General features: G+C 35.6%; 1 protein-coding gene across 2 annotated transcripts; it reads right to left on the reverse strand.

Annotated features, from left to right (window-relative positions):
• Positions 1-587: 587 nt before the first annotated feature.
• On the reverse strand, positions 588-52229 carry fign (fidgetin). Of its 2 annotated transcripts, none has more exons than XM_066688001.1 (2): positions 52030-52229; positions 588-3687 (listed from the first exon to the last, which is right to left on the reverse strand). In XM_066688001.1, the coding sequence occupies exon 2, from the start codon at positions 3677-3679 to the stop codon at positions 1436-1438; it is 2244 nt and encodes a 747-aa protein (XP_066544098.1). In that variant the 5' UTR covers positions 3680-3687; positions 52030-52229; the 3' UTR covers positions 588-1435. The 2 variants fall into 2 exon arrangements, with proteins under 2 accessions (XP_066544098.1, XP_066544097.1); XM_066688000.1 differs by lacking the exon at positions 52030-52229 and adding an exon at positions 51022-51311.
• Positions 52230-144179: the final 91950 nt, after the last annotated feature.

The following is a 144179-nucleotide window of genomic DNA, read 5'->3' on the forward strand; positions in this document are numbered from 1 at the left end:
CGTCTAGCAATCCTCAAATATTCTGCTTTCAGAGAGAATTGTAATAAACTGAGGTAGAACGGAAAGCAGGGCATACATCATCCTTAGGCATCATTATACGTATGATGAACGACAGCAGCAGAATGGAACCACATACCTTAAAACTGCAATTTACTTTTTTTTCTTTTTTTTGCCGGGAGGGGGATGCGGGGAAGGGACAGGACACAACATATTATCTATTATCCTTTCAACAACAATATAGTTTTTCTGTAAATGTTACCTGCCTACTAGATGTGGATCTCAGTTTTTCAGATGTCTGACCTCAAATCCTCTCACTGGAATTGCTTAAAAAAAAAAAAAGCCTCCTAGAAGCTACAAACGTAGCCACTGATATTAAACCTCCTGCAATTAACACAATGTTAATTTGCTCCTCATCGTTACGGTTTGGTAGTATTACTTTTTGTCATCTATATGCTACTCTTATGTGCACTTCCCATGTACTGTGAACAAAGGCAGTCATGGAACTTTATATTAAGTACTGATACATAATATGAAGTTAAATAAACTTTGGGCTTCTATTCATCCCACGTCTCAGAAATGATTTTCACAATAAATTCTTCACTTAACACTTGCTAAACTCATATTATTGACTCTGTCCCATCACTCCAGAATACATCTGGATACATTCATAGTCATTTCCTTGCCTTTTTTTTTTTCTCTTTCTTTTTCAGCTGTTGAGGTAAACATACATTTAGATAAAGTAAAATAGAAGCCTAGCCTATAACTCTCAGCAGTACATAGTGCTTTCAACACATTCTTTTGAGGTACTGTACAAATCACAATCACTTTCCTGAGTTTTTGCAGACAGAACATCAAAAGAAATGAACTATAGAAATTAAGGTCCAAATTACCAATACCCTAGATTTTTCTGTTCCCAGGTGATACCGCAGAACAGACATGATTGAGGAATACGGTTGCTCGTATAATGGCAAAAATCTGACTGTCTCCTATTACAACAGCTTCTCTCTCTTGTTTAGTCCCATAATGTTTGAAGTTAAAGCTCTTTATATTAGCACATGCCACCAATGTAGATTGTGAGGCAAACAAAAAAATAAAGCACCACTTCAGGCACTTGATAGCAACTAAATCTCAAGAACAGCAGAATGATATAAACACACAGGGTTTGTGTCCTCTCGAAGTCAACCCACTTGCACCTTTGTAAGTGATGCCTGGCTGCAGCAGTATCAAGCATCAAAATAAGCTTTCTGAATTCGTTTCTTGCAGATTACCAGCTTTCTTTTAAAGTACACCTCCTTCAAGTCTATTCTGATGCCTTTAGGTGCCAAGGTCAGTGTTGTCTGTACTTCCCCTTTCCAGCTGTATCGTTACTGCAAGAGAGGGTTGTTTTCCATTCCCTCTGGTGACAGGGTTTTGTTCCCAGATTTTCTTACTCATTTCATTGGCTACAACCAAACATTTTGTTCCATTCAGTGTATGTGTCAAGTTCTTTCTGTGATATACTAGGCTGAATTTTGCAAAAAACATTTTCAAAGTCTTGATAAGTGACTGGCCTCAACTGGCTAGGCATAATGGCTGAAAGGTCAGTGCCCTGCATGGCATGGAGAGGGCCAACCATCGCTTCTTGACACAATCTGGCAACATCAAGTCCGGAGAAGCCTTCCGTCCGCTGAACGAGCAGTGCAACCTCTTTGTCGTTGAGGCAATAGTTGTGCTGTGAGAGCAGTTGAATGATTATCTGGTGCCTTGCTGTGCTGTCAGGTAATGGGATGAGAAGTCGTTTCATGAAGTATCTTCTCATCGACTCATCTATTTCCTCAGGTTTACTTGTGGAGCAGATGACTACAATTTGGTCCTCGGCAGAGGTCAGAATACTGTCTAACTGCATGAGGAGTTCAGTTTTAATTCTGTTTATTGGGCTCTCCTCGCTCAGCTGTGATGAAAGCAGCATGTCAATCTCACTGATGAAAATCACAGAAGGCTGACGACATCGTGCTACCAGAAAAGAGGCATGGACAACCTTCTCTCCTTCTCCTAGCCACTTTGTCACCAAGGCAGAGCCGCTGATCCTAAAAAACGCAGCCCCCAGCTGACTGGCTATGCACCTGCCCAATAACATTCTGCCTGTTCCCTGAGGTCCAAATAAAAGAATGCTCCGAGGTAACGCAGAGACTCCGCTGAACACATCGGGCCTCAGCATAGGCCATAAAACCTCCTCTTTTATTGTAGCTTTGGCCAGATCCAGACCAGCAATATCACTCCAGTCCACGGGAGGTCCCTGGTTGATGATCTCATTGGTCACAAGTTCCACAAGGTGTGGGTCAGTGTTCTTCAGTTGTTCTTCAGCAGGACGGGTGGATGAGGTAGCTGTGCCAATTCCCGATCCAGGCATTGGGTGGGAAAGATGCTGTCTGTGCTCATCACTATGCTCACTCATTACAGGAGACGAGAATTTCCCAAATGGCTCACTTGATCGTGAACCTCCCAAGGAGCTTTTTGCAGAACTATAGGATGGAGGGGTTAGCGCCCTGCTAGACTGACTGCTAAATTTTCTTTGCTGCTCAGAGGACATCAGCTGCTTCGTAGGCTTAAATGCTAAAGATGACGTCTCAGCATTTCTGTCAAATCCATTCCCTCTGCTTGTGTTTGAAATGCTGTTGTCTGGCATTCTATACATAGGGCTCTGAGAAGAGCGCTGTTGGCTGTAGCTGAAATTTCCATAACTGGAGTCCATTTCTGCTTGCCCTGTCATATAGAAAGCTTTTCTTTTCAGAGAATTGGCTGAACTGCTGTTCAGAGGGGTGGGTGCAATTGGTGCAAGGTTATGGGACTGATAGGTGTAACCCGGGACAGTGGAGGGAGGGAGGGGTGTAGGTGCCGGGATGCCCGATGGTAAATAAGCAGAAGGAGGGGGTGCCCCCCCAGGGCTATAACCGGGGGCAACAGCAGTTTGTGGAGGATAGCCAGTAGATGGGTAATTGTAGCTGGATAGGTTGGGAGACCCAGTGTTGTAGCCTGGTACCAGAGTAGGGGGAGGGGGTGGAGGCGGTGGCTGCAAAAGTCCAGAGCTGTGCAAAGGTGACGGATGAGGCGAAGGAAGGGCAGGTGCTGACTGCCCACTATAACTGGAATGCAGATAAGAGCCGTTGTAACCAGTGGCATATTCCTGAGACGGGAGTCCCGAATGAAGACTGGCTACTGTGTGACTTCCGCAGTTGCTGTTGGAATAACTGGGCTCCGTCAAATTGCTGGCTACCCCTGGAGAACTGCCAATGCTGGCAGAGACATCTGCTGTAGGTAGGGCAGTTGTCACTCCAGCTTTACTTGCAGAAATAACATCTGGAACACAGTTCATAGGATAAACCCCGTCTGAGTTTATAGAAGGCTGCCAGGAATCGTTTTCAATCTTCCTTCCGTTCAAAAGACCCGGAGCACCGTCAGAGTAAGAACTTAGTAGTGCCCTTTCGTTGGGACCTTCTAAAATTCCAGAGTACTTCTCTGCATATTTTTTCAACAGGTTTGAGGCAGTCAGTGCAGAAATGTCATCGTTGGCCCAGGCGTACTGATAGGTACGTTGTAAATGGCCCCGGTATGCCTCTGCTTTGTGTGCTGGAGAGCGGGTAGTTGAGGTGATGTCAAAGTGCTGTTCTGCCCACTGTGCATGCTCTGGGGTCCACTGCATCTTTAAGCCTGCAATTTCAATAAAAGATACATTTTAATTTCAATAATGAATTACAATGTGGAATATATATAAACTAGTATACTCATCTGACCTGCATTCTAATATAATATAAATTATACATATCAATAAATTATATACACAAAACACACATACTAAAACACACACATTCACAAAACCTAATTACATCTATATACGCAATACAATGTAAATATGAGGGAAAAAAAAGGCTCCTGCCCCTTGTTTCTGCCCCCTGCCACGACAGTTTTACTTTTACTCCTACAACCCTGTTTCTCCCCTACCCCACCCCCATATAATAAATATGAGACACAGCTGACAGATCACATCTAGGATACCTCTCTGATTTGGAACCCAACACCTAGTTAGCACAGTATAATGCACCCTGCACAGAACAATATGACACAGACATCGCAGGTCACTCTATAATCCAACTCTCATCTAAAGCGGTCCAAGACAGTTTCAAATCTGCTTCGTGGAGTGCAGCAAAGCAATCTCCCAGGCAGCGCTCTGTCGCTTTCATCACACAAAACCTACAACTCGGCATGAATTACAACGGGCTCCTTTCTGCCTCCTAGTCCTGTTGTCGAGGCTCTGAAAAACAAGCGTCACTTGTCTTTCGGTCTTTTTTTCCCGTTTTTTTTTTTAGCCTCCAGGGTACAAAAGGCACAATCCTGTTTAATCCCAAACTACATCTACAAATACTGGTAGTTACATATGCTGTCATCTCGAGCTCAGTACGCGATTATTAAAGTTGCATTCGACACAATAACAGGTTGTAAAATAATGACGGTGTTATTTTTTCTTTAAGCCATAAACACACAAAGAGAGTCCATGTCAGCTTAAGCTTTAGCTTACCACCTCTTACTTGTGCATAGTGCACACATTATTGGCGATGGTGCAGCTGTATCAACAGGCACATTTAATCTGGATCGCATTACCAAAAGTGATTTTTCACAAACAGTCCGGTGCCCTCTGGCATAGATTGTGTGATAAGAGAAGACCTAGATGAAATGAAGCATCTGTGGCACAGGATATCTGCTATATTATTGCTATCCCCCCAACCCCCCCCTTCTAATTTCATCTCTTTTAGCATCTTACAGTCCAGTCAAGGAATCAAACGTGGCTGCCACAGGCTTCCCAAGCTACACAAAATGCAACACACTGTTTGTTTGGTAACAGAGCGGCATGTCGATTCCCATCTGACACCCTCCCCGCCGTTTGCAAAACTGCAGCACCAGACACTGGAAGCTAATTAGCAGGATGATGCTGCGCTAATTGTGTTAATTTACAAGGTTTTAGTCAAAGAAAATCATGCTAGGGCTGGCACTCCTGTCAAGCTTCCAAGTTAATGATTAAGAAATGCATAAGACAAAGAGCAAAACATTGCTATAAATATGCCAGCCACAGAAAAAGTCTATCAATTAATAATAATGAAAATAAGCTTATGAAAACAAATCACAATCTTCCCATTAGTAATTTTGAAAGGCAGTTTTATTGTCTGGAAAAAGGGGGGAAAGAAAAAAGAAAAAAGATAAGAGCTATAATAATGACAAAAAAGCACATCTATTATTTTTTGATATTGAAATAAAAATATTTCAGAAGAAGGGACCCATTGAACAGAGCTGTCTATTGAAATGCCATTCTTTACTTGTACAGCACATATCTGACAATAGATCATGGGTATAATAGTAATTAGATCAAATCAGCTGTCAGATCACTGTCTTCATTGTAGTAGAATTTACTCTTTTTTTTTTAAATCAAAAATACATACAACATTTCACAGCCTTTTCCTTCTAAAATGATTGCCTTATTTTAACCAATGATACTATAGAGGTTTCATTAGTCATTCAAAAACTGCCAATGTATTACAACTGGAAGTTTATTTTCATAAAGTGAGACGATTCTTTGTGTGCGTGTTATTTTAATACTAATATGCTGTAAAACTGGCTTACGACAACAGGCACCATGATTTAGATGGGAAAATAAAATAAGACTTATTGGTTCATGAACTCTGGGGAAATGGAAACATTGCTATTGTCTAAATATTTCACACTTCAATAAAAAAGTCCTTATCAACTTGCAAACAATTACTATGTGAACTTAATTATGTGAATGCATATATGACGCATAATTAAATCTCAAATTTTGTTCAAACATAAATAGCTTACATAAAATCAATTTCTGAAGAATAAATTAAGTCCTAAACAGAATCAGCATTTAGAAATGACAGCACTGTGAGTCATTACATAAAATACCAGGGAGGAGAACTATCAAATAATACACGTACATTAGAAATCGCTTTTATAATGTACAATGACAAAGTATGATAAGTATTACATTGATCACAGTTCATGTTTAAATGAGATGCACATTCAAGCCCTTTTCTTCATTCAAGATTACTTTCAAATATGAAATATTTTAACACCTTAGTGAAAAACAAAACTCAACAGCTTCTCAATAAACCCTGACATGATAAACATGATTAATTTAAATATGTATATTAGTTTTTACAGTAAAAAAAAATTATAACATTTCCATGTAAAAATCCTACTTGCCAGAATTAAAAACGTTTTTTTTTTTTTTTTTTTCATGATTAGGTTGTGATTTTGGCAAAGCAATCTATGCACTATTGAGAAGTTTTTGTTCACATTCAGTAAAAAGCAAGAATTTTCTTATACTTCTCAAAGACATCAGTACAGATATGGTTAAAGGTGACTCAAAGAAACATGCAGTACCGGACTAATACATCCTAATTATTTAATTTAAACACTTCCAAATGATGATTCCTTTTAAATCACACTTTCACATCTCACGTCTGCAAATTACAATACATTTGCAGCAAATTACTTTTTTTTTTTTTTTTTTATTCCATCTCATCTGCATAAAGTGCCACTTTCAACAATCACAGAGGCGCTTCTGGCTAAGTGTACTTTAACAGGTACAGTTCAGATCCCTGAACATCAAATGCTTAATGAAATGGAAACAGAAGAAAAAAAATTAAAATAAAGCATGAGTGACTCAAAAATCACTCAGCTGTGGAAAGGGCTGCGGCTCCAGAGAAGCGTCCCTCTTCTTGTAGCGGAGGACAAGATGGGACACTTCATTCTCCCAGTTTCACAGACAGTTTAAAATAACCCTTCAGGGGCAGCTCGAGCGCAGGATGGAAGGGTACAATATTTATACATATGCATATACATATTCATATATATATTTATATAATCAGTGTTCATAGGGATTCTGAATTTCACATATATCAACCTTATATTAAAGACTATTAAAAATATATTAATTCACTCAGGCTTGTTTTGAGTTATATTAATTATGGACATGTATAGAATAGATTGACCCCCACCCCTCCGAAATGCTATTATACATAAATAGTAGACAATTAGCATATACTTGTATTATAACAAAAACGACCGATTCCTCTCCCCAGCAGTGAAATGCAGTCTATCATGTGCCTAAACTGCTTCCCTCCTTGTGTAAAAGAATCCACCAACTAACTCTTCATGTTGTGTTGGTCTTGCTCAGGGGAGCAAAGTTCAGATTTCAGCAGGAAAAACAAAACAAAAACTGAGGCATGTTGGCAGTGAGAAATAGAGAGAGAGAGAGAGAGAGAGAGAGGAGAGGAGAGGGAGAGAGAGACAAAGAAGGAAGGAGAGAAGCCAGGATAGTGGGGGTTGGGGCAGGGGAAAAAAAATGCATTCAGAGGAGCTGTCACCTCCCTCTGCACCAGTCAGCAGCAAGTCAGCCTTTTTTTTTTTTTGTTTAAAAAAAAAAAAAAAAAAAAAAAAAAAAAAGCCACGGAGAGTCCGAAATGAACTGTGCTGGTGTTGGCCTATTGAGGGTCGCAAAAATACTCTACTATTAATACCGAACTGAAAAACTGAAACTGTAGGCCATTTTCTAAGGTGCACAATAATGTAGAATATATATTTATATATATTAAAATCCCTTCTCTGTTTCAACGGGTATAATTAGTGAATGTTCCATTAGTGAAATATTTTTTCATTGGCTCTAGGGCATTAGCTCAAATTTCACTGATTAGCAACTCAGAGGGCCAGAGAAAAGGAGGTCTTTGTATAATTTAACAGTACATGCTGGTCAGGCTTTGTACACCATATCCCAAAACATACAGCATTGGAAACGGTACAAAAAACATTTTTGGTAACAGCTTTGTTAGTTGTTTTTTTATTATTCATCATTTTGTAGATCTTTTTATAAAATATACATATAGTTTATATGATTAATGCAATATAAATGCATAGATACTACCTAACCCTGAAGTTCTGCTAAAAAATAAATAAATAAGCAGAATTATAAAAGGTACCATAACATGGGAGATAATTCAGCTGTCAAAAGGTTTAAAATTTAAGTAACAAGATTTGCAATAGCACTCTCATTGAAGTACTTCTTATTTATTCTCATCATCAAAAGCATACATTAGTATGGGCTTTTGCTGCTGCTACCACAATGTGTTAGTCATTACACCTGTCCAATATAAAGATGTCAAGCACTATTTAAAAAGGCATTGACATGAAAAGCAAAGCAACAGAAGCAAAGTAGCTCAGCTTATTTAATTTTAAGTACAACAGAAGCTGTCATGTTATATCAGCAAATATAACTGAGGAAAACCGTAAAAAAAATTGATTTCATTTCCAGACAAATGTATTTATTACTTTAAAAAAATTACACTTTAATTGCCTCTTAAAATAATAAACATCTCTTAGCTTCATATTCACATAGTTTTATATTAAAATATGATTTTAATTTGCATTTAACTGATGTAGGCATGTAACACTAGAATATAAATCTATTTATGAAACGATCTATGCCAAAAATCTATCTATGCCTTTACACAATCACATAAAATATAAAGCGATTTTGATGTAAAATCCAAAACAAATTTAAACATGTATTTATTAAATTCAGACTATTTAAATCTTACATTGTTCATGGAAACATTTTATATTTATTTTGCATTATTACTTTTCCATATTCAATTTGTAAGACAAAGCTTTCAGTTCAAAATGTGTACCACGTGATTCCTCGTCCCCCCCAAAAAGTTCCACCACACAACGCTATGTAAATTGTGACAGTGAAGCATGTATAACTTAAAAACCATAACTCACAGTTCATGATCAAAAGCTCTGTATTAATTTTTATTTCATTTAATTTCTGTTACTGCAATCATCACCAAAGAAGCAAGAGAAACAGAGAGCTGACCTTTTTGGGAACTATTAATCTTGGTAGCCTTTGCTGTTTTTAAGCAAACATGACTGCGCCTCCGCTCGGTCCATCCAATTTCCCAGTGCGTAAATTGGACTGCCGCTTGCACAATTCTCTATTCATTACTGTGCCGCTGAAAGTAAGCTCAGAGGTGGCTGTGGTTTTGTGTGTGCAATGCCTTCTAGCAGGATTCCCAAGCATCAAGGCAAAGAAATGTGTGTGTTTCTTTTTTTTTTTTTTGGTGAGTTGAGCTGTCATAATTGAAATGTGCTCTAATCAGACTCATTACTGTTTTCAGCAATTTGCACCACCAAAGATGCTTATTAGGTAACTGTGTTTAATAAACCGCTCTTTAGAAAAATAACTGTAATGAGCTCTTAACAGTCAATCTTCAGCGTGATTATAATGTGGAAGGGTTTCCACCGCCGAACAGACTGCTACATTTAGTAATGTAATAATTAAGCTGCAGAGCTGTTTGAAAGCATTTAATATTATCAGTGGATTCTTACATCTAAGAAAAATCCGATATCTTCTTCAAAAGGTGCTGAAGATATTTATAATTACAGTTCATTATAGTGTAGGAATTTTCATAAACTGACCCACGCATCCTTACAAGATCAATTTCGGTTTAAATTATACATACAAATTTGGTTTCCTTCTCCCGACTGCAATTTTGTGTTTTAAACAGAAATAACCATAAAAAAAGCATACAGACCAAATAACTCTATATACACACCACATATCGATATAGCCTACATACATACATACACATTACTAATCCATACTACAGTCATTTAAATGAGTCGAAAAGGCCAGGCAGCACCATTTAACCCACAATTTAGTCAAATACAGGGTGCTGCAATGTCTTTTTTTTTTTTTTTTTTTTTTCTTTCTGTCAGAGCTATTAAGATCTTAGGTCTAATGCACAGAATGTTAATGCTGTTGAATATTATTTAGCATGAAAAAACAATAGAGTGTATTCTTGTGTCTCTGTATATTTAATAAGTAACAGTATATTGTGGATGAGAACTGCAATTTCATCCCACTAAATGAGAAGTGTTGTGAACATGCTATAGCATGATACAAGCTTCAGCAGTAGAAAAATAAACTTTGTCTTTAGGCATCTGACAATTTCAATCAAGTTTTTTTTTTTTAATCTTTAAAGTAGACTAATTAAGAAACTAAAACAAAAAACAAAACAATGGAGTCACAAACACTGTAGCCAAAAATCGGTCCTATTGTTACAGGTTCATATTATAAATCAGGTAACTCTTGACCAGCTCAGGTAGATTGAGGAAACTATATTTTTTCCCCTGGATTTAGGAAGTATTCATAAGATATAAATGTGGACAATATTTTTTAGGGAGGACCTCATAGCGAGAGAAAAAATAACACTTCAAATGAACAGTAACTACAGGAATATCTTAAATGAAATCTAAGATAAATATAAATTTTACATTAACATTATTTTCAAATACATGTTGTTTATTTAAAAACCTCTCCAACATGGTAAATATCCATATTGCAAAATACAGTACTTTGAATTGCTTAAAGTTATGACTTGGTGAATACATATTTCAACACTCCATGTTCCTCAAGCTATGATGTCCCTACAGAAACAAGTGACTGTTGACATTACAGTAGGAGTGCAAAAATGGTCCGTCAGTGCTCTAGAAAAAACACATACAAAGATCGAAAGTGATAGATGCAAGTTTCCAGATCAAATCCTATTTATTAATTTGTAAGCTAGCTTGTTTGAATGACAGCTGTAAGACTTTATATCCAAACAGATCATGTGAATTATCTCTGGAGAGGTATAGTTAACAATTGAAAAAGGCGTAGCTGACCTTTAACTCTCCAGCTCCCCTGTGCACCTCTTTCGTGAATATAGACAAAATCTGTGCAGTCAAACGGTACATTTCAGGTATTGTTTTAGGAGTTGGAAGACCAGTAGCTAAGGCAATGATAATCAGTTGTTTTTGCAGGATCCCCGAAATGAGACAATTACAGCTGTGTGGTCAGAGCTCCAAATAATGTTGTCACAGCTGTGAGACTAATATGTGTCAAGTATATCTACATTGTCAAACGTACATTTTTGATTTGCAGCCTATGTAACAGTCATGCAAGTTCCAACCAGTTTTTTCTTGTAATAACTTTGTTCGTCTTAAAGCGGAGTTTGCTCGTCTCTGAAACTGATGCTCATATCATTATATATGTATTGTAGGTCTGCATTTGGTTTTCCAGTTCTTATTGCACTCGTTCATAGTGCTGCCACCTACTGCGTTTTCAGGAAATAGTTGTTCTACTGTGGAAGATAGTGTCGTACAGACTTTTTTTTTTTGTAATTATTTAAATCAAACTAAGCCCATTTCATTTGTCCTTTCAGCCTAACTCACTTAAACATGTCTGTCTGTCGAATTGCAAATGTATTGGGAAAAGAACAAGTCTGTACGTCCAAACCAGAAGCCTTTTACATATTTACATAAAATAACAAACACAAACACACAAGGAAAAAAATAATCCCATAGCAGTATTCCTCAGCCTTTTCAGAACTAAATCTAAAAGCTGTCATTTCAGTAACAGTCATTAAAATAAAAACTGTAAAAAACATTCTTAAATCTTACAAATCCATATAAGATACTCTGTGACAAATGTCTACTTGCAAATGTACGTTGTTCATATTGGTATAACAAATAGCCTACATCTTACAGCCTACTAGGTTTCCTTTCTAAACTGAAACAAAGAAATAAATACATAAATAAAGATAATTCTAAAAGTTAAAAAAAATTATAAAAAAAACAAGAACGGCACTCACTTTGAAGTATGCAATTTAAATTCACCCACTGTCAGCTGGCTTACAGAGAAGAGTAACTGAAAAAACTGCATTTTGAGTACTGACTGCAGGCATTTAAGCTTTAATGGCACTGCAAATCATCTTCACAGTAACGTTAGCAAATAAGCCCTAATAAACGAGAATGCAAGCATAATTGTAGGTTTAGGCATATCAAGATTCAATTTATTCCGAAAGATACCTCAAAGTATTGAAAGGAACAAAAGATATGTCAAGTGTTTAGTAATCTTTGAAAGCAGTAAACTCATGACTCAAAACTACTACAACATGAAACAGTTTGATGGACAACTTTCAGGAAGCAACACCAGCGAAGACAGACAATAGGATGGGATGTTTTTCTCTAAGCAAGAATTTGTTTAGGAAACACATGCACCTATTCCACTACTTTGTACCCAGACATACCCCCCAAGCCAATCATCTAGCCTTATTCAATAACCTTGCACACGAAGTTCACAATTGCTATTCTATCATTCATTTTGTTCCATTTTTTTTTAACCTGTTTACAGGAAATGCGTATTTTTAACAATAAATAATGCAAGGATTGTCACAAACATGGAGAAATCCCTCATTTGCTACACTACTCCTTTTACATGCAGAGTTGGTGATCTTTTGATACGGATTACTGTCTAGTTCCCGGCTGCCATCCATATCAGGGTTATTCACTTATTTTTCCGTGTGTATTAACAAACAAGTCAGAATTCTGACCAAATCTTTCCCATGTAAATCTTCCCATGTGCTTTTGTTGTTTAAATGTTTAGACTAAAATTCTCCGAACAGTAACCGTTCAAAACTGCTAAAATCTTTTGGTTTGATAGAACATTCTTCCTTCTGCCAAAGAGCTCCCATCAAATACTGTGCTTTAAATTTGCAACTCATTGGTGGATGTAACTTTGGTTTGGTCTGGGCCTTTATTGTACAAGTTGAAACCTTTAAAACAGAGAATGAATATGTACAGGATTGAAAGTAATACATAGTGAAGGTCATACAAAATCTGCATACTATCCATACACACTTCAATCTAGACTATAATTTTTCTTTCTGATAACCACCAATAACATAAAATCTACAAAAATACAAGAGTGATACCAGGACTGAAAGATATGGGGAAAAAAATAAAAAATAAAAATAAAAAAAAAGAATAGACATTTTAAAAATATATATATTTTTAGCTTGGAACAAAAAGAACAAGGTGTTCATAAGCTTATAAAATAAATTCACCATGGAGACCAAAATAACTGCAGAGTCTAAATTCAGGATGTAGAACTAGAAACATTTCCCTACACAAAGTGGGAAGGCAATACCTACTCTTCCAGTATACAGTTAAGATAGTCTTGATGTTCTTGTATCACCGAGTTAACTACTAGATAATCAAAATGGGTTGAACACTCTCCTTTAATCTCTAGCCTTTGTTAACATATATGGTTATACAAGCAAACCGGAGATGCTGAGAAAGTACAGTCATTTGTTTATGTTATCTGAAATTGCAGAATGAGAATTTGTATTGAAAAAGAAGCATATGGAAGGGTTTGAGTAAAATACAACCTGGATAGTTAATTGGAACAATGCTAGTTAAATCAAAACTTGCTAAAGTCATAACTAGCAAACGCAGCCACAGATGTCAGACATATGAAAGGCACATTGCAGGCAAAACCGACTGTAGCTGTGTTGCAGGAACAGTGCTGCATCATCTGTGCATGAAGCAAATATTCAGAGATTAAAAATCGATTTTTAAAGGTTAATTTTGGGGGAAAAATGTCCTGTATTTTGTGAATTACATGTACTGCCTGTTGGTACAGTAGGTTTATGGTCCAATGAAGAGAATAATGTTGCCTTGGGGTCCATTGATGCTTAAAGTACAGCCTCTTTTGACAACCCTTTCTGATTAATATTTAGTGACCCTTGTCAATAAAATGTCTACTGGTCATTTCCATGTATGGATTCCTCCACAAACCCTACGGGTAAGAACAATTCAAACTGGTAAGCCATTGACCTACACAAACATGTCATTACGTGAAAAGGGAATGCATACCAGATGAATTACAGCTAATGTGTGAGAACTATCCGTGTTCTGATGTAAGAGAATGTTCACATTTGGCCTCCATGTATCACATTTGATAATTGACTTCCAGTGGTGGGGGGGGAAATAAAATAAAAAACAATTTAAACATTAACAGAAAGGTGAACAAAGTCTCTCAATGTCATTAAAAGAAGCATTGATTAAACAAAATACATGCATTATAATGCTCAGTTTTGTTTTGATTTTACAGTCCAAAGAAGCCCTATAACACTTGACTATTGCTTTTGTAGATGCACCTCTTAAGACTGGGTTAAATTGTCAGTATAATATCCAATGCCTAGACGCTAATTATAGAAACATTGCTTATGCAATTGCTTTAAATAAATAAATAAATACATACATCCATAAAAAAATCAGGACTACATTAATGTGAACGTACAGGAGACGTAAAAAGTACATGTATACACTCTAGTTATCTTTAATACAGTCAACCCATCAGTCAGTCAATTTTCTGTGACAAGACAGCACTTCCTAATCACAATAATATTCATGATGCTATTCTCAGAAAAGACACTGTGCAGTCAGTCTGCTTTGACAGAGGTATAATCATTTCAATCTAGTAAACACCTATTATGTATTTCAAAGCAGCTGCATCCTTGAATGATACAATGCTCCTTTTCTTAGCCCCTGAAAGTCCAATACCTACCAACAGAATCCCTTAAGAAACAGGTAAAAACACTACATTATTCCGAATAAGGTTTTCCCAAGATTATTCATATCGTCTTTGTTTCCTGTTCCCGTAGGTATGGTTCTTTTTGATGTATAACACTTAGATTTTCAAGTTTTTTTTTGGTACGTCCAAGACCAATTTGACAAGTAAATGAAATTTAGCATTCTTAGTTGTATTATTTAATGTCAACCCTTGATGCCTTTTGTTTCCTGTCTTCAGCATTACCCAATATTAAATAACTTACAGTGGAAGATTTAAGCATTGGTTGCACATTGCTTTTTTTATTTTTAGCAGGCAAACATCATAATAGGTGGATGATCTTTTTCAGACATAATACAAACATCTTTATAATTTTTTTTATTGTTTTAGACTCTTGCATAAGAGTTTTAGTGCACCTATGAAAGCATACTCTAATAGAGCAAAGAAAGCCTTTCACCTCATCCACAACTATCCATCTGTATAAATAAAATGAGATAATTATTGAGTGAACAACCAAGACATTATGTCTACATTGCACATTTTATTGTGGTAATTATAAATCATTACAAACATAGTGCTTTCTGTTATTAAGTGGCTGGTAAGTACAGTAGATGCATCATATTTCAAGAGTAGGCAATATAAATGAGCACAGACAGCAAGGTGAATAATGACTGTCCATTATCTTATATTGCTTGCAATAATAATTTTCAAGTGTCTCATTTCAAGAAGTATCATCTATTAGATGCTTCTAACAGAGACTTTCATATATAAGCCAAAATTACAATTTAAAGGTCATTAGCAAAGTTGAGGTCATGTTGCAACCAAGACTGACTATGACCTTTACTTTCAAAAATTGTAAATTTTAAAACTTTACAGTTTATTTTCTAAAAGTAGAACGATCAACAACCATACATAATACAAAAGTGGCGTAAATAAATAACCCCCCTAAACAATTGAAAAAGTATAGTATATAGCCTAGTAGTGAAAATGACCATGTGTTAAACAGTTTATAAAACTTATGATAGGCTGAGCAAGATGGAATATAGCAGGAAAAACTTTTTTTCTACACCTTCAAAGATTTGTTTTACTAAAAAAAAATGCATTATTCTTTTATCATAATGTCTTTTTGACAAACACTTTTACTTGGGCAAGCTCACTGGCTATGTGATAGAACTACGGGGCTAAACTATACTCAATTATTCACATAATAAAGAGCTACCTGATATCCCATGAACGCAAAAGTATTTTGTATAGCATCTAGAAAGGATTCATTTTCTGTAAACATATGGCCACATTCCAATACAAAAATTATTTTTCTTCACCCTTTACTTTTGCTACCTGTGGTTAATACCTTTTTTAAAGTGAACCAACTGTGGCGCAAAACTATTTACAGTGAACATCACTGCAGTCTCTTAAATTGTGATAAATGCAAGCTGATATCAATGAGCTGTTTCCCTATCTGTCAGATGGCTGCTCGGCATTCATTGCTCATTGTAGTGGAAACCACAAGCCTTTAGATGGAATAGCAGGCAACCAGCACTGCTGTGTCGGCTCTGTCGATGGTAGATGATTAGGATGACACTATCTCTTTGAACATTAAATTGTTAAACTGCTCTGACACAGTGAATGGTATTACACATACAGTAGTTAGTACATGAGTTCACATGTTAAGAGTTATGTTACCACTAATTATTGCCATTGTATTAAACAGACAATTCTCAAAAAATTAAAAGGCATTTGGGTTACAAAAGGTCAACAAGATACCCTCAAAACAGAAGTTGCTAGAGATTTAAAATTGGCTAAATGTCCCCAACACTGGTGGAACCTGTCTGGACTGCTAAGCAGTACCAATTGTTATATACACAATTAAACATGCTCTGATTTTACCGAGGGTGACATTAAAAGAAAGTCATGGTGAAAAGAAGAAAAATCTGTGGATAACCACACATATATAATAACAATATATATCATATTACAAATGGAATTATATTTCTTTGCTTTGATTAAATAAATAATTGTGAAATAATATGATGCCATAAAGCATTTACTTTTGAAAATCTGAATATTATTATTATTTATTCGTTTATTTTTATTGTAGAAAAAGGCATTTTCATGTTACCCACAATGTCAGATCACTTTATAAAGTCAGATTATGGCACATTTATAGTGATTAACACATTTTCAAAAATAAATGTTTTATATAAAAGTACTTCAAAATTGTAGCAATTAAACAAAGCTTAGACAATGTACAGTGTATGAAATTGAAACTTTCTAACTTATAAATCTGTAGTAAGTGGGACATTTGTAGAGGGGGTAAAATGTTGACTGGCTGGCTGTTCATGATTTTCTGCAGTAAAAGGCTAATCACAGCATAGTGTTTATTCGCTGTGCCTTCCTCCGCTGGCTTTGTTGCTGTGGTGTTTGTATTCAGACTGTAATGTCAAATTCTTCTTTATCAAAACACAGAGGGGAAGCACTGACAGTGATTTGTAGTGGAGACAAATCACAGAAATAAGATAGTTTAAGTTTGCAGATTCTAATTCAGGGCTCACATCACAATATCCCCATCACTATCCAGAAAATGCACTTTGCCTTACAGACTAAAATCTGTAGTTTCAGATTTCTGTCCGATTATATACATTTGTTTTGATAATAATCAATATTATTGATTTTTTTTTCTCTTGACCATTAACATTCAATACTGACAATTCATTTTTTTGTGACAAATAAACAAATAAATATTTTAAGTTGAATGACCACCAAGACAAAAACGCACATGTCCATTCATTACTTCCTTCTGGGAATGGTGTGGCATAACTTCCAAAAAGCATGTTAATTGCCCCTCTCTAGTAAACTGCCTTATGTACATACCTTCTACAGCCAAAAAGCATTCACACTGGCCTACACGTATAACTGCAAGAGGTCAAGCTAAACAGTACCCAAAAACTATTCACAAAGAAGTTCAATAATCATAGAAATAATATCTATTATTTTTAAGACGCCATATTTCTATTTCAGGATCTGAATGCAAATGATTTATGAAAGTCACTAAAATTGTCTTAGAATCCTGCCAAAAAATTCAACTTTATTCATCGTTGATTTATATAGAACACACACAAAAACAAATCACATTATCTTGGAGGAACTATACAGCCAACGATAAGTAACGTTCTAGTTTCACAAAGTAAGAGAATACACATGCTCATGGGAAGATTGTTACTATGGTATTTTGGCAATTTGTCATCCGTGAAGAATGGATCAAGTCTTCAATAGTTTATATATACAGTGCAACCTCAATATTATGTGCCTCGTTATATCTCCGTTTCGGAAACACTTCGGATATTATCACGTCCCTCAAGATGGATATGTTCCATTTCATTGCAATATATAGGGAAAAGTCAGTAGTCCACTCTGCATGGGTATATTATGTTTGAACTCTTCTGTAGAACGGTGGCACTGTCCACAGAAGCACTTTACAACAGTGATGTGCGACTCAGTTGATAACGCTGATGATTCATGTATGGTAGTAGAACCAACACTGAACGCAGTGCTTGAAAACAGTAATGGCGTGATGACATGGTTAGAACATCAGACTGATAGTGAACACCTTCATTTATTGCATCTGACCAGTATTAAGAACTATGCACTGAAAAAACAGTCATCACTACCGTCCAGCTAAATCTTCTGACTATGTTGGACAGGAGGCATGAAATGTAAGTAAATTACAGAAATGTATATCAGTAGAATGGATAAAATGTAAATAATTTAGTCAGTGTACTATATTGTGTACTATACTATATAAAAACAAGAAAAATGAATGAGGGGTTTCAACACTAGAAATGTTAGTTTCACTTATATCGCAGGTGTTAAAGGTGTCCCCCGACACGTTATATCGATGTTGCACTATACTTATTTTTTAGGCTACGCTGTAATGTCTTATTATTCTATTCACAGTCATTAATCAACTATTAGTCAGTCACAGTTACCTTTCATTTCAGTTAGCGGTTTATTTCTGCTCAGTTTAAATGAGAGCTGCTCTTGTTTGCACTAGAGGTCAGCGCTCCAAATGGGCCAGTGTTTTCATGGCGGACAGTGCCCTGGTTCACTGCTTGTGTAACACATAAATGGAAAGACAACAAAGGAATCTCAACTCTTTCATCTTCTCACTAATAATCAGGTATGAACACCATTGAGCCTTCCATTCAGGACTGTTGCTTTTTAAAAACTCAGAAATAAACTAAAGCCCAAGGACTCCCTGATATAGCATCTAGGCCTATACAAACAATGATATGGCAACCAACAGTCGCATATTGCCGACCTTATCCACACACCAGAGGGTTCTGCCACGCAAACATTTTAAGGGCACACCCCAAAAACCCTTAACCTCAACATATTTTTACTTGCATAATCATCTTTATGTGAAAGCACAAGAAAGGTTATGATCCCCAAATTCGAGTATCAACAGATGGACATGATTCTCTGATCACATTTTTCGCTCTGAAATTTGATTGCAAAATTACTAGGCAACAACTGTGCATCTTAAAAACCAAACAAAAACGTGTAATAATCAAATAATGTAACATTATATTCCAGATGACAAGAAAAATGTACAATCAATAAAGATCATAACCAAATCAAGAAACGTGCAGGAAAATACATGTGTGGCATTAACAGAACTGGAACTGCTTTCAGGTTACTGAAGTGAAGTCTCATAATACAGACATCTGTATTGACATCTAAACTACACAGTGTGTAACAATTTATTGATTAAAAAAAAATCATATTTATTGACAGGGCTATATAAAAGAATGTTCTCTGTGTTAAAATTATTATAGCAGAATGAACACCAATAGTGTTCATTATAATAATGAAAAAATAAGTTAATTGCTTTCCTTTGTCATGGTCACATAAGGGTTTAAAAGATGTCAATCATTTGTGTTTGCAGTTTTCACATTGAATAAATGTGCTAAACCTCAAGGGTGTTACAAGCATTTGTGAGATATCATTACTGTGTCAAAGCACTAATCATTAAACTGCAACTACAGAAGCCAGGATAGATATGAATCAATCTCATCCCTAAATGTGGTTAAGTTCACAGAAGTAGATCACATGTCCATATCCTCAATATAAAATTAAAGCAAGCAACAGCTCTTGGTAATAAGTTTTTGCTCCTGTCCTACTGGGTGCAATACTATTATAACCAAATGAACAACAAATGTCTGTCAATCAAACTTTTATCAAACAAAAGACTGGATCTATATTTTAAAGCAACTTTTGCAAGTTGAAGCTTTCAAGTCAGTGATTTTCTTGTAAAGCCTTCATAAATTACTTGGCGTATTATAAGTGAAGTGTTCTTATACCAAATACATGGAAGGGGGAAACATGTAAAAGGTTAGGCCTAATTTGTGGTTATGACCCAGAGAAAATTATGTTTGTATAGACTGCCGAAGCGTGGTAAAATACTGATAAAAACAAATGGTGAAAATGAAACTTCTTGGTCAATTTCCACTTGTTTGTCTTAACTGAGGAAAGACATGATAGAAAATGACAATATAGAATAAACCAATATGAGGAAGACTAAACAAATAATTTTCAAATCACTAGAATCCATCTGCATGAAAATAATTGTTATTTTTAGATATCCTCTTACATGGACCTAACAAACAGAAATTGTTTAACCACTGAAATGACCAGGATTGAAGGGAATGCATAGATAGAGGGAGATACTTCTGACTGCTTCTAAAGAGAAATTAGAAATGTAAATCTATCAAATACAATTAAAAAAGACGACAACAATCGATGAACCGCCATTCCTGAAGCTGATAGGCCTTAAAAAGCAAATGCATTTGCATGAATATTGAAGTATAAATGGTACATTTTGACCTTCAAATGGTTCAAAACACATTCTGAACAAAGGCTCGAACCTTCAATGGTAATTAACATTCCATTTTTTTTTCCTCCAAATTATTGAAAATCCTTTTACCTTTCAGGTGAACCATATAAACTGAACAAAACAATCACATCCTATTTCATGTGAAATATTATTTTAAACACTGAACTGCTGCAGCCTGCCATAATTCACAGTAATTGCAGATTAAAAACGTGTTTTGAAAAAAAAAAAAACATATCTTCCAGCATTCACAATGCTTGGTTTTATCATTCAAATGTATTTAGGCTATTGACATTTAACATATACAGCTCTGGAAAAAAAAGAAGAGACCACTTAACATTGATATCTGAACTTGGAGTGGTCTCTCAATTTTTTCCAGAGCTGTATATTGATTCATTTAAAAAACTAGATCAGATGTAAAATAAATAAACACACGCCAAATGGAGCAACTTATCTTTTCCCTATAGAACCTACAGTACATAACATTTATTAAATCAATATATAATCATAATTAAGAAATGGACTGTGAGCTCAGGAATACATGAGTATTTGAAATAAATGTGCTAAATTGGATTCTTTGTCTGACGGAGCTAGTAGTAAGCAAGTAAGATCATTTTGTGGGCAGTGCCTACAGTTATATCAACCACTGCATGAATGCCAAAAGAACGTTTTAAGTTCCAGGCTAGGAAATGGACCTTCGAAACTCCAAATACAACTCTGGAACCTATAGCTTACCTGGTAAAGGATATTCAAAATTTCTGTATTAGCTTAGATATGATAGGGGTTGCATAGAGTTAGGATTATTGGCTAATTGGTGGGTTGCTAGATTGCTTTCCGTGCAAGCACAGTGCATTGAAATACAGAAAAAAGGACTCAAAATCCCTCAATAGGACAGTGTTCCTCCTCTCTGGGGATCACTTAGACACTCCTAGGGAATAGGATTTCAGAATAAGACCCTGCTGTGTGTAAGCTCATTGACCACAAATCTACTGTTTGGCAAACATGCATCCAAAAAGGGACATCCCTCCACAAATAGTCTCTTTTGGGAATACTTGAGGGGGGAGAAATATCTCTCAAGATTTTCTTCTTGCAATGTGTCCGGCCCATTGCCATTTTAGCATCTTCACTCTTTCAATAATGTAACATATTTTGGTTTGTTCTCAGAACCATTCATTTTTTATCTCTTCTTGTAATTCCAAGGATACATCTTTACATGTTTCTGCATCATTTTCGCATTAAGTGAAAAGTTTTCACATCCATAAGCACTGGTAGTATGCATTGATCAAATAATTCTAAAAGATCTACTTAGGTAGATTTCCCTTCAACAGCATACCATTTCTTCCTTTTGATTTCTTCCATAATATCTCCATCTGCTCCGATTTGTTGTCCAAGGCAGACATATCTTTTGACTTCTTTGAGTAACCGTTGATCTACTTAAATTCTTAGATTTCAAAGCTGTTAAATAACTTATTTTAGTCAGGTTCATTTTAAGTCCAGGTTTCTTGCTTGCATCTGACAGTTCTTGAAATTGAAGCTGCAGGTCTTCAAGTTTTTATTACAAATCGGACAATGTCATTGTCAGATTGTTCAAATAAGCTCCATTTAACTTGATTCCTTTTTCTTCCCAGTACAGAGTCTTGAACACTTCTTCAAGAGTTGCCGTGAAGAGTTTTGGAGAGAGTGCATCTCCTTGACGTACTTTTTTTAACGAATCTTTATCTGGTCAGTATCTTGGCAGCGTCGGATTGTTGATGTAGCATTGTTGTAGATGTATTTAATAAGTTAAATAGGTTTCCTCAATGTTTTGATTTCATTGAGCCCTGATGGCTGAGTTTGTGTTATATCCATTTCTGAATCCTGCTTTTTCTCCAGTGTGTCTTGAAGGTGATGTGTTATTATCTTTGTAAATACTTTGTTCAGATGGGAAGTAGACTAATGGGCCTATTCTTTTTTCCTTTCTTGTGAAGGAGAAAGCCAGGTGCACTGTTCCATGTATATGGTATTTGTTTATTTTTAAGACACTTTACGAAACATTTAGTCCCAAATCTTCTCCATCTCCACTGTGGTTCCAATCATCTCCAGGTGCTTTTCCATGTTTCAATTGTATGGCATACCCTACTTCTTCTGGAATCACATCTGGTATTTCACTTGTGTTCATTGAGACCTCATCTTAACTGCTGTGAACACTACTATATAGGCTAGGTTTCAGTAGAATTATTCCACTCTTTTGTGATAATCGTATCTGTGTTTTGGATTGTTGTGTCATCATTTTCAGGGAAATCATTTGATTCTTTCCTATTCACAGGTGTTGTTTTACATTTGGTTTCTTTAATTAGGTTGTTGAACTTTAATTTTCAGTAGCCATACATCCAATTCATATATATATATATATATATATAGATATAGATATAGATATATATATACACACACACTCACCTAAAGGATTATTAGGAACACCATACTAATACTGTGTTTGACCCCCTTTCGCCTTCAGAACTGCCTTAATTCTACGTGGCATTGATTCAACAAGGTGCTGAAAGCATTCTTTAGAAATGTTGGCCCATATTGATAGGATAGCATCTTGCAGTTGATGGAGATTTGTGGGATGCACATCCAGGGCACGAAGCTCCCGTTCCACCACATCCCAAAGATGCTCTATTGGGTTGAGATCTGGTGACTGTGGGGGCCAGTTTAGTACAGTGAACTCATTGTCATGTTCAAGAAACCAATTTGAAATGATTCGACCTTTGTGACATGGTGCATTATCCTGCTGGAAGTAGCCATCAGAGGATGGGTACATGGTGGTCATAAAGGGATGGACATGGTCAGAAACAATGCTCAGGTAGGCCGTGGCATTTAAACGATGCCCAATTGGCACTAAGGGGCCTAAAGTGTGCCAAGAAAACATCCCCCACACCATTACACCACCACCACCAGCCTGCACAGTGGTAACAAGGCATGATGGATCCATGTTCTCATTCTGTTTACGCCAAATTCTGACTCTACCATCTGAATGTCTCAACAGAAATCGAGACTCATCAGACCAGGCAACATTTTTCCAGTCTTCAACTGTCCAATTTTGGTGAGCTTGTGCAAATTGTAGCCTCTTTTTCCTATTTGTAGTGGAGATGAGTGGTACCCGGTGGGGTCTTCTGCTGTTGTAGCCCATCCGCCTCAAGGTTGTACGTGTTGTGGCTTCACAAATGCTTTGCTGCATACCTCGGTTGTAACGAGTGGTTATTTCAGTCAAAGTTGCTCTTCTATCAGCTTGAATCAGTCGGCCCATTCTCCTCTGACCTCTAGCATCAACAAGGCATTTTCGCCCACAGGACTGCCGCATACTGGATGTTTTTCCCTTTTCACACCATTCTTTGTAAACCCTAGAAATGGTTGTGCGTGAAAATCCCAGTAACTGAGCAGATTGTGAAATACTCAGACCGGCCCGTCTGGCACCAACAACCATGCCACGCTCAAAATTGCTTAAATCACCTTTCTTTCCCATTCAGACATTCAGTTTGGAGTTCAGGAGATTGTCTTGACCAGGACCACACCCCTAAATGCATTGAAGCAACTGCCATGTGATTGGTTGGTTAGATAATTGCATTAATGAGAAATTGAACAGGTGTTCCTAATAATCCTTTAGGTGAGTGTATATATATATATATATATATATATATATACACACACATATATATATATATATATATATACACATATATACATACATACATACACATACATACGTTTATTTACTTTTCAAGGAACTTCACTGGGTCTCTAACTAGAATGCTAGCACTAAACTTTCCACTTTTAAAAGATTTAACAGTGCATGCAGGTAATTATTTATTTATTTGCAAAGACATCGAGTAGGTCTGTTGCTCTGCAAATGTATAGATTTACTTGCTCATTGGTCTAATTAAGAATTCTGATTATTTCACATTTATGTTCAAAACAGGTTTATAATGGTCTACAAACACATTTTTCAAATCAATTTTAACATTGCTCTTGTAATTAAAACACAAACATGTAGCAGCCCACAAACCCACACCGATCATTGTTTATAACAACGCGATTCTGATTGCCAGGAATCTGCAATAAAGTACAGGGAAACTAATGCTTTGAACTGATGGCCCTAACGCTTGCCAGGGTAAAAGGAAAGATAAACGGGTCATGACTTGACAAGAATCCTGAAATAAATGCCAGTATCTCAGATGTCCTACAACAAATCTTACATTCTCTCTGTATAAAGCTTTACTTGACAGTCTCTGAAGAAACCGTTTAAAATCAAAGCATGAAAATAAAGAAAACATTTCTATTGACAAATTACGTTATTATTAGAAAAATCACAATACACACACGTACACCTCTCAGCCATGAATGCATATCCTGCAACTACAAAATAGATATTTACTAGGTAAAGGAACATATATTGTAAAAATGTACAATTACCTATCAAACCTATTTCCCTTTTGTAATGCTTGTAATATGTGTACAGATGAATCCTAGAACATATATGACTTTATATTTTTTATATTTGTTAGAATTTATTCTAAAATATATTTTTAAAGGAATTATATTAAAAAGGTAAAATTTTAAACTTCTGAATCACAGAAGTAATGAGTAATGTCAGTTGTACTTTTGCCATACTGCCGATAGTGCTCCAGGAGTTCAATCACATTAGTAAAATGAGCTTAAGGACCACATGGACATATACATAAAATTAAAAATAAATTAAACAAATCCCTGGCTTTTTGCAAACTGGTTGATTTACCATGAATGTGTGAATAAAACTGTAAAACGTATGTATAACTCAAGACTTCAGAAGTATTACAATGTTAATGGTGTTTTATATGTATTAAAGCAGCATATTGGAAACCATTTTTTTTATCAGTATTAATAACTGTGTTGTCTGGGCACTAAGGAGAGTACCTCAAATCCACATACTGTCTGCATGTGATATATAGTGATGATTCATTATTGTTCTACCAAGAGGAATAATAACACTAGGGAGCCCTTGTATTTGTTTGTCTCTGTGTACTTGCGGTTTGGAGTGTAAATACAGGGTTCATGATCATACCAACTCCCTGACTGGTGTACGGATTCACAAGCAATTGGCGCCAGTGCAGAATAGGCAGCCTGTCCTGTAGGGAGGGAAGTCTCGACTGGATCATGGTGTTGGTCCAGTTGGGGGTCTGGATGACACTGCCAAACAACTGCAGTGAGATTGCTACTGTAACGGTGTGTGACTGCCACTGTGATAGATACACTGCTGTAATTGGAGCCTATTTCTCCTGGCATGCTGTTGTTACTCTAGTGTTTTTTAAGGATTCAGGCAACAATGTAGTTTAGCTCCCAGACAAACCTCTGCTTTTCTCCAGCTGCTTTTCTGTTCTGCGCATGGTGCCAGTTTCGTTTAATTCACTGTATACAAAGATTTGTTTAATGTGACTGGATGTCTTTGTGACTGTTCACAATGTATCCAGCAGCAGGAGGAGACACCTTGGTTTCCTTTGCAATCTGCCATTGCATTTCCTGAACCTCCGTTTCTCTTTCCTCTGGCGGAGGGACGTTTTATTTTCATTTCTAGAAATGTTTTAAAGATCTTCATCCACATTGTGGGAAGACAATAGGACTGTTGAGTTTAGAAGTAGTATCTTCTTACTGCATTAAATCAGGGTATGGGTATACATTTACTTGAGTATTGAGAAAAAAAAAAGTACTATAAATAAATTAAAGAACTTTGGAGGTATGAGAATAAAAAATAAATATATAAATCAAGATAGACAAGCAGCATGAAGACATTAAACAGAGAAACAATATTGGGGGATAGTATGCATCTCTCTTTCTGGTTTCACACACTTTTGAAAAACAAAATAAAAACCTAAAATTAACACAGACACGTTTTGTGCTGTTTTGTAAAGGAAACCAAGCATTTCTGCATAACATTTAAATCGATTTAGTGAAATTAAAGCCTTTTTACCAAGCAAACAATAGACACAGCACACATTACTATTTCAGTCGAATTGTTAAGGAGAATTACAGCTCAAATGCACTTTATACAGCTATTAAGCCAGTGACCCCAGTGTTACGTGCTTTTGTGGTAAACTTCATACAACAGCAAGGCTATTAATCAAAAGGCAGGTTTAAATTGATGCCTTTTATACAAAATCGGCCCTGACCATACTTTTTAATTACCTAGTATTAAATAGTAATTAAGAGTCTTTGCTTTAAAGATTAATTAAAAAATTAAGTGGATGTAACAGCCATTAAATAAAGGGACTTTGTCTATGGCTGCAAATAGCATTCTGTTCCTCAGGCCCCGAGGATGCAGCAATTTACTATTGACTGCTGTTCAAGAATAAGGTCACTTCTCAAGCATAGTATGGACAAAGGTGAAACTAGGCAACTGAAGCAATCTGTGGTCAATAAGAAATAGAAATCTCTGAGCCATACCGTAATAAAGTTACTGAACTGAAGTGCCATAACTATAAAGGGAACTTTTACAAGAAGAATGTTGTCTTGAAAATTGGTTCGCCCACAACAGCATATTCACCCTGCAGATGGCAGCTCAGCACACTGCAGTGTGTAGCACATGTTCAATGGTTAATTTACATTATCTTTGTATATATATGTTCTATAGAAATTGCCTCTACTAAGATCATTAGTTTCCATGCTAACTATTCCATCAAGACTTCCCTCTAAAAAAGTCCATGAAACTGACAGGTAAAACTTGGCACATGATCTAGGGTAGTTCTTATTTCGGTCATTAATCTGTCCATCCATATTCTTAATACAGAACAGGAAACTGTTTAACAGACATTTTCCCCCACAAAGACATTTGGACAACAACTTAAATAGTTAAAGCTTTGATGTTATTAAAACAAACACAATCTGCATTATTTGATACTACTGTAATTGCAGTGTTTATATGTATGTATATATTCTAAACTATGCATGAAGAAAGTCTAGGTATACTGAACAGTGTTGATGAATATTCATAGGCAGGACTGCCTTTCCAAGTTAACCCTTTAATCCAATCCTCTGATACCAGCTCAATGCTGTTGGATTGATGAACCTAACAAAATGCAGTCAGGTTCACTACCTGTTTCGTCAGAAAATACAAGGAACCTGTTTGAGCTACTCAAGCCTTCATGAAAATGTTTACTTTTACCTAATTAAAGTTAAGATTTCGAACACTGTAGGTAATCTGTCTCAACATCTGTCTTGAATAGATATCAAGCTGTTTCAAGACTAAAAACTGCCATCTGCTATTTCCAGACAGATTTATCTAGTTACGCATGTGTTAGTGTGTCTATGAGGGAGAGAGAGGACCTGTAAACAGCCCTACATGTAGCTACTTAGCCTTATTTCACAAAGACAGTTTAAACTAAACTGGCACAATAATTTAATTTAACATCTGCTGGAAAAACAAAATCACATATACAACACTGGTCAAATAATATCCTAAATCTACATAATTTATCTATCTATCTATATATACACACATACATACACATGTCTATGTATTTAGTCTGAAAAACAAAATGCTACTAAAACATGTTCAGCACAATATTATCTAATTTATCTTGTGGTCATCAGAATTTGTTGCCAGCTAACACTAGCAAAGAACAAAAAAAAAATATTAGAGACATTATATGTTGAGAAAGAATGGACTTGCAAACAACCACAAACCAAATGTACAAAATGCATAACCTCCTAAAACCCTGTTCATGTACAGCTTCCAAATAAAATCAAACCGACACATGAGATGCAGACAAGTGCTCCCTGTAATACTTGGCATGAAGGCCGAAGTTTTACATATTTATTTATTTATTTATTTAATCAGGATTCTCATAAAGAGTACAGTTTGAAGGGTATAATAAAGAACAATGCATTAAGAGCAATGTTTACTAACACATTTTTGACAGATGGAACAGCATGGGATTTATTATATTTTTTAATTTCCATTAATACAAATACAAACATGCTGTTAATTAAAGAAATACAATGTATACATCACATAAATCTGTAGCTTTTGGCACTTTTTCAGTATAATACTATATTGGGCTTTTAATTAACAGTGACAACTTGGTACATTGTTTTACCATATTCCAGCAAACAAAACACACACAAAAAAAAATAATGAAAACACTACAGATCCTGTGGTTAACTGGATATACTGATTGGCATTTGGTTGTTGAGAGTTCAGGTAGACAAAGATTGTTCTGTCTAAGCTTTCATGCGTGTCCTATTGAGTACTAGAAGTAGTTCAGATACATTCATTTGTTAACACTTTGTATGAGTTCCCATGGTAGAACTTTTATTTTTATTTTCTATAATCTCAGGATAGTTCAGAAAACTAATTTCCATTCAAAACCATGCAAGAGATCTTTAGTTCATAAACATACATTTTAGCTTCTCTATTATACTTCAAAACTTTTTGAATAATTTTCAGAATGAAAGCATGTGATATACATATAATTGCAGTAATTAAATTAGCTAAATATGATATTACATAGTTTTCAGTTATGGCTTGATCTGTACACTTGCAGCTTTGCAATATGAACCATTAAAACTACTTACTAAAAGATGCACCAATTAGTAATTTAATAGACTATAGACTTTTAGTTAGTCTGAAATGCACCATTCAAATACATCATAACAAAGCCTAACAAAAGATGGTTTCTAAAAACCCACGCTACGTAATGTAGTCACTGTAGAAATAAATCTCACACTGGTAGACTTATGTAAAGTTATGATTCATGTTACCCGATACGCTTTTAAGAACTGTAGTATGCCTCCCGACATAGATGGATGTTTTTTCAAAGCTAAAGATTTCTCATTGCTTGGGTTTGGCTGTCAAACAAGTATTGATTTGGCAAGACACAAAAGATATATCAAGTCAGCATTAATGCAATTGTGAAGTCAAATGTTCAGAAAAAAACAAAAAAACATGAAGAAACACCAATCTTACAAACATGTAAAGCCTAGAAACCTAATCTACAGTATATTTAGGCATGTGATCTCTTCCCCCCCCCCCCCCCCTTCCTTCTTCTTTCCCATGGAGATCAATGGAAACTGCATTAGAAAATTCTTAGATTGAGAACAGTTACTTCAAGGCTGTACACCTTCAATGGCTTGTCAGCATTAATACCTCTGAGCCAGGTCCACAGTCAATCAACACTGGTTATTAACCAAGTGAATGGCCAAACAAAAGATACAGCGGAAGACGCTTTCATATGTCTACATCAGAACATCAGTGTTAATAAATATTAATGCATTTCATTTGAACTGCATTTTTATAGTCATTTAAGCACTGTAAAGAAAATGTCTGTAATTATTCACAGGAAATTACGATCATATTTTATTGGTATGAAACCAAGTTGGCAGGCTAAGAGGGGATCTAAGAAAGTGGATATTAACTTAAGATTATCCCTTTCTGATCTGCCATTGATTCCTGAGTTTTGACAGAAGGCATTCTAAAAGTTCTCATACCATTTACCTGTAAATTGAGTTTCCACATTCCTCAAGGAAGCTGGCTAACTAACAGGAGCATCATTGTGTTTATTGTTTTTATTACAGAAGAAAAAAAAAATCACAATCTTGATGTGTAAATAACTACTTTTCCATATTTTAACTTTCATCCAAAGAAGCTTGTTTTTTGTGCTGAGCATTTTACATGTCTGCAGAGAGCATCCCGCTGTTCATGTACAACAGTGATAAGCATGCCCAATTTAAATAAATAGTAGTTTGGGACAACTGCTGTTTCTTGGATAACTTCATAAGCAAAAATGGAAACTGGTTTATTTGCTATTAAATACTTATTGAGGACCTGGTACTAGAAGCAACGCAAAGCAGGGAAATCCAGGGAAAAAACAATCATTACCAACACTGAGCAGGCCTATTAAGTGGTCAAAGATTTAAAGGAAATGAGGCAAAAAGGTCAGCAAGATGAATATATTCCACCAAACTCCTTCATACACTGTGAAATGACTGGAAAGAAACCCTGTTATAGAAGCAGACAGTATTTCAGAGAAGCATTGAAGTACAGAGTTTTTTTTTCCTACACTGAAATTATTTGTGGGGGAAAAAATAAATATAGTCCTCTAATCATTTAAGGATGAAGTCTTAACAGGCTTGTCTAGGACTACTACTGATTCATGATTCAGAGCTCTTTCTAAAAAAGGAATACTCTTATTTTTTTAATTGAAAGCATGCATTACATTATTTTGGTTTGTCTGGGGAAATCCAAGTTAGCAAATATGTATTTTTTTTTCTAAGATTGTATAACTTACAGTGGTTGTAGACAAATCTCAAAGAAATACAAAAATTGTCAGAAATAAAAGTAAACAGGATGCAAAACAACAATTTCTTTACTTTTCTTAACTATTGTCATTTTTAACTTCGACTTAAAGCAGACGTCTCTTTCTACATCCACATAACTTTAACAATAATTGAAGCACAGAACAGAGTTAAAACAGCCGCATTCCATTAAGTAAACTTGCATATACAATTATTTATGCAGTACAATAACGATTAAATCTGAATTTGCTGTATTTGCATGTTCTACTTTTGCCCAATTAAAAGCTAATTAATTAGATACAATTCTATTAAGAAACAAATCCCACTCATCAATATACACAACCTAAGGTCATCCATTGCTCATGTGTGAATTGGCTTTTAACATCATGCAAACCTTAAAAAGCAAAGTAGTATTATTAGAGATTTAATATAACACACAGCACTGTTATGTTCTCAGGTGGCAAAATAGATCAACAATAATTGATAGGTATAATCCTTGGGCAGACACAGGGAACAGTGGATAGGTCTTAACTTCTCACCTCGGGGAAAACATGGAGGAAATTAAAAAGATTTACTATAAGAAGATCTTACTCTTTTGATCTTACTAGTTGACACCAGCCACATAAATAAAATCACCATTTTAATTGTTATTAAGCACTATGTATTCGTATCAAATAGAAATTAACCCTCATCCCAATCAGAGGAGTGTGTAATCAAAAACAGCAGCCACAGAAACTGCAAATATTGAGACTTGAAGACAACTTTCTGATACCCCAGGAAGTATTGAATTGATAAATGACCAAAACTGTTGCTTTCAGAAGGAAAAAAAAAATGGGAGGGAGCCTTTTAACTGTAATTAATTAGTCAATGTTAATTCAGTTTCTGGTGACTATTTTCCATAAAGGTTTAAAATAATCAACTGAAAAAGCAAAAATGACCTCCTGCAGCTTATGCAAAAATAATGAAGTGTGAAAGTTGAAGAGAAACAAAAGCCTTACTAAATGATACAGTAACCAGTACTTACTGTTCACAATGCCACATTGTTTTAAAGAGTTCTTTGAAGATTAAAGAATAATTATGATTTCCACTGGAGTAGATCAACACTGCACAGCCTTCTTTCCTGAATGTAATTTGTGATCTCCAGCTGCATAATAAGAAACTATATAGAGCTACACATCCATCCAATAAAAATAATTGAGCAACTATCATATATGTATTTAAAATTAATCATTTTAAAAATAAGGATTGATTTTATTGATTTCCTCCCTCTATCTGTCTGGAGGAATCTTGTTGCATTTTCTCCACTCCATTCAAAAGCTGTCGTTCAGGGCTTATTGTAAGCACCCTCCTGTATTTTACTAATGTCAGCGCACTAAGAATCTAAAAAAAAAAAAAAATCAAAAACAAAAATCAGACAAAAAGCTGAAATTTCTGATTGTAAGGCCAATGAATGGGGTTGTATTATCCAGGGTCAAGACAAATTTCACCCACTGCTGTGATGCATATCCCCATGAAAAATCCCTTTATCTGTAAAGGAACTGCATTTCTTCTATCCATTGTACTTTGTTCATTTTAAGGTCTGTTAAGTTCCCCCTTTCTTTTTTCACATCCTGTCACTGTGTACAGTCTTACACAGAGGAGAAAGCAATAAATGCTTTTCTATTTGTCTGTCGTGGTATTGCAAGGGGTGAAATTCTCCAAGTGTAAAAAGCTTTCCGTTTTAAAGTGATAAAAGTACTTGGGCTTCATGCTGTACAACACCGTTTCATCCGGAGAAACAGAAAACAACTCTATATACATGTATTTCATGCAAACACCAATTTCACATCGACCTGTAACATTATTATGATTTTTGCTTGGCAGGTCATGGATTTTTAAAATTAATAAATAATAATTAATAGCCGAATTAAATGTCTCTGTTATTGCATGACAGGATACAGCTATTTTAGGGTTATTTTTTGCTGTCAGAATATAAATTATGTAAATAAAAGATATTTCAATATATTTTTTGCAGATATGATTCCAAGCTTCATCATTCTTTAACAACTCAAAAACTTTTCTTCACCTGTCATAAATGTAACCTAATACAAGATAGCAGTTTTATTTTTATGCTAATTTCTCCTTCACACCAGCAATCAGAATTCTTGGCGTTTTTGTTTTGTTTATATGATGTCTACTTATTGAGTGACAGTTTAAGGGAACGTTCAATCTTTCTAAAACACTAGCCTGGGATGATTAGGATGCAGCAAATCAAGAACATGACTGAAATGCATACAGGTTACATTTATTCTACGCTGGAGTTAGGAGTCACTTCATCAGACGAGCCTTCTCTAAAACCACACACATCTCACCAAGATAAGTGGGGGGAACTGGGTTCATGACCAGGAGTTCTCCAGCCCTGCTCCATTAAATTTAACATGTATAAAAGAGTAAAACCACAAGAAACAGAACAGAGACAAAGGTGAGAGACAGTCAGTGGTAATTTCATAGTGAAATACCTTCCAAATAATCAAAACGGACTGTTAATTGACATTCATCTATAGGGTTGTAAGAAATTTGAAAGACAGAGACTCACGACTAGTATAAAGAGAGGGAAAAAAGTAAAAGACATGCCATATTAGTTGGGTGAATATTTATTCAACTACATAACCAGGAAGTACAATTGATATTGATAAATCAAGACTTAGTATTGTAGCCTTTTGTTTCTAAAGCTCCAATTGTAAGTTAACAACCCATCACAGCTCACCTCATCAAATCAAACAAATGTTTAAACCACACCAATGCTGTGCCGGTGAGGGGGGGGGGGGGGGGGAGGGCGACAACTTTTGCACAAGTAGTGATTTTCTCTACATTTGTGTTTAAACTGGCCCGGTGGGATCAATGATGTCAAACAACCACAACTGTAACCGCTTTCTAAACGAAGATGTCTATAGCTCGGCCTCACAACTTCATTTCACTCATGGTGTCTATGGCCAGATTGAAATGAGCATTTTGAAAGATATACATTACGACTCGGACGCAAAGCAAGGACCACTAATTGTCAAATCATGTGGTCAACACATTGCAAATGACTGCCGCCCGCTATAGTAGATCGCTGCTCTGTATTCAATTATTCAGTTGAACATGCCTGTTTGTTCAGTCAATGGTATTGCTTATTTTAAATCACTTGATTTCACTAAAGACAAGACGCATAAGGAAACTTTGCAATTAACCCCCTCTCCCCCAAGGTAGACAGTGTTCATGGCATCATTGATTGAGAAAAAATACAATAAACTAAAAGGTTGTACATTAGCACATTTTACCATTAAATAATAATGTATATATATTTTTTTTAGATGACTTGCATATATTGACTTGATTGATTCAACCAAGCTACTGACACTTCATAACTTAGATGGGGAACAGATTTAATGCAGATGGTTCTTACTTTACTTGGTGGGCTTTCAATTCAAAAACAGCTTTGCTTATGCAGTTGTTTCCACAGTGTGCAGGTGTCCAGTCATCTGTCACTGGTTTACATATATACAATGACAATTCTTCTTCATGGCAACCTATTGTCACTATGAAGTCGGCAGCTGAAATCCACTGGGTGAAGGCTGGGTATCCCCCAGGTACCCCCAGGGAAGAGCATTAGGAATCCCAGTGACAGACTGACAGTCACACTCAACCTCCAGACGCGCAGTTCACTCCAGCCCTCCTACCAAAGCCCACAAACATTCATACCAAATAAAACATACTGCGATTCTCCCAAGGCAAATGGAATCATATACAGCACAAGCGAGATCTGCATACATTTAGCCAATATTGTAAATTCTAAAGTTCCCCTTTCAATTTCTGTGAGAAATGGAAAAGATATAGAAGAGGTTATTTTGTAAATAAAATTGTGGAAGACAGCAAAAGTACCCAAACTGATCTTTAAAAAATATATGCTTCCGCTTTGGTTTAATGTATCATGCTTTGCACCCCTTTTACTTTTTAAACCATCAAAGACTAATCCATTTAAAAAAAAGTAATGCAATTTTCATAATAAGAGGCGATTGATTCTGTATGTTTTTTTTTATTCCTTATTAAGAACTTAAAAGGTATCCACATGCTGAGTTCTGACCTGCGTGATTTGCCATTTCACTCAAGTCTACTACAATTATACAATTTAAGAGCAGAGTTCAAATTCAGTTTAAAGTCTTTACCTTCTGGATTTGAGGAGACTCCATGTGTCGTGTCTATGAAAGTGAAACCTGAAGCAATGAATCAATAGGGGAACTAATAACATCACGGGCATAAAGTTAAGTCAATGTAGCCTCAACACAGCAACAGATGCAAGTGATATTATGGTTATTAGCATCCATTTCTCTGAAAAGTCTGTTCACACTGTACTTGATAAAGCATAGGACCAAATCTATATTATGACCCACCTGCCAATTTACATTACAATTACTAGACTTGATGGCAGCTTTTTGTTTCAAATGATGCTTCCTTCTATCTTATGTAAACCCACCAGAAAGTAGCCATTCATTTCTGACCTGTGGGTGATAAAATGTTGATGCACAGGTCAAAGATTTATCTTTATCTTACAGACAAAAAGGTAAAATCATGGAGGTATTTGTGTATGTTTAGTTTTTTTAAAGTCTATATTTTATTAACTTAAAAGCATTTTATTTTTGAGATAATTAGATGTTGATGAAAAGTTTTAACAATGCTCCCAAAGAATTGAAACTAGCTTTTACTGAAGAAAAATGTAATCTACATAAAGAAATTCATAATCCAAGCCCTTAATTCTAAACACACTGAAAACTCGTTTAGATAAGGGAAAAAAAGAAAAAAAAATCCTTAGTATGGCATCTTCACTTCAGCAAGCACAGAATTCTAATTCTGCTTTACTTAGTTTCATGTTGCAGTAAAGTACAAAATCAATACCATTTGTCCAACACACAGGAGAAATGGAATCTATAAACCGCTTTTATTGAGTAATTAAACACCCATTATTGTCCCAAGCAGCAAAACAATAAATTTGATAAGTCTTTCCAAAGAAAATACTATAGTGATTAATACCCCAAGTATGTATTAAATAAAAATCAAGATGCCATTGTGTAGTATCACAAAAAAATTAAAATAAGGAATATAGTAGCCAGCAATACAATAACAATTTAACCTTAAACTGAACTCATTTCCACAAGAAATTAACAAATGGAAAGTAGAAGTTTAAATCTTATTTGTGTCTTTGAAGTCTATCATTTCTCCTTATTATCATTAGTGTTCTGCAAGGCTAGGTTGACTGATCTTTAAAAAAAAAAAAATCTAGGCAGAAATTTAAGAGTTTGATTAATAATGTTCAAAGTACACTGTTTAAACATGGACTACATGGAACATTGATCTACCAGATATTTTAGAAAAGTTACATTACGTACGTATATTCTTGATCTGATTTTATGATGGTAGTGTACACACAGACAAGGTGTCGCATACGACCTTGAAATCAGCAGAACGCTGAACTCTCAGAAAGGACAAGTTTTTTCCTTTTTAAAATAATTTAATTCCATGTTGTCACCCAGCAGACCCATCAATGCAACCACACACACAAAACAAACACGTACAATCCAATCAATTTTCACAGTCTGGGTTTTAATTATAAACCCTCACTGAGTCAGTTAAAAAAAAAAAAAAAAAAGAACAAAAAGGCACAGCCTTATCAAATATCAATCTTTTTAATGTTAATAGAAATTGAATTATAACAAACATAAAAGTTCATTGAATGGTACATTTACTGGTAATTCAAGGATTCATGTAGTACAGGTAACAATCTAGAACACATGGCTGCCAACTGACGTGGTATTGGTGTATTCTGCAATTCAATATCTAATTGCCGAAGTAAACGCGGCAAGCTAAACTTTGGCCCAAGACTATAAAACTACTTAGTGTTCAAAATCTGCACTTTGGGAGAAAAAAAAATCATGAGCCAATATACAATTACTGGTCATTGCCCTAGAAATGATATTCCTTTGATCAAAATATTTTTTTTTTGTAAAACAAAAGTAAAAATTGAAAGCACCATGCTCAAAACAAATAACACTAAACTGTAATATTCTAAAGCGAAGTAAGAAAAAAACAAAAAACTAAAAAATCTCATTAAGTTGCACCTCCGGGCTCATTTTTGCTCAAATTGCTTTTACTTTCGTTGATAAAGTAGGGTCAGCTTTGAATGTTACTTTCTGGAGGGAAAACAGAGATTTGTCTCAGGACCCCTAAAAGTAAAAGTTATCCCCTAGCCTCAGGGGAATTTTAATTAGAATATAGCTCTATTTTCATAAATAAACTACAAACCCCAAAAAGTAGAAGACATTTCAAATCAACAACAGAACATGATTCCTAAATAAAAAAAAAATATAAAAATTAAAATATATAATAAAAATACAGCTGTTTTTTGTTAACCAAAACTAACCCACAAATTACAAAATCCACCAAAACTTTGTGTATTTGGTTAGAATTTCAAAATTAGGTCAAAACAGTTATTCTGTTAACTACATGTTTTATGCAACAAAAAAGTACCTGTAATTCCAAAAAGATCTAAACACAAAAAAACTACTTTGCTTAACTTGCAAAATACTGCCTTTCACAGTCCTTCCTTTGTTTAAATGTATTAATCATTGTTTAAGCAACAATATGCCATCTCACTAATTGTTCTTTAAAGTGAATGGTCCATTCAGAATTCAATGAATGAGTTCTATTGGCCTCATTCTTTTTCATATTGACAACAATATTCAGCATGACTTTCTTGGCAGTGTCCCCAAAAATAACAAAAAGGGGGGGTTTGCTAATCTTTGTCAGTGTCATTTACTGTTAAGAAGGCATGGGCATTTAAAAGTGAAAATCTATTTACAATGGCATATTATAGTATAATATGACACGATGCAAACAAAATAGAAGTGCCAAATGAACGTTTCATAAATTATGAAGCTCCTAAATGTGAAACTAAAATAAACAGATACATCAATCCATAATCAATAAATAATTATAAGCAAGCTCTGGAGTTATTAAAAAAAGTGTTAAGAGTGCAAAATTATATACTATTATAATTGATACATGTTATGGGTTAAACATAAAAATATGTAACTTGTAAGAAAGAATGAACTAGTGTAACTACATGCAACAGGATGTGTGTAAATGCCTACTTCATTGAGTAGGCTACCTCATGACGTATTCCCTTCCACCAACTATTCTAGGGTGGGGGAAATATTGTGTGAGCTCCACTCTGACCACTTGTGATTATACAAAGCAAAATATCACCCGGTTAACCGCTTACATGCACAACTCTGATCATGACGGACGACTTACCACAGGAACAAAGTTGCATGCATTAAATGTAGAATATATCACCACAGTGCTGAAATCTGTACACTCGCTCGCCTGTCATCTCAGCTAAACAAACATTTGAGCTTTTTTCTTTTTAACTACAGTTTCAGGTTTGATTCAGATTACAACTGGTCAGTCACCTGGCAAATCATGCCAATGAAGAGGAAGAAAAATAATGACGATAAGAGAAATGCTGGAATCGCCCACATAAAATAATTAAACATTTGAGAAGTCCAAGAAGTCTGGGACTGCTGGCCCACTGGCCACTCATGTGACTGATTAAGAGGATGGGAAAGACGTACAGAACACAGTTCTGTGCAAGTGGACTGAAAAAAAAAAAAGCCAGGACAAGCAATATAACTGTTTAACCAATCGTATCCATATCACTGAAGTAATAATAATTACCAGTAAAAATATTTAAAATTATGAAAACAAAATACCTTTATGGGTTTATAAACTGCAGTGTTCAATTGAATTAGCATTCATCTTCATTTAAAAAAAATATAGCCTACATTTGCTAGCATAGTATTTTTAGTTTATGATAGTGATATGAAAAAGCTATCTTAGACTGTGGCCATTTGTAAGAAGATCTTCTTCTAATAAAATGTCATGTTGAAACAAATTGCTGACATGGGTGACCATAATAGTCAGGCAAAGAAGGTGCTACATTGTTAGTTTTTGCATGTAAACCATGCCTGAATTCTTAATAATGGTTGGGAATGTTACAGATTTAATGTTGCTAGTGTACTACTTATATACCATGTTGTGAATTGGAAGACAATTCTAATGTAGGTTTACTCCAGAAAACAGTCATTTCAAAACAGTTATGGTCTGCCACGGATACAAGCATTATTTCATTAATAAAACATAAATAACATGCAAAAGGACCTACAAGAAAATATGTAATATAAAAATGTCTTCCTCTAATGACACTGCAAAACAGTAGAAAACACTAAATTCACCATGTGATGAATACCACTCAGGAAAGTAACTAGGCACAGAAATCCTATATGCCCTTGAATGCCAATGAGTGCCCCTCTTTTTAGTATTGCAGAGGCAATTATTAGAGTCATCAACCACAGCACTGCTTTGGAGTTATTTGGAGCCATCATTTACACACAACATTTTTATATATATATATATATATTATAAGAAGTTCGTAATTCATTAAGTTGATCCGTTTGAAGAGGAAACCTTTTCATCAATTTTTTTGAGAATATAAATATATGTCAGAAGATTCTTATTTTTCTTTGTATTTTTTCCTTTCTTCAGAGAAATGTATATATATTCATCAGAATGCATGTTTCTCTCAATGTATTAATAATTCATGTTTTTTGTCCAGTATACTGGACAGGACGCTCCAGATGGATCAATGAAAATGACCTTCAACTGATTTACTTGGTTTTTGAGAAATGTTTCCTGTCTGTTTTCCATTTTGGATACACTGTGTGGAATTTGTATAATATATATTTTATATTACATATGACAAAAACTTGTACACATTTAATATGTTAAATTCAAATGTGTCAACATTCGAAACACCCAAACAATCCTGTAATGTGTCACCATCAATTCTCAAAAGTGAATCTTTAAAATTGCAAAACATTACCCCAGTAAAACAAGTTTGGTTTATAAGTTTACGCACACACATCAATACAAACAAATATTGAGATGCATTTTTCCTATAGCCCATTTATAAAGTTCATTTGACTATACTATGTCCTGTAAAAGGAGAACGTGTAGCAGTCAAAGAATTATAAAAAGTGACCAGAATGTTAATGAAATTCACAACAACAAACAACTGTAACAAGTTATTTGATAACTGCTGTAACAAAAAGGTAAAGAAACATAAATCACCAGGTTTATCTTTTCAGCTTGAACATTGGATTATGCAGGTAAGCCTACACTCCACAAATGATAACCAAAGAACAAGAAATCTTAAGTCTGCTTCAAAGAAGTATCTTCAAATATGGAATGTCTCAGATGACTTCAAGCATCAATGCTTGAAAGCTTAAAAGACGATTCAAAGTACATTTAATTAAGATACCTATGGAAGTCACTTAGCATGAGTATGGTTCAATAACATAAGAAGTAGTTCTGAAAGGCTGTTGGTATTCTGTAGTTTAAGCTGTAGCTAAAATGTACCTTTACAGTAACTGCACCGAGAGAGAGGAAAAAAAAAAATCACAATAGACAATAACTATCCTAATGTAATGTGTGATTGAAAAGCTTTGAATGACTTAATCCTTTAACACTGCAGCGCTAAACACCCCCAAAAGGAATTAAAAAAATAACATGCAATATGTGACACATCACAATACTTATTTAAAAAATGCACAGGTTTGTAAAGAATGGTTTTAACGGCTATATAATAGCATTGAAGTTAGCAGAAAAGCACAAGCTCAAACTGGCTTTGCTTAAAGATATTATAATTGTGTTACATACCATCATTAGCACTGGCTCTTTCCAGCCACCTCAGTTCCTACAACAAAAACCAGCTGATTGCTAATGCAGCAGTCAACACAGCCACTTCCCACCACGTCTCTGCGGATCCAACAGGCAGATGCTTCCCATACAGAACTGCACAAGCTCCAGTTTACAATCTGATTACACAGCCCCTTATTCTAGCAGCCTTAAACCTCCATGGCAGTTTACCAACATTTTTTTTGTCACATTTTTTTTCTTTTTTTTTTTTTAAACAGCCCACAGACTGATAAGCTCTCAGGTAGCCAAGGTTTTTCAGTCGATCCCTGGCAGGCAGCCAACCTTTCTAACCAACAGTGTCTGTGGCTGGGATGAATGAAGCATTCGGAATTGAGCAAGGGGTACAGATATGAAACATCACACATGATTGTTCTAATTAAGATCAAACTTTCTTTTATGTATTCTTAGTGGCACATCAAAATAATATCAATTCAAACATAATTGGCAGAGGAACACTCATGCTTTGTTCCAGAAGGATTTTCAAGAAATGTATCCAGAGGCTTTAAGCTTTTGTTTTCATATTCTATGAAAGAATACAAGTGGCTCTGCATTTCAATACACTGTTTTACCAGGACACTAATTTCAATATTTTAATTAAAACTATAAAGTCTCAATTATCAACGCAATGCACTAGTTAAGCGGTATTAACTTCCATTATGATCTTAATAGATGGTCTTTTCTCAGGACAAGTATGTTTTAACAGGTCTTCCGTGCATTTAACCTGTTAAACTATGGAAATCTTATAAAACGTGAAAATCAGGAAATCATTTCAGGAGGGGGTGAGGAGAGGGAAAGAGCTGCTTTCTTTATCTGTTTTAAAATTTAAAATTTACCATTTAGTGAAAAAAATAAAAAATAAAAAACGATTGAAGTTTTGATTCCATTAAAAATGCTGAACCTGTACATTTTTTTGTAACTTCAAACACTTAAGTTTCAAAGTCCTTGAAAGGAAGATTAGTGTTCCAAAAGCAATTAAAAAGATTACGCAAGACTAGAATTAGGCAGTGGGCAGAGGGGAAGAGTGGAATGGGTCCCAGGGAGAAGGGGGCTGCTAAAAGCCCCCAGTACCATAAGAGATTCCCTTTATACTGTACCATTCCTGGTCAATAACAGGCTTGCACCAGGTCTGGGTCCTAGGGCTACCAAGACCACCAGTTTCTCAGGCCGTCTTGGAACAATACAGTGCAGAGCATTGTCCACACACATGTTGAATTTCAATACAGACCAAAGCTTAAAAGACATTTTTTTTCGGGCCAAAGCAGTTGAAGATGTGCATCATATTAAAATCAATAGGACATCTCTTAGTTTTCAAACTCAATTAAAATAAGGAACTAACAAAACCTTTGTGTCTGTCTTTTTCCCTTTCAAGGCTGTATTTAATTTGTGATTTGTGAAAGAATTAAGAATGCATAAACTCTAATCCCAATTAGCAAACGTGTGTACTTTTCCAAAATGATCGGCACAAACACTAACATTTTAACAGCCACACATTTGAATCGTGGAAAACCTATTGAGCTCAGAGACATTTTCAATTCATAAAAAAAGTTTTATTTGCCACATTAAGTACCTAAAGCTTATTCTTGCCAAGCTGAGTGTGTCTCTCCACAGACCTTTTGAATAAGTTAAACACAAATAATGAAACATCCTTGCTTTTTAGATCTTCACATCATGGCTTTTCTATTACAGCTGCCACTTACATTCAATTCACAAATCATTTCTACCTTTAGTCATTATTCTCTGAAAAACATTTAGTACTGCGTTCCATGAGGCAAAGCGATGGCAGATTTAAAGCAGTTAGTCTTGTATGAAAGGTCATTGAGTAACACATGTAAAATAATTATTTTCATCTCAATGCAATTTACATCAAAATTTGATTAAAAAAACAAAACAAAAAAAACCTTTTCATTACAACACACAGTTGTCAGAAAAATAAAGCATTTTGCCTGACTGAAATATATACTGTACATACAACATTTAGCCTAGGTTTGCCTATAACTAAAGCAAAAATACCCTATTATAATGGTCATGAAGAATCAAAAGTTTAGTGCGTCTAATTAAAATGTAAACAGTGTAATGAAGACATCAGTTTTTTAGGCAAACGTCTCTCTCGTTGCCACTTGGGGTATGATAATTACTGAAGCAAATCTATGAATGCTCATGAATCCTCTAGAAGTCCAGATTAAAAGCATTACTGCTAAACCTAGTTTTGTACACGAGGGGATTGACTATTCTAACCAATCCCCAGTAGGCCTATAGCTGCTTCTCCTCTTTAATAGTTAGACGGTGGAAAAATTAGTGTATTATGTGAAATTGCAGACGTTTGCACACACAGAGCTATTATTTTCACACCCTTGAAATTATCTGCATTATGTACATGGTTGAATTTAAAGTTCCAAACAGCAAAGCAAAATTCAGAGACAAAAATGATTGTACTAGAAGTTAAATATCAAGTACTTAAAATCAGCAAATGTGATATGACAAAGCATGTTTAAGTCTGCTGAAATGCTTTGATGTTAACTACAATATTAAAACATGTGTACAATATGGACATTTTCATCTGTATTTTTGCAAATACACAGATAAGTACAATCCTTATTTTATTTACAGACATTTGAAAAAGCAGATCTACAGATTCAGTCCAGACAATTAAATACATAGAAAGAGGCTCTCTACTGAAGCTGGTGTGTGAATGTTATTTAATTCTTTAACTTTACATTTGACATATACGATGTTTAGGTTTTAATCATTTTCAAAATCTCTCTAATGTCATATCCTTATAGCAAGACATGAAAGGGCAATATTTTAGTTTCTGATAATTCACAACACAGTCACACAAACTTTGGGGACTGGCCACATTTCTTTATGCCTCTGAAGGAAATACCGTGCATGGTTAAGTTATGCTCTACAGATATATGGCGCACAAGGGGAAGCAACTAAAAATAAACATCAAAAATATATAGTTAGGCAGATGTTGTAACCCCATTGAAAATATATACACGTATAATCCAGTAAATACATCAAATGGTTTTTGGAGTTTCACTGGAAAATAAATGCCCTCAGCAGGTCTCTATTGAAGGTGGTATTCGTTGTGACTAGTTCACACCTGTGTTGTAATTCAGTCTATTTGCAACTTGGTACTGTCCTTGGATAACTTGGTACTGAGGGGATAAATATTATCAAGCTGTAAACAATTGATGTAAACCATTTTCCCTTGTATATGCATGCCATTTAATTTCAGTGAAATGAAATAATGATGATAGACCTTTCCATACAGACAAAACACTGGCTCCTTAGTTGGATAACATGTATTATATCAGATCAAAACTGGTTTTCAATTTACTGAAGGTAGTGTAGTGACTAAGCAGAATATTCAACTGCCAATACAGGAGGGAAGAAACTCAAATGAGTCATATATATATATTTTTTTTTTTAGAAGAATAGATAAAATTGCATAGATAAGTTTGCACATATATATATGTGCGCCTAGAAGAAAAAAAAATGCTGGGCCATTCTAGAAGTGGGAGCCATACATCAGAAAGCAGGACAGTAAGCAAAGAGACACATGAAGGGTATACAGGAGCCTTACGCAGGCATGGATAATGGACATATATGCATTTAAAAAAAAATGTCTATGCCATATGCTGTCAGTCAGAACAAAAAAACTGTCTAAGCAGACAGTCTCTGCGTCTAAATGAGATGGTGGAAAGGGGGAGGCGGGTGGGTGGTGGTGAGGGGGGGGGGGTATGTCAAGGATTCATGGTCCTTCATCTTTGCAGTAGAGCAAACACGTCTCTCAGTATAGCAACAGACAGCTGCTTCCACTTTCTAATGCGCCCTAACTTAGATCACTGAAAGAATTGTCAGCGCACAGAGAAACACACAAAGATAACATAGCCAGCTGCCATAAGGGAAGAGAGAGAGGGGAAAACAGCACTCACAGAAGAAATGGGATTTGTTCTATTTGCATGAGTCTGGCTCCCTTGGGTCCCCCTTGCTTTCAAATGGAAAGCACAAAAGACAACACTTAACATATTTGCTTAAAGATGACAACCTTGTGTTGATTTCATTTGAGCTCAGCTTTGTCAAGACTGGAGATATGAGAATGAATAATATCTGTAACAGAGACTGACAAATGTATCCATCTGTACAGTTGAATGATTCATCTACTTAAACAGCTCCACTATTCTCCCAGGGGTGTTATCCAATAAGTAACTTTAGTTAGTTGGAAGGTTTCTTTAATGCACAACATTAAAATGTGATAAATACTGTCATTCTAATTTATTTATATAATCCCCAGAGGACTTGCGTTGTCCCCCCTTTTACACAAACCTGGAATATACAGTCTTTTCAAGTGTCACTGAGGAAACGAAATATAAATAAATAAGTATACAGGAAGCAGAACCAAATTACTGTGTCGGTTTGTCAAAACACGTGTCACAACCCAAAACCATAATGTAGAATGTTTTCAATGATTATAATTATCCTCTTCATTATCCCTTTGTCAGGAGCTATTAAAACATGAAGCTGGATTAAAAAAATGACACATTATGTACATTATGGATAACATCACCAGGAATGCCAATTAGGCAAACAAAAAATCTCAGAAGGTGAAGATACAGCACAGACAGTGATAAGATCTTACTACATAATTATAATTCCATCAGACGGGAAGCCGCCAAATCTCTCCACTGCTTGCTTTTATGTCAATGTCTTGGAAGTCACTATATATGACACAGTATATAAGTCAATGACTATCCCTGTGGCCAGCACTTCTATTACTATGATTTCCATTGATTTACTTCTGAAAGACATTTGGATTTTATTATGCAGTATATTATACGACAATTGTGTATGAATGTATTTGAAATAGCCTTTTGTTAGCAATAGTTAAATGTAATTTATCATATACCCACATTGTACTCTCAACTAAAATCAAGCACACTGAAGAAAAAGTGGGCTAACCCTACAAATAATTATTATAGCTCTAAGACAATATTGATTATTGCAATTTAGTATGGACATACGTAGTCCTAATGTTAAATGAACATTGATGTACACCACTTGTTTTCTCCTTATTATTGTAAAAATGTAAAAAACTTAAAAAAAAAAAACAGGAATACATTAATCTGTGCAATAACTAGTACTTAAATATGCAATATGAAACTATGTACACTCACAGTATTAAAATGTTTACAAATAAGGGATATACTGTAGTGTAATATGGTAGTGAGCCGTCTTAAAAATGTCATTGTTCAGCATAAGACAATATGGTAAAGAACAAAGTAAGACATCATTATATCATCGCAAACTAAGATGTAAATATATACACAAACATTAAATAGAAAGCTGAAAATGTTCAACCATTGTAAAATGCACATGCTGTTTGATGGATTACCATCTAATTCATTATTTAACCATATCACAGTCACCGCTAAACAATAAGATGTCTGAACATTCTTCTGAAATCAAAATTGATCCTCAGCCTACTGGGGCTTCTTCACAGTTCCTGTCTGGTATTACTCCAAATTGTTTCAGTTTGTAAATAAACACTGAACAAGACTGGGAAGAGAGGAAAAAAAAAAAGATCTGTTTGGTCAGTAAGTACAAAAGCCACCGAAATAAAATATGATGCATGAAAGACTCTGGTAATATAGTCACTTACAATACGTTCATACATGTTATTGGTGTATGCATGGATTCATATTATAAATATTTTCTAATTAGTTTCATTTTAATGTGGAGAGTGGTTTCAGTGAAATACATATTACTTTAAAATAATAATGAATGTATTCAATTATTGGCTACAACCACTTCATCATGCATGTTGCAAGACGCCCAATATTCAACTTTACAACATAATGCACAAGGGATGCGCCTGTACATTCAAACATCAGCAACTATTACGACAAACACTGGATAAACTGCAGTAAATGAAATATTAAAGCACAAAACTACACGTGTATCTCTTTGTGTTGTGCCATCATTCAGACAATGATTATGACATTCCTGTCAAATTAAACCAAAAAGTATTGTTCTTGCTTTGCACCACACTGTAAGCTTTATGCAACAGATGAAGCTGCGTTTGCTTGTTTTGTCTCATCTTTCTCCCACCCATTACTGAAATGCTAATCTCATACCTGCATGCAGCTCATGCATGTTATTACAGACATTAAGATATTGTAAGCTGTAGTTTCTGCAATGCAGAAAGGGGATATAAACAGTTATCAAAATGCCACTAGAAAGATGATATGTGAAGAAATAATAAATAAATAAAAATGTGCAAAAGCACACACCTACATTTGACAAATGTAATTTCTTCCATTACAATCAAGACAGAATTTTCACTTTTATTTATAGTGGAAAATGACCTAAGGATTTAATCAACTTCAGTTTGACTTACTCTCCTCATATCAAAAGGAATAACAAACAAACAAAAATATATATTAAGTCAAAAGCACTGGGGAATAATATCAAAAGTGTATACACAGATTCAAGAATAAAACAAAGTTGTTCCAAAAATACAAGAAAAACTTTACATACTTCTCCCTTTGCATTAAAATCTTTAGGATCTTCATCTGTCTCCAAGATAGCTTATTATTTCACCTCCGAAGCCCTGTTTATCTAGCTATCGGACTAAATGTTCCACTCCACATGTCAACATGGTAGACATCAAGTAAAGAGAGTAGTGAAAGGGGGAGGGGTCAGCAACTGTCATCGAACACACCACAAAAACTCAACTGAGGCTTTATGTCAACCTCAAAGCTCAGATTGCTATCATAAGTGCTGCACAATCACAAATAAACTGAGCTGTCAAGTCATTTTACATGCTTATTGGGAGAGCTGTAGGTGAAACCAGGACTAACAAAGATTTCTCCCAATAATACGGGAATTTAAACTAACATATACTTAACATTTAGTAACCTATCTGTTAGGTTACAGCTTTTTATATGTACGCCTGCAATTTATTTCCCAAACTACATCTAGGCACATCGAATGATTGCTGTCCAATGAATGTTGCATACTGTTTGTTCCTAATAAATATATTTACAACAATCAATTGTATTCTATAAGCACAATTCTATATGAAAAATATATACGTATTGTAAATACATCTGTACCTCAGATCAAAACATTACCATCATTATTCTGAATTAAAATATTTTTAAAGAGGATATTAGATTTGTTTATTAATACTGTTAAGAACAACAGTCAAAAATAGAGAGAATGTAACACATCTCGTATTCATAAGAATGCTCATTAAGTGTTTAAATTCACATTTTCTACATTGGCAGACAATGTAAAATAATTTCATGAAATGGAATTCAAATCACATTCAATACAGACAAAATACAAATAATACTATAACAGAAAAACTAAAAAAAAATTACACTGTTCACAACTGCAGTTATTAAAGAAAGAAACTAGATAGTTTATTTGGGAAACTTGGCTGACAGGTTACAAGGTTGTCAGAGGAAAGCATATTTTGTAACTATTTATAACAGAGATTAGTAAGTAAAGTAATATTTTTTTGAAACATTTGTCATTGATATCCCCTACTTAGGATTTCGACAGATAGTTTCCACAGCATAAAGGTCTCGGTGTTAAATTCTTTAGTTCATGTTTTGATAGATGTTAAAAAATAAGCATTAGGAACACTGGACCATAGATGAACCGTCCATGAAAATAAGTTAATGCTGGATTTATCCATTATATAGCCTTTATCGTTTTAGTAGTTTAGTATTGATTTGCACTGAAAAATGTAAATATAAACTTATCACATTTTATAAATTAAGATTAGGTTTTTATTTTTATTTTTGAGAGGGCTAATCTAGAGAATGGATTACTGCATTCACATGTCTCATATAAAATATTCTGAGGTACTTAAATCAACTGGAAATTATCCAAAGATAAAAATGAAACATTTGTCTGATTTCTCCTGAATAATGTATGTTCACTGTTGTTATTCTTGAAGAGGTATGAAAACATACTTGAGCTCAAAACTGTTTATCATCACTTTCGGCTAAATAACAAATTTAAAATGCAGATGGAATACGAGTGTTTTGTTTTTTAGGACAAATCATTTTAGTTCTGAGCACATTAAAGTATTCAAATCAATTCTGCTTATGAGCAAAAGTCAACATTTAAGTCTATTTCACACCTAGAGATGTGCAAAATCTTAGTGAGTATACAGGAATCAAACAAGTCCTCAGTTAATACAGTGTGCATTCATTTGTGTCAGTAATTAAGAACACAGTTATAACCTTTTCTTAAAAAAAAAAAAAAGTACAAGAGTTCAATATAATTAACATATATAAACCCAGGTACTTAAAAAATAATAATACCTATCTCACCTCATAAATTAATAGCATGTTTACTTAACACTGAACTGGCTCATATTTCATACGATCTTTGCTATGCATCACATGTGCACTGCATGGCACTGAGAGGTCACTTCACACTTATTATTAAGTTTAGAAGATCCTTATATACAGAGGTAAGACAAAGCAGTGCAGATATTTAGTTTTACACAAAATATATTTACTTTTATTTCAACGTGGCTTGTTCTGTTGCTTTAATAATCGTTTTCCTTTGTCTACAAATACCAACAACTGTGTAATAAGTTTTTATCACATCAATATTCTTTGCACTTCCTTGCTCATAAATGTAATTACTATAAACGAGTAAGGCATTAAAAACAATAAGATTCAAAACTTCCCAAATCCTTTGCTGGTAAGGTCAAAGCAGATGAGCACCTTTAGACATGTTAACCCAATCCAATAAAAAGAGTAACACTGCTCCAGAAATAAACTTCATATTTATTTATATATGTCGTGTCATGATCTACATAATCACTTATTATATGAATAGAAATCAAAGAGATGCGAGTTAACATTGTTCAGCTAGTCTAAATAATCTCGGGGAAACAAAAGCAAATTGTGAAACATCAACATCAAGTTGCAACAATGAAATAATGGATGTTGCTTAAATAGTGCACTAATGACTGATCTGATAATGCCAATAAATTATACTTTCAAACGGTTTGCAAGAAGTAAATTAAGCATGCAATGACAAAGACGTGTCTGAGAGAACATCCTTGCATAATAGCATAAGTCAGACAAAATAAAAAGCATAAGAATCGCCTTTACTTTAACTACATAACTAGTATACCTCGCATTTCAGGGTCGAGATCAATGATTGGCGCCAATTAATGCAAACTCCATATTGACAATGCTGTTAACTTTGTGTAATATTATGATATACTATATTATATATAAAAACAAATGCTTGGGGGGGTTGCATTGCTTTCCTAGATGTGTATATACATTCGCACTTAGTATCAATAAACACAATGAAGAAAAACATTATATATATACACACACATACACACATCTAACTATATATATATATATATATACGCATCCATCTACTGTAATCCCATCACGTTCATTTGATCCAATCACACTATTAATGAGCATCAATCAGAGCAAAACATTTTCCCCATCAAATAACCAGATCTTAGCACTCCTTCCTGCCCCCGATTTAAAATTTATAAATGCGATATCCTGCTCATCAGAAGCAAGCAGCCCAATCTGCTCTGAATATATATGAGAGCTTTAACATGGGGACGGGGAAATCTCCCATCTGGTATAATCACATTCCCCAGACCGGCTCTGCTCTCATTCCTAAAACATCTCTCCCTTCAAATTATGTGCATCGCAAACAAACATCTACACCCAGGCTGCCTTTGACTTCAAATGCAAAAAAATATATATATATATATATCTCCATCAAATCAGGTATTTATTATCTGTGATGCAAGGACAGGAAAGTGGTTTGTGCAGGTATATTAGAAAATACTACTGCAACATGATTGTTTTTATACCCTACAACTATTTTAGATGCAAACCGATAAAAACACTCGTGCTGTTATAATGCGCATTGACAACAGCAAGACAAAACACACACTGCAAAAATGCAACTGAATTCAAACTCCCAACGATGCATGCATTCAATAAAGCAGTGGAATATGCACAACTAATTTCAATGAAGCAGCATGCAAATGCGTTATGGTATATATACTATATTTACGATATCTATTTTGAGTTGCTCTTCCCCCAAAAAAGTGAAGTTAAACCGTGAATACACACATCTGCATAAACAGGATTTAAAGTTAGCAAGTTTCCTCTAAATATCATAGGCATAAATTAAGTATAAAAGAAACTTATACGCAGGCATATAGTAGAACATTGATATGATATATCCAATACACACATTATATATATATATACACACACACACATATTACACACAAACATACATATCCTACGTACATACAAACAAATGCACACGCACACGCACACACACACACACACAATTCAAGAAATTATATATATGATATTTATATATAAAGCATGCATATAAAGCAGACCTAACGACATACATAAAGAGACTATTTATTTTTCTAGAATAAAAGTAGATCCCAAAATTGACATACCATAAAAACTGGTGCTACTGATCATTTCTTGCTGCAATAACAACAAAAAAACACACACAAAAAAAAGAAAAAAGAAAAAAAAAAAGAGCTGAATCGGAATTTTCACAAGCAGGAATTCCAAAGGTTGCTTTTCATTAAAGCCACTTTTCCTCTCAGCTCTCGGATTTCACTGCCTCGAAACGTGGGCCCTTTTCGTCAGGTATTCATTTAACCTACATGCATATAATTAAGGGGAAAGCAACACCAACAAAAGCTCTCTTGGATAACAACTGAAGAAAGAAAGAAGGAGGAAAAAAAAAAAAAAAAAAAAACAAGCACATGACCAAGAATGCAAGTCCATGTCAATTTCACTCGCTCTCGATGAAACTAGCAAGAGCTCCGGGGAGGGCAGGCATAGGATCAGAGGATTGGAGATGCCATTAAAAATACACATTTTCCCTGGCTTTCCGAGGAAACGATACACCCACCCTGCTGCCCCCCCCCCCTACTTTAAAAATAGATGATGTGCCTGTGCAATTGCCCCCACTACGAGAGACCAATGACATTGTATTTATTTACCAGCTTTACGCCTGCAGAGATCACAGCAACTTTTTTTTTTTCTCTCCAAACAACGTTACTTACATCAACTTCCCCTTGCGAAAAAAAAGTTAGTTTGAAACAATTCAAACCCCACCCAACTCTCACTTTCTTATTTTGTTGCAAAGCCTGGAATCATGAAGGAAATACGCATGTGGATCTTTTCCCTTTTTTTTTTTTTTTTCCTAAACCATAGCTGAGTCTATCCTTGCAATACTTTGATAAAGCAAGTCTTATTAAAAGCAATTTGTGTGCAATTGCACCCTCTGATTTGCAGGCAGGGCTCTGGGTGATGCACACGCACGTTTAAGGGGCATGTTACAAGATAAAGCGGTCGCTCTTCCGTAGCATAGCTCCGGTATTTTTTTTTTATTATTTGTATTTTTTTTTTTAATGTGCCCAGATATCAGAGATAGCCATGCAAAGTCTTACCTGTATGGGTGGCAGGGCAGCCTTGGAGGTTAGAGTAACATCGATCCGATGTGTTTGCTGATGAATGGGTGCTCGGGTTAAGCGAGGATGCCTGTGATTTGAAATCATTCCAAGTTTCTGAAGGGAAGACTGACTACAGCCTCTGCCATGTTGGAATTTCAAACCCAAAACAGCTGCTCTGGAGAAGCCAGCATGCCACTGCACTGCGCATGCGCCCGAGCAGGGGAGCCAAATTCAAATCATGTCACTCGGTTTAGTATTCATTCACTGGGAGCTATGCACAGCCTGCACTGAACATTCAAAAAGTGTGCGTTTCAGTAGGGACCCTTGCAATATATCTTGTCATGATTTGCATGTTGACTGTTTCGATTTTTTAATTGTGATTGCAGCTGCGTTGTGCAAACACTTTTTCAACAAAATGCATTAAAATAAATGTATGTTTATCTCGATACACATTAAAAAAAAATGTTGCATTGCTGATGTCAAATATTTGTGAAAAGCAGGCGATTAGATTAGAACATTTTAAAACAATTTATATTAACACACTTCCCCCCCCCCCCCCCTATTTTTGTCAGTTTCTAATCATATACATTTTAAATTGGCAGCATTTTAAGAATGTACCTGGTATGTTCACTACACTCACATTGCACTTAAAAAAAAAAACAAAAAAACAGTCAGGATCACAAGCACCTTCTCAACAATACTTTTTTGGCACCAGTACATCAGTCATGATGTATGTTAATGTGGATGGACTGTTTTATAATGAATAATGCCATTATATAATAATTATAATAATAGACAATATAGGTAACAGGTGTCATCAAATATTTAGATTTTTACTTAAGTAATTTAATAATGTATGTGAAAGATTTTTCCTATGCTGTATCTCATGGTTGATGTCAAATAACAATTCGCCACCCAGATAAGTAAGACATTAAAACTGATGTTACTAATCCAGCTTTCCAAATTTAGATTTAGAGATCTCAATGCATTCAGTTTTTAAGAAAGCCAATTAGTCTGTCTCCTCTCTTAATCCTGACACTATGCCCACATTTGCTGGCCCATATCTCTTGTTGTATTCCAGTTTGGGGATTAAAGACTCTGATTGTAATCTTGACATTGCAAAATTATGAGATTCTTCTCTTCTGCATCGTGCAATACTCTAAGGAAGGCATGCTGTGTTTCTTAACATGATAATGACCCTCAACACACAGCTGCACAAAATTTAAATGAGATAATAAGACAACAGGTGCTGAAATTGATGTTTTGGACTCTCAAGCTCTCACGTCCTTAACCCCAATGAAATTGTGTGGCGTGGTACTGCGACGATAAACGATTGCAGAAAAAAAAATACATCAAAAGATAAGAAAACATTTTCATTTAAATTATAGTTTACTCAAACTGTTCCTTCTTTGTTGTATTGTTGTATTAAAGTAAGATTTCCAGTGACAGCCAGTGTGTCTATATATACATAAGTGCACACACACACCACACACACACATATTTAAGATATGTTTATGTAAATGTCCATCTATCTATCTATCTATCTATATGTGTGTGTGTGTGTGTGTTTGTGTATATACTACACTATGTGTATAATAAAGAAACTTGAATTTGCAGTTTTTGTGATATCAATCAATTCTTTAATAGAATATAAAAAAAGAAAGAATTTCTGCTTTAGTAACACTATGTTTCTGCTACAGCATGAGGTAGTCGAGAAGGAAGCCAATATTGACAATCATTTAGTCCCTGAAGACAGATGTTCTCTGTATACATGTCAGTGCTTGTCAGGTAGTTCAGTCATTCATTATATGTATTGCAATCCAAAACAGACAAAGTATTCTAACAAATTGTATACCAAAATATCAAAAGAGATAGATGAAAACAGGAGATTCTATTTCATGTTGAAGTACATTTCAAATATCTTCATCTTTTTTTTTTTTTTTGAAGATGCATGTTTAATTGTTGGGGGGGGGGGGGGGGGAATGTGTCCCAGTGAAAGTGCTGTGGTTGTTAATTATCCAGGCAAATTGATTGCGATTTAATTGCTATTAGCCTACCCCATTAAATATTATAGTACTCCTACATGCATGTGGTATAAAACACAAAGTCTAAAACACTATACATGCCAGTGTGTTTGTTATCTTGCTTTCCATGATGTGTTTTGGTGATACCAGCTTACAAGATGCAAAGCAGAGAGGTGGAAGATGTGCAGTCTGAATAGGACAGTTTCCTGGAGGTGAAAGAAGGCTGTCAGAGATGGTGCGGTCCTCACTGTCTTGGATGGCTGGTTCCACCATGGGTGCAAAAGAACACAATGAGTGTAAAAGAGACTACAGCCAAGCAACCAGCTGAAAAAGAGCACCGAGGGTGAGAGGGGTTAAAGAGGGGGATAAAGAATGGTAGTCAGCGAAGAGTCCAAAGTAAATGAGTTGCATAGTGTTTAATGAGCATGCGAGTAGGGGCTCCCGAAGCTAGAAGGTATGAAAGGAGAGAAATGCAGTACTCTATTCCAAAACAAACTTGGAACCAAGACCAGAAGTAAAGTAAGTTATGAAGATGTTGTTTAGCACCAGATAGCAGGGTGGAAGTCACAGATGGGTAAGAAATAGATGACAGCTATAAATTCACCAATAGCCAAGCTTATAAAATGCTTGAAAATTGTTTTTATGTGAAAATATCATACAAGTTTAATGTTTATCCCCAATATAGCCAATTCCACTAGCATATACTACTGCAATACAGAGTTTATGTATACCTTTCAACCTCCAGACCACACTAAAATGTACTTTATTACAAGGAAAGCTGAAAATACCTCAAACAAAACTGAATTTTATGTAGCTACAGTTCATTCTTTCCTCAGACAGCTTGGGAAGAATTAAAAGATGAAAGATGGTACTGTAAGAGATTTGGACCACCACCTCAAAAGCCTGGTCTTATATGCAGAGCTCTCTGCTGATGAAAGTATTTTTCATAGGCAAATCAAACACATTGTGTAAAAGTAGTGTACAAATTTTATAGTATAAATTGTAGTAGTCCTGTCAGTTAGTTAATTATGACACATGCGCTATAACTTGCAAATTGATGACAAGAGAGCATAGGGAGAAATTGTTCATGATGATGAAACTAATGAATATGTTTGCAAAACTTCAATTTTGTTAAGATGAGATCTAGTTTAATTGAGATTATTGTTCTCATTAGAGAAATAATCTATTGTCTCCAAACCCAGCAGAGTCTATGGTGTTTTAGCATTACTATTAATATCTATATGGAATAAAACCTAAATATATAGGCTTTAGCTTCACATATATACTTAAGTATGTTTATATACATATATATGGTATGCATAACCAGACAGAGTGACTTCTCACATTATCGTAGAAATAGAATTATCCAGTTATACAGCTGGGTTTTAACTGGAGCAATCTAGGTAAAGTACCTTGCTCAAGGGTACAGCAGCAGTGTCCCCCACCTGGGATTGAATCGGCATCCCTCTGAGTCCACAGCCCTAACCACTACTCCACACTGCTGGACATACTGTACATATATCAGTATATAGTACATACCATATATCTTATACATCCTAAACCCACACCCACACATTTTACAAGATGGAACTGGTGTGTGTATTTCCCAATGATAATTATAGACCAGATATGGAATTAGTAATTTCAGTCCTAATTAGTGCTTGAATGTCCTAGATTGCACATCGTTAAAAGATCAGTGTGAAACATGATTTGAAGACAACAAAGCTGTTTTAAATAACAATATTAAAAAAATACCACACCTGGTCAAATAATACAGGTATTATAATAAAACAAAAATAATAATAATAAAAAGGATATGTTTTAGAAATTGCATACATGTGTAATCTACTACATTGTGCATTCATTTTGAGTTTTCATTGCTACCTTTTGGAAAATACAATGCAATAATTTCAGATTTTTATTCTCTTCCTTACTTTTTTCTCTTGTCATGAGATCTTCTATGTCCATGGGGACAGCAGACGGAACCTCAATTTGATGTGTGATCTGGAAGTTAGCAACCTCGGTCTCCGAATGCCGTCTTCAATGCGTGTGCTAGGACCTTGGAGTGATGTATTGATACGGCCCAGAATGCTCCCTGAAGTCCCTCAGCACAGTTTCCGGTAACACTGCCATCCTTTGGAGAATTCTTACCCAATGGCCAGCCAAGACTCACTATTTTGATAATCCAAGAAATGACGAGCGATCCACTAAAAGATGATAATCCTCATAAAGGTGTGCTACAAGTGTTAGTGGAATACTTTTTTCAGTTTAATCTCCGAATTCAATTAATAAACACCTCACTAATTTCTAATGCTTAAAGTGTAAGTCAGAATAATGCAGAATGGAAAGTAGAAGGAAGCTACACACAGATTCACAAAAACTCTTTGCTTTGAATGCCTGCCTCAATCAAAACCTGAACTGATTTTTTAACAATGCTGGGACTCTTTGACCAGTTTGTATCTGGCCACTTCCACCATAACATATCAAAACTTCAGATACTAAGTACCCAGTATTTTATTTTTCTGGTGCAGCCTATGAATGGAACCTCAAAAAAGGCTTTTTATGTGCTAAAGGTCATTAACAAAGTATATTTTTTCTTTGACTTACCCGGTGTTGCAATGTGCATTGACTCTTTACTCAGGCATCACTTTAGGGGGCCGGATCCTATGCCTTCGTCCTTGTGTCAGCAGGCAAGGCTTTCAGAGCTATCTGGCTCAGCTGCTACCTATTCTTGTTGCTGTATCAAAACATTATCCTTGTACATTCACATTACCCATTTCTGTTCTCACATGGTGTAGCCTAGTCCTGTTTAATTTTAACATATCACTGCAGTTTTGTAGACGTGTTGAGTGGAATAAAATCCAGCTTAATATTGGTCGTTAAAACCAACAAAAGAAAAACAACATAAAAATAATGAGAATTCTGCATAGATTGTAGAAGTCAAATTATAAAGAGAAGTTCTATTATATTATTTATGTTGTATTTGTTTGCTTTGAATAGCTGTAAGTAACAACAAAATGGTAAACCACAAAAGTTAAATGTCACATGGTCACAATGCATTTTTAATCATATAATATTGTGTCCTGTTTATGCATTAAAATCTTAATAACCTAAACAGTGATCAACAGATTTGACAAGTGTCAATTGCACAGCAGATTGTGTTCTGAAACAGTAGCTCATACATTTCATCAAGTGCCAAGCTGCTACCATTCTGGACGAATCCCAATGTCACTATGTACAAAAATATAAAATGCACATAGAGGACTACAATCTAAGCCTTGTACACTGGGAACATATGGTTTCTGGAGCTCGTGTAGCTTTATATTTCAGGCAACATCTTATTATGGTTGCATAACTTCATAACGAGTTATGCCTACAATTCATTTTCAGCTATAAATATTTTATGGTTTTGTCTGCTTTGATTGAGTGTGGCAGAGTGAAGGGATGCACATTGTTGCTATGGATAGAATGCCTTAGGTTATTGTTTTTATTCTGTCTCTGTGGTTTACAAAATATATACTTCTAAAAATTACAAATATTAATTCTGAGAAATCTTTAAAACGCTATAATGTAATGACACATGTGAAAAAATGTACTTTGTGTATCCATATATCTTTATATAGATGTATTGCTATTTGTATTTATTTATTTATTTATTGATATATTCTCTTAGGGCTTGAGGTTTAATATGATCCTTTCTGTTTCTGTTTTCTGAACAATTTCTTCAGAAACAAAACAGATCTAAATTAAGAAGTCACCTTACACACTTACAAAACACTGCAATTAAATCAGTTCAGGTTTGATTGATGGCAAGAGAAAATGACTTTGGGTTGAATTAATCGCATGTGAGAATTATAAAACATATCATTATAATTGACAAGGAAAAAAAGTTCCCAAGTAACAAGTGACCATGTTAACCTCGGTTGTCTAAACAATTTTTAGATGTAGTATTTTTTTTTTTAACAAGATCATTTATAATTTTCTGAATTCCATGCCACATTTTACTTGATCTCAGTCTCCACTATTAAAGGTATATCCTGTTTTCAGCTTATTCTATATATAAAGATAGATATATACATAAATAGAAAGACATTGTAGGATTACTTGTATAGAAATGCAGGTTTTTACCATTTTGGCAAATGTTGCTTTGATTTAACTGCTACATTAATCTAAATAGATTTTAACTCACTAACCATTTCAGAAGTAATGATCTGGGCCTTAATGTAACGAGCATTAGTTCCTAATTTAATAGAAATTTGTTGCTGTGATAATGTTTGTTTGAGAGGCTTCCCCAGCGGTGAAATTGTTTATCTCTTCAGGATTGAGGTTACGGGTTTATTGAGTCATGTGACTGGCTGTATTTTAACCTTTTGCCTGCAGCCTGTGATGTCACCTCAAATCAGTTTAAGTGTGGGATACTTTGACTTACTGCAACACACAAGGATTGTAGCCGTAATATAATGGCAGTTGATTACACAGATATACACACACACACACGTATGTATACACTGATTTATGATAATCAAATACAAACAATATCAAAATATTTATGTTTCTTTATTATTAATGAATATGATTAGATTTGTGTACAGCAGGCATTGCATGACTTTTCCATTGCCATGCATTGTTATATCATAATATGTACATTCACAATTTATAAAGTTTGAAATACTGTTCTTTAAGTATAAGTGGCACAATCAACTTATTTAAATGATCTACTATCAATGTACCATTGACTTGTGTAAGAGATGCCCCAGTGTGACACGTGGAAATATAGATATAAACCTCTCATGTTACCTTCTGAAACTACTACACAGATAAAGCCTGAACAAATTGCAAGGAGCATGAATGGAAATAAAAGTAACATTATAAGTGTATAAGTCCACTGGGAAAACCGAGAAGTATAATAAAATAAAGTAGATTTCTGCTTCTACAATGAAACTCAATGACTGTTGAGGAGTATAGGGTTTTCAAAAATTGAAAAATGAAACGTTTGGGTTTTCTGCATTGTTTGATGATGTGTAGCCAAGTCCCTTTATGGACTGAGGCTAACATCCTAATGGGGACAAGCTTGAAGTGAATAGAGCCCACAGAGGATAAGCTACTAAATCTTGCAATAAAAGCAATGTGATTTACAGTAAATTCCAGAGGGCTGACAGCACCACAGCTGAGGGCATAAACACTTCTTTCAATGCTGGGCTTTCACTCAGTTCTATCTGCTGTGAACTACAATCGCGCGCCGAGGCATGCTGCTTACCAGCAATGACTTTGATAAATAACTAGGAAGTCCCACTGTTGGCTTAAAACTAGAAGTTGTTCAGTTGCAATTCTGCATTTGTCCTGCTTTAATGGGTATGGAAGTGGCTTTAGCAGTAATCTGTCAGTGATTGATTAGGCCTTACCAAATCCCTACTCTGCTCTGTGTTCAGCTCTCCACTCTGCACAGCTGTGAATTTACAACAGAATAGCTATATTAGTGTATGTTGTATTTACCTGAAACATAACCACTGATAATTCCACTTAGGTGAGTGTGTGAAGGTGTGGACTCAAATACAAAAGCAACAATAATCAACATGGCTTAGTGCTGAAATGGACACACTTGGAGGGGAGAAAAGTGCATATTCCTCATGCAGTGACATGGCCTTATTTGTACAAGACCTTGTGCACCTGCATTATAACACTGTGCATCAATTTCAAAGATCCTAATAAACTCACCTGATGTCTTTGACTCATGTTGTGACATTTTCAGGCATTGCTTTATCTATCTTAACATATATTAATATGGAGAACACACACAAACACATAATCACAATAAACCCATCCACTCTGCACACAGGCCTAAAAACAATAGCCTTTCTGAGCATTAAACTACAGCATCATTTGCAAATAATCTAAGTATATGCTATATATTGTTTGCAGATCATGTTTAACATTATAAACACGTTAAGACACAACACTTCATTTAATTTTCATGAATTATGCATAAATAATTAATATATTGCAAACCTACAGGATATGTTCAACTAATCTGTATAAAGGATTTTAAATAGACTTAAACTGCAAATCACAATTTATAAATAATATATTGACTATTAATGCAGAATTTGTAAATTATACTTTCCGATAAAGTGCTACCAATAATTATTTTTAATGTGGCAAAGGAGGTTGAAAATGCAATTTAGAAAGTGAGTAAAATATTGATTGTTTCATTAGAGAATCCATTTTAATTAAATGTAAAGCAAGAATACGGAGAGGGTGCTATCAGATGCGTGATGTTCTGTTATTTGGACATTTTTAAACATAGCAGTGCATGCACAGAAATGGCTTAGTTCAGTCAGCCTATATTCCGTACAGGTAGACACTTCTTTAATCAAGTATTTAAAACAAAGCTTTGTAATAATGCAATTCATTTCACATTCAAAGAATATTTTAGTTATTTTTAAGCAAGGGGTCTGAGCATTAAAATTCTTGTATGAATTTTAATGGAGACACTTAAATGGTAATTATTCCACTCAGCTCAAATGCAGGTAACAAATGGAATTCAATCAGTGTTCGTGCATAATGACCATCATTAGGAGAAAAATAATAATGACATCCTATCTGCATTAAACCTGCAGACACTTTACACAATGATCTCAATCCCATTATTGATCTCCATGGAGATAAGCAATTGTCACTTATTCTGCATTGTACGTGAATGTTAAATACAGCACATTTGTTTGCAACAACTATTTCAGTGAACATCTAATTAACTACTTGAAACGTGCATACTTGTTCTTAGTAATTGAAAATGGTAAACCGGGTAGTGTCATTGACCATTTTACTATTTTTGCAGTGGCCTTTTGCATTTAGGACTTGAATCAATATAAGGGCAAGGTGACTGAAAATTCCTTTCTAAAGATTATACACATTTAAGTGGATTCGACGAATTAGAAGGTTAAAGCTGATATAAGATGTTTTTGGAAAGTACCGTATGACCAGATCTATACTATATAACTCTTTACATGTTTTTTTACAAAGCAGCCAATCCTGTACACTACATCAAAGTAATTTAATATATACATGGAGGCCCAAACATTACCAGAATGTGTGTTTATTTAGTCTACATTTAATATTTATTAAATGGGTTACATCATACCAAGTTGTTTATCTGTTGTTTTAAAAGTGAACCTTCAATAAATGAAGATTGCTAAGAGGCAAAACAAATTCTACATGTTTTTATATTTTTCACATGTTTAGTTGAGAATATATGTGATACGACTTAATGAAAATGTGGGTTAAAAGAAATCAGAGTGAAATTGATGCAAGACTTTTGAGCAGCTTTCATATAATGCAGATAATCAGAAGGATTAAAAATTGAATTGGATAGCAGAGTTAAAAACTAGGTAAAATGTTATTGATTAGCATCTCTCAATCAATGAATGTGCCTGGAATATTGACACAATGTATTAAATATAGAATTTTTATTTAAGCTAATTTGCCAGATCTAATGTCAACTGAAAGTCATTCTCTTCATAAAAACTCCAATACAGTAATTTAATGATGTAGCTTTGGACAGTGTTTCTCACAAATGTGTGTGTGAATTATTTAATATTTAGCTGACAATAACTTAAACTACTGTAGTGTCCAATGATTTTGCTACATAACAAACAATTAATAAATACATTGGAAGTAAACTGGTCATTTCCAATGATTTAAGAAATGCATGCTTTGAAAGAATTATGTTCTTCAAAAGATCTACAGTATGCTTCATAACCCAGATATTCCAACATGCGCCTTTTGATTTGGGGGTCATGAGTGTGACCTCAACCATGGATGGCTTGGCACACATATAAATGTACAATAACCATCTTGGAGTTGGCTCAGTACCTATCTTAAGGTTGAGGGGAATATTACTTGGCTAGACAAAATCCCCATGGTTTAGCTTCTAGATTCAATAGCTCTCCAGTTGGATGGGCTCAATCAAATGTATAAGCTCAGTGAAGTATGCAGTTGAACGGAAAACATAAGATACTGTATACAAGATAGCTCTTTCCTTTTAGGAATAATATGTATTTTGAAATCCTATTAGAAAAACATCAGCAACCACAACCACACCAATAATAAAATAAATAAATAAATAAATACATACATACATAATAATAATAATAATTGCAGATAGTGAAGCAAACTGTATATATACAGTATATATAAACACATTTATATTATAAAGATAAAGCCATTATTGGCCTCAATATATAGGTATGTATTTTCTAATTTATTTAGATTATCAGTTTTTTTATATGTTGAGATGTAAAGCCCATTAGGTAATTTGCTACGGTCATGTCACTCATGGATATGTTGTATCCAGTCAATTAAACTCTCCAGGAGCATCTATATACCCAAGGCTACTGCTGTTTGTACACTAGGATTAGGAAGAAGATTATGGGTATGTTCAGGGTTAGGAGAGATTTAGGGTTAAAGTGTGTGGAAATATACCAGTCTCTCCTCATTGCAGTGCTTTGTGGACTACTGTGGACACACTGACTTTGTGATCATATTTACAATGGACAGTATGCCAAACTTGGACCATAAGGACATGTATGCTGTCTGCCTTCAGGCAGAAAAAAAGAAAAAAAAAAAGAATAATAATGAATAAATAATGCTCTGTAAACAGCCTAAATGTGAATGTCAGACCTTTCCTACCCTAATCTATACCCAAGATTAAAATGAACCTTTGTCAACATTTATATTTATATATATTTATATTGTGTCAAATCTTCAGGTAAAACATATATGGTAATTCATTTGCCTATCACCTAAATAATGTTCAAAATCTTAATTCCGAATTATGATAACCAGAGAAGTGTATTTTTGAGACTTTTGAGACATTTTGTGAATTTGAGACTCGTGACTTGGACTCTAGTTAGATTTAAGACTTGACTTGGAAAATTTTAGAATACCTGAGACTTGACTTGATCACAATGAATTGTGACTTGAATTGGACTTGAGCTGGTGACTTGAGACGAGTCACTAATTCACAGGCTGAGTTTCTGCCTAGTTGCTCTTCCTGCCAGCAACGTGCGGCGATTTGTTGGGCAAGCCTCAAACGTGTGAGGGAAATAAATCACAATATTCTGTGATGTCACTGAAAACAACTCATGTGTCATCTACTGTGTGCTAAGTTAGCTATATGCAACATCCCAACTAGCAAGTTAATCATGTCTAGACCAGTTCCAAATGTAATTGCCTTTAATTTTAAAGATTTAATTGTAACATCGAAAAAACAGAGTTGGTGTCTGCCAAACCCGTGGAACAGAAACCACAGAAACACCGACAACAACTTCAAACTTTGTTCGTCAATTAAATTCTCACAAAGAGAAGTAAGCAAGCATGAGTTCTAAATGCCATTACATTCCACTGTGAGATTTTTAGCTACATATCTATTCTCCGCGTATTATTAATTTTGCAGAAATTCAGTGTACAGCGTATCTACACACATATATAAGTGTAAAATCTAATAATAAGATGCTTGTTTAATATTTAGAATTTTTTATGGATTTACACATACTAATCAATCAGAAACACCATTCAAAAATGGTGCATACTGGCAAAAATACATGTGGAAAGGAAAGGTAATTGAGGTAAGTGAGCACTTCTATGAGGATGATTTTGGGAATACTGAGTTACACTGGGTGTATCTCTTTCATATTCGTTCCCATAATAAGGTGCTCCGTGAATCCCCCAAAAACTAAAGTAACTGAGTATTGATTACTATAAACGAAATCCGACAAAATAAACATGTATTGATTACAGTTACATTACTAGAAAGATAGATAGAATAAGCTTTGTCTGTATTATGTTTAAGCAACTCAATACAGAATCTCAGTTTATTGTCTGTATTTCTTTTGTTGTGATTCAAAAAGCACCTTATTACAGGAGCTAGTAGGAGAGAGATACACCAATACCTTCCCACACAATGTAATTCACAAAGCAAATCAAAAGCAAAAAAAAAAAAAAAATGCTCACTTACCTCAATTTCTTCCTTGTCCTTTTCTTTGCTTTTTCGCCGCTATGCGGCCATAAAGGGGTTGTTTTTCGCCATGATTAGTGTGTAACTCTAAAAAGAAAAACAGCAGCCGATAGTAATGCAAAGTGTTTATATTATCCAATGGTAACTGTATAGCTTCCCCCAGAATGATACAGGCTTTCTAATCAAGTTCAAAGTTGAAGACATTCTGGTACATCAAGATCCATTTGGTGAGCATTCAACGTACTGGTATGTCCATATTTAAAGTGTTTAGTCCTATAAAATCAACTAAATAATTGTGTTAAATTTGAGGCAATGAACTTTTAAAAATTAAATAACTAAAAATGATATATTTATACTGTATTAGTAAGACTAACTCATGTTGAAGAGAGAAAAATTGTGCTTTACACCATTGTATTACATCAGTAGGGTATCTACCCCTAATTTAAACTTTCCAATCTCAAACTTTTGCCATGGAATTTTGGAAAAGACACACATGAGATAAATTAATGCTTAATTAATTCCTACCTTTTAATTCCTGTTTTCTAAATGTTTATATTAGGGTGGGTTGACAGAAAGGGTTAATGTGCTGCGTAAAATGTAATGTTAGGTAGGTATGACTTGGGCTTGAAAAGGTTGTGAAACACATAATCAGCACAACTCTCATTTCAGATTTCTGTAAACATCGCTTCTGATTTTTGCAAACTTCACAACACATTCAATCAAGCAGCTGCAGCCCATTGTATTCTCAGGGGTGACCTGTGTCAAGGAAGACAATCAGAACAATGTTAGGAAATGTTGGGTTGCTGCAGGGTGTAGGGGATGAGCAGAGACTGCTGTACTGCTTCAGGAGCGGTGAAGGGGCTGTTGTGGAGGTGGATGAGTACCCCTGCAAGCCACCCTGGGGAGCACGGAAGCGCTGGGGCACACGCTTCTTCACATGCTTCTTAGGTGCCACCTGTGGTACGAGCATCTGTAAGCAGTGATGCAAATCACCAAGGGGGCGAGGCCTCTGCTGTGGAGGCGGGCCAGGAGCTGGGCGCTGAGGCAGCCGACACTGAGCTGGGGGGCCCTGTTGAGAGGACACCTGTACCATCTACTGAGATTGCTCCTTGGCCTTATAGGAATGCTCCAGCACGGCACAAACATGAAGTCAAGGGTGATGGACACATCAAAGAAATGAGACTTATCCTTCTCCAGGACTTTTGTCTGAGTGAGGAAGAGTTGATGCCCCATGACCTGTGCACCGAGCTGCATAAGCTCAATAAGGGTCTCAGCAGCAGTCGTGCAGAAGTCACATTTGAGCTCAGTGTTTGTCTGCTCCTCCTGAACCGCTACATATACAGCCAGGAGACTTGCAGTTGTCCTGTTCTGCCAGTTAGGCCAGGAAATATCACGCGGTATGGCTGAGAATGGCGGGTTGGAAATCATAGCTGACGATTTATCTATGATGGAGTCCAGTACCGGAAAAGCTGGGGCATGACTCAGACCTGTCCCATAATGATTGGACTACTTGTAGGAAGTTAGGGAAAAGTGGCAGTGACCGCAGGCACTTCAATAGAGCTTCCTTGCAGTTAAACAAGGAACACTTCGGTGCAGGCCGCTGCTGTCCCTACTATGGAGAGGAAGTCATCATTGAGAGAGGTGGTTGCACCAATGAAAACCATTTGAGTGTTGATGGAAATGCTTGAGTTTTGATGGAAATGCTCAACTATTGATTCGGGAGCGAGTGAAAGTAAAAATGGTGGACAAAACACCTCGAGCGTGGATGAAAAAGCACTCCATGTTGGCAAAACAACTGCATTGTCGACGTTTGTCAAGAGAATACTGAAGGAATGTCTTGAGAGTCGAGGGTGGGATTAATCGAGTGTCAGCACAGACGGCCGATGGACCACAAAGAGGATTGAGAGACTTGAGTGTTACACATTGGCGATAGCAACAGAAGGGGTAAATTGAAAGGTAAAATACCCATAATCCCTTCTTGGGGACTACATTGGAATTGAAAGATAACTCTTAGATACACTTGGAGTTATACCCAATAGTTATGCCATTGCATCATTTTCAAAATGTACTTTTGTGTTTTTGATCATTATCTTGTAGGTTATGGTGTGAGAAGAATATCATACATAAACACATTTGAGAAAGCACGTTGTTCTCTAATGGAAATTGGATGAAATGTCTCACATAAATGCATACAAATGTTATTAAAAACAAGGGGAGACATTTTCTCTTTCCAGGACTGATACCTTTTTGTGCATTTTAGTTTATGGTGATTCTTTCTCTTAGTTGAATAACTCTGCGTCCAAATAACTGACTACCAATGTACACACATATATATATATATATATATATATATATATATATATATATATATATATATATATGAGAGAGAGAGAGAGAGAGAGAGAGCGAGCAAGAGAGCGAGAGGGGGAGGTTTGAAGGAATTGGGAAAGAAAAGTGTTGAGGTTTCACAAATATAATTTTGTATTATTATTTTCTTTATTTTTCTTTTAACTTTCAAATGTCAATTTTATACTATATCTTTGTTCACATACTACACTTGTTTTGGTTCTGGAGAAATAATAGATGTTGAAAAAATAACAAAGACCTTTCTGAAATTGGCATAGTTGTACAAATGGCCAGGAGATTTTGGCTTAAAAGCAATTTCTACTTGAATACCCCTGCTGGAGTTAAAAAAAAAATACTCCTTAGAGATGAGAGGAGCTGCCTGTTGAGGAGCAATCAGCCATTTCGAATTTCAGTTTGAACTTGTAACATCAGGCTACGTGTGACAAATGACTACTAATGTGAGACTGTAGCCCACTTATATGAGATTATTGCCTTCTTCTGTGAGGCTATTGACCAATCATATGTCACTATTAAAACAGAGTTTGACTATTGACTGTTGACATGAGAAATGATCTGCTGAATGCTTTTAAAGTCTTCTTTTAAAGTCTTTCTTAAACTGAAATAGAAACTTGGGTACTATGTATAGAACAAAAGAAGAAAACAATATAGACAAACCATATAAGATTGGCTATAAACCCTTTAATCTGAAATGCTTTTACCAGATCTGCATGTTTTTATCATATGAGTCACTGTAGGTACATTGAGGTTAAGCTTTACAGAAAACATTTGTGTTTTGTATGTGTTCTACCTCTACACATCTGTGTTAAATATTTTAGAGTGTTTACATGTTATCTAAATGTAATATGTATATTGAGAAATAATAAAAGCTACAAATTCAGTCTGTAAATATATTTGTGGACCTACAATTTGCTATAAAGTCAATCATTAGTACATTTCAAGCTCTGTCATGGAACAATGACTAGTGATTAAAAAAAATGTAATAGAGATACAAATTTCACATGACTAGGTTTGTCAGATTTCAAATTTCAATTAATAATCAAATAAGACTGATTCTTGGAGAATGAATTGGAAGTTAATCCCACTAGTGTATTCAATGATTTGCATAGTTTCTGTACCAGACTTGCTCCATCTGTTTAGGTTAGGGAATATTGACAGAGTCAAAACACTTGTGGATGAAAAAGCAAAGAAATAGTTCCACTGTAAAATTTTACAAACAAATAAACAAAAAAGATTAATGATCAGAGAGAGCACATTAATAAAACTGTCTCAGTTGAATTCTGTCAAAAAACTGTTGATCAGAACTGTATCTCAGATCACATCAGGAGGAGCTCATTATTCTAGGAGTTTTTTACAACATGAATAATTAATAAATAACTACCCAAGTATATTAGCAAACGTGTCACTGCCTATGGGGTGCGTAGGGGCGACACGCTCACGACCACGCCACCTCTTTTGTTTGACGAGAGAGGACCTCATTCACCCCCCATCAATTCTCTCCCCGGGCAGGCTCGACCGGACCCCAGAACACCACTACACGGAAGGCAAGTTCACAAAAAAGTAACAATTTATTATATATAGCTAGAACAGGGCATGAAGACTGTACTAGCTCAAAACCCTTGGAAGTTGGCATCCCTAAAATTCTAAAACCTATATTAAAATGCCTTTAATAAAAATGGGCACATAAAACACTAAAAACCCTACCCAGAATAACAAATAAAATAAAATAAAGAAAAGACTAAGTAAAATAAATAAAACCCAGTTTCCTAATATAAAACACAGAAAGCAACGTCAAAGTTTCACAGTCTCTTCTGTTCACAATGGGTGACACCACACGGAAGAATCCCCCTTCCTCTTGGAGAAAAATCTCTTTGCAGCTGGGTTGGAACCCCGTCGACTAACTGGGACCCCAACAACTGCACATAGGAACAAGTATTAGTCCGTCTCAAATTGCACGAATTCAAATGTAATTAATGAATGTCTTTTCTTCTATCCCGCAGTCACCCGTCTGCATCACAAAGACCGAAAAATAAATCACAGCAGGTAAGTCTCTAGCCCCAGGACAGGGAACCCTCTCCACAAAGTAAACCGGCAGAGGAGATCTCAACAAAGTCTTAATAAAGAAAGTTCAACCTCTGCAACGTGTGGCTTCCCTTTTCTAATTATTCCCTTCTAAAGCATTACAACCAGGTACTTAACGCTCCGTAGCATGCGCTGTCATCTCCAGCAATCCAATGTCCGTTGTTTCCAAAGCTTCCCTTATAATCCGTGCTTGGAGAAATCTTCGCCGTTCACTGCTTTCCCAGTCTTCAGTCACTCTGCCAGTTGCTTCACTCCAGCACTACTGCTTGGTTCCCCTCTCCGCCAGATGTCCTGCTCAGTAGTCCATTGCTCTCTGTTAAATGACCATTTCCCTGGGCTTAAATACTAAATAGAGAAATAGGGGCACAGGAAAAAGCGACCACTGAGAAAGCGTGCAGGTTAGTCCATGTGAGAATGTGGTCCGGCAGCTTGCGCTTGGCAACAAAAGCAATTAATTAATTAAACCAATAATCAACCCAAATACCAAATTAACCATACAAATAGAAACAATAAGGAAGTAAAAAAGAACATACTTCATAAATAAAACAATCGTGAATAATAAACAGTGCACAACACAATAATTAAATGAAAAGAGTGATAATAAACAAATAAATAATAAGTGATCAATTAATGCTAATGGCCAATCACGCCCCGCCTGTGACACTCCCCCCCACTGTACTGATGGTCGTCCCCGAACATCTCTTACAATCACAAAGAATTTCCCCTTTCTCTATACCGCTGTGGCTTTACTCCAAAATTCGCTTGTTGAGAGCGGCGCACCCCCTCTACCAAGGGAGCCGCAGGTAACTCACCCACATCCGGTGTCCTTGGCCTAGGCACCTCCCCCCACCTACCTCTGGTTGCATGGGTGGAGGAACAGGCTCAGGCAAAGGTACAGGAGTAGGAAAACGGGCACACATGGGAAAAGCCCACCATGCCAACTCTGAAGGGGGAGTTTCCCTTAACCCACTACCATCCGGGGCCACCGAAGGAACATTCCCCTCGTCCATCTCCCTCCAAGCCCAGCAAGACCTCAAATGGCGCCGATGGATGGTACAAACAGGACCCTCCCTACCCTCTGGGCGTAGCTGATACACCGGGCTCCCATCCCACAAACACGACACCACCACAAAGGGGTCGGGAGCCCAGTGTGGAGCTAACTTACCCTGGGCCCTGCGGTGGAAGTTACGGATAAAAACCCTCTCTCCTGGCAAGAAGGGGTACTCACGGCTCTCCGATTATTGCGGTGTCCATCCTGTTCTTGACGTTTTCCAGCCTTTTTAGCCGCACTCCGATAGGCGGCAATCAGCCGCTGATAGTGGCCGGCTACCCACCCCTCCAATGTTTGAGGCATCAAAGACGACAAGGCCCCAGTTTCTACATCTACCGGGAGACGGGCCTGCCGACCAAACATCAGGAAAAAAGGGGCAATAACCTGTTGTCTCATGGACTACATTATTGTAGGCATGAACTAACTCGGGGAGCCGATCGGGCCACCTACTCTGTTCGGCCTCTCCCAGTGCCCCCAGCAAGGAGAGAATGGTCTGGTTCATCCGCTCGCAGGCCCCATTGCCCTGTGGATGGTAGGGAGTGGTACTGCTCTTGTGCACACCATACATATTTGCCAAGTCAGCCATCAATTGTGATTCGAAACTAGCTCCCCTATCACTATGGAGGCGTTCTGGACAACCAAATGGCTGTATAACAGCCTTCCACAAAGCTTTTACAGTAGTGGAGGCGGTCTGGTCCCGCACTGGCACTGCCCATGCAAAGCGGGAGAACAAGTCTACCATCACTAGCACATAAGGGTAATAATCGTCAGGACGTCCCAAAGACAAGTGATCGAAGGCCACTATCTCCAAAGGATACGAAGTTCTAATTGGGACTGTGGGGGCCCCCACTTCCGGACGCGCCTTTGACCTGGAGCACTGATATCACTCCCCCACCCAACGCTTCGAGTCTTTGCCCATCCCATACCAAAAATACCTCTCCTGCAATACCAAGAGGGTGCGAGTACTGCCAGCATGACCGGTGGCTTTGTGGTACCAGGCCCACACCTGCCTCCCCTTTGCTCTAGGAATCACAGTCTGACGGATTTGTTCCCCCATAACTGAACCTCCAAATTACGCACTAATCGGCCCTCATACAACTGTAACTGAGACCACTCATGTAACAACCGCCGAGCCTCTGGGGGCCATTCCCGAGCAACTTCAATTGGGGGGTACTGACCCTTCTCTAACCATGCCCAAACTTCTTGGAGTGCTGAGTCCTCCTATTGCCATTTAGCCCAAGTGAACCCTTCCCTCAATGTAGAAACATCTGTCAGTTCCCCCGTGCTACCCTCTCTCTCCACTAGATTTTCCCTAACGACTCGTACTTGACCAGGGCCTTCAATGCTTCCTTCTCCAGGGATCCGGGACAAAATGTCCACATTCTGATTCTTCTTCCCTGGCTGATGTTTAATATCGAATACATAATTGGCCAGTTGGGCAGCCCATCGCTGTTCAACCGCTCCCAACTTAGCTGTACTAAGATGTACCAAAGGGTTATTATCAGTGAAGACCGTAAAGGTCATCCCCCAAAGATAGTCTTTAAATTTTTCAGTAATGGCCCACTTAAGGGCCAACAGCTCTAATTTAAAAGAGCTGTAATTCTGGTCATTCCTTTCTGCAGGATGTAAGCTATGACTAGCATAAACAATAACTCTCTCCTTCCCTTCCTGTACTTGGGACAAAACTGCCCCCAGCCCATCCAGGCTGGCATCAGTATATAAATTGAAAGGCTTGGCAAAGTCTGCATACGCAAGAATAGGGGCACTCACCAGTCTAGCTCGTAACTGCTCAAAAGCCGACTGGCACTGCGGCGTCCACGTAATGGTGGTATTTTTCTTTAAGGGCGCTGCTCCCACCAACAACCCATGTAGAGGGGCAGCGATCTTGGCAAAGGCAGGGATGAACCGTCAATAATATCCCAAAAAAGACCGCACCTGCTGCAGAGTCCCGGGGACAACCCAGTTCTCCACGGCCACAATTTTCCCTGGGTCAGGGGCCACCCCAGCCTTACTCACCCTATGCCCAAGATATCCCACCTCTTTCTGCAGCAGATGGCACTTTAACCCATAATCATGAAGCGTCTGAAAGACCTGTTCTAGGTGAGACAGATGTACATTAAAATCAGGAGAATAAACAAAAATATCATCAAGATATATTAGCAAAGACTTGTTCACCTGATCTCCTAAGCATCGTTGCATCAGGCGCTGGAAAGTAGCGGGAGAATTACAAAAGCCAAACGGCATCCTCTCAAACTCGTACAGCCCAATTGGAGTCGCAAAGCCTGTCTTCTCCCTATCCCTAGGATCTACCGCCCCCTGCCAGTACCCGCTGGCCAAATCAAGCGTCGAATACCACTCAGCCCCGGTCAAGCTGGTCAGAGACTCCTCAATGCGTGGAAGGGGATAAGCATCTTTGTGGGTGACCGAATTCAAGCATCGATAGTCTACAAAAAAACGAAGCGACCCGTCTTTCTTTTTAACAAGGACAACGGGGTCGGCCCAGGGACTACTGCTCTCCGAGATGACACCCTGGGTCCTCATCTGTTGAATCAGGCCCCGGAGCTCTTGGAACATCGCCGGGGGTACAGGCCGATAATGTTCCCTCGACGGGGGAGCAGCTCCAGTAGGGATATGATGATAAACTGCCTCAGTTCGGCCAAAGTCCTCATCATGAGCCGCAAACACACAACGCCACGACAATCCCTCCGCACCGCGGGCCCACTCCACCGGGACTCCCATCTCAGTAGAGTGGACTGGGCACACATCCACTTCCACTACATCTGGGAAGTGATATTTAAATACTACCTCCTGTTCTTCGTGTATCATTGCAGGGTCGAGGCTGGACAACCGGGTCAGCGGACGTCTATGGGGTAAGTACAAAGATTTAATAGTTTAACAGGAACCTTACCCTGGCGAACCCATGCCACCGTCCGTGCTACTTGCCACTCCTGCGTGTCATCCAATGCCTCGATCAGGACGCAATGTTCGGCCCGGTGGGAAAACTCAGCAAAGTGGGCCCACAGCACCATCTCACTGCACGGAGGGATCTGTACAGGGGCCTGACGAGTCAATCGCCCCGCCCCTACGGTAACGGCTCGCCTGGCCTCCGTCTCCAACCACCGACACACTGCAAATGCCTGCTCCCAAATCTCAGTGCGTCTGGCTGCTCCCCGGAACTTAGCCCACTGGGTCGTCTGGCCCTCAAACAGCTGCTTCCAAACCCAGTTTCCTAATATAAAACACAGAAAGCAACGTCAAATTTCACAGTCTCTTCTGTTCACAATAGGTGACACCACACGGAAGAATCCCCCTTCCTCTTGGAGAAAACAAGTCTCTTTGCAGCTGGGTTGGAACCCCGTCGGCCAACTGGGACCCCAACAACTGCACGTAGGAACAAGTATTAGTAAGTCTCAGATTGCACAAATTCAAATGTAATTAATGAATGTCTTTTCTTCTATCCCGCAGTCACCCGTCTGCATCACAAAGACCGAAAAATAAATCACAGCAGGTAAGTCTCTAGCCCCAGGACAGGGAACCCTCTCCACAAAGTAAACCGGCAGAGGAGATCTCAACAAAGTCTTAATAAAGAAAGTTCAACCTCTGCAACGTGTGGCTTCCCTTTTCTAATTATTCCCTTCTAAAGCATTACAACCGGGTACTTAACTCTCCGTAGCATGCGCTGTCATCTCCAGCAATCCAATGTCCGTTGTTTCCAAAGCTTCCCTTATAATCCGTGCTTGGAAAAATCTTCGCCGTTCACTGCTTTCCCAGTCTTCAGTCACTCCAGCACTACTGCTTGGTTCCCCTCTCCGCCAGATGTCCTGCTCAGTAGTCCATTGCTCTCTGTTAAATGACCATTTCCCTGGGCTTAAATACTAAATAGAGAAATAGGGGCACAGGAAAAAGCGACCAATGAGAAAGCGTGCAGGTTAGTCCATGTGAGAATGTGGTCCGGCAGCTTGCGCTTGGCAACAAAAGCAATTAATTAATTAAACCAATAATCAACCCAAATACCAAATTAACCATACAAATAGAAACAATAAGGAAGTAAAAAAGAATATACTTCATAAATAAGACAATCGTGAATAATAAACAGTGCACAACACAGTAATTAAATGAAAAGAGTGATAAAAAACAAATAAATAATAAGTGATCAATTAACGCTAATGGCCAATCATGCCCCGCCCGTGACAAATACACTATCATCTCCTGAAATACAAATATTCTCCCATGTATTGTTCATCATTCCAAAATAAATTCACTTATTGCTTTTCTTTACTTCAGTGAAACACATTTTCACGATGAGGCACCCTTTCTAGGACCAAATAAAGATAACCATCTATGTATATTATTATTCAAAGATAGATTTTAGCATATGTGAAAGGTGAAGGACAAAAGCATGGACTTCTCTTGGGCATGGTGCCAGCAATCACCACGAGAGCTGTTATACATGTAGCTCCTGAAGCCTAACTCGGTGCTGATCTGAAACAGCAGTGCCTCTCATTCCTGGGTCTGTACCACGGAAAGCCCATTTTTTCCTTTGGACTTGTGCTGTGCACTGCTCACTAGGGGTCTGAGCGGAGACGTCAAACTCTCTTATGACATACACTTAGTTAAAACACAGTGCTAATAAGCAGAAACAAAACAGAAAACATACAAATCTGGAGAATTAATTACATGGACTCATACATTATACATTATAGCAGGTTGGGAAATATCTGAGCGCTGATTGGCAAAAAAGACATTGCACTATCGCAGAACAAACAATAAGTGATTTGCAATCCTACAGATCTTTTTCTGCTTATTCTGACCTTGCATAGAGAAGCATCACTTGATTACACATTTACTACAACAGTAAAACTACTAGTGCTACTACTAGTGTAACCTAATATGACTACTGCATTCTAACTACTACTACTACTGCTACTACTAATAATAATTTATTTATATAGGCATATATTAAACCTGGTTCCAGACGAAAATAAATTGATATTATGAAGGTCTTCTGGTGGGTTTATAATGTTCAAGAGCAAACATTTACAAGGTTTAAATGAGAACAAAAGACTCAATTAACACTCTTATTTTGCATAGGTATTGTACATACAGCTGTATTTAAATTATATATATATATATATATATATATATATATATATATATATATATCACATACATATTGTACATGCATTTGATCGAGTGCATTTCAATTAAAATGATATGTTTACAGTTTAAAAAAAGCAATAAATATACACCAAACATTTCTTATTGACCTGAAAATAGCACTGTCAATTTTACTTCACAATAGAATTAACTTCTCTTTGGGGATAAAATATTTGACAGGAAAAAACAAACCAAAAAAACATTCCACTTGTGACAGAGATATATAACCTACCTGCAACTCTGTTGCTTGTGAGGTTATGGTTCCTGTCATTCAAATACCCTTTCTTTCTACCTATGTTTGTTTTAAATATATATTATTCAGGGGTGGCGGGGGGACGTAGCATAATGAACCTTAAATATGTGGCTTGCATCTTCTAATGTCATAGCAATAATGAAACATTGATCATTTATAATACTGATTTGCTTTACTTTGATCTGTTTCACTTTATTTTTAAAGTCTTCTTATGTCAAGTAGTTAAATGATATAATGCTCAACTGATTTGCCTTGAACACACACATTTCTATTCATATTTATGCAGGTTTGTAGCAGAATGCAAAAAAAAAAAACCAGGGGAAAAAAGAATTTAGAACTGACAAGACTATAGATATGGTTCATCAAACACAGAATGTTGTTTTAACACTCAACTGTCTGAGCATTGTGTACCCTTTGAATCTTGTCATATCAATAAAGACAAACCTTTATTTGATTTTCTAAGATACGTCTGTTTATTTTACACTGCTTGTTATAGTGTTCATTACAAAACAGAGTAAATATACCTCCAGGTTCTCTTGACAACATATTCTAACAATAAACCCCAATTAAACAAGAAGCGTAGTAACAGAAAAAAGTATGATGGCATAGCTTGAAAGTAAGCTAAATCAATTAAGTAGTATGATATTTTGGTACATTATCTCAATTGTTTTCAGTTTCAAGATTTTTTTAAGTACCGTCCTTTATCTGGTTTATCCTCAGATGAGTAGTCACTTTTCATCTAGGCCAAAACACCTTAAAGAAATAAATAATGTAGCTCTGTTTGTAGCTCTTTTAGAATGCTGGAAAATTCAATTGACCAATTTACGATTGTATCAAAAAGTGACCAGTTACCAAAAGGGATTTGGTAGCAATTGGCCTTATTCTTTAAATACTGAAACCAATTTAAGAAAATTGTGTTTATTCAATATCAATACAAACCTGTTCAGACCAATAAAGACATTTATTCATTTCAGCCAATTCTCAGTAGTCAACTCATTCTTGAGTCTCCGGCAAATAGGATTTGTACGCAGACATGAGGTAACAGCAAAAGGGTTTGTTTAAAATGGAGAAAAAAAACAAAATGCCTTTCCCCCAAAAAAGCAAGTGATTTTATTTATTGAGATGTGCTTTATTGTTTCTGACAAAGTTCCCATTGGGATTTTGACCTGTAGGTCCTTTGAGTATAAAGGTTGCCTTAAAATGAATGGGTGAATTAAAATTACTGCTTAATCTGGTTTTCAGTCCAAAACCTGAAGATCTTAATGAAGTCCCTTCAATGAAACAAATCCAAAGATATAAATAATTAATCACCACAGGGTAATTATAACATATCCCTTCATAGTGAGACACAATCTGAGTTTTTGATTGATGCTTTTAAAGGTAAAATGTATTTGATCAAGGCATATTCAAAAATTAAAATGAATCAATCGAGAAAATTCTAAAATCTTGCTGGATTGTTTTGTTTTTGAACTGAAAATAACATTATTCGGTCTTTCACATTTCAAATTTAACTTTAATTATGCATTTCTGAACTTTTGGATCTGGTTGTTTTAATGGGATCAAGAAGCAGTTTGGATTTGAGCTTACATGAACCAGTTTATTAACAGGCATCAGGATCAGGTGCTAATTATCTAATTTTCTAATCCTTGAGCATCATATGCAGTTACTAAGGTGATTTAGGATATGTGACAGTGTTGTTTCATGTTCACATACAGAAATAAATGTTGAGAAGGTGGAGTTTCATAGAGCAGGAGACTTTAGAAAATTGGTCAGGTAAAATAAACTTGACTTAATTATATCAGTTAATAGGTGGCCTAAATCTCTTAGTCATTTATTTCCCTCTGTCTCAATAGGAAAATATATAGGTAGGCACATGTATTCTTAACTGCAAGCATTATCGATTAGAAGGTTACTAAAGCTCATAATTAAGTCATTACGAGTTGCAATGGTCATTGTTTTGTGGGACTTCTCAAAGTTGTTGTTCATATATATTAAAGTCATTTTAAACTGTATCCCTTTCCACAGCTAAGGTGAACTTGTTTTAATTAAAACATATATTATTAAGGTTGTTCCTCTCAATGGCTACAGTGTTTGCTTTGTCATTGATCGCCACCCTTGCCTTCACATCTAAATGCTTTATCAATAATAAAACCAGTAAAAACATTACTTGTGTATTATTATTATTATTATTATTATTATTATTATTATTATTATTATTATTATTATTATTATTATTATCATCATTTTGTGGCATTACTTCAATATAATTATGTTAAGAATCATCTGATTTCTGGAAATGGTAGGAAAATCAATAACAGTCACAAAGTACACATATAATTTAGCTTGTTTTATGTTAATGCTAATACAATTATACATTTTGTCAATAAGTAAATTAATTCAGTTTAAAATACACTTAACGAATTAATAGCACTACATATATATATATATATATATATATATATATATATATATATATATATATATATATATATATATTTAAAAAACATACTACAATAATTGGTAAATGTTTGTCTTGCTAGCTTTCTTTCAATAGATATAAAGGATTGAGGCTTTTTTTTCCCTTTAATTCAGTGCAAATACAAATCATGGCACAGGGCAGGAAATAAAAGGTGTCAAGCTTAGAAAAATCTAGTGGATGTAAGTAATTATGTCTGTGGATTCCTGGAGCAGTGAAGGAGAAAGACTGACCACCAACTATTGAATTCTGACAGTTTGTTCTTTAATCTAGCTGTCATTATTAGTTCAACATGGGCAACTTCCAGCACAACCTTAATCCACTGTGTTTTTGTGTTTTTCTGTGCAACCAGAGCTTATGCTTCATGTATATCCCAGCCTTATCAGGTATCTGTGCTGATGTGTCCAGGGATTATCTGTAAACAATGTAGCATAACTCCAAGGGCTATTGTAATAAAAAATTTAAAGATTTGGATTTAGGAAAAATAACAGTTTCCAATGTGGTTCATATTCTCCTTACAGCTCCACACGGCTGCTTCCAAAATAAAGATTTACAATTCCTTATCCTTTTGAATTTAAGAAAGATTTAAAGGATGTTCAACAAAGATAATAAGTCAAGTGTCCTTGCGTTGGGATGCCAGAGAGAAGCCTGTTTCCATGGAATCCATTAATGCTGAACTACACTTGCAATCCTTTAGTACTAAATCTTATGGAATAGCTTATGGCCCAAAGTAATGGCCCACAGTAGTCTAAGATTTTCATGAATTGTAATAATACTTACATCACTAGAAACATGAAGTAATGTCTCTATTGTAATTAAATGATGTATTTAGACCAACGTGCAAAATGGTCCCTTGATACATTGATGATATATTCTAATAGACTCCACTTTACAACCCCTCATGGTAATATTCATGCTTCATACTTGAAGGCTTTGCTTCTCCTAGAACATTTAAATTGGAACATTAAGTGGTAAAGTGGATTAGAGCAGAGCTCCCGTAATAACGAGGACATTTCAAATAAAATAATACAATCATCCAAATATTGCAGTGCAGTACCCCTCTTTATGTCAAATAATAAACACAACAGAAATGATAATGAAAAAAACACAAAAGTGCAAGTTGATTTACCTTCTTATGACCACATAGATGTATTGAGCTAAAAACAGGTAGTCCCCTTTTGTGGACTATTCATTAATGTGTCTTCATCACCTACAGGATACGTGACAACCCAAAACACAATGTAAAGGTTATATATTGAAGTAAATTAAGCATGCAGTAGAAAGGTCATAGAGGTGTATTGTATTTTAAGCAGTTTTTAGTCAAATAACTTCAAAAAATCTTGTCTGATATAATAAGAAAATGGCAGTGTACATTACATTAATTTGCATGAAATCCCTTAGCAGCTACTGAGGAGTCCATAGAAGGAGCATGCAGGACTTTTCAGCTCAGATCAGACTTTTTCAGTTACTGTTATTCAGTTGAGTATCTTAGCAGTGAGGCGGCTGCCAAAACAACATAACTTCTATGTGGGACTATAATAAGATATTTTGAAACATAAATTTAGCGAAGATATACAGAGAAGTGTGAAAATGAATCAGGAAAGTAAGAGAAGGAAGGATTCAGACTCCATTGCTCTGTAAGCACTACAAACAAGGGCACAGAGATGCGCTGTAAAGATTTGGAGGGCTGATAATCTTTTGGATTTAATGACTTTCTAATAAGGATTCAGTTATATAATTTTGCTGTAATGTCAGGACTCCAATGTATGTTCATTGGAGATCAACACAAATCCACCTCAATCCCTAAAACATGCACACACTCATTATTTAAATAAAATGTTTTCTAGATACCAGTTATGTTAGTAATCCAGCACACAACAGCATATTTATAACAATTTATGTGAATTGATTTTCAATTCTTACACCAACAGTACACCAATCTACAAAAAGGTCAGGTAGAGATTTGTGGGATTATCTCTTAAATGGCGTAAATAGCTAACTAATAACTAATACAGGTATGCATATATGGTTTACATTACACAACTGCTTAATTTTAACTTTTATTTGCCACTTATTGAAATTAATCTACCACATAGTATCCTAAAACTACTGAGCTAGGCGACCGATGACTGAATACAAGCATGCAGAATCTTGAAAAAGGTTTATCAAGGAAAGCCAACACAAAAACTATACTAAAATCAATCAATCATTCACAATCAAAGTAAACACCCATTTATTTTATAGAGTACTAGTCAAAATTGATCTCGGTCTAAAATAGTTTTGGATATCCACACTGCAGTTTGCAATTTCTCATAGACTTCCTGATCAGAGGTAATCCCAGCTTCACACATACCTCATTGTGAGTGATGGAGTCTTCTGTTTACTGAGTCTAAACCAAATGATCTTTCACAAGAAGACTTTAGACATGAAATGCAACTCTCTGGGTCTCTATTCCAAATCTATTTTTCAGTGTGCTTTACAAATTCCCAAACAGGGTTCAGATGCTCACAGATAGCTGGACCGTCCATATATTCAAAGTCCCTTGGGAAGGGACTGTAAAGGATCTAAATATGTAGTCAAACCTATACCATTCAATTTGATTATGTACTATTTATTGGACCGTGTTTGTATATTGCTCTGTATCACAGTATTTCCATCAGCTTCTGGATGATTGAATGTGGGGATGAGACCGACTATTGTACACTAACACTCCAGGATAATAATAATATAGATAATCAATGAATAATAAAACAATTAAATATTCCTACTACTTTTAAAGTTATTTTATATAGATCTATTTATAATAAAACTATGGACATATCTGTTTGATTATTTCCACTGCTTTGTTGACAGATAGGAAGCTCAAAGAAGAGGCATAAGCATGTCTTATTGGGGAAAGTCTGACTGATATCTGAGTAATAAAATCATGATTTGAAGACCAGGCAGGTATATAACTACAGAAAATGTGTATTTGTTTACTGAGTTTTAAGTACATTTTCTATGTTTGAATGTGCTATTCTTAGCTTTGGTGAAACTGCAAGATGGATTCAGATAGTAGCTTTGAGAGCTTTAGTGGGTGAGTAGGTAGATTGTCTTTAGTCTAATACAGTGAAAATGGATTTACAGCTTTGCTGTGGCAAAAAGGAGGTGTGAGAATTTCGGACACGATTCCTGTCTGTTTTAGGTCATTTACATTTAGCAGAGCAAGCCTTCTTTTTTTAATACTGCTCCTGTGAGCATTTGCGATTTAATCAGGCCCCAATTTTTGTCCTAGTCTATTTCAGCAACTTATGGGTATATTGTTCACATTAAATAAAACCTTTTGTTTTAAGATAAATACAAGTATAATTATTTGATACAGAACCTGACTGTCATTGTAACAGGAAGCTCACAGTAATGTTATTAGAAGCTAACCTAAAGAAACCCTCCTAGACTTACAAAAGGTGTTTGAGCACCTTAACAAACATCGCATCACATCCATGTTTGTTGCTGTTAATTAGTGTATGTTGCACTAAGGCACATTAATACGCTACTCAGTCAATACCTGCACTAGCTACTCTCAGTATGGAAGGGGTCAGAGCATGAACTCTAACAAGCTGCTCCCAAAGCGGTTTGTTGGTGAGCAAGCTGAGCACTGTAAACAATTAAAGTTTTGTTTTTCTTGGTAAACCGGTCAGTTGGTTAAAGCACTGCACCTCAGTAGGTTGCTGGTCATTCTCAGAATTGACTGTGGCCTGAGTTTTATACTCCTTAAATCAATAGATTTATGACACCCGCAGCTTCCACAAATCATTTCTCAATTAATCATGCTCAGGGGTGCCTCTACATGCAAGTGGTCACTTGATTAGAAATAAGATAAACTGAAAACAATAAAAAGAAGACGTGAAATCATTCTTAGATTTCAGTCTTTAGCATTCAGTGAAATTGGAAATATGTTGTTCATGATTCCTTCAATTTCTATGAACACGGTGTGAAATTCTGCAAATAATTTACTTCCATTTAAAACAATCACAAGTCTGGGATAAACTAAATGTCTTCAATAGAAGCAATGACACAACATCATTGACCATTGTATGGAACATCCTGGAAACATCTGCAGTCGAAATCTTGAATAGAGAAGATACAGGATTTCAGTGGCTTTCCATAAGGCTGTAACATGTACATACCTGCTCTGAAATTCTTAACCCTGGGGGGGCCTGAAGGCATTGCCATCAAACATTACTTCTGAAAAATGTAAGAGAAATGAGACAGCACATTCATCTGTAAAAAATGAAAAAAAATGCATCTAAAGAAACCTTTTTAAAAAAAGTTTATTATTTTTAGTATTTCCCTATGGACAATTTCTTTAAAAAGACACTTGATGTTGGTGAGGACTCTTCCCGTAGATGATGTTTTCGGGATTGAAGGAATGAGTAATGTCCACTTTACTCACTTCCTTCTGAGCCCTTCAGATGAACGTAAACTGATACAGAATGCCACAAAATGGAACAATTGAAAAGATGGGATTGGGCAAACAGTGTATCTTAGACAAACTGGATGCTTGCCATCAGTTCCCCTTTGTTAGTACTAGAGTGCAGTTCTGACTTGTGCTGACTAGCTCATGAATCTACATTGGGATGTAAAGAGAAATTGTTTTATATATTCTGCACTAAAAATACAATTTAATTGAAAGGGGTGCCACAGAAAAATTATCTGGTAGGTTGCAAGTCAGTTGTTGCTATTGTTTGTACAGTAATATCTAAAACCAAGTTATTTGTTCAATTATTCTGCTGCTCCAGAGGTCCCTATTATCATATGTGTAGGCTGTGATGTATGTGCTTAGCAGTAGGTCGACTGTGGACTACACATATTTAATTGCAGTCAGACACACCATGGCACCATCCCAAGACATTTAAATGCTATCCCTGCTCAATTTGAGCACATAGCAGATTGTATTTCTTATCTATTACTGATGAGTTAAGTTTTTAAACTTAAATCATTAAAACATTAAACAGCAATAATTTACAAAAGCTAAGAAATGTAGTGCCATTATTAGCAAAATTAACTTCTAAACTGTGATGTAAGCTGCTCTCTACCTCTCACCCCCAACCCCAACGTCAATTTTCTAGCAAAGTGAACCATGTCCTGTTTTCTCATTGGGTTTACTTTTTAAATTTTCATCAGCTCTGTGGAGGTACATAAGAAAAAGGCTGACGCAATTTTTCACTTTCTGCTGTAACTCCGTCTGTATTCTCTTTCCTGATTCAAGATAACGGATATAACGGATATATATAGCGGATTGTAAATATGCTTCAGGAATATTGACACACCAAAACTTAAAACTCACACATCGCTTAAGTGAAAGTTGATATGATTAAAGTGATATAATATGAAATAGCTTTTCTTATTCGTCAAAAGCTCCAAATAACCCTTTTCCATGTTAATAAATGGAAACATGTGGCTGCCATTTCTGAAACTATCAAATGTCAGTCTTCCTGAAAGTACTGAAAGCGTCACAGGAAGTGGGCTAGTGACCTCTAGGTAGATGCAGCAGTGGTTTAGATTAGAATATCTTCATTCAGATTTCCTTTAACCTCAACAATTAAAATAGTTAGGAAATTAGGGCGAAACATCCTTTCAGATGTGTTCAGGTTGCCCTACTTTAAAGTTATCTGTCTGTTATAATAAATAAGTTCATAATAGTAATGTAAAAGCATTAGGCCGTAGCTTTGCCTCCGATAATTGACACTTCCGGGTAACCATGGCCCTGCCAAAATATATAGTTTGTTTCTTTAAATGTCATTGCATGTGGAATTGTCATGTTGTCCATGCTCTTCTTAATACATAAAATTAAAATCTAATCTTTGAGAGGTGAACAGTCTAAGGCTTCAGTTTTTAAATTTACAACCTCTTCATACCAGTTCGAAAGTGGCACATCATTCGAAGTTTGATAGTCCTGAGAATAAGCAGATTGGTTACTTATAAGCTTGAAAGATCCCTCAGCCAACACTGGTAGAATAAGGTCTCTGCAATTTTAACCACCTGACTTTAAGGACTGACCCTCTCTGACCATTTCAATCACTAAAAATACAAGCAAATAAACAAACATGAGCAAACAAACAAGAACATGACAGCCTGTGGATATAAGTATCCTGCTATTTCAAACAGTTCTTTTTAGTATCTGGGACTACAATTTAAATAAAATATGTATATAATGGATGTAAGAACTGATTCTAACATTTTTTTCATTCCTTCTTTTTACTTTGATAAATTCATTTCTGCACATGATTTACAGATTAAATACATTCAAGATTAAAAAACAAAAACAAAAAAAAAGCAAAAAAAAAACTGGCATGTCTCCAAGAGTCCTTACCCTGGGGGGAAACAACATCACAGTCTGAATTCCATAATTAAGCCACTGGAAAACAAAGAAATGTTCAGCTAAACAGATGATAAAAAATTACATCATCTATGTGTCTCTGAGGTGCAAAGCGGAATATATTATAAAAGGTACAATTATTTGTCATGACATGTTTACTTGCAACTTGTTTGTAAAAACTCTTACCTTATGTCATTAAAAAATAGTAATCATATGAAAATGAGCTCCCTGGAGTTCTATTGTACCTCTACAATCACATTTTGGGGCCCCACTGCATTTCTTTCTGTGGACCTAAGACATGCAAATGTTCCAACAACACGTACATACATCCATACAGACATCTTTGGATCTAAAAAGAGATGTAATTATTGACAATAATCGAATAATTCTGAAAGCAAAACTACACATAAGGTAGGTACAACTTAATTCAATACTTTCACCACTATACCAGGAGGAATAATGCTTCAATCGCTTTTGTCCTTCAATTGTTGCATTGCAATTCCCATGACTGTAGTAAACAGTATAAATATATCCTGTACCTTATCTTCAAGAAGACTCCATTCTGCCTCACATTAGCATTACTGACTGGGATCATTCACACATATGGAAACTAAGTAGGGACACCATGTTTTAAAGATTTTATTGAACTGCACACACAGCAAAATGAACTTACACAAAACACCCTATTTGCTCCAGTTAGACCAGCTGCTTGTATGCATTAAAGCGGTTTTTATTATTCTTTGCTGGTTGCATTTGTTTTTTGTTAGCACTCTTTCAAAGCTAAATCAGTACATTCCCATTAAAGCTGTCTTAAAAACCGATTTCAAAAAAGGACGGCCTCTTTAAGTAACCATGTAGCCCTTTGTTGTTAATTGTGCTTAATTGTACTCTGATATTGTAATTACATATGAAAGTACATCTTTTCTATTCTGAAAAGGCTGTTATGTCTCCTGTTTGAATCATTTTGCCCTGACTTTATGTGATTGCAAGGGGACCTCCAGCAGTAAGTTACAGTGATAGAGCATGACAGTCAGAATAGCATACACTATTAGCTAGACCTCAGCTCCATTACACTACTGTGTTTGGTGACACAGAATCAAGGATCTCAAGGCTGAGAGGTCAGAGGTAGAAAAACATTACATTAATCTGCTTAGGTCCTCTACAACAGTGTGTCAGCTTACGAAATGAAAAACAAATGTGTCTTTGTTAATTATTTGACTAACAGTTGGTCTTTCCCAAAGAGAGATTTCAAACAACGTAAAAACAGAAAAAAGTTTCACTACATTTATAGCAGATGTCAACACACCACAATACATGAATATATTATTAATTTGTATCATCAATGTGTACTGAAGCAGAGCCCTAACATAATAATAAAGAAATCAACCCAATAAAAGTATCTTGTATATAATTTTTATGTTGAGTTTATAAAAGTTGTCATTCCTTTTATGTTCTGTATAGAAAGATAAAGAGTGTGAAGTTATGGCCCCTTTAGGCTGATGGAAAGAGTATAGGAAGGACTACTTGATTTACTCTAGTGTTATATAATCAATTGTTTCAATGGCAGAGAATTTTTACTTCAACAGGCACTTACTGAATGGAGATGTTTTATTGAGTACAGATGGGGGCTGCAAGTACAATGCTCTTGAAGGCAGGAGTTGATATTGGTATTTCTAATTGAAAGTAATTGAAAAATGCCAATTTTGAACATTTGGTTGATATTCTCCATATTCGTGGAGAGCATATGCAATCATGTGCTAGACTTCTCTTAATGGAAAATTAGAAAACAAGTGACTCTTGTTCTAAATTTCCGTTTTTTTACTATGTGTATTTTTTCATTAATATTTTTTTATCTGTTCTCCCTGAAGGTAAAACTAATCAGAAATCTAAATGGAGAGACAGGTCAGTGTTTAAAGATATGTAGGAAACTGCAAGGAAGGCAATGTAAATCAATTGAATGAAAGACATTATAAGTGCTGACAAGAAAAGGTTACAAAGGCTTCGACTGCTTTAAGAATTCTCTTTTTCATTATACAGCACCAAGGAGATTCAGTAATTATATTTTACTTTTCACATTGTGTTTTATATTTTAACCACTGGGAAATTAACAATGGCAACATTGAGATGTTATTTATACATGTTTGCAAATACATATTGAAAGCAACTTAAATACTATCTAAAGAATAGTATAGAAATCCACATAACTTTACAAGATGTATAATAAAACAAAGATTTTTATTATTATTATTATTATTATTATTATTATTATTATTATTATTATTATTGTTTGAATTCTAAAAGAAATGTATATATCATACATGTATACATAAATTCAATAAGAAAATGTATATTGGACTTACAAATATTTCTTCTAGGACCAATTCAAAGCATAATGGACAAGAACAAATTGCCGCTCTGTTATTTATAAATATGCATTATTCACACAGTACTTCCACTATGAATGTTTACACCTGGTGCATAATCACATACTGAAGCCGTGGTAAATCAATGTGTGATGAGAGTTTCTCAGACAATTTACAGATCATAAACAAAGTGCTTATATAAAAATAATTTTAATATTATCAGGTATCAGTCAGGAAGGAACAGCTTTCTAAACATTTTTTTATTTTAATATAAAATGTGTGCCCATAAGTGCTACTAAACATTAGACAGACACCAAAGTAAGCAGTACACATATTTTTCACTAGTAGGTCTATTATTCATACAATACTCAATGGTCCAGCTGGAGCAGGACTGGGGAGCTGAATGACCAACAAGACAAGTAAGTATTGTGTAAATAAATTAATAACAAGTCTTAAAATACTACTAATAATTATTATTATTATCAAAATACTGAGGATATAATTTTAAAGGCTATACCTCTTGTTATTCAGATCTGTTCTTAAAGCAGTTATACTCATATCAAATCTACATACAAACACAACAGGATTTAAAAGTATTGTCTTCTTGAGAATATTTATATGTAAATGCATTTAAGATGCATCTGTTGTATTCATTTTACAATGTATTCAAAGAAGAATATTTATTTTGTCTCACATAAAGAATACAGTAGGCAGCAGCTGGAAAATATCCTTCAGCCCATGGAGTTAATTTCCTTTATTTTATTTGCAAGACTGAATTGAAGCCATCATATTTTCATATTTCCCAAGCTTTCTGTACATTTGTACCTTCTACCACCTTATGTATAGAGAAGGAAAATCATAATAAGTAAATACAGATTTATCAGAACAAAGACATATGCACTTATTTCTAGAGACCATCTTCAGAATAAAAATTAACCTTGTAGATGTCTTCTTAGAAAATACTATGAATTGGAGCATTTCTATCATGTGCTTATGCTATACATTTCTATTAATCCTTTATTGACAATAACTTACAGCAAAGCTTCAGCTGAAGGTGAATTATTTGTTTTTCCTTTGTGCCCCCTAAACACTACAAGGAACCAAAAGTATTGAAAATATAGTTGTAAAAACCATTCATGTACTAAACACCTAATGCCACTCCATAATGTAAGAATTGTCAATAATATAAAAATAAAACATGATTGTAATATCTCAACTGATAAGACAGAGATATTTCTTATCTGGTAATTTAATATGTTTTCAGTAATAAGGTAATAACTTGGTTTTCATAACAATGTAATAACCTGACAACTGGTAATGAAACTCATTCACGACCATAAAGCATTCTTACCTCTAAATATGACTGATCCATTGTCACCTGTAACTAACAAAAACAATATATAGGCTTAGATGGTCAGAGATGTTTTACAGTCCTTTACATGGATTACTAATGGAGTACATTGGTTACATGGATAATTATGTCCATTACAATTATTTGTGCATACAATTCAATATTTGGAATTTAGTTTAAATCAGACATCATGGAACTATTGATTGATCGATTACTTTTGTCATGAATAATGTTTATTCAAAATATAAATCAACATAAAACAAAAATCTAGAGCTGTGTAGGCCCGATAATTATTAGCTATCATTAGGTAGCTATACCAAAGAGGGGAAATGGATGGTTATAGTTGTACAACTGAAACTTTTTATTTTATTTTTATTTTTTAAGTAGAACAACCCAGGTGGCCTTTTTCATTCATAAAAGCAATACATGTACATAGAACCTTCAACATGAGTTTCATGGAAACTGGAGTGAGCGTTTGCGTAAAATTTGAACTAAAATGAATGTCAGCAGTAATACTCAAAGTGTTTTTTCACCTCTGCCTCTCTAGGAAAAGAAGTGGTCCACTGAATTCCAGCGGCTAGTGCTCTTAAATCTGCCGTTTGCCATATTTCACCCATCCTATGATATCAGATCCAGCACTGAGTGAGCATGTAATGTATTACATTATGAGTTATAAGGGTATTACATTATCAGGCAGACCAAATTATTACATTATAAGTTAAAAAATATTATATCGGGCATAGAGTTTCTTACATTTATTATTAATGTATTCATGTGTAGGAGAAAAATATCACATTGTGGAGTACTATAATTGTATATACACGTATATTGTTTAATGACATTAAAGGTTGATATACCACTGAAGGAATATAGTGTTAAGATACAATATCATAACAATGCTTTATCTAAACGTACGGGCATTATTACACTTAGTTCACTTTCAAATCATTTAAAACATGGTTCACATGCAGACAAGGTTGGGCAGTTCCTTTGCGTAACTCACTTTTCCAATTTGGTTCGTTGTGTTGAGCGGTTTGTTTCCAAGTGTACCAGAATGTATTTGCTTTCCACACTGAAAATAAATTGTTTGAGCACACCAACTTCACCTTCAAACAAACAGACCACCCGTTTCTAGGAGTCTCGGTCAGTTTGGTTTGATCGTTTGCAGTAGTTTTTGTACCATTCAAATATGTTCTTCAAAATGTATATATCCTGTCTTCAGATTTTCACCTGCTCAACTTAACTGTTGTCATGGTGTAACACTTCTTATCGGCTTATTTTTCCAAAAGCTGTGCCATTCAATGATTCCAATATGGCCTATTGGTGGTCCATTTTTGCTTAATTGCACAGTGACCCGAAGATGTACCAATTAGCTGATGGGTTTAGTTATGCAATACCGTTTCAGTATTACAGCACTGTAATCAGTTAAATGACTTTGCGACTTCAAAAGGTAGGGGACAAGTGTTTGTTTTACAGCTCTTTCCTCAGTATTTTAAGAATTTTATCAAAGCGAATTAAATTAAGTAGAAAAGCAAGACTTAAGCCTAATAAGCATAATATATTAAATGTAAGGTTTGCAGTGTGGTATAGAAATAGTAGCAAATAGAAGCAGAAGGTTCAGAGAAGGTGCCCATGAAACATAAGGCAAAGAGAAAAAAGATAACTTCAAAAGGGTGATTAAACAACAAAAGGCTCCGCATACTTAAGATGTCATGCATCATTGACTAAACCATTCAATATCATGAATTCATAAGCATTTGGAGTACTTACGGAAATGTTTTAAAAATTGTGAAACCCTTTAGGGTTTGGTAAACAAAATCATTTATAAATATATAAATGCGGTAAACAAAAAAAACTCACTTTAGTTTTTTAACCAATGACAGAAAGTGTTTTCCCTCTTTTAAACATTGCTTTTAATAAGGGAGTACCTAACAGGAGCTTGCTGGAGAACAAAAAGCCATTTGTGAAATAGTGTCACATTTGTATTGCTACCATTTTTTTCCCAAACAAATGGACATAGTACCACTGTTGTTTCTTTCTTCCTTTTATTGCATTTTTTTTTTTTTAGGGGAGACTATATTCATAGTGAAGCATTTTAGCCTGTGATGGCAAGTCCTAGACTGACGCCATGTGTTTCTCCCCTCCACCCCAAGAGCCTTTTGTTTTCCTCTTAAAGAATTACTCTATTCATTATCCCCACAGATGCTTGGCCTAAAGGCAGAGAGAGTCAGTAAAAACAACAAGAAGCCGAGCTCCCCACCAGCCTAGGCTATCATTATCTGCACAAGAGATTATGAGTTTGTAATGAAGTTGACGAGGCTTATTCAGATGGCTCACAGACTGGCAAGTAGATAAAAAGTGACTTCAATTTTTTTTCCCCCGCTGATGCTGAAGTTAGCTGTCATCTAGCACTAGATTAGTCACACTTTTCAGGGAAAGCTTTGGAGAACGGGGTCAAAACAAAGCTAGTGTACTGTGGTATCTCGCAGTCAGTGGAACAGAGGCACGGTAAAGGTGCTCTGTCATTTAAATAAAGAGCTGCTGTGGGAAACTACTGTTACACTCACCTAACGAATTAGCGCATCACAACCACGCTATTGTATGTACATTTTTAGACATGTTGCAGAGGGTGTTGTACAGTTGCTCAACGGAAGGGTAGTTTTCCGACAGCCGGACAATTCCAGAAGTGTCCAGCTGCTATGAGAAGAAGTGGAAACCGCACAGGATTTTATTATCTCGGGCCCCTGCCGTGCTCGTCACAGAGAGCCCACGGCATTAGGGGCAGGTGGCGAAATATATATAAAAAAGCCTTAATGAAGAGTACTGCAATATTATTGCTCTAGGGCTAGGATGCAGTATTTTGGACAGAGTAACCTTTCAATGGAGTATAAAGAAGCCCTTGTTTATAAATACAGTGTGTACTCTGTATGTACATCACCAGGACTCTGTTCCTGTTACTACGACTAAGCCGTATTTCTGAAAGCTTGCTAAAAACAATGCCAGTATACCAATCCAGTGAAGTATATCTCTGAATACCCTTTTTTTTAAACTAATATCAGGCAAAAAGGATGCGATGCAAAATACACTGTGAAAATTGGTCTTAAAAATATGTATTAATAATAATAATAATATTATTATAGTGCTGATGGGTGTACATACTGGCTCTAAACGAAAGCCTGACGAACTGATTTTGGTATCAAGGGCTCTTGGTTTTTGTCCATTTATGAAGGTGATAGCTAGCTGACCAATCTTGCATGAAAGAGTGGGGGAGGGGAAGTGGAAACGGAGGGTCGAGTCAGAGGCAGCGAGGAGGAGCTATGAGTGCTGGTATTCATTGCTAAGGGGCTGCCACCATCTACTGCTAAATTTCTAACTGCTAACTTCTTTGCTGTAATAGATCACCTTGACTCAGCAGATTCACTACCCAGAGGAAAAGGGAGGCAAGGAGGAGTGAAAAAAAAAGAAAAAAGCTGTCGGAGATAGCTTTGTCAAAGATCCACTATCCTGACGCTAATTATTGATCAGATGATTAAGGCAGATGAAGAGGTTTTTTGAAAGTGAAGGCTCTGATTGTCTATCTTCAACGTGCCCAGAAATGGGCTGAGAAATCAATACTCTCAATCACAGTGGAAAGCGCCTCTCTGTCAGTCATGCTGAGTGAGGTGATTAGAATTGAGTCGTAAGACAATGAATAACTTCACACAGCTTCCTTTCCCTCTTCTGCTCCTCGCGGGGAGTCTAATGAACTCAGCTCAACTAACTGCCTCCGAAACAAGGGGACAAAAACTGTGATCTTGCTGCGAAGGTAGCTTTAAACATTAGTGTTTCACCTGCACAGGAATTGAGAGCTGCTGTTGTATAACCTTTCATTATACAACACTAGATGATTAATAACTAACAGCAGGGGCTCAAAGCATACGCTCAATAGAAGTTTTTATTTTCTGGAGTGTGGGAATGTTAAAAGGCATTAAGTAACATTTAAAAAGGCCTCACCGTAGACTGATTTATTTTGTTTGGTAGGAAAGTTTAAACCAAACATACCATCAAATGTTTGCATGCAATAATCAGACTGTGTAAAGCAGTTTTTTTCACTCATTAAAATTATGAATTGTACCTTTATTAAGATGTGTTTCTGTCTTTCATGTCATTGAGACATGCATTAATCATTGTCAGCCTAGCAAATAAACTGCACTAATGATTTTTTCTTTCTTTCGGTTAATCTTTAAGCAGTGAAATCACTTAACAACTCCATATGAATTCCATGTTATAAAGTGAATAAAGATAACTTTTATCAAGCCAAACGTTGTGAATTGTACATTAAATGGCAAAAAGAAATGCCTAATCACACAAATAATAAAACTTTAGCAGGGTGAGGCATATGTTTAACGTTTAAGATGGTATCAATGACTAGCAATTTTCTGATTCAACCTTTTTTTGTTCTAATACTTGTGTTTCAACTACCAGTGCTTTTCTTGCAGTGGGTGCCCTGCTTATATCCTCTTGAAATCTCAGGTGAGACCATAGCCTAGAGTAGAAAAATATGCACAGTTGTCTTGCTTATCAAAATATAGCCGTTTCCTTGTTTTTGGCAAAGCTACATTTTTACATTTTAAACATTCCCTTATGAGAATGTGAGCTGGTGCTTTTATTAATCGTAACTCTTTCCATTCCACGTTATTCATTTTCTCTTGTCTGAACTTTTCAAATAAAAATTACCAGCTGTCATCAACATGTTTGTGACTGATTGTATTTGTAGACTTCCTGCTATGTATAAAAATCTGTGACTCTACATTAATTAATTATGTTATTGTATTATTATTATTATTATTATTATTATTATTATTATTATTATTATTATTATTATAAAAGTACCAGTTTGTAATCTAATGTGTCAAACTGACAGGGATTACAGAAAAACATTTTCTCTTTGGCTCTTTGTGTGGTAGCTGTCAGGCAAGATACTGCAAATGTCTGTGTTGCTTCTTTTACCGCTTTTCAGTATTGTCCTTGTCAGACTCAAAGAACGCATTCCTTGCCAAAAATCCAATTGTGAGAAAAAGATGTTAAAGAAGCAAGGCAAAGGAAAATATAACAAAATGGATTGAACGATGGGGCTGTAGCTTCCCAAATGCTGAACAAAAGATGAAAACGCCAGTGTTATGTATCAAACAATGCAGTTATAATTGTGCGGTGTACAGATTTCCACACATTTAGGAAGGGACCTCACTCACGGTTAACCTATAAAGAGATACTATGTCTTTAACAGGAAGAATGCCGGAGTGTCCCCTGTTCAGCTGACACCATCCTTTTGGAAAGCGAATGACTTGTTAGTACTCTAAGCAGCGACAGGAACAGATGTGTCCCTGACAGGCGATGGATGGTCAGGGTCCATCTGGCCAGTGCAGCCTGGACAGAAATGATGTATACAGCTTCATCAGTGAATGACTGTCATCAATCCCGCACCATGGCTACTGGTAGTGACAGCTACACCGCAGCCAAGGCCCCAGGTGTGGTAACAGCGAAGGGGCTGATTCAAGAATGCAGGTCAATCAGCAATGTATAGTCTCCAAGATAGCGAGCCCAATATTAGCCCCCAATATATATAATAGTATGTATTAAACTGCAAATGAGGATGGTTTTGGACTCCGAGCCTATAAGGAGAGTGAGTCGCATTTGATTTGGTATCTATCCTCAGATTTATTTTTATTGTAGTGGTTATTGTTCTGTTTTCCTAAGGACAAGGACTGGAAGTCTAGACAAGTCATCGCATCGTATTGTCTTCACCCTGAGTACCATATTGAATGCACACTGTCTTCATCTGCCGTGTTGCATGAATGTGAAGAAGGATTGAAGCATTGACCTTGCCATGGACAATTTTGAATACGTTAACAGTGATTGTTCCCTTGAACTGTCACAACTTAAAATCTAGTACTTTAAATGTTTTTTTTTTTTATTTCCCCCCTCCCAGTTGTGGCGATAATAAATATTAAATGGAATTCTAGGAGCACAGTTGATGTGCTGAGTTTTTGAACGCTGCACCTGTGAAGAGCTTATGAGATGCAATAAGCATTAACAAAATATAAAAAACCTAATTAATTATATCTGTACAATGCAGTTAACATTTATTATCATTATAAAGATGTTATTTAGAGAAAGGCTTACTCATATTAATGACCAGGAGAACTATGAGAGGGTGCGTGTCATGACCTTTGCGTCAAGGGAATGAGGACTCTTCAGTCGGTGAGGGGGGTGGTTCAATCACCTACATTTACAAATTGCAATTGTCAAAACACGTTTTCATGCTGGAATACTGAACTGTGTTTAGTTGGAGTTTTTCCACAGAGAACATTTGTCACATTGCATTATTCTGAAAACAAATGGAATGGTTTGCATTGTAATTATTTTAATGAACAGAACAATAAGAACATATTTCAGGACAGGATGCATACATTATCATTATTTCTAAATTGTATGACTACCCCAACGAACGTTTTATGTTTTTTTTACAATTTTTCCAGGGCATATGTACTGACTTATTGTGCCTGTACATACATGTACACACTGTTCCTGTTTTAATTATTATTATAAAACAACAACAATAATAATCACTCTATAACTGTCACACATTGACATACACACACACACATCTTTTTACACTGCTATGGATGTGATAACATGTAAGTTAGCAACAGTTTCAGAGACACCTAAAGCTCTTGTCTTTTTTGTGTGTGTGTTTATCACTGATCTTCTGTCACTAATCAAAAGTCAATCCTTGTAAGATTCTCACATGTAAGCCTTCTTAAATAAATATAGCTTTTCAAAATGTAACCTGCTAGTGCAAATACATAAACATTACTTTAACCCAGCTGTTTCTAACTACTTTGTTCATTGAAAGGGTGCCATATCAGTGACAGATTAATCCTGATCTTAACACAGCTGTAGCTGATTTGGCTTGGGCTACAGTATCAACTATAAATAGTCTTGCCTTATGTAGTAAGCTGTCAAGGAGAGTGTCTGAAAACAAGTGCGCACATGACCCACAGGAGAACTATGTTTTAAAGTCTAATATGTATTTATTGGCATAGTTCACCACCAATCTTGCTGACAGACTAGGGTATTAAATGGCAATTGGACATCCACAAGAATGCAATGCTTCACTTGTGGTTAGAATATGGAATAAAATCAAACATGTTACAATGAAGTGCATCTGTATGCGACGGAATGTATGCTAATTGTTTTATTATTTTATGTTGTGTTTTTTTGTTTCTTGTTTTGCATTGCAATCTTATGTTCAGATATTTAATTTGTTCCTGACTGCACAGCAAGCTGTTGTAGCTGACACAAAAACATACCCCATTTTCCAACCCCGACTGATCCTTTGTAAGTCATTCTGGCTGTTGTTGTTATCCCATGGATTGTAATTATTTTATAGTGGCTGCAATTAGAAGCAAATTAGGCTTAGTAAACAAAACCTGCCTTCTTATGCTAATAACCAAGGATAATAAATTTGGCTTTGACACTCTGTTTTTGAATGAGGCTTGGCCTGATTCCAGTGTCAATCATAAGACATTTCACATTAGATGCCAAATACGAAATGTAATGAAAGAGCTAAGATCATACAAATACTGGTAAACTACATCCAGACTCACACATCAGCCAGAGCAAATTACAAATCAGGAGTAAAGAAACTTAAATGTGATATAATTTACCTGATATAATCTGTTAAATCGAGGACAGAAAATGCATAGTATGAACATGATTTTTGTGTGGCTTTATGATAAATAATCCATTACAACATTCGACTGAGCATAACCAGAGACTGGATTCAAATTCCGCATTTGAGTTGACAAAGAATTCACCTGTGTACAGGTTTGATAAAAGTACCCATCATTAATTTTATACTATAAATTACAACATGATCCCATTTTAACTGCTGTCTAATGTAATAATAATTATTTTCAATATTTAATCATTTCAGAAAAGAAGTATACTGTGTTCAGTTTTCCATTCCAGAAAATACTTTGATAGAGAGACACTATAACTTCAGTGTTTTGAGTACAATGCCAGTAGTAGTTCCTGTTTCCTGTCATATTCCTGTTTGTATTTTTAATAGGAAAAAAAGTAAGCTATTGCAGTGCAGCCTTAATTACTTATCAATTTAAATTCAATGAACAATTTGCATGGGCATCACAAGTTTTCCTGCTGTTATGAATATTAACTTTACACAATTGACATCTCTGTAACCTTGGTATGACTGTTTCTGTTGATTGCCATTTACAGATCTTTTCCTGGGCAAATAACGTACTTGCAGGGGAATCTTGTAGCATGAATAAAATGTTATTCTAACACACAATAAACATATTGCAACCCAGCTTACAATAGTGTCAAATGCTTTGTATTTCTATTGTGAGGACACCTGATTCAGTCACACACTGCGACAGCCAGCTTAACAATTTTCCCGACGTTAAGAGACAAAAATCTAATAATAAACATTTTGTTTCAGCTCCTCTAAGTATTGTTACAGTCATCATCTAATAAAACATTTTAACCACTGCAGTACCGTGACATGATACAACTCCCACTTTCCACTTAAGCAGTGAATATAATATACTAGTCTTTAGCAATGTTAAGGTTATGTACCACACAAACCACTGTCTTTACGTTTTCCATTAAAACATTCACCCCATAGAAACAAGCATGGTCCAATCTACTGCTGATGCAGTAGCTTTCTGTTACTCGTGTCTTTTTTTGCAGCAGGGGATGTCTTGTGGGGAAATTCAAGGGGAGGGGGGAGCAGAAACACCACAAATGTCAAATCTGCAAAAACAAAGAAACAGACTATGTCTAATGCCAGTTACATGCGATTAAGAAACGTCTTAGTAAGACCTAGTTTGATTCCTAGTGTACAAGACTCCAGTCTACCAAGGCTCCCAGAACAAGCATCAAATCAGAATAGGCTGCTTTGAGATTTGAAAGCACAGAGAGAAGAAATACCACTTTGGTTCTGAAGCAGTATGCATTGTGAAGCATCGCCAAACTGACAGTAATCCTCTTTTTCTACGAGAGAATGACAAGAGTGGGGAATGGAAGTGTCACGCTGTTGACTGTGGAGGGTGCATTACAGCTCAGATGCCCTGGTAGAGCAATGTTACAGCCTGCCACAGTCATAGTTCTGCAAATTGGAAATACAGAGTAGATCATCTGTAAAGAACAAGTACACCAGCAGTGAAACAATCAGACCATGCTACGTTCCAAAATGAAAGAAGAAAGGAAAGGAAAAAAAGTTTTAGTGCAAACCGAAAGAAAAACGTTTTCACACGGAAAACGACATACATATTTCAGTTTCAATTACTGTGTATGAATATCAATTACATCACATCATATATGCACATACTAAAATCTAAAGGATCCTGGGACATCCATAAAATAAAATAAAAAGCAGCATTCATTTTTTCTCATTACTTTAATTGCATAGAAGGAAAGGGAAAATATATATATATAATTTTATACCAACAAAAGTACACAAAATATATTTTGCCAGTTACATTTTCTGCCAATTTGAGGAAATTGAATCTAAATATTTCTCATTAGATGCTTAAAAAAATGACTGCAAATGACTGCAAAAACTAAATATACACATGTCTTTATTTCAGGAATGTGTGGTTCACCTTCAGGGAGCTCTGTGGAGAAGTTTGCTATCCCTGAAACCCCTTCAACGATATTGAGTTTTTCCAGGACACCCTTCCATTTATTAGAACATATGGGGAAAATCTAATTACCTTAAGGAATTTGACCTGGTCAGATTGCCAGGGAATAAAGATTAACACCCTGAATTTGTTTGGGAAAACTGCTGCGGCAACATGGCGGGCCTCCTCTGGACTCAACCACTAATTCTAAAACGTCTAATAAAGTTGGATATATAAAAAAGTTGCAGTTTGACTTCTTGTGTAGTAAAGCACCTGCCTTTAACCATGAACTCCTATTACAATTACATGTATAATTGTTTGATTAATCGTGCTATCTATCTGTTAATGTGCACATTTCTAAACATAAAAACAAAAACCAACAGGTTTTTGGTGTGTGTTTCGGTGACTCTATTCAATGTTGACGTATTCGAAACATCAAAGAATCTTAGACTTGCTAAGCAGTTAGTCACAGCGTTTTTGTGGCAATAAAGTAAGTCAATTCAGACAGATAACCATCATTAGACAGTCTGCACAATTGATTACCTTTGTGATGTTTTATAAATGTCAGTGAATGTTTATTTGTTGTCAACTGGAGCTTGTAAACTGCCCCTGTGCTGTCCAGGAATGTGAGGATGATTAAAATACATGAATGAAATACATAAACTAATGCCAGCAACCAGGAGTTGGGCCCACCCTCCCTAAAGACAAGAAGAGGCAAGGTAGACAAATAAATAAATAAATACCTAAACAAGTGGGTGTGAAATAAGGGGTGCTCTGGCTACAGATTGTATGACTATGTTTTAGATTTAAGTGATTCTTTGCTAGTCAGAACTACAGCATTAGTAGTTCAGATTGAGAAATACATGCCTCAACTTAATGAAACTACCTGAAAAAGACCATCATCTATGTATTTTAATAATCTTATTATATTGGTTAAAAAGGATTATGTTTTACAGATTTGATTTCTTGCAAACATTATAATTATCATTATTAAGATTAGCATTATAGCTATTTTACTGTATGAAAACATGGTTTAGTAGTCCCTTAATTAAATTTAGTGTTTGTTTATCATCATAGCACTGGCATATGCTTTTACACTTACGTACAGTAAGTATGAAATGCAGCAGTCTGTGTGAAAGGCACAAACTAACAATGGCAGCTACAGTTTTATATTTCTACCTCCCAGCAGGTGTCAGACGCTGCAGTTTCTTTGCTACCACTGACACCCTGGGGCTTTTCTGCTGCTATTTATGAAAGAAAGGGAGAGGGGGAGGGGAAACTGCCGTGTGGGATTAGGTACCTGAATTCGATCTTGAGAACCAGTGGGCTCCAGCAGCGTTAAAGTGTTTTCTGGAGAATTTCTGATGTTCCCTGCTAGCTGATTACTTCCAGATTTTAGTTCTGCTTCGGCGGAGATGAGCTGCAAACAGTTTAGTCAGTCGTGGTTAAGATGCAGTTTGACATACCAGCTGCCCTGTGATGTGGTTTATAATCACATCACAAAAGCTAAGATGGAACACAACACCGTTTTAGAAATTTCAATCAGCAGAATAATGAAACAGAAAAGGGTTAGTTGAGAAGATTAACATTCAGTTAAAATAAAATGCTACAGTAGCTGATAGAAAAGCACATGTGAATGCATTGTGCATTTTTTTTGGTCATACTAATGAAAAATATTATATATAACTCATATTTATATTGCCTTTACACAGCCACACGCACACACACACACGTATATAGTTTCAGTTGAAGATACAATTAATTGTACTCTCCATTTGAAACAGTGTCAGTCACAAATTAATTTAGTTCTATACATTTTGTTTATTACACCATTTTTCATATATATGCTTATGTTTATGGGACTCTCGTTCATCCTTGGTAGTGAATTTAAGAACTGAAAAAGATGAGTTCAGGCAGAGAGCACCAATATTTAACTTGGAAGAGATGCCAACACTGTCTATCCCATCATTAATTTGCCGGCACATTTAGAATAGACCTTCACACAATTCTATTGCATTGTCCTAGTAGGTGATGCTGCTTTAGAAAATTAAGTCTTGATAGATACCCTTTGCTAAGTCATGAGAAAATTAAGGTTTCTTGAAGGGTATTAATTCCCCTACTCCTTAAAACACGTTGGTCTATTTCAGCACTAAGAGGAATTAAGATAATGTTTCTTTCAGCTCTTTAACAACTTTCAAACCTGTGAACCCCACTGCTTTCCTTTACCTGTTTCAGTAACTCTCATTTCACATTCACTCATTAACCTTACTGGTTCTTCCACTTCATTGCTTTGCTAATACATGGCTTGTTATTCAACAGCTCCTTTTGCTAGACTGCAAATGCCCCTTGAGAGGCTTTGGAAAATTAAGAATTTGGCTAACATATTTGCACAGCACTTGGGCTGCAGGCTTTTTCAACAGACAGACCCTTCCTGACAGATTTCCCATATCTCACAAACTATAACATACATCTTATGTTTGCACACACAGAAGTCATGGTGAATGCATTAACGGAGTTCAGAGGTTTTGCTACCAGAAGGAGAAGGGTAGAGTAGAACATCACAAGTGCTTCACAGCTGTATGCAGGGATTTGGGCAGGCAAACTATAATATCTGACAGCCCTGTAAAAGTGCACAGTGAGGTAAAGGTGTCAAAGGTGCTGTAACATAGTGTAACCGATGCCCCCCTGTGGAAAATAAAATGCGTTCAGCATGAATTGGTGGGGCTGATGTGAGGATAAGCATTGGGCAACCAACTGCAGTAATATTATCTATAAGCAAGTATTTATATATAAGCAAATTATACCAATGTCACGGTCCGTGATATGCTGGGATGATAACCATCGCAATGGGTGCCACTTGTATCAGGTTACCTAGCTGTGTATATGATGGAGATACTTATTCAATTTTTCTATCATGTTTTGCAAACTGTTGTGAGTGTTGTGGTACAATTTTAAAATGTTTTTTTTAAGACAATCTTTTTAAAAGCAAATGCAATTAAATAAATAGGGCTGGTAAAAACAAGACAATGATAAACTGTCTGGGACAGAGCTGTTGTATTGGCAGTTTTTATAAGCTTGAGGGCAAAATCCCGTGCTCCATTTTGAAGTTCGTGCAGCTATCACTACAAACGCCCGCCCAGCTCCACCCATTCCATTTGAGTGCATTTCACTGAGAGTTAATTTCTTTGATAGTGAATTGCTAATGTGATAGCAGGAGCAGAATGCCAGCTGAAAACACCTCTTTACATATTCAATTCCTATTTTATGACTGCTAAAAGCTATTTATAGCAGTAATATTGCTGTTTTGCAGTTGCAAATCTCATTTACATGTATCCTTACAAACAGCCCCTACGTGCACATACTCTTAATTGTTACAGAGAAATGTCAGATAAACAAATAAACTATTAAAAACTTTATTCAATACCAAGATTATATATTAAATAAAAAGAATATCCATCTTGATAATCAAGGCTCCACTGAAGTGATTCTGGATAATATTAGAACTTTATTTGTTCATTTTCTAGACTGTCATTATGATTATGATGATTAGGATTATTATTAATATATAAGCTAAAGTCACACATTTTAATGCATAGCAGGAAGCCTACAAATACAATCAGACAAATTGTTGATGAGTCAGCAGCTGATCATTTTAAATTGAAAAGTTCAGACAAAAGAAAACAAGCAACGAGTAACAATTAATTAAAAGCACCAGTTCACATTCTATATTCTGCTATCTATCATTACAGTCAAATGTGAAGGCATTTTGCAATTTTTCTAAATATCACTTGTTTAATATCACTAAAAACATTAATAAATATACCTTTACATTAGGTTCATCCATTGTTCACATCTACCAAACAAAAAAAAGAAAAAAAAAGAAATTCCGTGGCAAATTTCTCAATCTTTCTTTGCATTCATGATTAACTCATCAGTTTGTTACTATAGTAACAGTTTTGCTACACTAGGGTGCTTTCATTATAATTAACCTCTTTCAGATTGTCTTTTCTCATTTAAGTCTGTCTACACAACCACATGAAGCCATTGACTAAAATCCTATTTTCCCTCCAGCTTTATGAAGTTTATTTATGCTTTTGAGATACAAACATTTTGTGCTTCTTGTGTTTCTTTCATTCACAAAAAGCACATTGTATATGCACAGCATATTGTCCTGGTATTTCATACCATGGTTGAAGATCCCAGTAATTTCTTATGTATAAAATATTATTCAGACTTCGGTAGACTCAAAAAGACAGGTTTCATAGAATAGCAAAAATGATAAGTATTTGGATAGCTAAACCCACATCTCACACAGGAGAAACTTAATTTCTCTTCAAAGCGTTTATCTTAGTTGTCCATTCCCGCTTCCATGTAGGCCGTACATGTCCCTCAAGTCATTTCTGTTTGATTTATATCATACTTCATCTAAATAGATGTAGTATTTCTTTAACATTATTTTAAAAGATTGTTTGTTAAATCAAATCAGATCAGATCTTTCCTCTTCTTTACTACCAGTCCTTTAAACATTGTTTCTGTTAATTGTTTTACACATATGTTAAATAATGTATTCATGTTTTCATTTACGATGTATGCTAAATATCCAATTTAGCGGGTCGTGAAAATATTGTAGAATAATAAGATTAAAATAAGTTGTCACATATTTACAAAATGAGTTGCAGAAAAATGTAACACCAATTTCAAAACTTATCTTTACCTCAGTACCAGAAACTCTTGAGAAAGCAGAATGTACCTGTTCACATGCTCAGATAGCTATTTCTAATTTCTCCTTCTGCTTGCAGCTGATATGAGAATTCTCCAGCTGCTCACTGATATTAACTTTCTCTCCAATATTTGATTTCACTTCAGAATCAAACTATAAGGAAACTACTTCATCATTATGAAAATATTGTGTGTCATTGAAAATGTTTTAGCAGACATTGATAATCGTGGAGTGAATCTACTTTATTTCTGCTTTTCCTTCCCACAAAGTATGATCGTCATTTGTCTTTTTGACACAACCATAATTAGACTTGAAAAGTAGGTCTCATGCATTATTTCAAAAACACTATATACATTACAATGAAATACATTTGATATTTGGTCTTGTTTATCACCATATAAAAAGTAAAGTATATACATTATACGTATATGTATAAGTTTAATCTGAAATTATATACATTTCAAAATATCTGGTAAGTCTTCTACTGTTCTATACATATAAGTGTATATGCAAAATAGATTACATTTCCATAAATATTAGGTGCAAACTGCATGGTAAGTTATTTCAGTGTATTGCAGTTTAATTTATTTATTGAAAATATCACATTATTCTATTATCAATATTTTTCACGTTTTAACATTTAATTTGGAATCACTGCAAGTATCACCACATATTTTGTGCAAACTGTGATGTATCTGATCCATTAACCATTGTGTTCATGCCCAATGGTGAAATGCATAAATTATCACAGAGCAGCATTTCTAAACATTCCTATACCTCAACTCTTGTGTTACATGTCACCAGAATTATCAGGATTTCTTCAGTTACCAACTATGTTCCAGGACACTTAATGTGAGAGGTGGTGCAAGTTTCATGGGAAGCACATCTGTTTTTACTAGTTTCTATGTTTGATCAGCATGAAAACCAAAACAATTTTTAAATAGAGAGAAAGAGGGTTGATTGTTAAATTTAACCGAAATATATGCTGTTTTTTTCAGTATAGAGATACGTGTGATTTATAGTAATTTAAAAAGTAATGCAACGGGTTGTCTTTTATTGTACAAAAGACATTATTTCAGTTTTGTCAGATTTGCTTTGCGGTCCTCTCTTTCAAACTGCACAAAATGACGTATCTTATACAATGAGACACCTTTCACACAATATATAAAAATGTATAGAATATGTACTTGTTTTTGCACTTGATGTGTAAATAAAGTTCTTTAGCATCATCAAAGTGGAAGGATAACTTCAAAATAAAAAAAAGAGTTCAACAGGCCTCAATAATTTATTTAATTTTGTGTTGAAAAAAAAAATACATGAAATGGGTATTTTTCCTTAAGAAAAACAATGTACTCCATCTATTATTGATAGTTTACATAGGTTAGAATGGGTGTATAACAATCAGTGATAAAGAAAGGTAAGTTAGTTATCTTGATTGAGACATGATAAGATGTCTTAGGGGGCTCAACAGATTTATTTCAGACCCCAAGTGGACTGAAAGACCTAAGAGGCAAGGAATCAAGATCTACTTTGCCGAAGGAGGTGTCTGAATACAGGAAAAACAGCATGTCTAACATCTGTTACAGTATCTATTGTTTGAACATGGGATATTGGTTATAAAAAAATATAGTTTTTTATTTTTATATGAAAGGTGTATTTTAATCATAAATCAAATATCTGAAAATGCAGTCTGATTTCAACCACCTCTCCTTAAATATATATGAACTAAATTAATGTTAAAATGTGACACACACATTAAAACTGATACAGAAAATACAATATTCTACCAAATTGAGGTCGATTTTTGGTCGAAGGTTGATTATTAATTATATTTCAACTGAACTGGTAAGGGTATTATGCAAGGAAGAAAAAAATCAAAAGAAAGCCTAACTGCAGAGAGTGGCACAGCAAGTTGAAATCTCAAGCCTTTTGTGTTTGTTAAACGACGGAATGTTCATAATTAGAAAAAGCGATGCACATTAGTTCTGAGTGAATGTACTAGACAAGCGTGTGACTTAATGAGTGCTTCTACTGCTCTCGCACTGCCTTCCAAGGGTTGCTAGACCTACAGCAGAGAAAGACGCTTTCCTTCTTCTCCATCCCAAAATTCTCTGCAGATCATACGGGTGTATCCAGAATGGCAAACACATTTCTGACTTGACTGCTGTGATCACTGCGTCACTGTGCATTAAATATATTCTATGTGTACCATCATACTGAAATCTATGGTTTATTCCTTTGGATGTATTTTGGAAGAGGGGCAAAACTGAAAAGACTCCCCTTGAGTACAACAATGGTTTGCTCCCCTGACACTAAATTCTCATCTGAAAAGTACATTCAGCCATACTCATGATCAAAGGCAGTATGTAATTGCCTTTATCACACAGAGAACAATGGTCCAACCCAGAATTAAAATGTACAAATTACACAAATTGGTTTACGATCATTACTTATTAGTGTAATTTTCTACCCTGCTAACGTAAATGTTAGTTTGTTTGATAGACTTTGCTTTTATTCAGTGTACACATTAATTCTTGTCAAGCATCATGTGCCTAAATTTTAAGAAATAGTCTCAGCACTATCAATGGTCCTAGATGTTGTTGGACAAGCATGTTATTTGCTAGGGAGTATGCCTCAGTTGAGTGAGTCTGCACAGAAAATACCATCTTGAACTTTAGGAAAGATTACTCAATTTGAAGTGAACCCCTCCTTCTTTTGTCTGTGCCAATTAGATGTTTCAGTTCAATTTTTGAAATGCAGGTGTGATAAAAAACTATGTTAAAAAACACTTTTTCATCTTTTCAAACAGCTGCAAAACACAGATGCTTTAGAAGCCCAATTGACAGCTGTTATCACTTGGTTTACAGCTATTTGCTAAGGGTGAAAAAGAATAAGCAGGGCTCCTCAAGGTGCCCCTAGTGGTTTTATCTTTCTTTTTTTTTTTTGCTGAAAGACCCTCATTAAAGACCCAACAGCAGCAACGCTAATACAATTCCATTGACATACACTAAAAATATATACTCATCCTTGACAATGGTGACATTTCTCTTTTTTACCACATATTTCTATGATTTCAATTACACACATTTTCCAGTGAATACAGTGTGCCTTATTTGAATCATTTGAAATGTTCAGAGGAGAATGTATTCAAATACATGTATTAAACTGAAATGTGTAATTCAAGTTCTAAACACCCCTGAAAATGAGAGCTTTTTATAAACACATTAAAGATTTCAGAGGTTGAGTACTATACATATAATTGGACACCTGGGGCAAAGTGTTCTTTGGCCAGACGCCCTGAGTCTTACAGCACCCAGGTGTGCAATTATGTGAGAATAATGATCACCTCTGTGCGTTAATGTTTCAATATTGCATGTTGATAATGCATTACCAATAAAAGCTACTGTAAACACCCTAACTAGAACATCTATTGCTGTTATTTCAGAGATTGTAATATAGGTGAGGTTTAACTTTCACTATCCTTACCAGATATGCATTTAATGTTGCAGTACAATGTAGGGAAAGAAGAAAAAAGTTTGTTTTAGGAAAGGAAACTTATTTTGAACCTTCAAGTAAGCCAAATAAAAACATAATCCAGAACCATGCAGTCAAAGTCTGGTTAGTGTTAAACACACTGCACAATGAAAGCACTTTGATGTCCCTTGATATAAACCATGAGACAACTTTTAGACACCATTTGGATTTCATCGATAACTCAGCTGCACAGAGGTAAAATCTTCTGTTACTAGCTAATGATAATAGTAGAAGCTGCTGTGGCAGTGGGATCTAAGGGAATTAGATGAAATGCTCATTAAAAGGTCTAATGATTAAAATATTGATTAATTAGCCAAACATTGATTAACAGTCACACTTTATCAAGTACAAAGGTTCTAATTACTGTGCCATTATACAATAGATTGACCTATTCTCTTTTGTCACTTACAATGAAAAAGAACATTTTTTATTAACTGGCTTTTAGATTTTTGACCTGTAAAATTTTAATAGGGAGTACAGTGGATGTCGCATATGGATTGGCAGTAAAGTCATGAAAGGGCTCATGTCCCTGTATCTGGTTAAGCGGAGGTACACACACAGAGCTGAGATGTTACTCCAGAGGGATTTGAGACCACTGAAACTGCTCACTGTTTTAACTACTGCCTAGCATCATCCAGACAGAGCCAGTCGCTATGTACTGAAATGAAAAACTCACTGTGGTTTAACTGCTCATTTTAATTGCATTTTTGTATCTATTAAACTGTACACGAAAGTGTAATAATGCAAAGAAAAATAGTACAAATTATCCTCCACATATGCTGTATTATATACACTTTAGAACTTGCAGGTTCATCCGGTTGGGTTTTGGTAATGAACAGGGAAATAAACATGTATGCAATTGCATAGATATAAGCAACTACCACAAAATACAATTAATTTCTAATCTAAATATTAAGAGAATGTATCCCGATACTAATTTCAGATCCCTTTCTACTCTGCTTTCTGAATAGTATAGTCTTATATTCTCATGTTTAAATCCTCACAAAGTATTTGCAATGGATTAGGACATCAGTAATTGTGCATATAGTGGTGCTTTGTAGACCTCCAGGCTCTTATAATAAAAATAATATGAGTAATGACTACCCAATAACTTCTTTATTTTAATAGTTGGCATTTGCAGTTGAATGTCTATAGTGATAGATTAGACATTGGCTATAGCCTTTGTTTGAAATGAAGCTTAAAGTGCTACTTTACTGGTACGAAAAAAAAAATACTTCCATGTTAAAAAAAACGTTTTCTTTCTTTTGGAATTCTATTCTAAGAATTTTAATTATACATTCACTTTAAATATAATATTTGACAATAGAAGGGAATTCATCCAATTACTCATGTAAGATTACTTAAATTGTATTAACTGACAGATGCAATGATAGGTCAATGCACCACAGATCCTGGGAGGTACGAAGCCATCCCAGCACAGCAATCAATTCACCACATCAAAGAGATATGATACAAACTGTGGGGAAGAGGAAAGCCGCAAAAGAAAAAAGCAACAATCCTCATTGTAAGAAAATAATAATAATAATAAGAGAACTGCTATTACTAAACTTCAGCAGGTTCCATTCAAATATAAAATGGTTTAAAAAATGAAAAATATAACTATAGTCAGACAAATGTGCAGAAAGTGTATCAGTTGAACTTGGAATGGATGCAACGTAATTCCCTGTCTTTCAAAAACACCTTATCACAGACCTCCTTGGAACCTTTTCTACAGTTGAAATGTTACCCTGAGCACGCAGTGATTACTAAAAAATTAAGGGTTTCATTGACAATTACCATATTCATGAAGGAAATTGTGATTGTATGCATGAACCACCTCTTTAGAGTCCTTGAATATGCCATACTCAGGATGTTTAATTAACAAATACCGTTTAGAAATCATGAAAAACACAAATCATTAACAAACCATTTTTTATGGAATCGCAATCTGGATTATGTTTTACTTTAATGGCACATACACATTAAACATAGCCTCTACTGATTCTTAATTGTGTCATTATGTTGGGTGTTTATTTTCTCCGAACAGGAACAGAGTATGTTCATTCTTCTCCCATTTCATGCAAAAAGCATTTTAGTTTTCATAAAGGTGGAAAGAAAGAAACGTGTCAGAGAAAAAGTCATCATAAAAGTGATGTCGGGTTTGGACCACTCAGGCACCTATGGGCACCCAGTCCACACAGCTAGAAACATGCGTCAAAAATCACTCGACAGCCTCGACAGACCCCATCTTTAGGCACTTCTTCTGGAACAGAAATCTGAATCTGAAAATCAGAGAATTTGTTTGATTTACACCAGGTCATTAAAAACACTATTTTACCAACTGTAAATATAAATAAATAAAACATAAAATATAATTAAAAGATCTATAAAAGCATGAATGTGTAAATTCTCAATGAAACAGAGCCTGAAAAGCTTGCATTAGTTACCACTTTATGGTATATTAAATTTTCCATCTACCTCCTGGTCACATGAATAAATTGCAGCCCATTCCCTTGGGAATCATATAAAGGTCCATAATTAAGCAAAATATTATCCTGCTATTAAATGTAATGGCTAAATTTAAAAAGAAAAATGTAACAAGTTCTACTTTCTCTTAATTATTTTCAAATCTCAACAAGATAATAGTATCGTCAGTACTGTGGACAATTATTTAGGCCTAAGTTCTTGTGCATCATTTGTTATGCATCCTATGTGCAATTGTATTTTTTACTGCACATTCAACCAACTAACAGGCTCCTGTATCTTAAACTCACCCTGTTTGCGGCATTTGCCAATGGGCTTGGAAAACAGTATAGATCATCCCAAAGAACAAGAGAGCCATCCAAATGAGACCTTGCATGTGATTGATATCAATTTTAATGTTTCTGACCACATTTCCTTCATGTTCTTTCCATCTTTTTGTCATTTGAAGTGATTGACCTTTTAAGCTTATTTAATCTAAAAAGCTTTTACTATGTGCTAAAATTTATGAGCTTCTCATTTAAACTCTTCTAATTCCCCTTATAAATAATAGATGCAGCACATATAAAAAATAAATGGCAGAAGCAGGCTTTGCTGATAATGCACACAAACACATACGGTGTTTTTAAGAGTGTGATGATTCCTTCTCAGTGTCATGTTGCTGTATATAGTTATATATATGGTTGTTTAATTTGTGTTTTTTTTTTTTTACGACCTTGTACTCTCTACTAAATACTGTATGTCCCAATGAGTTATTTTTCCCTGTGACGTCCCATTAATGTGTAATTTGTACCATTTTTTCCAAGGGAAAAATCAATTCCTTTAATACTAATAACTATGATTTATCCTTCAACTGACCTCTAGGACTAAGGGAGGCAATGTTGGCCTTTTTACAAAAATTACACCTATTTCTTTTTCAAACTGCAAATGCAATGTAGAAATTTCTGTTGATATAAACTTCATAAAATAGTCATTCATGGAAGAGCATATGCAGCAGAAATAAATCATTATGAACCCTCTCTGTACAATTAAACACACATGAGTCTCTGCTGACCACGTACACTTGCAATGCAGGGCCTAGAATTTAAAGCAGGAAGCCAGTCCAATTCTGACAGGTTTCATGAGATCCTATGAGTAGCAAAGTTGGGATTGTTATAATAAAACCTCTCAGAATGGAGAATAGCATATTTCTGAAAGGCAGTTTCTGCTCCAGGATGTCTGTATTTATAGTATGTGTAATAATATACTTAATAATATCTAGTGCCACTCTGAATGGCAGAGAAGAAGAGAAACAATTAAACAGCTTTACTACTATGCATATCTATTGTCTGGTTAAGTATTAAGTATATTGCCCAAGGTAACTTTTCCAATAAGAAGATATTCTTCTTTACCACAGGGTGCTTAATTCCTGCTGGAAATAATAAATGGCTAATATTATTAAGGAAACTACATTTTATATTAAGGTATGATTAAGCAAACAGCTATTGACTTTTTAGCTTCAAACCCTCCTGGAAGCCTTAGAACTTGGATTTTTGGAAATTATAATATTATATGAATATTAACAGACTATTGCTTAAAATTATTTGAACTATATGTTGCTATACATTGAGTGTGTTATATACTTTTTTTTGTTTTTTGTTTTTTGTTCTTGGGAGGGGAGTTCTGAGGGAACTATTGCAGTTAACGTCTTACCCGTAACTTTGGAAAAAACATCAAGGTAGCACAAGTTCTGCTATTGCAAAGTATAAACATCAAAGTATAAATCTAACTAATCAACAAATGGCAATGTTTCAACATTCATGTACACATTTATTAACAGAAGGATGAGAAAATGTGCTTTTTCAGATTTCTTCCTGCATATGCACTCCATAATGCTTTGGTGATGGGTCCGTTTCACATTACATATCCGTCTAACCTTTTTTTCCACTCTTTATTAACATTTCAAAGAGAGTCCATGGGAACCTGCTTTGCATATTTACATCTGATTAGCAACTTCAAATAAACATGAGAAATTCAGTATCATTTCAATCTCTAGTTTGAACGGGGAAAACTGCTACACCCCCTTACTACCATTATATTTATAGAATCCTATATAGCATTGATATATATATATAAGTTTAAACAATGTTACCGTAAGTGTATTTTATGCAGATCATGTATGGATAAAAATGTAATATTCCAAGGTATTATATATTATTAAAAGGTACTACACTCTCTCTTGATATAAAAACATGTATTTACTAATACAACTTATGATCTTTATTATGCAGTGGTAATGAAAACAAATAATTTTTGTACAACAAGGAAATCTGCTATATTTTAAAATGGCAAACAATCTAAGGAGGAATATTTTTCCAGCATCAAGGTTACTTGTGCTGCAATGTTTTTGTTTGAATCTCTTTTTTGCTGATCTGTCTCCACCTTTAAAGCTATTCACAATTCATACCTAACCCATGTTATTCCAATACTGCTGTTAATACAGGTTATGAGGATGAATCACTGCTAAATCAAATAAGCCATCACTCCATAAGCAAGAAATGAAAATGACAAAATCACGTGACCAAATTGCTCATGCAGTAAAGCTATTTAAGCATTTTATAAATATTGTTACTCCCTGCAGGCAACAGCACAAACCCACATAGAACAGTTCTGGCTGTTTTTCAGAAAGATATTGATTGCATAAAGAACTCAAAACATATGCATATATCAATATACATATGTATAAGCTCAGTTGATTTGGGCATGATGCTATGAAAGCCAAGTGAAAACAAATATATAATTGGCTATAATACCATCTTATTCACACACACACACACACACACACACACACACGTTTGATTAACTGTAAGCTGTATATCCATACATTACCTTATCTTATAATGTAATACTCTTCAATTTAATGCATCATTTCATTTTTTGATGCATGTAAGTTATGATAAAATTATAATAAAAAATACTTTAAACGTGCCTTATAAGTGCTTTATACAACACCACGTTCCTTGTAAGAAAACTGTTGCAAAGGGGGAATTTTTACTGTTGTAAAAAGGGGGAATCTTATATACACCTTCCTGGTATTGTACCAGGAAGGTGTATGTAAGATATTCTTGCTATTGTGGCTATCTTTTCAGGTATATAAGTATACTTTCGAGAATCTGAATGGGAATTGTACAGATACAAAAACAATGACCTCCAAAAGTGCCTCAGTTTTGGATGTTTGTGTTGATAAAAGTTGAGATTTGATGCTCAGAACACTCAATATAAATCAACATTAATTATTTTACACATTAAGATATATGTAGTTTTCCAAGTTGCAAGTTTCAATCGGTTGTATTTTAATGGGCAGAAATAATTAAAATCTTATGTCTGCAATCCCTTGGTGGTCACTTCTTACGTCTTAAAAATAAAAACCTGTGTAGATTTGGAAAGGGAAAAAGGCCAGGCACATCATTAATGTGAGCAGAACTCAAACATGCAAAAACGAAGTTCAAAATGTTAAGGGATGGCTGTAGCATAATAGGAAAAGAAAGTATATTTTCTGCAACTTTGTAATGCAAAGTTCAATACTGCACACTGTATAAAATATGAACTAACTATGTGATTATTAATTGGTCCTATTTTAATTTCTGTATTCTGAGCTGCATATTCCCAGATTCTCAATGGAATCCTTCTGCTAAGTAACGTGTCGAGGGGGTACCCGTCTGTATGCCTGAGCCATTTAAAAAGCTGCTGTACACTTCCAGATTGGAATACCAATGAGTGGGGTTAAAAAGGCTCTGGTCCTCTTGGAGAATGGCTCGCGTTCTCAGTTGCTCCTCTGAGAAGTCTCAGTGGACTAATTTCCAAAACCACATCGTAATGTGGGCTCATGTCAATCACTAGAACAGACAGCTTCATCCCCTGATATAAAATAGTTATACATTAGAAACCAACCAGAAGAGCTTCATTACAATAGTGCTCAAGCATTCAAAAAAAGAATAAAGCTTCTTTAATTCTAACAGCGCCTCAAATATTTTTTTATTCATTTTATGTCGCCTTCGCATTAAGATAATAAGGGCTAAATTTAAAAACAAAACTCTGAAGGCTTTTATTTCAAAGATTTCCTTTTTCCCCGTTTCATTTCAGTTCTTGAATACTGCATATGTGACACAGTGCAAGAAGTAGACATTTCTTTGAGTGCAATCTTTTTTAGATGAATGACCAGACTATAAACTTTCATCTTTTTCATGCAGCACATTTGCTTGACTACTACATTGCAAAGTTGAAACATTCTGAACAAAAACTTCAAAAGAATCTGTATTTTCTATTACTGGGATTTCATTTCACACTACAACACGTCAGCTTTAGTTATTTCATTTGAAACTTCATCATTCCCTTCCTTATTGAAGCCCAGGGGTTTAAATAAAGAACACATATCCATTTTGCACTGAATAAACTCCTACAGTGATTACCTCCTTATAATAATAATAATAATAATAATAATAATAATAATAATAATAATAATAATAATAATAAACAATTTTAAAATACAATTCTTTATATCTGCTAAATTTGTAAAAGATCCAAGTTATGGTTGTTTATGATATATGTAATTTATAGTGTTAATGAAACAAATAAAAAATAAGCACATTACTATTATATTTAACTTAAAACATTCATACTTTAAGACCAGATTTTTGTTGTCAAATTGTTTCATAAAAGCTTTCTCTTTGATCTGTGGAGTGTATGTGGTTGGCTACCTCTAAACTGTACAGCAACCTCAGCATCCACACTGTGACCTGACTCACACTATAGCCTTTGTGATTGAAGCCCGGATTTGAATGCCAACTCAGACACATGGCCAGGGGGCCCTGAGCCACATAAATCAAACAAGAAACAATCCTGCCAAATCCAGAAAGTCCAAAGGGAGTCCAAAAGAACCAAGAGGATTGAAGTCTAACTGGCTTTTAAACACAATGATTCCAGTTAGAAATGGGTTGCCTGGGTGTCAGTAAATAAATAGAAAAATACTGATCATAAAATACAAGACAGGCCTACATTATTTCTTATGCTTGTCACCTTTGAGACACGTTAAAAAAATATCTGTGGATTAGTTGCATCAATGATGTCACTATGAACATGAAAATAGGAATGCATCTAACAAAATGGTTCTCAAGCCATACACCAATTTTGAACTTAGATGGCTAATGTGGGCATTAAATAAATAAATAAATAAATAAATAAATAAACAAAATCGTATATTTATTGTATCTGGAAAGTATTCATCTGTAATAAAATGACAGGTGAATATTTAAAATCTATACACTCTAAAATGTTCTTAAATTGACAGTTTTTAGAAGATAAAGGAATTAAACATCATAGTGCTGGCTTTGTTATTTGAAATCTGAATTTTAGCCTGGAAACTTGACAAAAGGGTATTTTTTTGCACCAACTATAACCTTTTATGTCTAGACAGGATTTTGGAGCCAGACTTTACAATAAATTACTAAGCTATGAAAGGCCAGACCTTGTCAGTATGCAAGTGTTATGAAAACACAAGGATATATAGGAAAGTATTAATAATTGAACACACTTGTAGATGAGATATGAAAAGAGAGCTCTTAAACAAAGCTTCAAGACCAATGATAATACTCTCTTCTTCACTGAAATAAGAGATGCCTTTTCCATTCAAATCAAAACTCACAGAATAAGAAATAAGATCTGAAGGATATTTAAAGTGTGTATACATAACACTAGGTGTATGCATATGAATTGTAGTTGGCAATTTAAATGGCATATTTAAGAACTTGCTCAAGGCCAATAGAAAGTAAACTGGAAATCATATACACAAATAATATACAGAGCATTAAAAAAAGACTACAGCACACAGTCGGCTAACTCAAGTGACTGTTTAATAAAGTCCAGTGTACACCAAGGACAGGATGTTAAAATGTACATCAGCCATCAACATGTGTGCTTTCCTTTTAGTTTTTCTTGTTTGCTTGGCGTATTATTGTTTATCTCACTGTTTTAGCACATAGTAGGTAGTTGGCTGTGCAGGTTTAAAAACGGCCTATATTTCATAGTTTATCTTACAGTACTTGCACGTCCTTTTAATAATATTCTTCTACTCCTCTATTGGGTCAACAACCAACTTGTTGCTTCACCTCGTTAAGATTTGTGTCCTAGAGCTGTGTAAGAACTTCTAACTCCTACCAGCAAGCATTGTGTGTGCTACTGTTCCCTTACTCAGTACTTTGGTGCCAGCTATGCTGCAAATATGGATAGGGACTCTACTGGTACCATGCTCAGTTGGGTTCAACATTTGCTCACCCAGCACAGGGGACAGCTGACCTGCTCAGATGGGCTACCATGTTCTGGCTGTGTTAACTTACCTTACTAGTTACCTCGACGAGTCAAATAATGCAATTCCAAATAATAAAATATAACACCATGCTTAAATAATCTGAAGGAGCCAATCAACTGCAAGAGTTCTCCTGACTGAGTTGCAATTCCGTTTTGACAAATTAACTAATTAGATCTTAGATCTCATACAAAGAATTACCAGAGTAAAGAATCCTGCAAATTGGTTTCCACATGTATTCTGGTATTGTCCCAGTATCCTAAGAGACAAATTGAAAGGGATTAATTTTGTAGAATGTGACTGTTAAAGATCACTAAACAAACTAGATGTGTGTCAGCACTAAATTTAATTATTGATTACAATACAATAATGCTGAGTATCCTGGTCCCCACAGTTCTCTGTTGCCATCAGCAGATTCCAAATGAAGCGACTCTGAGACAAAAATGTGTACACCTGCTGTGATACATTGTGAATTTTAACAACAGACATTTTATTCTTAAAGGGACTGTGGTATTTCAAAGATCCAACAAGCAGCCAGATTTTGTAATTGTAAATAACATAATTGCGTGTTTCACACATTTTTTTTAATCCTTGCATGTTAGAAGATATCTATATTTTCTTCAGCTATTATTAATTTTCTATAGATAAAAACAAGGGAGGATTAGCATTGCAATAAATAAAAGTGGTTAGAGTAGGTTAGACTTCAAGAAAAGATAGCAGTGGAAAAAATGGAAACAGCAGGGAACTATTTTGTATTTACTTGGGGGGTAACTTCTTTACCCAGTGGATTCTTGATCATCTACTCCTAAATGGACAAGAAAGCTGCAGTCACCTACGTGTCATCCCTTCAGAGGGTTTGAAAGAAAAACAAAGTGTACTGACTAGGTCAAAGTCCTGAACAGCAAAGATGACAAAGCTAAGTCAACGTAAGTTTATTTTCTCCTCCTATAATCATCTGTAATTGAAGCAGAAAAGAAAGTCAGTTTCTCTATATGTATTTTCTATCATAAACCCCTGTACAATTTTGGAGCCAACATTTTCCTTTGCTACAAGTTTCTGGGGGCCCTCCAAGAATTGTAAAATCATTTTCAAACAGAAAATCTACAGGAAATAATCATCAGGAAATTGTATTTCACACTTGAAAGACAACATCTTTCTCTTGGTGATGTTTAATTGTCATTTAAAACAGATGTCTTGGTATTTCCAAATGTAGAAATATATATGCATGAAAAAACAGATCAACAAATCAAACATTTTAAAGAATGCGTTGTTTCAAACAAACCTTGCTTATAAATGTAAGATGTAAGTAAACATACATGGCAGCAGTACTATAAGCTATTATGATGATCAATGCGTTGCTCAATGAAGTTCAATAACTTCATGAAGTTTCATTCCTTACAACAACAAACATCAGTCACTGCTCCATCTTGCTGCTGTGAGGTCTTACTGTATGTATAATCAAGCCACTTTTTAAGATTTAAAAACATAAAAAGTATAAAAGTAATTAAACAGTTTTATGTTTGTCAAACTGCTTGTCTTTCCATTAGGAAAAGTATAATAGAGAACTTAATTAAAACAACAACAAAGTTTGAAATGATTTAAGACACATGACTTTTGTAAAAGGGGACATTTCTACATGTAGAGGACTGAAGAAAAACTCAGTTGGGGTGCATACCGTCCAAATTACTATTTATCAATTCTTTTACAGAATCAAAACCCCTTCCCTTTCTTGTTTTTCCTTAACATAGAGGGCTAAAAACCTGCCCACATACTGAGTTTTGGTTTTCATTTTACAATCCGAGATGACACACGACACAAAAAAATGATGAGAAAACTGTAGGGAGGCTTCCAGCAGATTGATTCTCTCATTGCCTGATTCTTTTCTAGTTAGTCTTTTATTGACTACAAAGGTATAGGCAATGCAGAGAGGGAAAACCAAGCTGCCCTGTTTAATCCTGAGGGCATTGGCAAAAGGTGATCACTTTTTGAGAAAGCAGAGGCCTACAAGGAAATCAGCACACTCTATGAGCTGCTAAGCTGATTTAAACACACAAGGGATACTCAAGGTTGAGCTCAAGAGCTCTGAGGTGTGAGATGAGAATGAAACCATTCCACAGAATAATATTGGAAAGCTTTAGTAGCGGGTGGTACAGTTGATCAGTCAGGAACTTGCCATCTGGAGAACAGCACAGTATCTAAAGGACATAAAAAACCAATAGGTTTTCTCCTCTGAGAGAATACAAAATATAGCCCCGTTTATTGCAGCAATAGTTATCAATAAAAATGTGATTGCATTTTTGAGTTTTGAAATTGTGTATTATTAGATATGTTTCCTAATACTCATGTTACTCTTTTGCTTTGTTTTTTAAGGCACATATTTAGCAAATAGGAACTGTTGTTTTTAATACCTTAAGACAGCTTCCAATTTAGAATAGTCACTTTTATTAACATACAGTATTGCTTTGATAAGCAGGACTGCTTACTGAATACCGATAAGGAAAATGTATAAGCTCTTGTTTTCAGCTTATATTCCACTTCAAGGCAGATCAAGTCCAAATTTCTAAACACATAAATACATGTTCAATTGTAATTCTCTTATCAACGAAGAAATTTATTTTTGCAAAGAAATATAACTAATCTTCTCAAAAAAAAAAAAAACACAGAAAGAAGTTGAAGGTCAAAATACACAGTTCATTTCTATACCTTTACCTGAATTAAAATGTAGACATACAATATACAGAAGGTTTAGAAAGATAAGCAGATTAATTTTTGCTATTTAAAAAAAACCCGCATATCTTTATTATGAAAATAATGTGTACATGAAATATTCAAATGCTTCATATTTTGATTTCTATCTGCATGTCCAAAATTCCCAATAAAAAAATACTGTGGTATCTAACATGTTCTATAGCAGCTCTACTTTCATTTCAGATGTCTTCAAACCTTATCCACAGCCCTGACTGCAATTCAATTTCTAAAAAGTAGCAACAGTGAATTTCAAAGCCACTGTGAATATCACATTGTTTAATAATGACGATAATGGCAAAAATAACAATTACTACAGTTTTCAATACATGTAGCAAAAGGCAAAACACATTACTTTCACTGTTATGATCTTCATATAATTGAGCATAGTTTATCAATGAAATATGTATTCTTATTTAAACATCTATTTTCATTCACGTTCATATTTTATAAAATACTACTTAAACCTCTTAACATATTCTTAACATGTCCTTAACAATTTGAATTAGACAACTGATGAACTCTACTTTCTTACCAAATGAAAATATACTTAGATGTAAGCATTATAACATCAAATGAAGAATACATATAAAGCAGATAATATATTTCAGTATGTGTATGTCTCAGGAATATGGCAAATAACAATAATACACTATTCTTATTAGTGACAGTCTCTAACTGGGGCCTAGCCTAAAGAATGGTGTGTTGTATTGTGCGTTGTATGTGTACTGACACACTTTAAATATCAAGGCACCAGGCAAATTACTTTCATGATCTTACTCTAGAGTTACAGTAACTTGGCATTGTGTGAAATAGAAAGATGCATACTAAATCTTAAAAGTTAGATCCTAAGAACCTACTTCTATATGACTATATATATGCACCACTGTCTGCACCACCATCACTGTAAGCACCCCCCCACCCCCTCCCACTTTAGCGTGAATGAATCTCTGCCAGCACCCGCGCCTCCACCCCCGGATTTGATGACATAAGGATGGCCCCCCTAAATTGACCCTGTGTCCACACTCAGCCACCCCGTTGAAAAGTTCTGGACGCGCCACTGATGGCAGCCATTCAATTCCATTCATATTTTTATTTAGAAATGTTGTCAGGAGTTTATAGAATAAAACAAAAATGTTCATTTTACCCAAACACATACCTATAAATAGTAAAACCAGAGAAACTGAGAATGTATATATACATATATATACACCGATCAGCCATAACATTATGACCACTGACAGGTGAAGTGAATAACACTGATAATCTCGTTATCATGGCACCTGTCAGTGGGTGGGATATATTAGGCAGCAAGTGAACATTTTGTCCTCAAATTTGATGTGTTAGAAGCAGGAAAAATGGGCAAGCGTAATGATCTGAGCGACTTTGACAAGGGCCAAATTGTGATGGCTAGACGACTGGGTCAGAGCATCTCCAAAACTGTAGCTCTTGTGGGGTGTTCCCGGTCTGCAGTGGTCAGTACCTATCAAAAGTGGTCCAAGGAAGGAAAAGCGGTGAATCGGCAACAGGGTCATGGGTGGCCAAGGCTCATTGATGTACGTGGGGAGCGAAGGCTGACCCGTGTGGTCCGATCCAACAGACAAGCTACTGTAGCTCAAATTGCTGAAAAAAGTTAATGCTGGTTCACAGTTTATCGCGTATGGGGCTGCGTAGCCGCAGACCAGTCAGGGTGCCCATGCTGACCCCTGTCCACTGCTGAAAGCACGTACAATGGGCACGTGAGCATCAGAACTGGACCACAGAGCAATGGAAGAAGGTGGCCTGGTCTGATGAATCACGATTTCAAGGTGCTGACTCAATCCAATCGAGCATCTGTGGGATGTGCTGGACAAACAAGTCCGATCCATGGAGGCCCCTCTTCGCAACTTACAGGACTTAAAGGATCTGCTGTTAACGTCTTTGTGCCAGATACCACAGCACACCTTCAGAGGTCTAGTGGAGTCCATGCCTCGACGGGTCAGGGCTGTTTTGGCGGCAAAAGGGGGACCTACACAATATTAGGCATATGGTCGTAATGTTATGGCTGATCGGTGTATATACACACACACATACACTACTGTTCAAAAGTTTGGGGTCACTTAGAAATGTCCTTGTTTTCCATGAAAACATACATGAAATGAGTTTGAATAGGAAATATAGCAAAGTGAATAGGAAACATAGTCATTGATGAAGTTAGAATCATGATTTTAAATTGAAATAATAATTCTGTCATTCAAACTTTGTCCTCCATTTGCAGCAATTACAGCCTTGCAGACCTTTGGCATTCTAGTTGTCAATTTGTTGAGGTAATCTGAAGAGATTTCACCCCATGCTTCCTGAAGCACCTCACACAAGTTGGATTGGCTTGCTGGGCACTTCTTATGCACCATATGGTCAAGCTGCTCCCACAACAGCTCAATAGGGTTGAGATCCGGTGACTGTGCTGGCCACTCCATTATAGACAGAATACCAGCTGACTGCTTCTCCCCTAAATAGTTCTTGCATAGTTTGGAGCTGTGCTTTGGGTCATTGTCCTGTTGTAGGAGGAAATTGGCTCCAGTTAAGCGCTGTCCACAGGGTATGGCATTGTGTTGCAAAATGGAGTGATAGCCTTCCTTCGTCAAGATCCCTTTTACCCTGTACAAATCTCCAACTTTACCTCCACCAAAGCACCCCCAGACCATCACATTGCCTCCACCATGCTTTACAGATGCATCAAGCACTCCTCCAACATCTTTTCATTTGGTCTGCATCTCACGAATGTTCTTCTTTGTGATCCGAACACCTCAAACTTAGATTCATCTGTCCATAACACTTTTTTCCAATCTTCCTCTGTCCAGTGTCTGTGTTCTTTTGCCCATCTTAATCTTTTCTTTTATTGACCAGTCTGAGATATGTTTTTTTCTTTGCAACTCTGACTCAGCATCCCAGAGTCGCCTCTTCACTGTTGACGTTGAGACTGGTGTTTTGTGGTACTATTTAATGAAGCTGCCAGTTGAGGACCTGTGAGGCATCTGTTTCTCAAACTAGACACTCTAATGTATTTGTCCTCTTGCTCAGTTGTGCACCGGGGCCTCCCACTCCTCTTTCTATTCTGGTTAGAGCCAGTTTGCGCTGTTCTGTGAAGGGAGTAGTACACAGCGTTGTACGAGATCTTCAGTTTATTTTCAATTTCTCGCATGGAATAGCCTTAATTTCTCAGAACAAGAATAGACTGATGAGTTTCAGAAGAAGTTCTTTGTTTCAGGCCATCTTGAGCCTGTAATCGAACCCACAATTGCTGATGCTCCAGATACTCAAGTAGTCTAAAGAAGGCCAGTTTCATTGCTTCTTTAATCAGCACAACAGTTTTCGGCTGTGCTAACATAATTGCAAAAGGGTTTTCTAATGATCAATTAGCATTTTAAATGATAAACTTGGATTAGCAAACACAACATGCCATTGGAACACAGGATTGATGGTTGCTGATAATGGGCCTCTGTACGCCTATGTAGATATTCCATTACAAATCAGCCATTTCCAGCTACAATTGTCATTTACAACATTAACAAAGGACAATGGACAAACAATTGCCCCCAAACTTTTGACCGGTAGTATATACACTCACCTAAAGGATTATTAGGAACACCTGTTCAATTTCTCATTAATGCAATTATCTAACCAACCAATCACATGGCAGTTGCTTCAATGCATTTAGGGGTGTGGTCCTGGTCAAGACAATCTCCTGAACTCCAAACTGAATGTCTGAATGGGAAAGAAAGGTGATTTAAGCAATTTTGAGCGTGGCATGGTTGTTGGTGCCAGACGGGCCGGTCTGAGTATTTCACAATCTGCTCAGTTACTGGGATTTTTACGCACAACCATTTCTAGGGTTTACAAAGAATGGTGTGAAAAGGGAAAAACATCCAGTATGCGGCAGTCCTGTGGGCGAAAATGCCTTGTTGATGCTAGAGGTCAGAGGAGAATGGGCCGACTAATTCAAGCTGATAGAAGAGCAACTTTGACTGAAATAACCACTCGTTACAACCGAGGTATGCAGCAAAGCATTTGTGAAGCCACAACACGTATAACCTTGAGGCGGATGGGCTACAACAGCAGAAGACCCCACCGGGTACCACTCATCTCCACTACAAATAGGAAAAAGAGGCTACAATTTGCACAAGCTCACCAAAATTGGACAGTTGAAGACTGGAAAAATGTTGCCTGGTCTGATGAGTCTCGATTTCTGTTGAGACATTCAGATGGTAGAGTCCGAATTTGGCGTAAACAGAATGAGAACATGGATCCATCATGCCTTGTTACCACTGTGCAGGCTGGTGGTGGTGGTGTAATGGTGTGGGGGATGTTTTCTTGGCACACTTTAGGCCCCTTAGTGCCAATTGGGCATCGTTTAAATGCCACGGCCTACCTGAGCATTGTTTCTGACCATGTCCATCCCTTTATGACCACCATGTACCCATCCTCTGATGGCTACTTGCAGCAGGATAATGCACCATGTCACAAAGGTTGAATCATTTCAAATTGGTTTCTTGAACATGACAATGAGTTCACTGTACTAAACTGGCCCCCACAGTCACCAGATCTCAACCCAATAGAGCATCTTTGGGATGTGGTGGAACAGGAGCTTCGTGCCCTGGATGTGCATCCCACAAATCTCCATCAACTGCAAGATGCTATCCAATCAATATGGGCCAACATTTCTAAAGAATGCTTTCAGCACCTTGTTGAATCAATGCCACGTAGAATTAAGGCAGTTCTGAAGGCGAAAGGGGGTCAAACACAGTATTAGCATGGTGTTCCTAATAATCCTTTAGGTGAGTGTATATTAATCTTGTAATGTATATATTATATGAAAAGATGTGGATAATGTTTATCCACTGAATGACACATCATTTACTTAGCATATCTTTAAACTTTAGACTGTCTGAGAGTTAAACTGGAGCCAGTCGGGTACATTATCTTGTTTCAGGGAGTACCTTTAACATTTATGAGAAAGAAAAAACAATGTGTGTGTGTATATATATATACAGTACTGTGCGTGAGTGAACAGAAGAAAAATCTAAATAAAATCCATATTTGGTGTGACCACCCTTTGCCTTCAAAACAGCATCAGTTCTTCTAGGTAAATTTGCACAAAGTCAGGGATTTTGTAGGCATATAGTCAGGTGTGTGATTAAACAATTATACCAAACAGGTGCTAATGATTATCAATTCAATATGTAGGTTGAAACACAATCATTAACTGAAACAGAAACAGCTGTGTAGGAGGAATAAAACTGGGTGAGGAACAGCTAAACTCAGCTGAAGACAGTTTACTGTCAAAAGTCATACACCATGGCAAGACTGAGCACAGCAACAAGACACAAGGTAGTTCTACTGCATCAGCAAGGTCTCTCCCAGGCAGAAATTTCAAGGCAGACAGGGGTTTCCAGATGTGCTATCCAAGCTCTTTTGAAGAAGCACAAACAAACAGGCAACGTTGAGGACCGTAGACGCAGTGGTCGGCCAAGGAAACTTACTGCAGCAGATGAAAGACACATCATGCTTACTTCCCTTCGCAATCAGAAGATGTCCAGCAGTGTCATCAGTTCAGAATTGGCAGAAAAAAGTGGGCCCCTGGTACACCCATCTACTGTCCGGAGAATCTGGTCAGAAGTGGCCTTCATGGAAGACTCGTGGCCAAAAAGCCATACCTCCGACGTGGCAACAAGGCCAACCGACTCAACTATGCATGAAAACACAGGAACTGGGGTGCAGAAAAATGGCAGCAGGTACTCTGGACTGATTAAATATTTGGCTGTAGCAGAAGGCAGATTGTTTGCCAAAGGCCTGGAGAGCGGTACACGAATGAGTGTCTGCAGGCAACAGTGAAGCATGGTGGAGGTTCCTTGCAAGTTTGGGGCTGCATTTCTGCAAATGGAGTTGGGGATTTGGTCAGAATGAATGGTCTCCTCAATGCTGAGAAGTACAGGCAGATACTTATCCATCATGCAATACTATCAGGGAGGCATGTGATTGGCCCCAAATTAATTCTGCAGCATGAAAATGACCCGAAACATACAGCGAAAACCATTAAGACCTATCTTCAGCGTGAAGAAGAACAAGGAGTCCTGGAAGTGATGGTATGGCATCCACAGAGGGGCCCACTGAGGCTGCCTAAATTCACAGAAGAACTGTGGTTAGTTCTCCAAGATTTATGGGCCAACCTCCCTGCCGAGTTCCTTTAAATTCTGTGTGCAAGTGTACCTAGAAGAATTGATGCTGTTTTGAAAGCAGAGGGTGGTCACACCAAATATTGATTTGATGTAGATTTTTCTTCTGTTCACTCATTTTGCATTTTGTTAATTGATAAATATAATCTATTAACATGTCTATTTTTGAAAGCATTCTTATTTTACAGCATTTTTCACACCTGCCTAAAACTTTTACACTGTACTATATATATATATATATATATATATATATATATATATATATATATATACACACTTATCTATATTGTACTGAATTAAAATCACCAAGTCTTCTCACTTTGGATTACTTCCTTGTATTTCTAACTTTTAAAAGTCAATAAGGATATACTATATACACTCACCTAAAGGATTATTAGGAACACCTGTTCAATTTCTCATTAATGCAATTATCTAACCAACCAACCACATGGCAGTTGCTTCAATGCATTTAGGGGTGTGGTCCTGGTCAAGACAATCTCCTGAACTCCAAACTGAATGTCTGAATGGGAAAGAAAGGTGATTTAAGCAATTTTGAGTGTGGCATGGTTGTTGGTGCCAGACGGGCCGGTCTGAGTATTTCACAATCTGCTCAGTTACTGGGATTTTCACGCACAACCATTTCTAGGGTTTACAAAAAATGGTGTGAAAATGGAAAAACATCCAGTATGCGGCAGTCCTGTGGGCGAAAATGCCTTGTTGATGCTAGAGGTCAGAGGAGAATGGGCCGACTGATTCAAGCTGATAGAAGAGCAACTTTGACTGAAATAACCACTCGTTACAACCGAGGTATGCAGCAAAGCATTTGTGAAGCCACAACACGTACAACCTTGAGGCGGATGGGCTACAACAGCAGAAGACCCCATCGGGTACCACTCATCTCCACTACAAATAGGAAAAAGAGGCTACAATTTGCACAAGCTCACCAAAATTGGACAGTTGAAGACTGGAAAAATGTTGCCTGGTCTGATGAGTCTCGATTTCTGTTGAGACATTCAGATGGTAGAGTCAGAATTTGGCGTAAACAGAATGAGAACATGGATCCATCATGCCTTGTTACCACTGTGCAGGCTGTTGGTGGTGGTGTAATGGTGTGGGGGATGTTTTCTTGGCACACTTTAGGCCCCTTAGTGCCAATTGGGCATCGTTTAAATGCCACGGCCTACCTGAGCATTGTTTCTGACCATGTCCATCCCTTTATGACCACCATGTACCCATCCTCTGATGGCTACTTCCAGCAGGATAATGCACCATGTCACAAAGGTCCAATCATTTCAAATTGGTTTCTTGAACATGACAATGAGTTCACTGTACTAAACTGGCCCCCACAGTCACCAGATCTCAACCCAATAGAGCATCTTTGGGATGTGGTGGAACGGGAGCTTCGTGCCCTGGATGTGCATCCCACAAATCTCCATCAACTGCAAGATGCTATCCTATCAATATGGGCCAACATTTCTAAAGAATGCTTTCAGCACCTTGTTGAATCAATGCCACGTAGAATTAAGGCAGTTCTGAAGGCGAAAGGGGGTCAAACACAGTATTAGTATGGTGTTCCTAATAATCCTTTAGGTGAGTGTATAATAACACAAAGTGGAAGCTGAATTCAGCAAGCTGTAAAGTAGTGGTCTCATATAACATTGGTGAGCAAGATTAAACCAATTTGTTTTCTATATTGCTACCAAAGACTTGTATTCTCTGTGTGTTATAATAAGCCTGAAGGTGAAGATTTGTTTCAGTTGATTCACAATGACATAAAACAATATTCCACTGGTCAGGGTAAATATAGTATAGATCCAGACATTTTGGACAGTATTTGTATGTTTATATAAAGATGCTGGATTACATCACATTAGCTTTTAATATGCTTCTATTCCAGAACTCTCTTACCAGTTCATTTTAAAATGGAATTGAATCTGTCTGAAAGTGGGTCATGGGGGTTTGTAATATACAAACATAAGAATTGAGAGATCATCCTCCCTCTCTTTGCAACTTCTCTTAAATAGCCTTGGTATATTCTGAAAATATTTCAGAAAGAGTGTCTGGTATTTTTATGCATTATTTTTTACCCTCAAATTCTTCCCTTAGATTAAGTATCGCACAGCCAATATTAATCTCTGAGAATTGAGCCACACATTAGTGACACAGCTCAAAACACAGCAGTATTTCACAGTAAATACAGTTAATACTCAAATGTGTAAATTTTAAAGACAGGTGAAAATGTTTAATCTGTGCAGCAATTGCAACATTTATGTTGCAAAATGTAGGAAATTGTACAGCATTTTCATAATGTAATTTTAAGTGATCTTTTCAGCATCTATACTGGCAATTACCAATTGGTCAGTATCTTTATTCTGAACTGTGATATTATATTGAGGTGCGAAACTGAGACACTTTACATTATACACCATTGTACTACCTAGATATCCTAAACCAGTTTAAGCCCTGACAGCAGCTTGAACACTAGCCCTAGCCAAAACTAAAATGTGAAGCTAGGCCCATACAAAACTCCACACAATAGAGTTAACTAGCCTAAGTAGAAACACATTCCTAATGCCAGTGACTTTAAAAAATAAATGTATTCACAAAGAATCCCCACTTTATAAACATTCTTAAGTGTATTAAACAGACAGTTGCTGGGGTGGTATGAGTTCAGTTCAGTCTCGAGGTTGTCTTGTATATCACTTTAGAGTTTTTACATTATTTTCCACATTATGGAATACTGTTTTTTTCCAATATTATCAGCCTCTCTAAACACTGTAAAATGATTAATAATCTTTAAACAAATCAGCAAAGTAAAAAGCTGCTGAAGTGCTATGAATCAATTTACCAGTTAAATATAGAATGTCATTGACAAATGAAGTGTGCATGTGTACTTGGAGAGTTAATGGTTTTCTGTCAATAACATTGAAATGCTATCCTTATCTGGAGTAGTGCTTCACATCTCAGAGGAGTGGCAAATTCTGCAGAGTTGATATTAATGTTTTGTAATTTCATTCCTAATAATAAGGCTCTTTAGTATTTAAAAAAACGGGTCAAAAAGAGTGTTGCTTCTGGAAACAAAATGCAAAGATGTGTGTTGAACAATATTAAGTTAACTCTGAAGATTTCATGAATATGTATATTCAATAATGCACATGTATTCATTAAATAAGGAGAGCTCTACCTCAGAATAGGACCTGAATAAAATCAATAAACCAGATAGCAATCGAGTATTCATGAGAAATGTTAAATTCTACTTTTCCTAATTTTCCTTTTCCTCAATGTTTTTTTTTATTTACTTAGGACAGTATATATGCAGGTGATGAGTACTCTGCTGGATCTACAGAGTCTCTTTCCCTTGACCAAATCATTTGGTACTGACTACATTGCCAGTATATATGTTTTTGCCAACAATAACCAAAATTAAATCTAAAATTAAAGGTAGGGTGCTGCCTATACAAAATCATACAAGCATAATTTTATACAATATTAAAATATTTTCTATTTGGGGATGTGAGATATCTTCCATGATAAGATGCTCATATTTTAAGCTGGGAAAAATAGGAAATCTCTCTAACTAGAGTCCTTAGCAATATAAAATATAGATAAACAAACAACCACACAAGCAAAAACAATCTGCACCGAGCATCAACATTTCTCCTTAGGCATTTTGGATATTGTAATTAATTAAAGAAAAAAAAAAATGTGAGCATTCACACAACAGAATCTGCTACATGTGGGAATTTGTAGAGGTCCTCTAAATCATACATCTTTTACCATATATCTTCAATGTTTAGTTATTTGCTATGTTGTCACTGGAGTCTTCTGTGTATTGTGATTAACTACAACTAAACTTTAAACATGACAAAATAATTTGTCCCTTTCAATGGTTGAAATAAGTATAAAAACAGGTACAACAAGCTTTTTTTTTTGGTTGAAAAGTTGAAAATATTACATTACAGTTGATAAATGCTTCCAAATAAGAATTAAATACCTGTATACAATTATGTAATACCCAACTATACTTTTGTTCTTTTTTAAATAGCTATGTACTTTTGGGAATGATACGTAAACACATTATTTGGACAACAAAGCCTGTTTCTTTCGCCAAGAACATCATTAGAATTGTGCAGAATGTTTCATGAAATGCTCAGTTTATTACTTGAATTAATTTATTTGAATGAACAAATGAAATTAACCTAATTATTTTGCTGTTCAAGAACTGTTCATGAATAAAATATAATAAAGCATTGCCAGAGTAAATCAAGAGCATTTTAATTAGTTAAAAACCATCTAATCCTCTGGAATCCATTCAGTATTCACAATATCCATAATACACATCCAGATCAGCACACACAGTCCATGCAATTGATACATTTAAATTACAAATAATTAACCTAGATTGTTATTCTTTTTTCCTTTTGTCTTAACAATTTTAAACAATCCTTAAGAAAAAGAAAATACCATTTATTAAATGTAAAAATGGAAATTACCCTGGTGCTTGCATTCTTTCCCATATTTTTCAAAATATAACATTGAATTCTTCATTATAGTAAGAACCCCAGTAAAATAAAAAAAACAAATAATCCCTCTGGGTTCCAGTTTATTGATCATGAGGATTATTGTTTCCCTTAATTATTTTCATTTATTGCAAAAAAGAAAAAGAAAAACTCTCCTAGCAATCACTCAGAATGCAGAATTAGAGCTGATCTTCATGTTAGTCCTGGAATGAACTACCATGATCCTGTTGGTTAAAGCAAGCTGTCAATGTACCAAGGGCTTGGGGGGAGTTCTTTATGACCAGCCTTTTCATAAACTCATACAGAATAGTCTCTATATATTTACCTTTTCATACATTCTTTAATTCTGCAACATTACGAACAAAACAATATATTTGTTTAATTTATTAATTTAACATTAATCCATGTAGTGTTTTTAATTTAGTTTGTCAGAATATCTTAAATGAGTTCAGAAACAATATAAATCAATATAAATCAAGAATCTGGGATAACCAATGTTGAAAATCCAGAAGTGCTAGATAAGCTAAAACAATGACATTTATGGCAGTTTATTTTATTGAAGGTAAAGGACTCCAGAGGAAAAATGAGATTAGCAGGGACATGCCCTAGGTAATTCGTGGAAAGGTTCCTGGATTGGTTTCAGGTTACAGTTAAAAGTGTATATGAGCCAGGTTAATTACAAAGAGAGATGTTTCTTATCAAAAGACCTACTTACCTGAATAAGATGCTAAATTAGTTTTAATACTTTAAATTCAATGTACTTATTAAATTTATCATGGAAATATTTCATGCTTAAGGACAAATGTGCATCTTATATTAATAGGTCTTTTTGAGTGTTGACTTGGAATGTTCTATATACTGGTGTAAACTCGCACTGCACTGCAAAAAGGAAATATACTTTTAGGGATATTAAAACTGCAGCAAACCTTTCCTGAAGTGTTCACTTAAAAAAATTAAAATACAAGAAACAATGGCTATTTCTGGAATTCTAACAATAATTTCTCCCTAAAATGAGTAAATCCTCCAAAAAGTCATACAAAAAAAAAAAAAATGTTGCTACTTTACACAGCTATGAGTTGGTTCATCAATTAACAATGTTTTGCTCAAAACAGATGAGAACCCCGTTATTGATTCAGAAATATTTCTAAAACCAGTTGAAAATAATAAATCATTCATGATTCTCTTAATTTGAAAATGAATGGCCCAGGAGCAAGTTTACAGGTCCTACCTTTCTATTTATCATACTTTATATACTCCTGATAGTATTCTTAACATCTAACTGCTGGGGGACATATAGAGAAATCTTCAAAAAAGTAGCAGGCAAAAGGCAATATTATTAGAGAAAGTCTTGTTAGCCTAAATGCCTTCTGCCAAAGTTCTGACCCTAAAATATCTTAAGACATCTAAAGGAAGTAAGTACTTTGCAGTACTAACTTATATCTTGCAGCATAACTTTGAATCTTCAGTCTATACCAATCTTAATGACATTTGTATCTAAACTAAACGCAGGGCTTCCAACCAGAACTGTAGAAAAATGCTGTCAACTATACGCATCATGTGAATATCTAAGGTTCAGTTCCCAGGTGTAAAGTTAAATGAGGACACCAGGGATTCCTGGTATGAACATCAAAGTTCTGAATACATATCAAGAGTGTGAATCAACTTCAGCACTCTACAACAGGTCCCTTAAAAAACAAATTGTTGAATATTATAATTTACAAACATACATATTGCATGGTTAAGGGCTTTTTTGTCAGCTTCTTTTAATAATTATGCAAAGCTGAACACAAAAGCTCTCATATTTTAAATAGATTGCCATTTCACAGATTGTTATGCATGCCAGTGGCTCCCAAACACCGGCCCATGGACCATTGCAACTCTGTAGGACATTTGGTAGGATATTTAATACCTACAGCGTTCCATGGCTGATATGGGAGAAACTGTCCATGTGTTAACAACAGCTCAGGTACTTTATGCAAGAGTGGCAAGAAGGAACCCATTTCCCAAACAAATCCAATGGAAAATCCCACTTGGAAATTGTAAAAAGTCATGTAGGAGACTCTGAAAAGATGTGGCAAAGTATTCTGAGGTCTCATTTAAATAAACAATTGAAACACTTGGCCTAAATGCAAAGCATGTCTAGTGCAAACCCAACAGAGTTTCACAATAAAAAGTGTTGTATAATCAAACAGGGAAACATCCCTTGTAAATATGTCAGAATTTCAGGTTGTAATACAACAAAATGTGAAAAAGTCCAAGGATGGTGAATAGAACATTAGAAAGTTTACAATCGAGAGGAGGTCATTCGCCCCATCGTGCTCGTTTGGTGCCCATTAATAACTGAGTGATCCAAGGATCCTATCCAGTCTGTTTTTGAATGTTCCCAAATTTTCAGCTTCGACCACATTGTTAGGTAGTTTGTTCTAGATTGTGACTACTGTGTGAATACTTCCTTTAAGCACTGTATGTGCCACCTAATAATAAACAACATTTTTATCTTTGTTATCAAACAACCACAACTGTTCCAGATATCTTAATAATTCAACCTTGAATGTTTGAGATAGTTACCTTCAGTATTCAAGAAAAAGTGTACAATTACAAGTATCAAGTAGCACAATTGTCCCCATCATACATACATCATTCACTCAGTGCTAAACATTTCTCCCAAAATGTCCCAGACAGCATTTAAGGCAGGATTTGATTTCACAGAAGTTACTTGTATTTTAATAGGAAAAAGCAATTGCATTTTAGAATGAAGATAAGTAGATCTTTAAAGATGTTACCATTTTCAATTTTCTTTCCACACAAAAGTTATCATCTTGAAGAGAAAATCCTAGCTCTTCCTAAAAGGTACTGTCGCTTTAAGGTCATGGCCATTTTGCCCAGGGCTCACACTAGAGAATGACAACCATTCTAAGAAAACACTCCACCAAGGCTACAGTGCCAAAGAAAATCTGATAATGGATTAGATGGAGATTTTCCTCCGTAGTATCAATAGATTAATATATGAATAGGTCAAAGTATAGTCTTTTGAAAGGTAGATCATAGGAATATTATCCAGTGGTGAACACTTAATTTTTTTACAAAAGCCAGCTATGCCAGTATTCTAACCTTACCAGAGGATGCACAATATGCAACACAAATAAAACACATTAATATTGATACACCTGTAACATTCCCCTAAGTTTCCCTTCTATAAAGAATCTCACAAGGTAGACTGAATATCTGCGCAATTAAATTGTATTATGACACATTGTGGTGGAATAGGCTATACAAGATATGTGGATAGACTGCAAAGGCATAATGAGCTATAGCCCTGGGTTTTGAGAGTTACATTAAAAACGTTTAGGCTTACTAGCTAGAAAATAAAATAGTAATTTTGCTAACAAAGTATGCATACAATTAATAAAAGAAACTCATTCAAAAGCATTGCATTGTGGGCCATTGTTTCCCTCCAGAGAAAGTGTGATTAATTATGTCTTTTAAAGAAGCAACAAGCTGTCAGATCAGTACGAAGATGGACAAGTATTGTATTCTCACATAAATTGGATAAGTCAGTGCATTACGCAGTAAATCTTGAGATACGAAGGCCAAGTCTTTGCTTTGGCATCAGAGGGCATGACGGAGAAGAAAATCTAAAAGGAAGGGAATATTGAAAGAGTGGAGAAAGGCTAAAGGAACAGTGTCAATAGCCACCAGTGAAATATAATAGGATTGGTTAGACAGGTATGCAGGCAGCCTTGCTTCTTTCCAATTTTGAAAGGAGCCCTGATCCATCTTTTCACTCTAAATAATGTTTTATATAACTTATTCAAGGATTATTCAAACTGTCCATTTAATAATCATATTGCCTATCAACTGTACAATAAATGTATATATATAGCACTATTGAAATGTTTCACATGAATGTGTTGCAGAATGAAAAAATGAACCGGATATTTCCCCATGAAACGTATTTTGGAATGCTGGGTCTCTGTGAGTAAACATATCGTTGTTGTGGTTTGTACTATTGCAAGGATGGCTGTAACTGGCTATTCAGATTACCCACTGGTAAAATACCCTTGCAAGTGTTGCGGTTTAAAAATAGCAAATTGGCCGTGCACATGCAGTTTGTTCTACAGTAAGTTATCTTTTAAACAAACAAAACAAAAACAGCACAACAGCAGAAACGTGAACTATCGTGTTTGTGGTCTGTAATTACTGTCAAATAAAACTCTAGAAAACACACCTGGTAATATAATTAACTTCTCTCTTTACATTCCTCCCAACAACATCGAAGCAGCCATGTTGTTTCATCCAGAGCCGCAAGCTTTAGATCTGTTCTTGTGTCCAGTGGTGTGCGTCGGAGGGAAAGTACCCAAACATTGTGCTCAGAAACAGGAAGCAGTACTATTAGCCTCTACAGTTGTACAGGTATTATTCTGAATATTATTGTTATAACCTACTTGGATAAAAGGGTACACCTGGCTTAGACAAAGGCCTGTTGATGAGTTGTGAGGGTACTATAGACTGTGGCTGGTTTTATAGTCTTCCTTACACTTCATTACACCTCTTGAAGAAATAGGCCATCTTAAAAGAGTTAATATGTGAAAATGTGTCTCCTGAAATGACTCGGGTGGACTATTTATCCATTAGTAGTAGTAGCTCTGAACCAGAATAATACAATTTTCCAAGACAACTGACAAAACATTCAGAAAATTTGAAGGGATATATTATTCACAAAAGACTTGGACTTTTAATTATGATTCTTAGCCGTTTTGAGAAATGCCATCCTCTGTCTGGGTCTCTTCAAAAATTACTGTACTTCCCTTTTCTGTCCAGTTTGTTAGAGATATTGACACCTGAAAATAATACAGCCAGCAGGTTGTATAGCAAGCATGGAGATTTTGGAGTGACCAGTCAGCAGCACTTTGCATGTTCAGCAGATGGGTTTACTAAAGCCATGGATACTCAACTGCACTAATCTATCAAAACTTTGACATTTATCTCATTGTCTCTTTAAATATGTGACATCATACCATTGACTGCTTGCAAAGTCTATGGTTTGTGCTATAGCTGGCCCAAATGAACACCGGTATAAGCATCTAATTGAGGGAAGTAATTAGGATGTGTGCTTCTTATTGTCAGCAATTACAATTCAGCTGTAAGTTGATTTAGCCTCAGTACACCCAAACAAACCCATTTTCATCCAACAAGGAAATTAATTAAAACTTAATTAGAGAGAAGATGTCACTGAATTGAAATATATATTATAAAACATTATGGAAGTGTCCATACAAAAAACCAAAAAAACTTGCACTAGATTTCTCTTTTTATGATCTGGAAGTCAGATGGAATGTATTTGCTCCTCCATAGCTTACTTTTCATCCACAAGCCAGACACTTGTAACAATCTTATATCTCACTGATAAGTAAATAAATCACAGGCTTCAGTTACTGTTGCACAAGCTTTTTGTCATTTAAGAAAAATAATAGCTAATCAATGAAGAAGTGTAATATATTAGTTTGCGGCCCTTCATCATCCCATTTTCCTCAATTGCCTGGGGGTTTGTATTCACTACTCATGAAATCGATTGCTATTGAGAGTGATCATTCAGTGCAGGCTGAGCACTGTCAGCGGGGCCTTTTCGAGAACAAACTGTAGTGGTAGCTTTAATGGGGGCTACAAGCATCAAGGAGAACTTGAAACAACAAGGCGGTTAGCAGCACAAAACAGAAATCTATCCATAGGAAGTATGAAGACAACACATACTACACAGAAAGCCTAAGGGTAAGCATTGTACGGCTCATTTTTCTATACTTAAACCCTTGATTTAGTCAATGTCCTTGAGCCCCAGACAAGTTATTTATTTATTTACAAGATAATTCAGTGATAAAGTCACAAGCATACTGGTCTACCAACGTTTTCCTCCTTATACTATACAAGCACTGGAACCAAGCATGGAGAAATAGGTATAGATAGACAGGTACAAGATTAAACTGATATACACAGTGTTTATTTTCAAAGAGAAGGTAAAAGTGTATAAAGCAAAGTGATGGTTCCTGTCATCACAAATCAGCTTTCCTATTACCTGGAATCAGTTTGTTACCACAACCATTTGAAAAAGTCTTCATGCTTTATACTCAACATGCTGATTTTGTTATATCTATTGTCCATCATGTATTTGATAAGCATTGTGCAGATTTCCTCACAAAATCATTGTCCTGTGTTCTCTTAAAAAGCATTGATGGCTGAGTTCAGAATCACAGGCTTCTGTACAGCTGTTCATCTTTACATGACATTAATGTCCAATGCTCTGTACGATTACTGGCATTACCCCCATATGACATATTAAATCCTTCTATATGAGAGATTATGACATCTGTTCTATAATTAATTTAGGGGATGCACTTTCTTGTTTTTATATATAAACTGATAAGGAACTACAAGAAATCATCTAAAGAGGTGCAAATTGAGAGATATTCTATGATCCTTCATAAGCTAGAACATAAACTTTTGTTCTTTAAAATAGTGCCATTTCAACGTGATTGGAAAACATTAATGTAGGGAAACAATGAATATATAATGCTGGTTCAATTAATATGTACATAGAGAATAAATGCAGTAGTACTAAATCTTAGACCATGTTCAGATGCATGTAGGTCTATTTTAAATGTTATTCTGGGAGCGCTGAATGAGAAATTAATTCTGATTGAAAAACATTAATTAGGCTTTGAAATAGTTTAGTTTAATAGATTTGAAAACAAAACAATGTCTGAATCGTGATTCAATTAAAAACACAATTTTAAGTTATGTTCACCTATTGTTGTAAAGTATTGTTTCCTATTATATCTAGGCATGTATTATTTTACTTGACTATTATCAAAATCAAAAGCATACACTAGGTTTTTCCCCCATACTGGAATAGTTTTGTAGTAGTGCTTGTAGTGCCCTCTTGTGGTTATAATGCTGCTGTATGAAAGGTAGGCAGCAATTTAAAAAAAAAATCTTTAAAGATTATTCCTTAATTATCACCATTCATTATGACATTTATTGTAGTTATATATCACACAAACACATGGGACAATGTGCAAGGAGGTATAAATTAAAGAATTACTTTATTACTTTACTTAAGAATTTAACAAATCTCATAGTTGATCTAATAATCCCACAGTTACCTTTTTTTTTGACATGAGAGACTTTTATGTCTAACGCTTGTGCAATTGAATGCATCGCCTGTGTGCAAATATCAAGTAAAATGCATAATACTGATGTATGCTTGCTGTTCCAAATGCAGTTTCAGGGACTGAGGAACCAAAACGATGAAAAATGAGGATGGAAAATGCTTTATCCAAATACACAGTTTTACCATGCCTGATCTGATCACCAATAACAATGTATATATTTTTTCTAAAGCAACATTTGAGACACTAAGCACATTACCAGCATTCCAGATATATAACATTCCCTGTGAGATTGTTCACTGTCAGATCCTGTTCACAATCTCTTTTATAAACCTGAAACAAGTAAATATGATTTGATGTGGTCCTTTTCTTGCATTTTCATCCACTTCTGAAATAGCAGTATCCGTGAATGTTTGTTTTTGAAGATCAACTTGCAAGCACATACTTTCAAGTAAAATAAAAAGATACATATATGTATGTGTGTGTGTGTGTGTGTGTGTGTGTGTGTTTATAATGTGTTTGATGTTGTTTGAGAAATTATATATATTTTTAAAGGAAAAATAATATAGTAGAAGATTTGATTAATTGTCACAGTTCAATTGGCATAAATGTCTATTTGATCACTATATTTTAGTTGTTTGTATAATATATTGACTAATCATAACCACTGAAACATAAATGTTAATGTATTTTCTTGTGTGTTCTTTAAAGAATAACATTAGACACTGAACTAGTTCAGTAGCATTTTTATTCCAAAATTCCAAATATGAATTAATTCATAGACTATACTTTTCCAGTTCCATTTAAATCTAGTCTTGGTTTGATAACTACTACTACTAATAATAATGCAGCATCAATTAAATGTTTGATTCTTATCCAGAACAGTGAAACATTATTGGCCAAGATATGGAATCAAACAACATCACGTGTGTAATACAAAATCCTTTTCTTATTTAGGGTAGTAAACTGAAACCAACAGTCAAATTATACTTACCACCATAGTGTTTAAATCATGCAATATAAACTCTATATGTGACTTTAACCTCATTATAATTGAAAATCTGTATAATTTATAATATTCAGCTTAGCAAAAGGCTGGAATATTGGACACGACTGATGCTTTAGTCATCAGACAGACGACAACTTGATCTTTCTAATTAATTGTGAGAAGTTTTTTTAAAATGTACAAATTTCCGAGCATTCATATGAACAGTTAAACATGGAAGATTCTGCGATTCCCAAAGCTACTGGAAAGCATGAGACACCAAATGCGAGTGGTACTGTATGCCCAGTGAAAGGTCAGCACTATATCGGATTTTTCGACAATTTTCACAATACCTTCTGGCATTGCAAATATTTTTGACCACTGATTCTCACTGTGGGGATGTCTCACCATCCCTGTGCACCACAATATTCTGATATTGAGTCCAGAAAAATACTGCTCTAGGTTATTCATCGATTGCGTATTTAAATCGGAACATATGCTGCACCAGTTCTTCTGAATTCTGGTTATAGGATTGTTCCATTCCTTTACCTATTTTCAAGAAATTTCCTTCCTTCCTCGAATATCAGAGTCTCAAACGTTTTAATAGGATGTAGGGTATTAATTTTTGTATACTGCCTTCAAGTTTATCACACTTAACATTATACCTATACAAACAGGTGTAGGGTCAAACGAGAGCAGGTTTGTGAACAGCAGGGTTTTCTGGTGTTTATGAATATATCTCCAGTACTTAATTAATTAATTCAGGCCATGCTCTCCACAGTATAAAGTGTCCTTTCTTGTTCGGATTCACACGCAGGGCTTATGGAACTTGAGCTGACATATCTACATATGAACTACTCTTTGACAAGCTGATGACAATGCTGATTAAAAAAAGTATTTGGCAGGCAAATTAGAATATTTACAACATGTCTTCTCACAAGATTATTATTATTACGGAAGAGTATTCCTCTCACAGAATAGTGAAGCACAACAAGAAAAAAACTAAAACAAATCAAAGAGTAAATCAAGGCATAGGATTTGCATACAGTCATATTTGTTATAAACAAATTACACTACATGCATATCATTCCTTTTCTAATTAGTTGACATTTTATATATAATTAGAATATATAAAATACCCCTTAATATAAAGGCATTACCTGTAAAAGAGATCCTGTACACCAAAACAAGTTGGATCGATAAATATATATAAAAACAAACATAAAACACTTCCTACCTGTTTAGCCAAGAAGTATTGCATTTGCAATGATACAGGGTGCTGAAATCAAGCTTTGTACACTAAGGATACATTAGCAATAAAGAATTGGAATAACCTTACTGAATATATTTAATATCTAAATAATTCTCAACTAATAAAATTAGAACTACAGAATCCAACTGTGCTGATTTTCATTTACACTAACACATGGGGAAAAAAGTTACATTATACTGATTTTAAAACATTCTCTAAGCAGTCTATAAGTGTTTTTCATTTATTGTTTAATGTAGCCCTTCATACCAAAATAAATGCTTTTTAAAATCTACATTCTACAAATTTCATTTCTGCATTGACATTGGTTGTATTTCTTTGTTTTTGCAATTGATTAATAACCGCAATGAAATATGTGAGAACAGGAGGAATATCCTTTTGACTATATATAAGCTAATTTCCAAATAACCTAATTTCCCCATGGCAGGAGCAGTGTCTGAATGTCCCAGTTAAGCAAATGAGACAGAACCCATCGAACAGTAATGTAGACATCTTATTCTCAAACTGTTAATTAGAGTCTGGTATTTTGCACTGAGAATTTATTTTTTTCTCTCCCAGCTCCTCAGAGGTAGGTCGGCATGAGGACAGGAGCCGAACGTCTTCAAACCTGGTCCCACAGCTTTTGAAGCGATATACTGGATATGTATTACAGATAGTAATTATTACATGTGTGATGAGGCTGCTTTGTCTATGAACTTGACAAGGACTCAGGTAGGCATATAATGGAGCAATAACCTAAATCATTCTCCTGTCTCACTGTTTGTTTCTTTTATAGTATTAATGCAGTAAATCTGTTACTTTCTGCATGAAAACCATCCATGTACTGCTATGAGAAGCAGCTAAAGAATTTGGCCAGTTCTTAAAACTTGGCTTTAGAATAGCTGTTGTTTTCTTGTTTTAAAATGTTACGACAGACTGATAATTACGACACTGAGTTACTGTTACCACTTGCACAACATGAACCTGAATGTGATTTACAGGTTTGGCAAGGATCAATAAAAAAGTCTGTCTCCTCAGGGAGGGTGAAAAACGAAATCTAGCTGCACTTAAAGTCACTTTTATAGGGCTAATCTGAAGGAATTATCTCTTCAACTTAAAAGAACAGATACTCGTTTCAACTTCAATGTTCATAATTCGACTGCTTCACTTTCCATTATCCGGTGCTGCTGTCAAGATATTTTATGATGAAAAAATGCCTCAGACTATAGAAACTGGAACAGAGCAGGCCCTGTCACCCTTCATTAGTTTGTAATTCTAAATTGCCTGATAAATATTTACTGCTTTTTACCCTTTTTGTATCTTGTAGGTATTTCTTCTAACACTTCTAACAGAAAGTTATTTTAATTTTCAACAGGAAATAAAAAAGGAATTTGATCCTCACCAGGCCTGCGTGATGTCAGGAACAAGATCTGGTGAACACAAAGACACCAGGGGTTTTATTTGCAATTGGTGGTTTGGTCAAAGTTTAGATTTTGTTGAGGCCTGTTTTTACAATGCTTTAAAATTGTGATTTTGATGCCTCACCAAGGTGCAGTTATAATCGATATCTCAGTTCCACTGCTTATTCACAGATCCTGACACTTGTTTGGTTGCCTACTTAATAGAGCTCAATTTTAAAATGTTTTCATCATGTTGTCTGTGTTAAGCATATCACTCATGTCATCAGTAATGTGTCACCATGCGTCTCAATAAAATGCCGAGCATAGAGGTATTTGAATACTGAAGTGTCTGCCCTTTATGGTACAACAGTGTTTACATAGTAAAAAGTATATACTATGTGAAGGTAATCATTATTTTTTATTTAACCATTTATTTTTACTATTTTCCACATCAATAACTACTCTTCATATAAAAAATAATATCAAATGTATTGGCTCTAACCTTCATAATGATGTATCGTCATGTGATTTCCTCACAGATGAGGCTGTTATTGTACCTGCCTGCACCGAAGAGCTGTAGGTCTTTTTTTTTTTTTTTTTAATAATCTCATTTTTAATATTCCTGAACTAAATGAGGTAGTTTGCATAAGAATAAAGTAGCAAGAATGCATAGAAATGAAACAGAATCAGTTCCCTCATGGTTGTTAAAAATAGAGCTTTTGACACTTCAGCATTCCGCATGTTTCGTCTTTTGAGACTTAATGACTCTCTTGTGATTTAATGGAGAATTACTTCCAGTAATTGATTATTAAAACTTGAAATTGCAAACCATATCCATTATTAGATGAGTGAATATGTTATCCTTGTAATTAACAAAGCTGGGGACTTGCTGTCCTCTAGTAGTCGTAGCCGGCAAAATCTTAAAGCCACGGTTAGCAAGTCATTTAGTGAACAGATGAAAAATGTTATGATGAAAAAGGGCAATAAGCTGAAAAATCTATTACAAGCAGTTTTAAAAGAGAGCCAGCTCGTATTCCACTTTACAAGGAACAGGTCACTGTAGTACATGTAAACTATAACAGTTTAGAAGTCTCCATTTAAGGATATCATTGTAGTTTTAATTTTATCTGCTCATCTCTGACACCCCCAAAAAACTGATGCTAATTTCCAAGTCAAGATAAGTTAAAGAATTTTGATAAAATATGGGTTATATATATAAGCCATTTAAGATATTCCTTTGAGTGTAATGAGAATGTTTTCAAAATTCAAGGACAAATACGACAATGCGTCTCTTTCTGTTATCTTTTTCTAAAACATGTGGATTACATTTGCATGAAGCCAATTAAAAAACACACCCTGGCTATGTTTGGTTACATTCTAGATAGTCTGTGGTTATTTTTCATTAATTACTACTTGACATACATATTGTCAATCACAAATGTGTAGCTTTGCTCTCACTTGGATATAAATCGTAAAGCCCACAGATGTACAAATTCCATGCTAAATATTATTGATGTATGTCTCTGTCCAACAATAGACAGTAATACATCTTTGAAATAAGGGATTTTCACTATTTATTTATGTTTTGGAGGGGGGGGGGCACTTTGAAATGTATGCTTTAATTGGATTTATATAAACTACAGAAAGTGCTAACATTGATATAGTTTGATGTAAATCATAATAGAAATTAAAAAAAAAATACTTAGTGACATCAATGTGGAGTAGAAAATTTAAATGATTCAAATTAAAAGTAATAATTATAAACAAAACATGATTAAATGGTTGAAAAATGAAAAATATTAAATCCACTGCATGAATTAAAGTAACATTTGTCTAAATTCAGATTTATCTGGACAAATAATAGACCCACATGGAGATAACACTATTCAAATCAAAAGTAGAGAAACTGAATTTTTATTATTCATGTAATGTGCAGACAAATATCACATTAGTTGGACTAATTAATTGCACTAATAAAGATTGCATTGTTCTTGCTATAAGGAACAATATTACTTGAATCTTGTGTTATTTTACTAGTTGGTATCTTGTAACCATTTGCTCTGTTGGCGATAGAATTGCAATTGTACCGAGGTGAGGAGGTTAATGGTAACCAAATGTATTTATTCTTCTACACTTACTAGACGAATATTGTCTGAAAGATGTCTGCAAGTAGTCACTGTATTGGACGGGTGATACTGACAATTGACTCTGTCTTTCAGGAATGAAATTTAGAGTATGTTTTGAATAAGACGTCATAGGAAGTTGCTAAATGTTTTCAAGGCAAATCAAATGGAGGTCATTCAAGCCTGGTTCTGATCAGGATGAAATGTTTCAACTGACGAAGGTGGGCAACACAAGAACAACAAATCAAGGCGTTTCCTATTTCAAGGGGTTTAAAATGATCTTTGTTGTCAGGATGTACGATAAAAAAGGCAGTTCATCCTTCTGCCTTCTGGAATAAGGCAATAAGTCCTACAGAGGAGTAAAAGCTTAGCAAACTTTAACTGAAATATGAGGAGTCGCTGTTTACACTTTTAACCTCATTAGCCATTTTATCATTCCTGCAATGCTTATTGTAATTGGAGATAATGGGATTGCTTTGGCACAGTAGAATACTGTGTAACAAATGCAAACTCTAGTTAAGGTTTAGTTTAGTGCCTCTAGCTTCTTCTCAAGGATTTTTATTATTTCTTTTGTTTCTTTGATGCTGTAAATAAAGAATTCCACTAAGAATGAGTTGCAGGCAAAGCATGAAAGACTTCCCTCAGCATGTTTTTCTCCCTTTTATTGCTACTTTCTTTTAAAACACAAACACCTGCCTATTTCCTTCTTAGTCTAAAACAATGTCTTGGAGGGAATCGTTCACCTTACATGTAATGAATAGAAAACAATTAATATATAGTCTTTATCTGGTTGATACACATACCAGTATCATGTTTCTAAGAATTTATAGTGGAACCTTTTACATGGGTCCAGCAAATACCACTTAATTGCACAATAACGTAACATTTACAACTTAATGTTATATTGCATCATAAAAATGTACGGTGCAATTTACCAGATAATATTTTGTAATTATACAGTTGTTACAATGACTTATACATGTATTATTTAGTGGGTGGATAAGCATCCTCTGTTCAATAGCATAGTATAGTATTAATCTGGAGTAGGCTAATTTTGCTGTATATACTATATTGTTTTGCTATAACATATACAATATATAGGCTATAGATAGGTTATAGTGGCAGTTTCGGGTTCCTTAGGTGTGGTTCTAGGAAAGGCAGGGGTGTGGTGCATGAATTCATTGTGTATTTTGTATTTGCAGTACTTTGTGCTCTTAAACAAAACAGACAAACACAAATTTAAAAAGAAACCTTATTCGTTATTGAGCCATGTGCAACACAGATCCCTCCCTACACTTGCAACGAATAAAAGACAACGTAAAACAAACATGCACACTAGCACACAAGCCAAGTCCGTAATCCAATCCGTAATCGATGCTTGGAAAGCAAAATCGTTACCGTTTGTTGATCCTTGTCTCACGTCCAGCTGCCTCTCCACACCAGCAGTCACTTCCTGTTTCATCGAGGGGAGGAGCCAGTAGTAGTGACGCAGAGGGTCACATGCTTCCCCGTTAATTCACCTCCACCGTGTTTTTATTCTTACAGTAGGTGTAATTCATTAAATTAATATAGTACATTACACAAATTGTACACAATGTTTTAAAGATAAAAATATATTGTGTCTGGAGAGCATCTATTTTTGTTACAAGCAAAATTAAAAAAATTAAAAACCCTGCAAAATCCAAACCCTAATATCTTAATTTCTTCATTTCTGCTGCATCTTTATCCTTTTTATTAGAAAATGTATAGATGAACTAGATTTGTTGCATTACATTTAACAGCTCACATCAATCAATTGGATTATTTCCTTCACAGCTAATTCTGTGTAACCCTGTATGCACTAAAATGCCTTTAGTGTTTTATACAGCTTAAATGTTAGAATTAATGTGTATGGTTGTCAAAACACATATATTACTTTATAATAACTTTCTGCTTTAATGAGCCCTCCTGCAAAGCTTTGCCTTTTAATAGATTACAACTGGTATAGTTCATGCTGTTTGTGTACCGTGTTCCTACTTATCATCACAACTGATTATACCTATAAAACCTTCACGTAATGCATAAAGTTTTTCTTTGCAGTATAGGCCTATATTTTAGTTTAGGAAAGATGTACATTTTAAATAGTCAGCCAAGTTTTTTTTTAGTTTTTTTTTTTAATATAGCATTACTGCTTATGTTTCTCCAATTTGAGTAAGTGATTGTTGGAACTTAAGCTTCTATGAACAGTATTGCCAGACAGAATACCGAAACTCCTGCTTCTCATATTAAAGAAAGACTTTAACATTGTTACAGATTTTATAATATGAAATTATAATTCGTTATTTTCGTTTTCTTAAATGTAATATTATATAATAATACAAAAAATAACTGAAGTTGCTCAAATGTGTGAAGCATATGAGGTGGGATGCATTGCCCCCTTGATTAATTATGATCAACCAGGCCTTGTTCTCTATAGAAAAAACACACATACATCTAATTCTATGATCCCTAGTCAAGAGTATGTTATTGCATTCTGACAATGACATTTCAACTATAAGAAGACGTTGCTCTCACTTAATGATATGATTTACAGATGGTAGTTCATTACTGTATTTAGCTCTCAGTATCTTGGCATTGTTCCACCCAGTTCTTCGTTTTCTGTTATTGCTCCTCCAGCACAACAACCAAATCCTTAGGCATGTTTGAAGAGGTGGAGCAATGAACCATCAGTTGTCAATCTCAATTTACTTCACTGTACAACAGAATGAGCCCTTCCTTTTGTATGTTGTCTTTAGATACGTTTTTGCATTTCAACTCATTTACCTTTGTGGCAGCCCTCTCCCTTTGGGGCGATTGTGGCATTCACCGTGACAGTGACACCCGCCAACCTGCCCCCGGGGGCCCCAGTGCACTCCGAAGAAGAGCCCTGCTGGAATACTCAAGGGTCACCTGAAATATCACCTGTGACTGAAGTGCAATCACACAGCCTGCATTTACTGTATATACTGTGACGTGTGCATCGTTGGGTTAAAACAAATATGTGACCTGTCCTCTCTTAAGCCCCCATTCTGACCTATATTGAAGCAGTGCTGGCTGCCTGAATACCAGTTGAGGACCAGACAACTACGATCATACACTAACAAGGAGGAATGGAAGGGTATCCACAGGCTGTTTAACAGTGTCTGGCTGAATGAATTAATTAGTGGAAGAGCTCTCACGCGGCCGCCATTCTCCCTGCAGCCAAAGGTGGATCAATGGCTAAAATACAATGGAGAGAGTATTTAACAACATAACCTGAAACCAGAAATGTATTTAGATATTTCACTCTATACATTTCCCCAGACTGTGAGTTGATTTCTTCTGATCTTTACAGAGATTACAAGTGAACATTTTAGGTTTCACTGCCTGGCAGGTACCCATATGCCCTTTCACTACAGATGTCAGCTGCTGGAGAATTAGCAGGGTGAAAATCCAACTCCATACAAACTTATGTTCCTTTTTTATACTATTTATACAATG

Source organism: Amia ocellicauda, chromosome 16, assembly GCF_036373705.1.
Source record: "Amia ocellicauda isolate fAmiCal2 chromosome 16, fAmiCal2.hap1, whole genome shotgun sequence".
NCBI lineage: Eukaryota > Metazoa > Chordata > Actinopteri > Amiiformes > Amiidae > Amia > Amia ocellicauda.

Bases quoted from the DNA above. Each gene is read 5' to 3' on its own strand.
- fign (XM_066688000.1), bottom strand. From the start codon at position 51,046: ATGATCAGTAGCACCAGTTTTTATG. The intron at 3,688-51,021 runs GTATGTCAATTT...TTGAAATTGCAG, and splicing joins CAGTAGCACCAGTTTTTATG to GCTTAAAGATGCAGTGGACC.